Source organism: Athene cunicularia (assembly GCF_003259725.1).
Source record: "Athene cunicularia isolate RWA chromosome 1 unlocalized genomic scaffold, athCun1 chr1_part2, whole genome shotgun sequence".
In the NCBI taxonomy this organism is placed as follows: Eukaryota; Metazoa; Chordata; class Aves; order Strigiformes; family Strigidae; genus Athene; species Athene cunicularia.
The window spans coordinates 71954230-72080339 of NW_020799092.1; the positions used below are offsets into that span (position 1 = coordinate 71954230).

General features: G+C 36.6%; 1 protein-coding gene across 1 annotated transcript; it reads right to left on the reverse strand.

The window, feature by feature from the left end:
• Window positions 1–66922: 66922 nt before the first annotated feature.
• On the reverse strand, window positions 66923–118406 carry HGF (hepatocyte growth factor). The gene is made up of 18 exons (XM_026868015.1): window positions 118278–118406; window positions 114820–114983; window positions 109967–110079; window positions 109241–109355; window positions 103134–103276; window positions 101339–101459; window positions 96489–96607; window positions 87654–87828; window positions 85558–85685; window positions 83971–84073; window positions 81835–81974; window positions 79806–79844; window positions 79219–79315; window positions 76732–76806; window positions 75990–76136; window positions 75180–75286; window positions 73186–73331; window positions 66923–71020 (listed from the first exon to the last, which is right to left on the reverse strand). Exons 1-18 carry the CDS (start codon window positions 118404–118406, stop codon window positions 70850–70852), a joined length of 2232 nt encoding a protein of 743 aa, XP_026723816.1. The 3' UTR covers window positions 66923–70849.
• Window positions 118407–126110: the final 7704 nt, after the last annotated feature.

A 126110-nucleotide genomic window follows, 5' to 3' on the forward strand; every position in this document is an offset into this window, starting at 1 on the left:
AGCGTCCTGACCCAAGGGGAGAGTCCTCGACCGCAGCTGCTGCTCCAGGGGCCGAGCTCCAAATGGCTCCCCCAGGGGACTACATTGATGCCCAGGCCCAATCTGACCTGTGGTCAACAGCGGCTCCCACTGCCCAAAGGCCCCAAATACTGTGAAGCTCTGAAAGCAGGCAATCAGTAGCTGCTACACTTCTGCAACCAAGAACCTCTGTTTTCGTTGGGTGTGTGCACCTGCCACACAATCCACCCCATACCTACAGTCATGATTCGGCTGGTTTCCTTGAAGTGGTGGTGCAGTCACCTCTTGCCTCCAAGGTTAAAAGGGAGTGATCTCCTGGTGAGTCTCCATACTCATTGTGGATTGTCATACTTAGATGATTATACAAACAAATCTTAAAGGAAAAACTCCAACTATACAATGTATTACAATCAAAACTGAAGGAAGCCGATTAACCATTCTAACAAGGAAGATTCAAACATATGCAATTGACAATGCTTAATATGGCAACAATTGCTTCAAGTCTCTTGTCACTTTCTTCATTTGTTGACCTAAAATGCCATTAAAACAATAACACCAATTTCAATCACATTCTTCTGAATGCTGCCAATTTAAGAAGATTCATTCGCCACAGTGTTGTCATACAAGTCTGGATTGTCCATAGGGATCACCATTACCGTTGCCAATCAGGATGCTGAAGTCATCTGTTCTTCCAAGATCCTAAGAAAAAAACAGAACTAGGCCTCCGATCAGAACCCAGGCATCAAGTTGAAAATTGGTAATTATCCACTGGATACTAATACTGTGAGTTTTTCCACCTTTACCTAAGGCTTCCCTAGCATGTCGACAATGCCCGTTAGCCCAAATTTAGTATGGGGTGTGCAAACCCACTGTATTCCTTGTGTGCCCACTCCTGAACCACCCCGGCAGTGAAGTGGCTCCTGTTACCTGATTAAATTGATTTGGGTATTTCCTTCTCTAATCTGCTCAGGTCCCATCCAGGGGGTTGTATGGATGGTGGTTCAGGGGTTCCCACCTTGTGGACCCGTACGCCTTTCTGTTTTAATGAGAGGTCGCACATTTCTTTCCTCCAATTCCTCTATTTCCTCTAAGCCATTCTCATCAGACTCTTCCCAATTATCTCCATCCCGCTCCTCAAAATCTACATGGGTAACTAACTTCTAAATCTGAAAAACACTAGTAGGATTTTTTGCTCATGCCAACATAATTCCTTTTTTTTTTTTCTAATAACCACCTTCTCTCTCATAACTGTTATGTCTTCAAATAATCAATTTCCAATCACTCCTCCAAGTTATCTTTCTCCACTACTACAAAATAATCCTGCACCTGAATCAAGCAGGCACCTAAAATGGCACATATTTTTCCTTCACTTCCGCTATTCCGCCAACTTCCCCAGCTTTGTTCCAATTTTCTCACAACTGCCACCGATAAACCACTTCTCCTTCACCCATCATACACCTGGGTGAGAAGGAACACAATACTTCTGTAATAACTCCACTATTGACATCCTGCCAACTACACCAATTTGTTACAGAGGCTCTCAAATAAACAACCAACCACCAAAAATTAAAAATTTATTGCTAACACAGTTAACTAGCCCTCCAAAAACTGCATGTTGAATGTCTGTGAGAGGAGAACAGAACAACTCCCTAGGGCTTAATAACAACGCAAAACACAGAACAAAGCCCCACTCCCTAGGGTTTAACGCCAACCCCAAACGCTTTATCACTCACATGACAAGTGAGGACTCGACCTCGAGGACCTGCTCAGGGCAGCGTCCTGACCCAAGGGGAGAGTCCCCCAGGGGACTCCATTGATGCCCAGGCCCAATCTGACCTGTGGTCAATAGCGTCTCCCGTTGGCCAAAGGCCCCCACTACTGTGAAGCCCTGAGAGCTGGCAATCAGTAGCTGCTACACTTCAGCAGGCAAGAAGCTCTGCTTTCATTGGGTGAGTACACCTGCCACAATTGCTATCAACAGGTACAGCTTATCTTTGAATAGATGGCATATAGAAATGTATCCATGTAGGAGAAAATGAATTTTCTATATTAACAGACTTTAAGAGAAAAAGATGTTTGGTCAAGTTAACAAAGAGGATCTGGCATGAAATATTAAAGTTTTGTGGTTTGGGTGTTTTTGTTTTTGGTGGGGTTTTTTTTGTTTTTTTGTTTTTTGTTTTTGTTTTGTTTTTTTTTTTTTGAGGGGAGTGAGTTTTGTTGCTATTTTTTTCATACTAGGGTTATCTTCCACAATCGGAAAACTTTGCACAACCATTTTGACAGCACTTTGAGCATGTATACCATTCAGTTGCAGGGTAGCACATATTATATCCTCTAATTGATTGCAAATGACCCCTTTGTTTGTGATGGGATCCTTTCATCAGAAATATCATCAGCATGTGCTAAAGCTGCATCTGTGAAAGTGTCAGGATCTCAGTATAAATGCTTAAACTCAATCTTTGATAATAATTAAATTTATATTTTGTCAAGCACTTAGAGCTAGAACATTATTTTGAATAGGATTTGTACTGGACTTTGAGAAGTGTTAAATATTATTTAAATAATTCAAAAGATATTTGAAATACATTTCAGGGTACTCTCCTCCTTGCATCTTAGTTTTATTAACCAGATCCTACATGAAAGATCATACTTCTTTTATTTGCACTTCTATTTAAATGAAATTATTATACTGCTAATACATACCATAATGTCCTTTCTTCTACAAAGAAAGAAATAGACATACTTTATTTTACATGGCTTAAATGTGTATCATTAGAATCAGCTGGACTATTTACATAGCATAATATTAGATAAACATATAATTCTTTGCTGGGCTGAGGCTTAACCATATATATAAGTTCCTAATTTATTGCAGCTTTATAAAGTTCCATTTACTCTGAGTTACTTAAAACCCTTAAATTATAAAAAGAGACAGAAAGTAAAGAAGAAAGAGAAAATCCTTCAGACTTAGGCAGATGTTCTGCAGGGTCAAGTTTGCAACATATTATCAAGCCTGGCAAAATTATAATAAAATGGCAAAAGGCCCCATACCTTCAAGCTTTAGACAATGTTAAATGGATTTTGCTACTACCGTAGTGATAATTAATATGTAGAACAAGCTATGCAAAAATCAGTGAGATTAGTAATATATTATTCCCCCTCTTCCACAGTTACAGGAATACATTTGGTATTAATGATAATACATTTAATTTAATGGATTAATTTGAAGTCAGTGCAGAATTTATGGACATTTAGGAAATGATAAGTTTGTAATTCCATGTGTTTAATATTAAAATAAAGTGCCTCACACTGGTACTCTGGTAGATGTCACTTCACAGTGAATTAAAATTGCTTCAGACCTCAAAATCAAAGAATTCAAAATTATTCTGCTATATAGTCACACTCACGGATATAATTGAAGATCTGTCAGCACTTTCATTACATAAAGCCATTTTTAAGCACTTTATAAGTTGGCCATGACATTTTGCTTAAAGCTGGAAATGGGCTGTGAGTTTCCTGCCCAGGAGTGAATTTCTGTTTCTTATGAATGTAATTGGAATCAGATTATTTTCCTATGTTTCCTATCTGTGAAAAAGGGGTTAAAGAACGTTGTCTGGTTTTTACATTCCTCCCACATGTACAAAATAGCTCTATACTTCAATTTAGCACCTTGCAAATAATTAGGCTCCGTCAGTATATAGGCAAATAAATCAGATCCAGGGCACAGGCTAGATCACTGGCCCACAGACGTGTGCATTGTTTAATACTCAACCCTGGTATGGCTTTTGCCCACCTCAGCTAGAGCTTTCCTAATGTTCAGAGGCACTTTGGGAAATACCACAAGCTAAGGGCAGTTTGAATACAGCCATGCAGTTTTGGATGTTTGGGGAAAAGACTTTAGTCATAACTCAGATGTAAACTATGACAAGCCATTTAGCCTTAGAACCAGAGAAGAACCCCATTTTATTTGCATTTTTTTTACAGATAGCAAGTAGATGAGCCTGTTTCATTTGCCTGTTTCATGTAGTATAGACCTACTCTTAGTATACTTTGCTGAGACAGACTGTTCAAAGATGTCTCCAATTCAGCATGTGCTCACCATGTTAGCTAGTACAAAATGGTCTAGGACCATTTTAAGAAAACAGTTTGGTTGAGCTTAATTCTAGATAAGAAGAAATCCATTTCCATGAGTGGTTCAAAATGCAGAATAAAATTGCTCAGACTTCACACCAGTATTTATCCAAAATGCATTGTCAGTTAGGCAGAGCTTCAAGACTATCAAATGGTGAGATTATGAGAGAATTACTTAAAGAAGGACAGTTCACAGGTATGCTGCTCAATTAACTATTGTGAGCTTTGGAGGTCAGAGGCAAGATGAATGTATGCACAGTCATTGCCAAGGAATCCTTTGAAAGGAAAGTGCTTGCTCATTCCCAAGAGAAACCATGAGATTGCTGTAGAGGTTAAACGAGCTCAGCATGCCATTCTCTATTCAGACAAACCTTTCCCAGTATAAGGAGTATGTCCAGCACTTCTCTCATCACCTTGGAGTCACAAGTTGTACTCATGACTGAAAGATAAGCAGCACAGACTTTATTTATTTATGAGCAAGTGTCATTGTAAATCAGGAAATATGGCTGAAACACTTTAATTTCATTATTAGTCAGAGTAAATTTTTCATCACAAAACTCACAGAGAATTAAATACTAAGTGAGAAGATTGCTGTAGCCTGTTCCACCTCTACTCCTGCCTAAGAAAGTAACTAGGAGTTCTCCAAGAGGAACTGTTTTGATAAGATCAATGCCATATGCTTAAAAAAAAAGACATTCAGAAATCTATCAACTGCAGGAGATTGGTCTGTTTTATAAACATACCAGTGGCATGGTAATACAACTTTTGACACGCTCTCTATCTGAAAAATAATAATTAAAACTAATATAGTGTAACCAGTTTGTCTAAGATAGAAGGAAATTCTCTGCCTGCACTAAGAATGAATACCTGTAAATAAATTCAGTGGCTGAAGAAAGAAAAACCCCAGACACAGAAGTGTTATTGCTGTTAGAAAAAATAAGGAAAAAGAATAGACCATGCTTCTTCTGCAAAAAATAAAGATAGGCACTTGCTTATAAAATTGGGAGCAACATTAAAAAAAGAAACTCACAAACAAACAAACAAGTAAAAATACAAGTAAAGAAAGAGCAAAGCACATGACCAAGGATCACTGAATAGTAGCCCTTTCCATAGATGCTTTATACCCCAGACACATCACAGGACTGAGGATTGCCTAAGAACCAGACAGATAACAAAGTCTGTTTTCCCTTCAGAAAGACCATGACAAGCTGGATCTACCCTTACTGAGTAATGGTGATGGCCTGGAGGAGCAAACAGAAGGGCTCAGAAGGGCAATTCTGCATTGTAGGTTGCTTTGCTAGTGAAGCTAACTCAACAATTAAAGAAATACAAGGATTTGGCTTGAGACTGTCACTCCAAGTTAATGGAAACCCCAGATCTATTGAATTATGGACTCCATCTGCTGTGATTGACTCTCACTGAATTGGAAGTAAATATAGTCTGTGTCTTACGCAGATAAGCCATGTGTTTTTCTTGCTATTTTTCCAATTTTCACGAGAATACTTAATGCAAAATGAAATGCTGATGTATGCCTGACATTCAAACTGATCATAGGGTGACACAACGTACGGAATTTCTGGAAAGAAAGAGGGTTTACTGTATACATCCTTTGAAATGCCAGGTACTTTTGCAGTGGTAAAATACATTCTGTTGCTGTCGCTGACTCAGACTTCTGAAAGCCACTGGTGAGGAGCAGTAACATTGTCATAGTTCAATGAGAATGTAATTTAAGGCACCTCAATGAAAGATATTATGAATAAAGAAATAATTAAATGAGCAGATAGACCAGAAGTGTAATTATTAAAGGTTGTTTTGAGGTACACTGTACAGAACCAAAAAGAAAGCAGAACACAAGACTCAAGGAACCAAAAGGGCCTGTTTTGATCATTTGAACAGTGACTGTAGTATCATTTGTCAGTTCATGTAAGGAAAATCATATTTAGTCTACATGAACTGCTAAATACTGTTTCAGATCTTGGCAGTACTTATTTACTCCTTCCCCTGTTTAAGAGTGAAATTTAGTAGTTAGCACATAAGTTTTTCTGAGTAATAAACAGATTTTTCCTGTTTAATAGTTACAAGCTAAAGCACGGAAACAGATATTTCTTTACCAAGTAGCTTGTGTGTGTGAAGGGGTCTGGAAATATTTTTAAATTCAAACCATGAATCAGGTAGCTTTCTCTGCAATTACTATACTTTTTCATATTTTGTTATTACAGAATCACAGAATCATCTAGGTTGGAAAAGACCTTGAAGATCATCCAGTCCAACCATTAACCTAACACTGACAGTTCCCAACTACACCAGATCCCTCAGCGCTATGTCGACCCAACTAACGCCTCCAGGGATGGGGACTCCACCACCTCCCTGGTCATCCCATTCCAACGCCCAACAACCCCTTCTGGAAGGAAATGCTCCCTAATATCCAGTCTAAACCTTCCCTGGTGCAACTTGAGGCCATTCCCTCTTGTCCTATCGCTTCTTACTTGGTTAAAGAGACTCATCCCCAGCTCTCTTCACCCTCCTGTCAGGGAGCTGTAGAGGGCGATGAGGTCTCCCCTCAGCCTCCTCTTCTCCAGACTAAACACCCCCAGTTCCCTCAGCCGCTCCCCGTACGGCTCCAGACCCTGCACCAGCTCCGTTCCCTTCTCTGGACACACTCGAGTCATTCAATGTCCTTTTTGTAGTGAGGGGCCCAAAACTGAACACAGGAATCGAGGGGCGGCCTCACCAGTGCCGAGTACAGGGCTCAGATCCCTTCCCTGTCCCTGCTGGCCACGCTATTGCTGACACAAGCCAGGATGCCATTGGCCTTCTTGGCCCCCTGGGCACACTGCTGGCTCCTGTCCAGCCGGCTGTCAATCACCCCTCCAGGTCCCTCTCTGACTGGCAGCTCTCCAGCCACTCCTCCCCAAACCTGTAGCGCTGCTGGGGGTTGTTGTGGCCCAAGGGCAGCCCCTGGCATTTGCCCTGATTGAAAGTCCCCCAGTTGGGCTCAGCCCATGGCTCCAGCCTGTCCAGGTCTCTCTGCAGAGCCTCCCCACCCTCGAGCAGATCAACACTCCCACCCAACTGGGTGTCATCTGCAAACTGACTGAGGGTGCACTCGATCCCCTCGTCTAGATCATCAATAAAGATGTTAAACAGGAGTGAACCAATCTAAAAACTAACTGAAAAGAATCTTGCCTCCATTTTTTACTGTACTATTTGAATGCTCATTTCATTCATACTCTTGTTTTTAATTTAGCGCTCATTGGAAAGGGCTTTTTGTTCTTAAAATGTGTGTTTGTCAATTCCTCAAGTTGCATTTCTAGAAAGAGAAAAAAAAAACACCAAGCACATCTGAGGTCTGCTCCTGGGACTACTTAGGAATGCAAAGGATGCACACAAAGTAGCCTTTAGACTTTGGAAGAAAGTTGGTCTCAGAGGAAGATTACACTTAGCGTGGCTTCACCCTCCCATGGCCCAACACTCCTAGAAACCTCCCCAATTGATAGTAGACACAAAGCTGAGAACTGGGGTATGGCTGATGCTGATGGGAAAAATTTAATTTCTTCATTTACTCTAATAAGGAGGTAGTGAAGGACTGTTCTGCACATGGGCAGCTATTTTAAAGCACACATCATTGTTCTCATTGAAGACCATAGGGGAACAGAGAACATGAAGCAAAAAGAGCATAAATGAAAAGCATCATAATCATTGAAATTTTAATAGTTCGATATTTCTGTTTAAATTAATTTATTTTAAATATTAAAGATAAAAGAGGAACATTACTGACTCCAGGAATTGCTCTTGATTTTTTTGACTCCACTCTTTGGAAGTTAAAAGTGGTGGGGGCTGTAGGACAGAGTCTCAGCCAGCATATATTAAACTCGATAAAGTGAAGCTTACTGACACAGAAATCATTTACTTCTCCATTAAGTTTATTATTAGTTTACTAGTTCATGGATTTATGATGGGTTCTAGGCACCATTCATACTTCAAAATGTGCAGGTTTTGACTCTCAAACAAGTTGTTCTGCATCCTACCTTTGGGCATATATTTTTTGTATTACTTCACCAGTTCTAGTATTCTAAGAATGTTAAACAGTACTTTAAAAATTAATTTTATAATTCAGTATATAGATAATAAACTTTCAGGCTATTGAAAAGATGTATGATATGAAATAGCTCAGTAAAATGAAAAGACATGTTTTGACTCTGTCACAACCACCCTATGACACAGAGATTGAGCAGTGCTTTCCTTTTAAGTCTATATAACAATATCCTAGATACAGAAATATGAATACTACTGTCTTGAATAAAATGAAACTTCCGCTTAAGCTTCATGATGGTGTATTCCAAAATAAATTAGCTGTACTGCATATTCTTTCTTAAAATAAAGTAGGTCAAGCTGTTATAAAAATAATACCCTTTTATTACTGTTAATAATCAATGATTGTCTTCTCCAGTCTTTAGCCAGTTTAATGCTATTTTCTTATTTTCAGGCCAACAAGCTGATTGGCAAGCAAACCACACAGCTGCAAGGCCTGCTAACTTCAGCTTAAGCTCTGAGTGTTCAGTTTTCTAAAAAATCAGGTCAGACGGCTGAGGTCAGAGTCTGGATTGCTATCAGTTCCCTACCTTCATAGTTTGGACTGTATTAAAGAAAAAACTCAGACCAGCTGACTGAAGAAGTCTCTGGCTTTAAAGCTTGTAGAAATATTGCTACACATTCCCCACCCCACCCCACCCCCCCAAACCACAAGGACTCAATTGACTTTTTTCAAGATGGAAGCAAGTGTAAATAAAATGAACATTTGGCCTTAATAGGCTGATTTACATTCTCTGGGCTCATATAAATGATATTGATGCAAGAGGCCACACTGAGGTCACTATTACTGAATACAACTGGCTGGAATTGGTTTGACAAAACACTTTTGAGTGAAGGAAGATTGTTCTGTTTGCATGCACTGAAAACTTTTCATTTTCCTGAAAGTTTCTGTGAAAAAATATTTCTGAAATTAAAGCAATTTCACTTGGAAAATGTGAAATTTGCATTTGTTTTAATTTCTTCTATTACTTTTGCCTAATCAGACACAAGTACAGGGAAAATAATTTTAAGATAAACGAGAAATTTCTTACAGTCTGTAAATGCATATACAGTCAAAAAGCTGGGATTCTTTACTGAACAAGCCATGAAGACTTTTCAGTCAGAAAACCTAATTTTTTTCAGAAATGTAAAATTTTTGCGAAGTAGGAACTCTAAATTTCAGCTGTTCTACTCAAGGTTCAAAACTCTTCTCAGTTCATGAGGTAAATATTTCAACTAGTAACCATCCAGTCTTCTGCCCCTTTAGTTCTGTTCTGATTTCTAGATTGCAGTAACCCCTACTTTCCTTTAAAACACAACATCACTGTACAGATGCACAGCAATATGGGACACACCTTACTGTGGTTTAGATCTTCAAAGACTATTAAGAGGATGGATTTATATTAGGAAAGGCCTGTTTAATTTGTATTTTAAAACAGTCTGGGTACTTCCTCTTGTTTAGCTAAGCTATACAGGAAGTCACTATAAGTTAAAAAACTTACTCAAGAACTTGAATAAATAATAAGCTGGTTAACTCCAAACAAGTTTGGGGCTATTGCATTTAACTTGAAGAAATATATGAAATAAGGACTTTAAAGCCAGCTATCTTCCAAGAAAAGCTACAGTCATGATTATATTGTAGATCACATCCCATGCTCAGTTTTGGATTTGCAACAAATGTGTTCATTTTCATAGTCTGAGATTTTTGTATCCTAAAACCAGACTAGTATAGACATAGGATAATTTAGTACAGGTCCACTGTTTGGTCTGTGTGTTATAACAGACATTTACCAAAGTGCAACAGAATATATTAGTTCTGATCAGATAATTGACTTCCACTTCCTAAATTACTTTCCATGTTTAATGTATACACATGCATCCCTTTACAACATTTTAATAAAACAGTTTTGGGTGGGATTTTGATCTCTGTTACATGGCTGAAACTCCAGATTTACAGCTGCATCTGCATGCCTGCCCATTAAGTTACCCAGTAGAGAAAAGTGAATAATTTCACTATTTTATTAGTCTTAACAGTTTGAAAAACACCCCTTTAAAACCAGATAACATCTTACATCATGAAACAAAAGAGATGCTTGTTGAAGGCAAAATATGTTGAAAAGAGTGGTTTTGAAGTAATCATTGAAAATAACATTGAGATCATTTTTCATTCATCTATTAAAAAGAATTCATCAGACACTAGGAAAACAAGACTTTCTCATTTTATTTTCACTCTTAAACTCCAGAAGCATGATCAGGATCTAAAATGTCGCCTTTAATATTCTTTTATTTTGGTATTAATGTTTAATTGTAAATGACTCTTCATATTTTTAAATATTCCTGGCCTAAGAAGTGATAGATTGAACTTGATTGAGCTATTTCCTATTGATTTGGTCTTGTTGCCTGCCCCACTGTTGACCATCTGACCTGCTTTGGTTGCTCCAGAGGTTAACCTTATTATTACGGTTTGCAGCAGTGCTGTGCATGTCACTGCCCAGCACATATGAGTTAATGATGTTTTCCTGAAGAAGAAACGGGACAAGAAATTAGGCCAATTATTCACTGTTAACCAACAGAAACACATTCACACTAGTGGTCCCAAATGTTCCCTAGGCCTCTGCTTAAAATTAATCCATCAGAAAATCACATGGAAGATGCTCAAGACCCCCCTTCAATTATTTAAAATCATGTCATTAAATCAGACAAATGCTGGCACTGCAACTCAGCAAGCACTAATTTAACCCATATGCTTTGGGACTGTTCCTACATCCCTTTGTCCTAGCCAGAATTTATGCAAGAATTATATTTTTTCCTATAAAATAAAATTTTATTATAAGATAACCATATAATTTTAAGTCAAATGGGTTCTAAATGGAAGCTGAATAATTATTTTTTAAAAAGTTTTAGCTCAGCAAAACATATAATGACTTCTTGGAGACTAATTTTATAGAAAGGAAGATCCAAAATGTGCCAAAAATCTGAAGACTGGAGCACAAGCATGGAAGTCCAGCCACCATGGAATTATATTCTATAATAAAAATAATCAAGATAAATTCCTACAGATACATGACATTATTCTGGAAATACCCCACTAAAAATACTAAACGTATTCCTCCATCTCAGCCTCATAGTTACCTTTCTTGCCTTTCTACACTTCTGTGCTCCATTTCTTCATGCTGTTTCTTTCTTAATTTTTTCCCGTTTTGTCACTTTTTTAATATCTTCCAATATTTCTCCTGTTTTTTCTTCTCAGATTATTTCCCATTTATTCCCACTTTTAGTAAACTTTGCTTTGAAATCTGTGTGTGAAAGAAAGGGACAAAGCAAGGCTTGCCATCATCTGGATTTTTCTAAAATGATGTAATTATGCATAATGCGTAGTGTAAATAAACTATACATTGGCATCTCATACCTCATGACTCTTTCCAAAAGGAATATTGATTTATTATGTTGATTTGTGTATCACTTAGTAATGAAACTGTGAAATTATGTGTTTGGAAAAATAATAGTAATAAAAAAGCACTAAAGTTTTGGGTTTATTAGAATATTAATGAAGAGAAAAAGACAAAAAATATTTCCAGTGTAGTCATTGCTAGTGACATTTCTCCATTGGCCATTTACTGTATGGTTAAACATGTTTCAGTGCAGTAATCCCAAAAAGATGATACAGGAAGTACTTACCTACACAAAAAAATGTATCTTCATTATTTATAGTTTTGATTTGTGTTGTGTTTGTATCCGTGTATCATTTAAGTTTATATGGGTTTTTTTTTTTTGGTTATTGTTTTTGTCTCTAACAGCAATTTACCATCTGGAAATGATAAAAGTGCATAAAAGAAATAGGATTTATATGTAGAAACAATAACCCCCTTTTCAAACTTTTTTCAGTCTGGACTATGCTTTTGTATGCAAGTTGCTCTTCTCAACTATCATTTATTTTTTGTTTGTAATTGATCATCACCATGAGACACAAGTACATAAGTCTATGAATGCTGCTGTGCATTAGTGAGTACTTCAACTGTTTAAAGTATAGCATCTTTACAGAAAAGTCAAGGGATGTATGCAATTAAAACTGAGGTATTTTTCTTAATTTTTGCAAGAAAATTTGGAATTTTTAAGAATATTTATTTTTAAAAAATCAAAATACAGTATCACCAAAGCAAGCTCATGCCTTTGACTATGCAACTTATTTATGAATTCACCTTTCTTATCAATGCCATAACACTGAGAACAGCAGTGAACCTGATAAAAACTTAGTTACAAAATATGATTCATGAGTCCAGGATCTTCCTGCCTCAAGGGAGAAGTTCCCTCAATCACAGACTTTGGAATCTCATCTCAGGATAACCAGTTCTTTTACTGAAAAAAACTTTAAACTCTTGCAGCCTACTTGCCAGTAAAGTTCTTGAAGCTTTAACTGAGAAAGTGTTTCCCTGCTGCCTTTACAAAGCATTGGGTGACCATTAGTCTTTCTCTCTGATTGGACATGCTCTTCCTGGTTGACATGCTGGTACAAAAGGTAGTGACAGAGGAGACAGAAACTGGAGTTAAAGAAAGTAATTGATACATATTTATAGTAATTTCCACGGGAAATTCCCAAAGGTGGACTGTCTGAACCAACAGTATGGAAAGCTGAGGGATGGAGACTATACAGAAGTGGCAGGAAGAGAAAAAGAAACAGTTAATACTAGTGCAAGATTGGCTGGTAAAAAGGCACAAACTGTGTGACACGTTGCTGATGGATGGATGCATTTACAGAGTTCCCAGAAGAATTCAGACAGAACAGAGAACACCTTTAACTGAAGATCTGCAGGAGTATTTTTTTTTTTCCCTCCACTATGACTCACAGACGGGATGGGAGTTCGGGTGTGATCTTTCCAGGGTATTAGCTCTACAAGTGTTCCAGCTCAGTTTTCCTGCTTGATTACCAATGTGTGGTATCACTAAGACACTTGTGCAGTCAGGAGTCTGTGCATACAGACCAGCACCAAAATTGCCCATAATCTGGTCCTGCTAGAATAGCTTGAAAGTTACCTGTTGCTTTAAAATGGGGAATACACTGAAAAAGCAGATCCTTCAGGTCTCAGTCAGGACGAACTCTGAACCCCTATCAGATGCCCATTTTCCTTCACACACTCCCAGGGAAGATGTATGTTACTAAGAGTTTGAAAAATTCCCCTGTATATCTGCTTTCCCCATGTAGATCATTAGAGGAAGAAACAGAATATTTCAGTTGTCTTAGTTAAAACATGACTGAAATGCACACAGTTACCAGAGCAATTAGTATGGTATAGGAACCCATGCAAACTAGAATAGCAAAGCCATATGATTATGTTTCATACAGCTTTTTTGAAAATATTTACACTTTTCCCCTCTCCTCTGTGCATCTGTAAAGCATTCTTTCATTCTCTTCCTGTGCCTAGTAAGATCCAGGAGGGAAAGCATCCTCAGCTTTGCCTCAGGGGACACATGGCAAGACACACTTGTGTGATACTCATACCTCCATGAAGATGAATATATATTATCTAGTCAACAAAAACTCCCTTTACAGATAATGAAATGAATTAGGCATTCTGACTATGGAATTAATTAAATAAATAGGTTATACACCTCATAATGCCTATTTTACTTTATTCAATATAAATAAGGCTTATTAAGCTCAAAACCAGACACTTAATCATCTAAAATTCAGTTAAACATTTCCCTGCACGTGTTTTCTTCTCCATGTCTATCCTTTTGCAGGCTCTAACAGTGTTGCATTCCACATTATATTTTGGTTGATTTTATATTTAAATAATCATTTTGTGGTGCTTCAGGTTTTTGACAGACTGAAAGTCTCTTAAGTTTGTGCAGTGGAATTTTATTTAAAATTTGGTTTTCTAGTCTGTGGTTTTCTAAAGAGTATCTCCTCAATTTCAGTTTCAAAGAGTTTGTAGTGAAAATGCATGTTAGTATATAGGTTTGGACTAAGAATATCCTTTCATAAATATAAAATTCACTTACATGTTAGCAGCTTAGCTGTAAGGTAGATTTCATATATGAAAAGGGGCTGTTGAAATTGTTGGAGTAAATTCTTTCTGAAGACTTGCCACTCCTATTGTCTAATCCTCTTCCCATCTCCACAGGACTTTCATTGCACAATATATCTTAAAGCAAAATTCATCTTTAAAATCAATAGAAAGAAATAGGAAGAGTTTAACAAAGAAACCATCTTTTCAGAATAAACATTGTTTACAGATAATTTTGTAGTCTCACTTTAGGGTCAGTTTCATAATCCAGAACTGGTTCAGAAGTTTTATAAATCATTCACTATCTGGATCCACTAAAAAGGATGTAGCTGTTTTAGCTAAAGAATGCAGCAGAGAAAAATGAAAAACAAAATAGTTAAACGAGCAACATGATTTTTTTCGTTATGCCTTTTTAAAAAGTACTTTTGAAAGTAACATACTGTGAGCTAATATTAATCATATGAGGACAGATCACATAAACAAAGCCTATCTAGTGATCTAGTTCCAAACTTCAGAAGGACTGTGAATCTTGTTAAATTTTCATTTTTATACTTGCAAACCATTTTTATAGTGTAACACTTATTTTTGATAATGCTCAGAACTATAAATCATCTTATTTTACAACCCTTGAGTCTTAGGATTTCTGAATGCAAAAGAAAATCTGTTTCCTATTTGTATGCTCTACTGTTTGGAATTACATGCTAGCAGAAGAAAATCTGTCCTTATACAAATGTGATAACACAAAAATATATGAAGGTGCCCTTGCTTAGGTATGACTCGGCAGCCTCAATTGGGCATATCTACTGTGTTATGTTGTCTGAACTATATAACGATAAATAAAGTTCTTGGCTCACAAGAAGAGGAATGCTATTGCAATATATATGGGGCATATACTTCATTCTGTTTCTGTTTTGTGACTGTAACTCACTAGAAGACTCAAAGGTTGAGGATCAAGTGTTCCCGATTTAACATAAATTTATATCACCCTTATTCCCAGTCTAGGCATTATTTCTCTTATGGTGTAAGTTCCTTTCTTTGTTTCAGACCAAAATTCTATTGTTCACCTAAATTACAGTTTTCCAGTAGAAATTTCTATGCATTTGTTAGGGATTTCTCATCTTAAAAAATAAGAATATTAACTAAAAAATTCTCAGCCTCCCATAGTTGCATGCAAAGCAGCTTGCTGCTTTTTAAATGCAGCACAGGGACACATACTAAATGCACTTGCCTTTTCTGCATTAGTGCAAAAAAAGTCTCCATATAGGAATAGGGGCCTAAATTATGAAAAAAAAAAATCCTAATACACTTTAAAAATAATTTGGAAGAGAATGTACAATTTTTACAGACTTTGACAGAACTAGAATTCTTTAGTGTTATAGATTATCAAGATGCTTCTGCAATGGCTGAATTTGTTTAGAAAGATACACGATATTTTACATGCTGAAAATTTAGATCTGTGAACAAGGAGGACGCTGAACTATCAAAAGTCTATTAGGTATCTCTGAAGGCTAATATAGTGAAGACAAATTAGTCTCTGAAGGCGGTGACACGTACAAGAAAGCATAAGCCTTCAATTTATAGTCGCTTTTCCTATGGGATTTCATCGAAAAAAAATCAAATGTGGTTACTTCAGATTGCTTTCAATAACATTTCAAGAGCATATCTTTAGACTTAGACATATCAACCATCCTTCTGCTGTGAGCCAAAGCAATTTCATAAGAGTACTGTGAGCTGCACAACTCAGACCCTGGATTGAATAGGTCAAGAGAAGAAAGATTAGGAACATATGTCATCAAAAAAGAAAAGTCTCCTGGGTCACCAGCATATTACTCTCTTTTAAGGTTATGAGAAGACTAATACCAACTATGAATTTCAGCAGAATTTCCAAGGTCTTGTTTGTAAAAGTACTTCTGTAGGACAGCCTCATGTACCTACAGAAGTTCTACTGAAATCAGAGTTGCATTTGGACAGAGAGGTCTGTCCAATTGTCACTGCATTGCAATTACAGTATCTTAACAGAAAACAAAACAAAACAAAACAAAACAAAAACACACAAAAAAACCCAAAACAACCCAACCAAAAAGCAGTAAATGAAAAATACTTGTTTTACAGAAGAGTAAGTAAAATAATTGACATTTTCAGTTATTCATGTATATAATTAGCCAAAAAGCCATTCTCAAACCACACTATCTCTTGCAACAGATGTGCATCATTGTGTTCTTTGCTGAGTGAATGCCCTAATACTTACACTTAAATAGCATTCCTACTCAATAATCTCTCTGCTCAAATGGTGTTTCAACTAATGACTCTCAAATTCAGCTTGATAGACTGAACTTGCTGTGTCATTTTTTCCAGGGATACCTTGCTCACTCTTTTTCACAAGGATTTAAATGGATTTTCTTTATTTTTGGCTTTTCTCAGAGACAATGGTGCATGCAAAGAGCATGCTTAGGCTGCATAATGTGCACTGAACAGAAGTCTTGAAGTCCACAAGGCTTTACTGGAGAAGGCTCATGTCACATCAGTTTAGCAATTTTCCCATGGGGGTGTTCATACAGGCATTCTCAGTGAGAAAACAGGGTAAAATGAGCAGCTTTGTTGATTATGTGGGACATATTTTCAGTATGTTTTATACCATGTTTCAAGAGTTTCTTCAGGATATGGATCTCTTGCGAGAATTGTATGGACAGCTAGAGAAATGTTATATATTTCAGGAATAAATATTGACATGCCTAGTCCAGAAAACAAAAATAGGACAAATTACTTTGACCGAATCATGTTTGTCTATTTTTTTTTTAATTAGACAATTTTATTTACGTATAAAAATGCATTCCAAAAAAGTTACAGAGTCATCAAATGACAGAATTATTCAAGTTGGAAAAGACCCTTGGGATCATCAAGTCCAACCATCAGCCCGACTCTACAAAGTTCTCCCCTACACCATATCCCCCAACATCTCATCTAAACAACCCTTAAACACATCCAGGGATGGGGACTCCACCACCTCCCTGGGCAGCCTATTCCACTGTCTGACCACCTTTCTGTGAAAATTTTTTTCCTAATGTCCAGTCTGAACCTCCCCTGTTGCAATTTCAAGCCATTCCCTCTTGTTCCAACCTCTCCATAATGTCCGTTCAGGTAGTTGTAGAGAGTGATGACGTCTCCCCTCAGCCTTCTCTTATTCAAACTAAACAGTCCCAGCTCCTTCAGTCGTTCCTCACAGGATTTATTCTCCAGGCCCTTCACCAGCTTCGTTGCCCTCCTCTACCCTCGCTCCAGCACCTCGAGATCTCTCTTGTATTGAGGTGCCCAAAACTGGACACAACACTCCAGGTGTGGCCTCACCAGTGCAGAGCACAGGGGGACTGTCACCTCCCTACTCCTGCTGGTCACACTATTGCTGACACAAGCCAGGATGCCGTTGGCTTTCTTGGCCACCTGGGCACACTGCTGGTTCATGTTCAACTGCTTGTCAGTTAGAACCCCCAGATCCTTCTCTTCCAGACAGCTCCAGCCACACCTCCCCGAGCCTGTAGCCATGCAGGGGGTGGTTGTGGCCCAAGTGCAGGACCTGGCACTTGGCCTTGTTGAAGCTCATCCTGTTAACGTTGGCCATTGATTCAATCTATTCAAGTGTCTCTGTAGAGGCCCCCTGCCCTCATGCAGATCGATGCTCCCGCTTAACTTGGTGTCATCTGTGAATTTACTGATGATACACTCTATGTCCTTATCGAGATCATCAATGAAGATGTTGAACAGAAATGGTCCCAACACCGAGCCCTGAGGAACACCTCTTGTGACCCGCCACCAGCTGGATTTAAGCCCGTTGACCACCACTCTCTGGGACCGTCCATCCAGCCAGTGCTTGACCCAGCAGACCGTTCTCTCATCCAGGCCATGGGCAGCCAGTTTTTCTATGAGAAATTTATGGGGAAGTGTGTCAAATGCTTTTTGAAAATCCAGGTAGACAATATCCACAGCTTTTCCCTTGTCCAATAGTCTGGTCATTGTGTCATAGAAGGAGATCAGATTTGTCAGGCAGGACCTGCCTTTCATAAACCCATGTGACTACGCCTGATCCGCTAGTTATCCATTATATGACTTATAATGACTCTCAGTGGCGCTAGTTATCAGCACTATCTATATTTCTTAGGCAAAAGCTAACAAAACTTTAGTTGATTTAAATGAAATTAATAAAAATAAAAGACATTGAATTTACATAATCCAAGAAGAATAATTAATAGTTAAACATCCAAGCATAGTTGAACATTGTTGTCTACAAAAGCCATATGTGATTTCAAGGTGGCAGTATATCAAGTAAGAGTCAGTTAAGAGACTGATGTTGTAATATTCATTTGTATTCATTCCTGAAATGGAGCCTTTCACTGTAATTATTTTACCTTAATGCCTCTCAAAACACAAAGAGAAGAACAGAACAAGAATAAGGAGCTAGTATGGACCTTCCAGATGCCTATTGTAAATTCAGAAATGGTCTTTTTCTTAGTGTCTTCAGGGTCGATGAAAGTGTATTCACTCTGAACTATGTGAGGCTTATCCCATTCTTATTATCATACTTGTCCTTTAGCTAAAAAATGCTATAGAAAATTTTCTTACTGACTACCATACTGGACAACTTTTTAATATTGTGTCACTATGTCAGTATCCTTTTTTCTTGTCCTACACTGTATTGTGTATCTCAGACTATTTCGTGCCCTTGGACATCTGGCACACTATGGTTCTTGCCCATTGGATCAGGTGTTACTTAATTTAGTGGATAAATACTCTGCATTCATGTCAGGGGAAGAGTTAGCTAAAGGTGTGCATAAAATATTGCATTTAGCAAATTGCAAAGTGCAAATAAACCAGTAAGAGCCTATAGTAAGGGTTTGCATAACATACTTGTTTTTTACACCCTAGAAGAATTCTCCAAGCCAAATCTACATTGCCTGCTACAGAAGGTTGGCTTAATACCTAAAAAGAGAGGCCAGGGCACTTGTTCAAACAGATCCAGTACCCCTGGCTCTTAGCATAGCTAGCACATAAAGGAGATATAACCAGGCTGTGTTTTGAAAAGCAGCTGTGAAGTGAGGGGTTATGCAAAAGGCATGTATTCTGACTCTTGTCTTGGCAGGGGTGATTTCCAGATCCTCAGTTCCATTGCACTCCATCTAAATAGATTCAAGCTACTTAAAATTTACGTGACAAGACCTAATTTTTCTCAAGAAGCTTGCTAAATAGTCATGATGGAACTCGAGAGTAGGTATAGTAATATATATGTGTTGTTTATCTTTAGCTGCCATGTATCATGCTACAGGATCTGCTTTTTGCTTGCCATATTAACACACAGTCTTCCATTGGTTGCGTTATTTAGGCTTTATTGTCTGAAACATAGGCACACAACATTTATAAAAGGTCATGTTTTACAAATTCTATCTTCCTTGTACACACATGTAGTTGTATCATACTGTTGTTCTACCAAAAAAACTCTGAAGTCCAATGAACTCATCTGCTTGCATAGAAAAACCTGGTTTACATTCACATTATTGACAAATATCATCAGTGTGGAGAAGACAATAGAGAAGTTTCCAGTGTTTCTCAATTCTAGAGTCATGGGACACACTTTGGGCTTCTCAAGACTATCAAACAGGCTGAAGCATGGTCCTAATACTCTGGGTATTTTGGGGTGTGGTTTTGCCTGTTTGTTTGTTTGTTTTGTGTTTTGCTCATTTTTTAAGAAAATAAAATGAGCAAGATCTTATTGAAATATGCCATTGACTGCTACTGTGATGGCAGAAATTTTAACAGATATTTGAGAATGACAGTTTATGGATTCTTTTTATGTATTTAAAAATAAACCAATAACTGATTAGTATAACTTAAGGAAAAAAAAAATATTTCAGAATGTGGCTTGTAACGAGATGTTAAATGCAGAAATCAGGGAACTTTTTTTAGCAGTAGTCTAGTTAAAATCGACCAAAACTGCTGAGACTGAAAATAAAGTGTATTAATAATGTTTCTATGGAAAGAAACATTTCAAGCATTGGTAATGAATATAACAGGTCCTCGTGTTGTACAACCCAGCATGACAACTAAGGTTCTTTCACAGTGGAGAAATTTCCAGGTATTCTAGAGTCAGCATAGCTTTTTTTAATATAATTTCCAGTCTCAAAGCTGAATATTTATCCAAGGTTCTAGTTTGGGAGTGTTTTGCAGTGGGTATAGCCAGAGGCTATCTTCTATTAAAGCCTTTTTGAAATATTTGTGAGTATAAATAACTAAACATTATTATGCCAATGTTCTTTTTGGTGAAATCTTTGTTAACTTCAGTAGCAGTAAAGTACAAAAACAGGTTAGCAGATAAAAACAGGAGCATTAATTCTTGCTTTGGTACCAAAATTATTTTGGTACTGAAGTCCTTAGCTGAAATTTGTTTTATCAAAGCAACAAAGAATTCTCAGAACTAAAGAGATCCCACATTTAACATTAAGAATGTGCTGAAAAAATAGTAATTTTATCCTTGAACCAATATCAAGAAAATATTGAATCAAGGCTTAAATGCTGTAGATATAAAAAATTAAACAATACGGAAGTTGGGGAAAAAAAAAAAAAATCTCGTTTATTTTGAAGAAAGAAAGACACAAGTAAAATAAGATCTTAACTGACAGAAGTTTTCCAGAATTAAATGAATATGTGAGAAATGACGTAAGAAGCATGAGTAGCTGGATTGAAAACATATAGAATATACAGAAGCTTATAACACTATCTTAGAAGCAGGAAAAGACATCTGGGCTTCAAAGAATCATGCTGAAGAAAGGAGACAAATTTTAAATCTGTGAAAAAGAGACGACATTTCAGCAACTTTCTATGGTAGTTCCTCAGCCAGGGCACCTCCTCATATTGTCCTAGTTCTGCTGATTTTCAACAACAATAAACACCTGCCAAAATCAACCTGAAATCTATTTTTGACACAAAATATAAGATTACCAACTGTGTTAGGAGAGCAAACCCAACAAAATGTTTTTAAATTTTCAAGAACCATGGTATTTTGGATTCTATCCATATGAAATACTGCTCTTTTTCAAATACGTGAGAGCATTTACTGGTATTAAACAGCTCTGGGAATTGTCACTGTCATGAAGGAGATTAGTGTCTTGCACTCTCCTTATGGTATTTTCAACTTCTGAACCAGCCTGTAACTAAATTTTTATAATGAAAAACGTTTGCAGTACTAATGCTGACCTCATTTGTCTCTTAAATGCTAAATGAACTTTAACCTTATGAATCTAAAAATTCTTCTGTAGAAACAAAACTGATCATTTATACATAGAAATGAAAAATATTGGACTTACTAGTATCCAAGTAAAACACTGTCTGTGGAACAGAAAATGAACAGGTGATAACATTATTTGTGTCTCTCTTTTCATTTTAATCTTGTTAGACTCATTCCAGCAGGTTTATTTTCAGTTACATTAACAGAATGCAAAGGAACAGTCTCTCCTGAAGTTTTATTTACTCTAGAGAAAGTACTAGTGTCTATTACTCCAAAATGAGCTTTGTAACTAGAATAATGTGAACATCTGTTACCAGGTAAAATGAGGTGGGTTTGAATATTAATTAATGCCCTATTCTGCATACGTTGCTTTTCTTAGTCATCATTATCAACAGCTGCATTTCAGAATTAAGGACATACTGAGGAAGGAAGAATGAACTCCCTGAAAGAATAACGGTATTCTAAGTATTAAAGCTCAAGTCACTCTGTTTACTATTAATGAAAATGTCTGTGTATACACGAGTTTGAGTAATGTGTGTGGGCACAATGGGCACCAAAGGAAACACAGGAAGTGCCGTCTGAATATCAGCAAACAATTATTTACTGGGAGGGTGACAGAGCACCAACATATGTTGCCCAGGGAGGTTGTGTAATCTCCTTCTTTAGAGATATTCAAACGCCTCCTGGACTTGGTCCTGGGCAACCAGCTTTAGGTGGCCCTGCTTGAGCAGAGAGATTTGACATGATGACCTGCAGACGCCTCTTCCAAACTCAACCATCTCAACCATTCTGTGATTCTGTGTGATTCTGTGTATAGCATATGTTTGTACTTCTATTTTTACACCCTTACTGGAAACTCCTATTTGCTCTCTGGTTCCTTAACACTTCAAAAAGAGTGGGCAATAATTACATACAGCAATTCTCTTTCAGCCATAATACAAGATATAAATTATTCCCTATATCATTTATCTGTCACCATTTTCAATATCATCATCGGTAGTGAAAACTCTTTAGATTGAGTGAAAAACTGTATAATTCTCATTAATAATAATTGTAAATCAAAAATAAAACCTGCTTTGGTCTGGTTTTCAAATGCTGTGCATAGGTACTACAGTAAAATATGAGCAGTGCAGACACAGTTGTATCTGTTTCTTGTTTCGAGATCCTCTATAGATATGTTTTGAAAAATGTTTCAGAAGTTCAGTCCAAGAGGAAAGTATTTTTCAAAATTCTGGTATGTATTTTAACATTTTACATTGGAAATCCTTTGAAAATTAATCTAGACAGATTTGGAAAACTGGCCAAGGCCTAACTCTAAGGTTTTCCAATCAGTTTTCAACATGACAACTTTAATTATTACCTTAGTAGTTGATGAATTTTGATTAATGCTAACCAATCTCAATATATTTTTATTTTTTAAAAAGTTTTTATTTTAAAACAATCCAGACATCCTTTTATAAACCTTTAACAAGAATGGACAGTAGGCCTCATTTCCACTCAGTTTAGCTTTACCTGATGTCCATTGATCAGATTCTGTCCTGACCTGTTTTTATTATAATAACAACAGTGGGGAGTTATTGATACAGTTTTCTGCCTGCCCATGGAATATTATAACAATGGATTCAGTCTATGCACTAACATGAACAATCTGAAGCTACTTTAAAATCTGACTGCTCATGAAGTCTGAAGTTTCTCCTGTATAAGGAATAGTTCTCCCTGGCTTGTGTTTCAGATGTGTTAGCAGAAAATGAATGGGATATTTTAAGACTTTAATTGTGTATTACTACTTCATTAGAGATAGAGACATTGCAGATTTGCCCCTGAGTTAAAACTAATGACCAAATTTTCACTTCTTATACCCGATTTATCTTCAGTAGCACTCTCCTGGCCAGCATTCATACCCCAGGGGAAACCCAGATGTACTTGATCCTAAATGTTAATACAATATTGTCTCGTGACTGACTTAAAGCATGCCAGATGGGATGCTTGCCTAGGAACATTCTCAGGGTCCTGTCCTAGGAGAGTGCCTAGATCATTTCTTGAAAGGCCATGATGTATGTCTCTGACATAAGGCAGGCAGGTTTTTTTTTGTCTCAGAAAACTCTTGTCATTCATATTTCACCAGTTACAGAGAAGAGGGTTCGGGGGAAAAAGCATCACTGTTCACATGTCCCTTCAATAAATTTAGGATCAGTTACATGTGGGGCTTTCAGGAAAACAGAAAATACTTATTGTGAAATGTTTCCTTTCCCCATGGAGAAAACATTCTTTCAAGTTGTCAGTTCATACCTTTTTACATGTTTCAGAACTGAATATGTTGTCATTTGTAATGACACTAGCACCTGAATAAAGCACACTTAAGATAATTTACATGGTTTCCTTGATATCTGAAACATGATTGCCCTTTAAAATAAGGCCAGATACTTTGAAAGTTCACATGTAAAAATGCATTTTCTGTGAAATGTAATTAAACAGAATAAGGCAGAAGTCCACTATATTAAGCGAAGGAAGACTTTTAGAGCACAAATGGGAGGTAAGCTTTTCCTTTTCTATCAGGGAAAGATTCACGTGTCTTTGTTTTAGATTGGTCATCGATGGCATCATCTAATTTAGATTGTTCTGGATAAGTTTTTAATTATAAACTGTCATTTTTAAACTATCTTGGATCCTCATGTTTGAAGAAAGTCAAAATTTAGAAGGTGCATGAGGGCTTATAGAACAATGGCTCATTAAAGGGACTTCTGTCTACGCTTACTGTCAGTTCTACATAAACTTATAAAAAGTTATTGAAGTACAATGTAGTGGAATAGGAGCTTGCTCGATCATGCTTGTGGAATGTCTTTTGTAAAAAGAAAGTATTTTGAAAGCTACATCCTTGGAATGAACACGGATTCCAAAACTGACTCTGTCCAGTGAAGATACTAATCAGAAATGTACTTAAATTATTGAGTAGAAGGAAAATCAGGAACTCGGTCAAGTCAGTACTGAATTCTTACAAGTTGCCAGAAGTTTGGTGGTTTTTTTCCTGCCAATAGCAACAGGATCATAAGTTCTGCTTAGTTCTGTGGCAACAGGTTTGATCTTACTGATATTCACTGAGTAAGTGATAAATACAGGATCAGCTGTAACCTTAGAAAACAAGATAAACAGAGACTGGAGCAAGAGAGGTCTTCTAAAGGAAGATAATGACATCTTTGTAACATAACAACTGAACTGATCTTCATTGTTAGATGTTCTTCCCTCTAGCATTAATTGAATCTTTTAGCTGAACATCTTATTTAGTCACTGGCTCCCATGGACAGGACTAAAGAGCTGCATCAGTTTAAGGCATAAACCCCTCATCCTTCTGCTTTGATTTTCTGCCAGAAGTTATACAATGGGACTAGGGTAATAGAAGAAAAATGTGTTTATGCCTCAGTACAGATTAACTGGTGCTACTCAACTACTTCTAGCTTCAGAGGTGAAAACTTTTCTTCTGTCACCTTTACAGATTGTCCAGGGAAGTGGTAAGGTAAAAACTATCTTCAACTACCACAACTAGATTTGCCAAAGGTTTGGACCCTGTTCTTTTTACTGTCTCATCTAAGTCCATCTATTGTTAATCCATTTTTTAATGTTCCAATTTTTGTATGGTTTCTCTAAGGACTAAGACACTATGATTGCAATTTTTCACCAAAAAGATCCAATAACAGCACAACTCATGAGAAAGGAAATTTCCAATATAATTTATGCAGCCTGTTCTCTCTGATATTGCCGTCAATAAATTAATACTTAGTTTGTATATCCTTGAAAACTCATTAGGGGCTTTATGACAACCAGGGACAAAGTTGTGATGGTCCTGTCCTATATTTTTCCCTCTCGTTCAGTGACCAAGAAGTTAACTTCCCAAAGCAAATGACTACCTAACTCCTCTCAGTTAAAAATGAATAGGTACACCAGGAATTTGAAGAGGAATGAGAACAAACAAAACCTGGTGAGCTGTTTGTCTCCAAGTCTTACGTTTTATTATTTCATTCTCAGAATATCTACACTTTCATAAACAAGACTGATGATATATTCAGGGCCTTGTTGCCACAGATCTAAAGCACTTGGACAAAATGAAACACATTGAGCCAGATCTTAAGCATTGTTAGGAATCAACAACATCTCGTGCCATCTCAACATCCAATACTTCCTTTGGATGTTTTTAAGGATAATTTACCTTTTTTGTTTGGACATCTAGTGATTTTCTGCCCTCAAAGTGCAGCTAAAATAGCCTATTAATATCAGAAGAGCAGGAAAAAAAATGTTTCAGAACTGTGTTCAAACATGCTTCTGAATGAAATGCTCAGAAAAACTAAATATGAACTTATATGTTCTCCTGCTTCCTTTATATGAAATTGCCTAGAAACAGAACACAGCTGAAACAAACATTTCAGTAAGCTCCTTGAAATGACCCAAAGCCAGACATGTTTTTTTGCTAAGGGGCTGCAAATACTTAGGTCATATTACAGTTGATAGCAGTTTGTTTTGTTTGTCTGCCATAGCTGCAGATGACAGAGTTCCAAAACCTATTGACTTGAATAGGCTTTGGATTGACTGTGGGGGAAGGATTTCCACTGTGGATAGGAATGCTAAAAACATAATAACTTAAGGCTCCAGTTTCAGAAAAATTAATCCAATCTTTCTCTCTTTCTCTGTCTTGAACATACACACTCTTGCTTAGGATCAAATTTGCTCTACATTGTTCATATTAGATAACTATAAAATCACTGAAATCATTCATAGAGCAAGGTGTAATCCAGTGTCAACAAAGCTTTAAATACTTGCCTAGAGGTGGGAATTTTCCTTTCAGGCCTTTCTGAAAAACTATCAGGCACACCCTCAAATGAGGTTAACAGATTCTTACGTTTTTTTGCATACAACACTGTCATCAAAAAACTCACACTGAGTTGCAAAGGCAGGTACTCCATGGCTAGGGTATGCCAGAACTGGAATTTCTCTTTCTTCACCAGATAGAAACAACATAGCCTCAGGCTGGCTGTGCTTTTCTAGGACTATAACTCACAGACAGAGAGTGACTGGTCCAGACAGCACTCACCAACACATGCATGTCTCAGACTTCCTCAAAACTGAAAACAGGATTGGTTCAGTTACCAAGAAAAGAGACTGAGGCACAGCAGCCAAGTAGTTTGCTGCTATCAATCATATATTTTCAACTTTCAAAAGAAAAGAAATATCTTGAGAGAGCCAGGGGTGCATGAGAGGAGGGGAGTAATGAGGAGGGAGAGAGGAAGGGAGAGAAAGGAAAGGGAGCTCTGACTCAGTCAGTGAATCACTTTTTTTTTTCTCTGATCAAAGCTCAGAATTATCATGAACAACTGAAGATCTTCTGAAATGATAACTTAAGTATCCCAAGGAGACAAACAGTAATTTTCAGTTTTATCCTTTTTCTTTTGGCAATAATCCAAACAAGTAATAGCTATGGGATTCATTAAATCCACAAATTTCTGTTAACCAGATACTAATCTATCAAGATAAAAATAAATTAACTTTGAACAGGACAATGAAGAAGAAATTAACTATTTTTTGAAAACAGAAAGATGAAATTTCATGATGAACACAATAAATGCAATATCCAGAACTACCTTAAGTAACACAAAAATTGAAGACACACAAACTGAGTGAAGTCCTTAGAAAGTGACTCAGTGCATCCACCAGGATTTGCTGGGGATTATGGAGACTTTGTCTCTTCCTGGTTCTGTCACTGGCCCAATGGATTAATACAGACTAGCTACTTCTGTCAGTTTACTGATGCCTTTTTGATTCACTTAAGGATTGATGCCAGAGAAACATTATTTGAGATATGTTTCACTCAATACTTTAAAATATCTATTCCCTAAAAAAGTAGTAGATTAAAAGGATGTTGTTTTAATGTACATGAGTCATGTTATTAGGACATATGATACACGACAGTCACCGGAGCAGACAGGCAGAGGAAACTGGAGGCTGAAATCCATCTCACAAAGACACCTAGATTTAAATGATAACATGTGAGTGAGGTAAATAAAGATCTAGTCAGTGGAATCGGAGAGCTATTTGGGATGAGACCCATGCATAGGCATAGGGAAGCAGTGTCATTGGATATAATCTGGGTTTGCCCACCTTGCCTCCAGCTGCCAGAAGGATATGGATGTCCCAGAAGTGCTGCATCATATCTGCCAGCGCCATGCAACTGACTGAGTTACATTAGATGATCATGTTTAGTCACCTGAATCTTGCCCCAGCTAAGTGTTTACTTTGCAGATATTAACTTTAAGATTAATTGAATAGCCCCCAGGGACACTGACTACACTGTATAAGGTCTCCATTCAGTTGCCCTTATATATAGTTAACGTTGGCCACCGATCCAATCTATCCAAGAGTCTCTGTAGAGGCCCCCTGCCCTCATGCAGATCGATGCTCCCGCTTAACTTGGTGTCATCTGTGAATTTACTGATGATACACTCTATGTCCTTATCAAGATCATCAATGAAGATGTTGAACAGAAATGGTCCCAACACCGAGCCCTGAGGAACACCTCTTGTGATCCGCCGACAGCTGGATTTAAGCCCATTGACCACCACACTCTGGGACCGTCCATCCAGCCAGTGCTAGACCCAGCAGACCGTTCTCTCATCCAGGCCATGGGCAGCCAGTTTTTCTATGAGAAATTTATGGGGAAGTGTGTCAAATGCTTTTTGAAAATCCAGGTAGACAATATCCACAGCTTTTCCCTTGTCCAATAGTCTGGTCATTGTATCATAGAAGGAGATCAGATTTGTCAGGCAGGACCCGCCTTTCATAAACACATGTGACTACGCCTGATCTGCTAGTTATCCATTATATGACTTTTAATCATACTCAGGATGACCTGCTCCATGACCTTTACTGGCACCGAGGTCAGACTGACATGTCTATAGTTTCCTGGATCATCCTTTCTGCCTCTCTTGTAGATGGGTGTCACATTTGATACCCTCCAGTCCAATGGGACCTCCCCAGTTAGCCATGATTTCAGGTAAATCATGGACAGCGGCTTGGCGAGCACATCTGCCAAATCTTTCCGGACCCTTGGGTGTAACCCCTCTGGTCCCACAGAGTTGTGTGCATCCAAGTAGTGTAGCAGGTCTCTGACCAGCTCCTCTTCACCTGTGCTGACCTCAATCTGCTTCCCCTCCCCATCTCCCAGCTCATGAGGCTGGTGTCCAGGGAACAGCCAGTTCCACTGCTAAAGACTGAGGCAAAGTAGGCGTGGAGCACCTCAGCCTTTTCCTCATCCTTAGTTACCATGTTTCCCTCTGCTTCCAGTAAAGGAGGGAGATTTTCCCGAATCCTCCTTTAGGTGTTAATGAATTTATAGAAACATTTTTTATTATCCTTAACAGCTGTAGGCAAGCTGAGCTCTATCTGTGCTTTGGCTCTCCTAATGTTCTCCCTACGTAACTTCACTACACCTTTACAGTCTTCATGAGAGACATCCCCCTCTTCCAAAGGTAATAGGTTCTCCTTTTGTTCTTGAGATCCAGCCAATGGTCCCTGTTTAGCCAGGCCAGCCTCCTTACCCCCTGCTTGTTTTTCGGCACACGGGAACAGCCTGCTCCTGTGCCTTTAAGACTTTCTCTGGAAGTGTGCCCAGCCTTCCTGGACTCCCATATCCTTCAAGGCAGCCTCCCAAGGGATTTTGTTAGTCAATCTTTTGAACAGGTCAGTTTGCCCTCCAGAAGACTGAGGTGGCAGTTTTACCAACCCCTCTCTTTGTTTCTCCAAGGATCAAAACTCAATCCTCTCACGATCACTGCACCCTAGATGGCCTCCAACCTTTACCTCCCTCACAAGCTCCTCCCTGTTCACAAGAATCAGGTCCAGGAGGGCACCTTCCCTGGTCAGCTCACTCACTAGCTGTATGAGGAAGTTATCCTCCACACATTCCAGGAACCTTCTGGATTGTTCCTTCTATACTGTGTTGTGATCCCAGCATATACCTGGGAGGTTAAAGTCCCCCACAAGAACAATGGTAAGTGACCACGAGGTTTCTACCAACTGTTTATAGAAAGCTTCATCCACCTCACTGCTTTGGTTGGGAGGTCTGTAAGAGACTGCCACATCAAGATCTGCTTTTTTGGTCCTTAACCTAATCCAAACACTCTCAACTTCATTATCACTGTACTTGATTTCTGAGCTCTCACAGCATTCTCTTACATACAGGGCCACTCCACCACCTCTCCTTCCCTCTCTACCCCTCCTGAAGAGCTTGTAGCCATCAATAGTGGCACTCTAGTCATGTGAGGCATCTCACCACCTTTGTTATAGTTACTATGTCACAGTTCTTGTGCTGCATCATGGCTTCAACCTCCCCTTGTTTGTTGCTCATACTGTGTGCATGGGTATAGATGCACTTGAGATGAGATAATGATTTCAACACCTTTTTTTGAGTGTGGGCCCCATTGCCTATCAGACCCTTCTCAGGTGCTTCCATGATTTCTAAACATCTTCCCCTTCTCTCAAATGAAATGACCGAGGGAGAGCCCACCATCCTTCAGTCCTTGGTATGCTTCCCTTGAGCTTATTCCTAACAGGCCCAGTTGTCTCCCCCTCCTCCCTCATATCTACTTTAAAACCCTATCAATAAGACCTGATAACTCCTGCCCCAGAATCCTTTTCCCCCTCTGGGACAGCTGCATCCACCTATTTCATTTGTCGCCAGCAGACCAGCTCAGATGTAGACACATTTAGATGCCTCATGCTAGAACTGCATCTTACATTCCAAACCCCAGTAGGATTTAAACTTGGGATAGGTGCTAAGTTTCTCTTCAGAGGCATCGAGGCAGCTCTGTGAAAGCACAGCGGTGAAATATCTGGCACCTGCAACACTTGGGGACTGAAAATTAAAGCAGTCAGCATGTGGTGATCATACAGTTAAAAAGCAATAGAGCTGTAGTATCTAGTATTAATTTGTGTCTGTAAATTTTGCCTAGAACCTCAACTTGCCACCAAAACAATTTTTGAAGTCTGATCCTAATTCACTGATGAACCATTATTCTTTCTATGACTATTATTCTCTCTATTATTCTCATTATTCCATGACCATTATTTTATCTATTAGGACCTATTAGCAATTTAAATATAGTTTTAACTGACTAAGGAGGGAACAGGTGTCAAAATTTCAGTTTATATACTTCAATTCATCGATATTTTCCAACATTTTAGACAGCTAGGATTTCTTTTTATTCAGAACTTTTTGTGAAAACTTTCTTCTGAAATATAAATTTCCTGCAGTCCTTGTTTTTCATTTCTGAACCTTTATAAATATGTATGCAACAATTGTGCTCCCATTCTTATTATCTCTCTCATTAAAATAAAGAGAATGGATTGAAATAACTTAAAAAAAAAAAAACAAACAAAAACAAACAAACAAACAAAAAACCAACAACTTCAGTTCTTATTCTATAGGTTATTTTGTGAAATAGCACAGCGTTTGAAACCAAAGCTTCCTGATTAAAAGCCAATGTATCTCTTGCATCCTGGTGATAGTTATATTATGAAGACACATGCTTTCAGTACTATGGACTACATGTGAATTAAACATCTGCCTAGAATTATAACTTCAATATAAAAAAAAACCTATTAGAGAATCAAATTATCATCTTGCAAAGCTGAGACACTCATCCTTCTCTAGGGACTTTCAGATATTAGACTGATGCAATACTTGTTCTTAGCCAAGTAAATTCTATGCTACTTTCTTTGTTTCATAATGTATAAATATGTACATGCATTGTTTATAGACTGTGTATACTAACCAAGGCCAGGTCTGATTCATAGCTGTGAAATTAATCATCCTCTATGTACAGGGGATTTCAGGGAAAATTGTTTTATATCAGTACCCTAGCTCTTCACAGTGTTCACTTTCTTGTGTGGCAAAGCTTTAAGGCCAAGCAGCACAAATGGTAAAATAAATCTATGATTAAGTAACAGGCTCAGAGAACAGAAGATAAAAGGTACGAGCAAACAAAAGAGCCTAATAACTTAAAACATAAATTGAAACATAAATGTAAAGCCTTCAAAGCATAAGTCAACAACTTAATGCATTAACTATTTGGCATAAGAAAGACATTTACCCTATAAACTATTCCTTCAGCAATCTCCTTGTCTGATACATATAGCAATGCACAACAATGGAAGGTTGTCAGTCCTGCCTGAACATGCAGGTGACAGGAATTCAGATGGAAAAAGATCAGTAGGTACGTCTCAAAGTGTGAATCCAGAATAATTTGTGAATAACTTTAATGTGTGAAAACAGCAGCAAAGGCTTTTCTGCTGATTCATAGTTTGAATTGGCATTTATAAAGTTGTGCCACTGATGATTTGCTAAAATTACTTTGAACATGAGGCAGCACAAACCAAAGGGGTAAAAATTTGTCTCTTTTAGGATCAGGGGAATAAAAACTCAGGGTTCTGAACACGCAGACAATATTTTTAGTAAAGTAAAATCGGTATCTTTCAAACATTGAACAAGTTCTACTTCCAGATATGTTGTATGATATTATTGAATGGAAATCAACAATCAGCAAGGAGGCCTATGCAGTAGGTTTCATTGCTAGTGCCTTGTAACACCATAGAAAATGCAATACCACAGGATTTATGAGATTAATATTCTCTGGAACAGAAGTTATGGACCAAGCAGGATACCCATAACACTGGAAATTACACTAGACAATGAAGACAACTCACAGAGATCTAGAGAGACATCTCCAGATGTAGAAGTGTTAGATGGCAGTCTCCAGCAACTTGTGCAAAATATGTTCTTTCTTCACTCTTCTTTTTCACCCTTCCACTCAAGAAAGACTTGTTCAGAGGTGCTCTGCATCAGGGGCTATGCTCCAGTAAAAATCCTGAGACAGGAGAATAAGATCAGGAGCTTCAGAGTAGATCTAATCAGTCTGCACTGCTCAGTGGGCTGACGCAGCCTTAATAAAAATAGCCAATGGATGGAGTCAGATGCCTCCGAACAACAGTTCTGAAAGTTTGTGTACTGAGGAAAGATCCTGTGGTCATAGGACTTCCACGTCCTTCTGCTTGAGATCTACATCCTAGGTCTCTCTCCAGAGCCAGATGGTTAGCATCTTTCCAAGAAATCCTAGGAAGAGATCAGGCAGCTCCCTGTAAAACAGTTTACACCAGTAAGACTCGAGTCATTCCTCTTCCTAATCTCTAATTACAGACTAAAACTTCCTCCTGCTTTCTCTGTCTGCAATACCCTTCTTTCTGAAGGCAGCTCCAGTGTATGAAGGAGGGGTTACCAGCACATGGGATCCCCTCTAGGCCTTTACTACAGTACTGTGATTTACAGAGCACAGCTTGGACATAGACTGTGGGGAATGATCTGACCCACAGAGTATTATGTGAAATGAAGAAAATCACTCCACTAACAACTATGTTTAAGAAAATAAAAAAAATTTACACCTAAGCCTGGAAGAGGATTTCAAGCACTAAACTGTAGTTTCATAGACATTCTTAACTGTAGCCTTGAGATGTGCATCAAAACACTTCAGTGAAAGAATCTCAAAGAAAACTGCTGCTTTGGCATTCCCTAGTAACTGTCTTAGTGTTGTCAAGCCAGTTTTTAGAGCCTGTTTCCAACTGAATACACAGGATACAGCACGGAGATCTAACTCCTCATTGTGAATGCTATCCCCATATTTATGGCACCTAGATTTTAGGCAACATAGTGCTAAGTTGTATTAGCTCCTAACTCATACCTGAAAAAAAAAAACTTTTTTGACTTATTGAGCACTGGATTTTAGTAACTCTAAACATTTTTGAGAATTAAAATGTTTCTTTTAATTCTCTGTTTAACACTTTTTTTCAGGAAGATTTAGATTCCTGTTTGCAAAATAGTAGAGTGGAAAAGATCTTAAAAAGAAGAGTAAATCTTAAACTTAACAGCAGAAATTGTAAAACTCATTCCTCCTGAATGCATAAGCCCATGTAGAGAACAAGAGATCATTAAAGTTAATATTTTTCCATTCCATCTACCTATACTATTTTTAGGACTTTATTGTTTCAGACTTTTGAATCCTGTTCGTACTGAAATGGTGATGTGCCATACAAAATAGAAATTGAAAAATGCTTATTTTCTTGGCTCATGACAGTTAAGTAGGTGAAATCATCCTGGTTTAATTACAAAACAGTTCTCCCCAAACTATATTTCTTATGTTTAATGCTTTTTCCCCTAATAAAATGCAAAGGATTATTACTATATAGAAAATGTTATGTCATTTCTTGACAAAGAAACAATATTTTTTCTGTCTACCATGTGTTTAAATATTATTCACTTTCCTTGTTCAAACAATACCACTGATTCAAAACCAGCTTTTGCATAAAGCAGGATTTGACCTCATTTAGGTTCATCCTGAAGAAGATATTTAGGGAAAATGAGTAATATGGTGAGAAATGTTAGTCTGGGGTCACAGGGCAGGGAAAGTGGTTTGTAGCCGTTGTCTTTATGATGAAAGTACATTTTTTTAAATAGAAGTAAGATGAGCTACTCAGAACCAGGTTATGTTCCCCATTACACTGGAAATATCACTACAAACTTAAGAACTGTCTCACACACTACATGTCAAGTATTCATTACATGTTTTTGATTTACATCTTTAAGTGCCAACTGATATAAAAGACATTATGTCAAACATTTGTCATAACTGTTGTATTCTGAAAGTGCCATTTCTTGGGCTCAGAAAACACATAGTTCTACTTGGAAGTGCTGACTTCTCCTGCAAACACAAATGCCATGGGCATTCATTCAGAAGGACAGCTGTCAGAGAAGAAGGAGTTATGTTCTTTTCTTGATGTCTGTCTTGATGCCAGATCATATACTCAGAGGCAAGAAACTTGAATTCAAATCTCCTTAAAAGTGAACTCTACTAGACATTTTTCTCTTTCAAGAAGAGGACCTCAACTACCAAACTCTTAAGTTATTGCCTGTTCCTCCTGGTGGTGCTTTTGAAATAACCTCTGTCTGGAGTTCTAGCAAAGAAGTTTACTCCCAGTCTATGAGCACACTGTTCACCTGAGAAGAGTATTCCCACTATTGATTCTGTATTTTACATGATTCCTTCTTGTATTACAAGTGAGAGAAGGAACTAAAATTTTCAATCCTTTGTGATCTACAGAGTGGGAAATCATATTCCTTTCTTCACATTCGAGAAATTATGGAATATTTCCCTGAAAAATAGAAGATAAGATGTTGATCATTTCAGTAGTAGGAAAAGCACTAAACTACCATTTCATATGACCTGAAAAAATGTTACAGGTGTTGCTTTGAATGGTTTAGGTTGGGAAAGACCCTCAAGATCATTAATGCTTGTCTTGATTTATTTTGAAAGGGATAGTTTAAGGAATTTCCCAAGCTGTGAATCCTAATCTCAAATATGGTGAAACACATGAGTATCTGTAATACAAAATCTCTCTTTTCCTCGGGTATGTTATTAACAGATGTCTGCCTCCTGCACTTTCTGCAAACTCTTTACAGGAGTACATTGTTTTAAAACAATACAACAAAGACTCAGAGTAAGCTTGTACCACCTACCCAAAGAGACCTTAAAAGATCCCCAGAAAATCATCACAGAAGAATAACACAAGGTATTAGAAACAGAATAGCATTCAAGAATTGGAAAGTGCTTTCAAGCAAGAGAAGTGGAATTGAGTAAGAACTCTGGCAAGTCTAGAATAAAATAGGCCAAAACCCACTTTGTTTAAATAACTGCATGAGGGATAAAAACTACGAAAAATACTTCTTTAAACTTATCAAAACCAGGAAGCATGCCAGTTTGTCTTCAGGGCTGATAGATGATATAAAAGGAAAAAGTTATTTCTCCAACAAGATGCAGTCATAGCAGAAATACTTAAGTGAATTATTTGCATTGGTATTCCCTATAGGGGAACATAGGTAAGGTCTGACACTGAGCCTTTCTCTATGGCAGACAAATTCAAGTAAATAACTCAAACTGAAGTGTGCTTAGAAGAGTTTTAGAGTTCTGATGAATTGTTTATCATTGATACCATGAAGAAAGCAAAATGTTTTCCCTTGAAAATTCAAAATCAGATTATATTTGAGATTGTCAGAATTGCTCAGATCAGCACGGATGCTGAAAGATTAAAGGTACTGAATGAAATGGTGTGATTTCAAAGAATCTGTCAGGAGATATCCAGGAAACTACACACTAGTAAGCCTCTTTTGTCTTGGACCAAGAAACTGAACTGCACAATGAATGATATGAATAAATATAATTTAATAGAGAATGTTCAGCATAATTTTGCTGAGATAAATCGTGCTTCACTACAGATTGTTTGAGAGAAACAAGAATTATGGGTGAGATACATAATATACTATACCTGGATTTTAAAAGGACTTTCAAAAAGATCCTCAAAGTTCTTAACAGGAAAGGTCCTCTGCACAGATTAAAAGCTGGGAAATAAATAATGAGAACAAATAATATGAAATGTTATTAGTGGTAACCCATGAAGATCTGCACTTCAATGCATGTGGCTAAACATAAATGTCCTGGGGTGAAGAGGAACACAAAAATTTTGTTGATACACATATTTTCAAGGCAGTCATGCCAGAAACTGACTTTAGAGAGCTGAAGATATTATATGATACTGAACGATTAGATATTCTAAGGTCAAATGAAAATTGTTGATAAATATAAAATAGATAAAGTCTAGTTACTCATATAACGTGATGGACTTTAAATAAACTGCTTTTAATGAGGAAACAGATCTTTGGATGATTGCTATTTCTCCAGAATCACCAGTTTAATGATCATCAGCAATCAGAGGACAATACAATGCAAATAGAGAAAGAATAAGAAACCTTGTACCACTGTGGAAATCCATGGCAAACACAGGCTTTCTATCCTATATAAAGTACTCCTCACCATCTCCCTCTCCAAATAAAAACTTGTAAAGGTATAGAGAGCTGTGACAAGGATGATGAGAGGTAAGGAATGTTTTCCATATGAGAAGATTTTAAATAGACTAGAACTCTTCTCAGAAAAAGAAGGAACTGAGAGTGATTTGATAGGCTGTAAAATCACAAATGAGCAAGAAGGTGATTAGGGAATAATCATTCATTGGATTTTATAACACGAGGATGAGAAAGCACCGAGTAGAATTATCAGGCAGTAGGTTTGAGGGAAGTAGATGGAGTACTTTTTCACACAACACCTCATTATATTGTGGAGCTCACTACCACACATTATTTCCATTGCCAGAAGTGTAAATGGATTCAAAAACACATTTTAAAAAAAAATTAAGGACTGGAAGATTCATCAAAAACTAATAAACCTGATGATGTGGTGCAATCTTTAGTTTGATAAAGCCCCAACAAAAGATGACTGTAAACTGCATTGCTGTGCAGTTACCAAAATATTTGCTGACCATTACTGACAATATGATACTGGCACAGATGAATTTTAAATCTGACTAAAAGTTTTCTTAGCTTCTGTCACAGTTTCCAGTGAGTTTCCATTACTCTGAGAACAATTTCTAAGGTACATTACCCCTGTGTTCAGTCTTTAGTGAGTATCTTCATCTGACAATTTATTTGAGCCTGTATGTTACACATCCACATCCCCATTCATCTATGACCCTCATTTTAGGTCAAATAAGTCCAACCAGGACCATATTTCTCCCTCTGGAAATACATGTTCCTTTCCTTTGACCACTTAGGTTTTTTAATTAGGCATTTCAGTTCCATCGTAATAGTTGGATGGGGAAGATCTGGATGATAGAGGAGTTTTAGATTCCTTTGGGTTTAGGAAAAAAATAAAAAAAAAGAAAAGAAAAGAAAAGAAAAGAAAAGAAAAGAAAAGAAAAGAAAAGAAAAGAAAAGAAAAGAAAAGAAAAGAAATCTAGAAACTAAGAGGAAAACTATGAACACTGTTATAAAATAAATTGAAATTATCTGTGATAATTGTTAAAACTCAAACTGCCAACAATATTAAGATGTAATATTTTTAATGTGTAACACATTTCCACATGTGAAAATTTCAGTCTTTAATTTTGTTTTAACCCACCTTTTCCAGCCTCCTATGTTTCAATAATATGAATAAAACACTAAAAGTTATTTATCTGTTAAACCCTTTCCTTGTTATTGGACTGCAGAAGAATGTTATTGAACAGTGGGGAAAAAAAAAAAAAAAAAAAAAAGTCACAGTTTATAAGGAATTTAACTGAAAGTACAATGAAGATTTTTTTTCATATTTTGTAGAGAAGACTCAACAATATAAACAAAAACTGAAGTGTTCAACATTTTTTTCAACACATGCACTATATTCTATTCCAGGTATTATATAGTATCTGTATACAGACCATTCCACAAGAATGACTCAGTGCAACTATCTCAGAAATAGAAAACAGCCAATAGTACTGCTAAATACATAATAATAAGATAGAATACATTAACCTGAAGATGTTTGGTTCATTTGAAGAACAGAGGAGGTCAGTACAATATCCCAATCAGCAGTATTGCTTTAAATATGGAAACTAAATGCATTCAAATGATAACAAATATACTTTACTTGACTATTATGGAAAAAAAAACCCAAAATGCAATAGTGGTTTAATTATGCTACAATGTTACTGTTACGGAAACTCTCAAAATAAACAAACAACCACCAAAAATAATAAAAAAAAAAATATTATCCACACAATTAACTAGCCATTTGCAACCATTCTACTACAGGTTTGAATGCCCATGGTAAGAGAACAGAACAATGTCCTAGGGTTTAACAACAACCCCAAACACGGAACAAAGCACAACTTCCTAGGGTTTAACAATAAACCAGAACGTGCTATCACTCACCTAACAATGAGGACTCTCAACCTGGAGGAATGTCCTGTGGCAGTGTCCCAACCTAAGTAACCTCAAGTTCCCTTGGGTAGTGTCCTGACCCAAGGCAAGGGTCATAGACCAAGTCATGCTCCTCCAGGGGAGGAGTAGCTCAGAATGGCTCCTGCAAGGGACTCCATTTATACCCAGGCCAAATCTGATCTGTGGCTCCCATTGGCCAAATGTCCCAACTACAGTGAAGCCCTGAGAACACAGGCACTCAATAGTTGCTACACTTCAGCAGCGAAGAAACCCTATTTTCATTGAGTGGGTGCACCTGCCACAGTTACCAAGTAATTTAAGACTTGCAGAGAATAGATCACCATGTTTTCTTTTTTTGGTTTCAATATTAGGTATGCTATCAGCCCATTCTTTTCCTGTTTGGTCCCGACACATCACTGCCCTCCTCTGTATAAAAGGAAGTTATATGTTTTTCTCTATATGTGGATAAAAAGATAGATATTTCTTCTGTATTATAATATCTTTGAACTCACTGGTAGCTTTCTGAGGGGGACTCTTCTAATTCCAACTCCAACTCATCAGGGAACTGATCAGTGCTTTAGAAAATGCAAATTTTCTTCACTAAGAGACCCCTGTCATTGTATTACTGTCAAAGAATGTAAGAAAAACATCAGCTTTTGTAGAATGTGCTTTCATACTCACTTCATTGTCAAGTCCAGCCTCATTTGAAACAACTTACTAAGACATTAAGTCCCTCTTATAGACTTTGAGTAGTCACACAAATTGACCAATTTACATATGTCTAGGTTCCAGGACCTACAAGAGTCTCTTTTAGTCTCATGAAACCAGTTGCCAAAATCTGTCACCCATAAGCCACGCAATATCTTGAATTACTTCATGTATGGCTATAATTTCAAGCTTTGGTGAAACATATTTATTCACAGAAAAGCGTCCTGATTTTCACAGGTCCTGTACAATAAGCCTTTACAGAGGTTTTCTAGATAAAAATTTAAGTTTAAATAGGGCAAGATGCTTTAGGTGCCTAAAAACAGATTGAAATGACTTATGTTTGAAAAAATATATGCTTCGATAATAGCCTGCCTCTCTTGTTGCTGGGATGTTATTCGTGTTTCAGGCAGTTGGAGATTGAGAAAAGGTGTTCCCTTTCAGTACTCAAATTTCATGACACTGCTATTTTTTTCTCACCACATGGGAAATCCCATACAAGAGAGAAGATATATATGAGTACAACTTGCAGTTACCTCAAGATGACAAATACCATGATGAAACAAAATAAATTTCTCATTAAAATAAACCACATATCAGATTTTAGCTCAGATTCAGTCAGCTCTCAACTAAGGAAATATGGCTTAGCTATAGATCACGGAGTAAATACATATCTGCTTTGCTCAGAGTGGCCCATAGAGAAACAAACAGAAATATGAGATAGCATTGACTATAAGAATAAAGAAGAAAGCCTTCCAAGAGCAGATCATCTCATGCTTTTACCAATGTATCCCTGAAAGGAAAAGATGCACACATCTCCTTCCCTTTGGCAATGCTTAATTATATTATATCAAAATAAGCTGTGGAATTCAAGGCCAAACATATCCTGTGAATGCTGGATCTCATACTGCTCAGGGTATTCCATGTCGCTGGATATAAAGTCATGAAGAAATTAAGTTTACTCAAGGTCCATCAAAATTTAATTAATATCCTTTGCCATAGCTAAACAGATTTCTAAGGATCTTTATTTATGTAATTAAAAATAATAAAAAAGTAGATTTGGAGAGTGCATAAAATACTGGAAATAAGAAAAGAAAAAGTAATAGAAAACTCACATTACATGTGATTAGCTTTCTTCATCCTTTAATTAAAAAGACCATGCAGATAAGGTATGTGCTTAGCATTCAGTTTAGTCTCTTCAGACTGACTCCATCTCAGAAAAAGCAATCTTGAAGTGCTTTAGGAATTTTTTGATGGATTTTTTTTTTCCATAGTATTGCATTGTTTCAACAAAAGGAAAAGATTTTTCAAAAGTGTATACATTAACAAATTTTCTTTGGGCAAATTTTCATGTCTACCAGGAAGAAAACTCAGAGCAGGAATGCTATTGCTGCTTCTACCTCACCTATCTTTCTTTCACTCCCCCTTAATCATACTCCATTCTCAATTTCATAAAACCTAATTTTGTCTTGACTCAGACATTCAACAAAATCTACACAATGATTACGTTCAGGTCAGCTTGCTTTTGTGTAATTTCTTAGATATACACTAGGGAATAAAGTATTCCAGAATAAACAGGTGAACTAACATTCCTGACGTGAGAAAAAGAAGCCTTGAATGGCTGACAGGATTTCGGGCCTGATATTTGAAATGTCCTGGCTGTAAGGTACATCTTGTCTTTCTTGGATGAAAAGTCAAGCTTAATATTTTTCTAAAATATTCATTTCATTCAATTCAAGGTTCAGTCATGAGTAAATTATATAGGCCTTAATAGGTCATCAAATGTTTTTTTCTCAGCTAAAGTAGTTGAACAGCTTTTAGGGAGTTCTTCTAAGAATGGGACAATCATTAGCCACACACTTCATTTCAAAGAAATAATAATGGGTTGTTGGATGGATCCTAATCCTTGTGTAAAACTCCCATTCCACTTGAAACAAGCACTATATAGTAACAGAGTAACAGCTCTTCTGTTTGTGCTCTTCTTTAGGGAAAAAAAACATAAAACAAACAACTAAAAAAACCCATCCCATACATGATTGCATTTCACTGTAAAACTAATAACTAAAATAATTTCTGGTGAAACAGAGTTTAAACAAAAGTCAGGCAAAGCAAAATGACTGTTGTATTTTTAAAGGATATACACTGGTGCTTTGATAGTCACTGTCCTAATTGAATAGTTGGATGAGAGTAAAAGTGTCCATTTCTATTATGGAGTTGACTTTACACTTCTTTAAAAGATCCATTTGGTACCATTTTTATTATCTTATGGTTTTGCCACAAACATATGTTTATTGCTAGCACTCCTAGCTAGATATCCTGGGTTTAAATTTAAATGATGAATGCTTACTTAATTTTTAAAACATTACGTTTATTACATTTTGAAAGCACACACATACACTCACTGATCCTATTTGGATTAAGATTTGATGAATATAAATTTTAAATTTTTAAGCAGAATCTGCACAAACCAGACATGCTTTGAGAATTCATTTGGTTCCCTGCTTTAGGATGTTTTATGTAACCCATTTATCTATCCATTCAGTACAAAGTAGGAGAATCAGCTATATAGGTAAGGTAAGGTAAGGTACAGAAGTCATATAACGTAGAAGTATTTGTAAAGCTAATGCTTTCAGGAATAGGCTGATTTTCCATGGTTTTCATTCAATTATTGATTTAAAATTGCTTCTTCCTGATTATTCATACTGAACTATACATTCTTTGTCATGGTCTTCAGTATATATTCCAATATGGGATACCTCAAAGCTGTGAGATGTTAACAGTCCCCTCTGCCTCTTGCTATGTAGGCACAGATTAATTCCTGTAGGAGAGGTTTCACTATGAGTAACTCAGTTGATGCTATCAACCCCGGTTCCATCTCGCTGGGAAACTACTAAGATTCTCACACTTGTTTGCCATTGGAGGCAATGATAATATCCACAGCACTATTACATGTATTTTTCACTCGTGAGGATTAAAAAAAAAATCAAAAAAAAATCACCTGATTTTTCTTTAAGCACGAGATATAACTATAGAATTCCATCAAATCAGAGTAGATTTAAATATAAAATTGGAAATCAAGATACTAAAGTCATGAACAATAATGAAACACAAATTAAGATGGTATATTATTTATTCCCATGTAGAGACCAGCTTCAAAATAAATTGTAGATCTTGTTGAACCATCCGTAGCTAAATTATGTGATGGCTCCTCTGTCCATATTGACTTTTCCCTTGAATATTACCACTCCCTGAACAAAGCATTTCAGCATACTCCAAAACAGAAACCATGTGATTTTTCATTCTTATAATCTGTGATTCTGGTCTGTATTTAAAAAAAAAAAAAAAAAAGCTTGAAGTCTAAGGCCCATAATGCTCCAAAAATCATTAAATTACATGCTCACTAAAACCTGCTGACTACTGAACATAGAAACATTTTTTGTTCCACATATTTCAGCTTTCAGTGCACCCCACAATTGCCTTTATTTGCTAGATTTTATATTATGTTTGATTTTGCCTCTCATAAGTATTTGGAAAATGAACATTTCACATTAATATCGTGACACATAATATTTCTTTCTCTTCCATGTCCCACAGGCAGTAAGTCACCTGCCTCTTTTTTTTCTCTCCCATATAATATAGCTAACAGTAATTCTCTTACAGACACGTCCTCCCTCATCTTTGTTTCACAATTCCCAACTGTCATTTGTCCCTAAAGATCTAATTGTTAATGTGTTTAGTAAACTTTGGAGCAATCTCTTTCTGGCTTTGGGGACTGCACCATTTCAGACCTGAAGAAAGGCTTCTGTGCTGGAAGCTATGTTCAAACTGTATCAGCTGCTCTAATAAAGGTGTTCCCTTGAAGAAAGCTGTCTGTCTTAGTGAGGACACCTCTTCACTAACAAAAACACCTGGTTTTTGTTATCCATTAGTCTATCTTTTAATTTTAGTTCAATAATAAGAAGAGATTGAATGTGACTAACAATTGATATAGTGCTAATATAACATAATTAGCACAGTATGACTAGCAAGTAGTCACATATCACTGAGAATAAATAAATCATTACTTTGTGAATAACCACTGAAATGTAATGTATTCACAAATATAATGATCACTGATTTTGAAGTAAAATTAGAAGTATACAGAAGTTAGTATAAATTATTTAGAAAAAAAAAAAAAAAAAAAGACCAACTTTTCAATGAACAATCCAGCTGAGCTTAGGCTATATCAAAAACTTGGAGGCATCATCATTACAATTATAGATGAAGCTGTATGATTTCACCTTTTTTGGTATTATATTTCAAAAGCTCTTTGTTGAAAGAAATGGTGTGATGGAGGCAGGAGTGATGAATGCACTGAAAAATTGCTTCCTGTCATAAATGACTTTATAAACCTACTGGGAAATTTTTCATGTCTACATCTGGTAGATGGTGACTAATGCAGGATAATCAAATTAGAAATCATTCAGCCAGTAGGGACTAGTGACCACACAAAGGTCCAGTGACTAAAGCAAGATTAGAAGTTGGTATATGTAAATCACAACTGATTCTAATCAGAAACAGATGCTTGATTTCAGACAGGTCTTCATGGACAAGATGTCAAAAAAGATTAGAAATAATTGAGTAGATGGAGACAATGACATGCAGACTATCTTATAGTACAAACAATTGGCAGAAATCTATGCAAGTAGGTATGCATAGTTTAAATACAGTGTCCACAGAGAATATATATAACAAAAAAAATATATTACTTTCTACCTGATGATCATGTAATTTAAATTAATAATATTTAGTGTGTACATCATGTGTAAACATATTGTGAAAATGTGGAATAGTTGATCAAATTGGACATATGAGATAATACTTCCATTCTCTGGTTCATCATGGGCTAACACCATTAGAATCAAGCATTTGTTATTAATTTATAGACTAAAAGTATGCTTTTGAGGATTACAAGTTTATATTTATTCTAAACCAATTCTAAACTGTATATTTACATTTTTTAAATGTTCCTACCAGTGAACACCAGTTAAAAATAATAGACTAACTGCAAAATAAATTTGCTGCAGTATTTATTAACTCAATTTCTTTGTTTTCTTCTGGAACTTTTACAGCAACTATGTGAAATATTTTTATACTTACTGTTATACATCTTTTGGATTTTTTTACAGATCCTATGTAGAATTTATATTGGTGCCTAATAAAGAATATAGGAGTTAAATAAAGGGACAGTATAATTTTTTTTTCTGATCTAATAATTTTCATAATTCATTGTCATAGTTTAGGGGTAATGAATGAAGATATGTGTCTCCATCGGTACTTTAAAGAATAAATACTAAACATATAACACGTCCTCCTCCTACTACCTTATTCACATAGGTGCAGAGAATTAAAGGGCATGAAATGTATGTTGTATTACACAGGTTTGAATTTATGCAGTACATCTTATGCAAAGAATGTTCTAAACTGTATCTGGAAGGATATGTTTTGCCATATAAGGCTTTCTAGTGCTAGCAGAAGACAACAATGCTCTCTCTATAAAGCCATGAGAATATTTTACCAGTAATAAACATAACAGTGAGGATTGAGAAAAGTTTGATATTCAGATAACGAAGTGCTTGTAAAAAGCCAGGGCATAAATTAATTTTGCTAAATGACTTATTTTTATGATTCTCCAATTTTTAGTTATTTTCTGCTTTTGATAGGTGATTTTTCAGACTCCTATTTTTTGCCAACTTCTCAGCCTGAGTATTCATGTGATGCATTTACACATCACTCACATTTTTGACTGGCCAACTAAGTCTCACATGGCTCCATCTCCTGTTTGGATGACAATTTTACAAATTATATTTGCTGATACTTAATCACAATTCTGTACGTAAATACTCCTGTGAGTTGAGATTTAGAGGAACACATACACAAATACTACACTGACATAAATGTTCTTCTAAGCCAAAGAACAATTTAGACAAAGTAAGAGTTGGAGAATGTTAGTAAAAATGTGAGTCAGAGGCTTTCCTGCAAACTGGGTGGGTGGATAAGTTTAATAGAAAGGACTGAGCTTACAATAAAGTTAGACCTTTAGCTGACTGAAAAGGGCCATCGGAAAATTTTTCCACCAATGTCTTTTAGCAAAATGTACTTTATTGATTTTAATGGTAGGATCTTCAATATGGGTTTGGGCATAATGTAAAAGATTTTTTCCACTATCATGTTTATAATATGCCTGGAACTCTTGCAGGTAAATGTGATGATATTTGAGTAACAATTATGCACCATTAAAAGCAGTGTCATTAAGAACAGGCTCAAGCTGCTGGCTGCTATTAGAGCACATATAAGTCATATATACTAAACATAATGTCACTAATCCAAGGATGAAATCATACTCCAGTGCAGAAAATAGGAACTTCAATTTACCCAGCCATATATAATTGTTTCCTAAAGATCAAGACAAATGTTTGTACTTGTACTGTTTGTTCAATGACTGATAGATTAAGACAGAAAGGAAATTGTGTAAGTGTATATAAGATATATTTAGAAGGATAAATTCATGACTCAAAGCACATGTGTAATTAACATCTAAGTCCTTTTCAGCTTCTGAAAGCAAACACTTAGAAACAGGAGAAATTAGCAAAAACAGAAAGTATATTAGACGCACTCAACAGACAGGATTTTTGAGCATGAAGAATTCTACTCTTTTGTTAATTCTTTGAATCAACAACATATGTTGTTTACTTATTGTTGCATCTTGCAGAAAAAAATAAAGTTGGCTTCAGCAAATAATGAGCAGATGCATTTTGAAGAGGACTGTGTGGCTAGGATTACGAATACCAGACAGTAATGCCATTATACTGTGGGCTTAAGGTTTTTCCACAGCAAAATAATAGCCTGCCAGGCAGACAAACAAATTAGCTGATGATGGACCTCCCTTCCACAACTAACCTTTAATCCAAACCAGCCCATTTAACTAATGAAGAATCTTCCTCTTGTACTACTATTATAATACAAAAGTGGTGTGGAACTGATAAGCTGAAAAGAGTCAGTCAAGTTTTTGACCTTTCTCAGAAGTGCTTTTGACATCAGCTAGGCGAGAATGTGAGGATTCAGCCATTTGAGTAAGTCTCTAGTGATCTAGCCCCTAGAAAGTCTCAAATAACTTCCTTAGTCATAACAGGCGCTTTGGCCTGACTCACAAAACAGACTAGCATGTCAGTTCAACTCCCACTTAAAATTGTTAGTGGTTTGAGTTCATCTCACTTAGCTGTAACCAGATTAAACATAGGGGTCTAGTTTAAGGTAGTCACTCTCCAAGATGCTCATATAAAACTCCTAAAAATCTTTCAGCTTCTGAATTTTCCTTGCAAAGTCCTTAAAATTCTGCTTTAAGGAATGTGCTTATTTTTAGTAAAATATAGTAAATTAGCTTAGCAGCTATCTCCTACTTTATTCCTTTTGCACTCAAAAAACACGAGTTTTCCAACCTGTGACATCTGTTGACCAGCAATTTCAGAGTTTATGCAAATCCTCATGGAGGTAAAGGAGGATGAAGTGTTGTCCTTCTATACAAACATTTTGCTCTTTGATGGCTTAGTTGATGGAGCATTTAGCCTTTCATTCCACTGCCACATGATATGGCTTGAACTTCACATTAATAGGACAAAGAAGCAGTAAGTGTGCTAAGTAGTAAGCTCTTTGGAAAGAGGACAAAAAAAGAGAGAGAGCACACAGATTTTTTTTCTCTTCCTATTTTTAGTCTAACTAGTCTCATTTTGACAAAATGAAATAAGAGTAAGCCAATAAACAGGTGAGGGGATTTTTCCCTGAAGGCTGTGGAAACAAGGGTGAAAACATGTTTAAAAAGTAATGTAAGTCTAATCAAATTTGCATGACAAAAGCAAGCTACTGTAATGGAATTGACAATGTTACATTAGCACTGTTTGAAAAACATGGTTTGATTTGTGGATAGAAAGTACATGTATTGGGACAGATGTTCTCTTTCCCTCGCTTGCCATTGAGTTCAATGTTGTCTCACTTTGCAGCAGCTTTGTGAGAAGACTTACAGTGTCCAAAAAGGAGGAGGGATGTAAGGGTTCGTTGCTCTTAATTTTTTTAAGTCCACTTTATAAGACATTCCATGAAAAAGAACAGATTTAAAATAAAGGCCATGGAATCAATATTTTTCTTCCAAATCAGTCCTTGAGTCTTTGGTATCCAGAGTTAATAACAAATGGCTCAGCAGGTCATTAATTTTTCTCACAGAGTCGCTGTGGATCTTCACTGAATAAAGTTCATATCATGCTCTGATACTCAGGGAGTAACACTGGGACAAAGCATTAAGATTTTGTTTGTACAAGAGATAAACTGCTGCAATGACTTTACCAGTCCTTGTTTGCATGATTTGTTCCTAACTTCTGTAGACATGTTTAGCCACACAACCCAGTACAGCTGTCTTCCTAATTGTACTTATTCAAAGGCAAAGGGCTAGGCAAGTATATCATGAAAAGGACAATGCTTTTGGTTTATTGTTTGATATAATCAACAGGACTCTACTGCCACTATTGTCCTGAATATTGTTATGGATTTAAAACATTATGAATTATCAGAACAAGACCTGTTTGTTCATATGCTCCCCTCATTCCCACAGTACAATACCGTTTGAAAAGATGTATTCTTCCTTGAAGGTGGAGCTTCCATGTTTCCTCTTAGCCTGCTGCTCCACATTCCTGAAGACCTCATGCTTATGAAGTTTGTGATTAACTGTGCCTTGCTCTTTCATTTTCTTATCTGTTACTCAAAATTCTTCTCTCTGCCTCATGCTTTCTTTGATAAGGTGTTGCTTGTGTATATAACTGCTGGTGGAGGCTGAGAGATGTATTGACAATAAGTTTCCATGAGCAAGAGGTGATGTGAAGGCAGGTTATGCTTGATAAACTGCAAGAAGAGAAAGAAAATGGTGGACCCATGTCAGTACAACATGGGAAACAATATTCCAGAGATCACATGTGACCCCACAGTGCCTATAGTTGTTAACAAGTGTCTTACTCTACTAGTAAGAGAGGGGATGCTCTAGCCGATCAATATAGTTTGTACCACAATCCAAAATCCTTGTAACACTAGGTGATATTCCTCTTTCTACTTGTAGTAAATTTGCTTTTGATCTATCCCTGCTTTTACACATTTTTCTGTGACAATACCGATCATAAAACAATGCTTAGCTGCAGTTGCATGCACTCTGTTACTTCTGTGCTAGCCAATGTTTCCCTGAACCACTGAAGTTAGTTCACAGTGTCTAAATTTCAGTGGACCTGTGATCTCAGATTCAGAGCAGTGCAGAAATAGATTTGGGATCTCATCTTCTGCCCCTTCTGATCATGGTGGTACTACTGTGATTTCAGAAAGATATTCCCTGAGAAGACATATCTCTGAACAAAAGCAGACATTTTTTAGAGTATTTTGATAGGATACTGCAACAGAACAGTTATAATAACTATAGACTGAGAAGCTGACCCTGACTCTGCTTATAAGCTTAAAAGCTCTTTGTTAAAGTCTTTAAAAGCTAAAATATGAACTCAGCATCTCATTGCAGAGATTAATCTCAGAAGGGATACTTCCTTTTATATAACATTTTAAACCTCAAGACCACTGATCTGTTTATCTAATGACAGTTAGTATCACATTATCACAGTGAATTACTTTAAAAAGCACCGTATAAATCTGGTCAGGTATTGCTAAATTTATATTTGGTTCTTTTCTCTAATCCCTATATTCTCAAAAATTCCGTGTTCTTCCAAGTCTGAAATTATTCTACTCTATTTTCTGAATAATCTTGATATACTGATTCCGTGAAGACCAGCATATCACTGAGGATCCTCTCCCCAAAATGAAAGATATGTATCAGCAAGATATAACGTATTTATTGTTCAGTCAGTTTTGGTACTAAATGAAGTAAAAAGTACTAAACAGTACAGGCTTGAAGAAGAATATATGATATGCTCTTATTAATTGAGAGGAGGTGATCATGTATATCCCATTTTAGCATTTCCAGGAAAAATTTGTTCCTTTGCAGTAAGTTTCAGAGGAACTATTTGCCCTTCACTACTCCATGAATTTCCAGAGACTATAAGGGGGTGGACTATTACAATAATACAATAATCCAGGTAATGCAGAATTATGGTAATTTTTTAAAGAAACCACCTACCCAAATTGAATGTAATTTCAAGTGTCAGAACAACATGGGCTGTTGGAAAGAAATCCTTCAAGATACCTCAGACAAAGGCAACAGGAAATATAACATCTGGTAACCCTAAAATATAAAATGTTTCTCCAGTAACTGCACGGTTAAGTGTTTTGAATGACTGAAGGAGTAATTGGTTTTATGGAACTTAGGTACAAATAACCTTCAGGGTTGGTGTAGCATAAATAAAAAAAAAAAAAAAGGACATCTTTCTCAACATATATACCTTCCCTCATTTTACCTGATTTTATCAGGAAAACAATATTTTTGCTATGCTTTTTGATCCACTGGCCTCAGAGTTCTGATGCTGTCTGTAGATAGTGTACCCTGCTGTGTACAAGTGAATTAAACACAAAAATCCAGACATTTTAAACCTGTCAAAAATCCTTGTAGAAAACGGGCTGTGAATGGAAGGATGGCAGATAGAAAAAGCTTTCAACTTTAATGAAATAATTTACACCCAAATCATTCAGTCCAGTCAGTCAGTTCTGCAGAATCATTCTTCATAAGGACATATCTGAAAGACACTTCAAGATGGACTCAGTCTACAAAATAGTTTGGAAATGAATGAATTATTGTTGTTCTAAATGACCCTTTAAAAAACACTTTCTCATGTAGTGTCTACCTTTCACTACCTTTCTCATGTACAGTTGTCTACAAGCATTCTCTGTTCTGCTGAAACTCTGTTATCCTTTGAGGCATCAGGAGTTGGCTGTTATCAGAGGACAGATACAAAAGTTGATTGTCCTCTAGATGGATAGGACATGACAAATTTTGTTTTGATCCACCTTGGGGCATAGGAGATTCCAGCTCTTGTCTTAAAAGGATGCAATGCAAAAGTCTTGATGTGAAATAAATTGGAATAATTACAATAACTGTCTAATTATACACCGCATGAAATAAACCTCAATTTCAATACATCTTAGGAAAATCTAATGAGGTCTGATGTTTACACCTATTTCCTGGCTCCGAGCCAAGTTAATGTTCTCATCTAATCTGATTGGCTCTGGCAGGATCAGTGTATGTGGCTTTATAGTAATAAAAACATTGAAAATAAAGTTTTATAACACAGTATTCTAATCCATATTTATGTTAAAAGTAACAAGTTTTCTGTCTTTTCTCTCTTTTTCTACCATTTATACTTTTTACCCTTATTTTAAAAACTGTTTTTCACTCTCTTGACAATCGCAATATATAAGGATGTCTTACTTCATTGGCAAATGGAGAACTGTGGCACAGGGTAGAATAAATAATTTGGCTGAGTTTTGGAAAGTATAAAATCCAGGAAGTTCGATTTCACTCCATAGAATGAATTGATGCATCTGTACTTATCATTTGCACCTAGTTAACAAGAACTCTTGTATCAACCAACAACAAGTTTCTGATGAGGAAGGATAGAAGAAGCAGTTCTGTTCCATCTCCCACATAAATACCATAATGTTATCAAGTGCTGGAACTACAGGAAAAACAAAAATAAATAAAATCCTAATACCATAAACCCCATATCAAGTTGGGACTTAGGTCTCTAGAGCACACCACATCCAAAACAGCAGCTCTATTTTCCAGGGCAGCCTAATCTTGTATTTAGAACTGCCTCCCTTCACAGCCTTAAAGATCACCTCAGGCTGATCACAAGTACTTCTGATGACACGGCAGTCTTTTAAATACCAGCTAAAGTTCTGCTGTAGTCTAGTTTATGGGAAACCACACTAGAAAACCATCTAAATGTTCTGGAGAACCCCTTGAAAATTTTATGTTGTCATATTTCAAGCCAATTTTTATAGTGGACAGATACTTGTATGTAGGTTAGGTAACTTTCATATGCTCATTGGTCCAGGTCAGTGCCCAGAGCATGACCTCAGGGAGGGAAACACTCTGTTGATCTATTGATTATATCCTGAGCAGAGCCTATAGTCCTGCAGATATGATGTCTTACTCATTTTGCAGATTTGGAGATTTTCACTTCTGCACAGAGAAAATTATTAGCATTCATCCCAAGTGAATGGAGGAGATGAACGTTTCCTGTTATTTCACTGTATTCTCAACAGAAAAGCATAGACATGTAGCTTAGACTGGTTTATTCTCTGGTAGTTTCATATACAGGCCACAGAGGAGACATTTGAATTCAGTAGCCTGGGACTCCATCTGCAGATCTCAGAAGTGCTTATTTCTTTTCAAAACTGTTCAAGGGATGCAGGAAGATACATTAAAGAAGCTCAAATATACTTTCTTCCCCTATCTGGGGCCAGGCACTTCAAACTGGAAGTGAACCAGTGCCTAAAGTGAATAGACTAGACCCCACAATATTATAGTATTAAACAGGAAATCCTGAAAGAAGGAACTCAAGTCTTTGGTTCACATGAGAGGCTCAAGGTCCTTGTCTGGAAGGGAAGTTCAGAACTGTGGATCAATCTGCCAAGTCCCAGCATAAACCATGGCAAGAATAAGCATATGCATATGCAAACAGGAAAATCTGTCTGGAAACCAACTAGGCAAGTCTGATTTTATGCTAAAATATGAGGAACAGGGTAAGGCTTTTCATGGGCTGCAGATTCGTCTCTCTCTGTTAGAAGAAATAATTTCTTTAGGATTCAATTTCAAAGTTTAATGCAGAGATTCAAACTTCATCTGGTCATTGATGCCTTCACAGAAATTAATCAGAAGGAAAATTGTGCTTCTTCTCTACTGCGTAATCATGGTGACTCTTTGGCAGATGTGTGTGGGAAAATAGCAGAGAGATTACCATATAATAACCCAAACCCTCTCTTTGCCAGCTTAATATACCCACTATATCCCCAGCCTTACCTTGCAGCCAATAGTGAACTAATACAGAAATCCCAGAAAAGAGTACCAACATTACCTTGTCACTGAAAAGTCAAGTGTCAGGATGGACTGTAGGAAGTACAGCCTGAAGAGAGGCTGAGTTTCCTGAGTGTCCAAACTGTTTTCAAGGGAAAAATGTTCTGTGATACAAGTAAAATTGATTGAGATTTGAGTACAGAAGTTGGTTTTGCACTGAAACCACAGGAAAACAAAGAAGAACTGAGAGCCTTTTGGTCAGAGGGGAGGATTTTAACTGGTATAATTTTTTACCCCTAGAAATCAGGTGGACTTTTGCCACTGTTTGTCAGCTATAGCTTTGGTCTTATTTGATTATTCATATTTCCAGGAGACTGTTTTGGGAAAATAGAGAGACATGATGCATGGTATAGACATTTTCAGAGACCTGGGGAGATATTTCATAAATACAGAAAGCTTCATTCTTGACCAAACAAGTCCATGCAGAATTTTAAACTGCTGAAAGGTATTTTATAAAAAAAGTCAGTACACTGAAGATATACTACAAATTGAATTAGTATCTTTCCCTGTTTGTTGTATTAACTAAAACACAGACTTAAATTTACACCAGAAATCTTTATAGAAACTTGGCAGAAACTTAGTACAAAACCCAGAGGGAGTCAGAATCATTGTCTTACGTAATACAATGAAATACATTGGTAATGATTCAAAAGACATGATAGAAGTCTGCGCTGTCCATGTAATTCAAATATATTTAAGAGAAAAAAAAAAAAAAAAAAAAAAAAAAAAAAAAAGAAGCAGACATAATAGTACTTAGTGAGGATAATTTTACTGTTCCAAACATCACATGGGAATATTAGATCTGTAGCGACAACAATAACATTTTCATAATGGTGAGTGTAACTCACTACTATACTGTTGGAACTAAACTATAGTTTTCTGAATACAGTGATCTTCATGGATCATCTCTTCCAAATGACTACTGTGTGTTAGCCAGACAAGATTTCTTCAAACACTACAGGTTTTATATCACTGTGTGCACGTCTGTGCATGTGAGTGTCCATGCCTGCAACTTAGATTTTTTACAATAATCTCATCGGAAGACTCATTAAATAGTATCCCAGCCACTGCAGAATATGTTACAAATGAATGGGTATTGTTCTTCTTTGACTAACAGCTGCTTTTAGTTTAAGTAGTTTACTGTAGTTAAAAGCTCTGACAATCCAGATACTTTTTGCTATCAAGGTTTATCTCAGCCTTCTAAAGTCTAGATAAGGGGTTGCCAGTTTTCCTGCTTCAAAGGAGACAAGCGTAATTGAAACTATAAACTTGCCCATTCATCATTAAAACACACATTTTTATAGGACCACAGAAAGCATCTGTATCTTTACTAAGACAAAGCATGCATTAGACAGATTTAAACTGAGACTGCTCAATACAGCAGATCACTGTTCTGGCATTTACAGATGTTAATGTGCACACACTCCTTTCAGAAGAGGAGAAAATAGCACATGTTTAATCAGAAGATTATTTTACAGAGTGATATCCTCATCCTACATAGTTCTTTGCTTTACCTGAAGCCAAAGACCTCAGTCCTTTGCCAGAGTCATTCAGTACCTTCCATGATGAGGCCCTATAACTTTTTACAGTGTAGTTTCTCTCACTTGTGCCTTGGCATAAAGATGGCTTCATACTGCTAGATCCAAGACCTATGCAGTCCTGAAGATGATTACAAACACTATGCCTTGGGCAAGTCTGACAATTATTCATTTCCACAGTCCATTAACAAAAAGTGGTATCTACCTATCAACTAAATAGCCCTGGTTTGTATAAAATGTACATAATTCCTTATGGTCAGTTTGATGGAATCATCACTTCCTTTGTAATAGCTTGAAAATTCATCAAAGATAGAAACAGTTTCAGAGTGAGTTAAGTTTACTCTGACAGGCTGCCATCATCATCAGAATGTATAAATTCCAGTCTAAAGAAAGGTTTTGCCAGAGAATGAGTTCAAAAAAAAAAAAAAAAAAAAAAGTTTGGTTCCTTTCTCTTGTGTTCAGTAACTCTAAAATGAGCCCCTGATTGTTTCCACTGGAACATTGCAAAGAACGTTGCCTGATAAGACGCCCATTAGTTTTGTTAGTAAAAGACATTTTAGTATTATAAAAGAGGATTTTGGTTAACAAATCCCCAGCAGATAAAAGTACAGCACTTCTAACAAATTTAAAGGTTTCCAACATTTTTTTTTTCCACTCAGATGCTGTATATTCTTCAAATGGTGGGTTTTGCAGGATATACAAGTAGCCTCCAGTAAGCATAATTACATGTTTCATGAGAATGAATGAACAAGAACCAGTTGCACAGATATTCTGAAGATTTTATATGTATGTGTTTAGGTGGGTTTCCAAAGGAAACATGATCACAGAATCACAGAATCACAGAATGGTTGAGGTTGGAAGAGATCCTTGGAGGTCATCTTGTCCAGCTCCCCCTCTCAAAGCAGGTTCACTTACAGCTGGTTGCCCAGGACCCTGTCCAGGTGAATTTTGATTATCTCCAAGGATGAGGACTCCACAACATCTCTGGGCAACTTGTTCCAGTGTTCAAACATCCTCACAGTACAAAATGTGGGGGTTTATTTTCTTAGATTTGAGTGTAATTTCCTGTATTTCAGTTTGTGTCTATTGTATCTTGTCCTGTCACTGGATACCTCTGGATACCACTGGATACTTCCATCTTCTTTACACCCTCTCATGAAATATTTATACTCACTGATAAGATAGCCCCTGATCCTTACCTTCCCCAGGCTGAACAATCCCAGATCCCTCAGCTGCTCCTCATGTCAGATAGTACAAGACCTTAAACATGTCTGTGGCCCTGCAGCACAGGAGGCTGTTGGCTGTGCTGGGATGGAGCATTGCTGGCCCACAGCCAGGTATCTGCTGATCCATCCTTCTCTAACAACTTTTGAATCCTCTGATCAAATTCACTTGAAAAGAAGGGTAGGAGTCTACAAAACTTTCAGCACACACAGAGGGTTTCAGCACACACGGAGGCCTGGATCACTCATGTTACTGCTCCCTGTTGTCTGGTGAGGCAGATATGGTCTTACCCCAAAAAAAAGATATTTAAGGGACACACATCCATAGGAAATCAAACTTCCTTATTTCCTCTGTTAACAACATATCTTGTTTATTGTAATTACATGGGCTATAGGCATACTATAGCCACACTTGCCAAGTCACTCAAGTCTGCAATCCAATCACATATGAAAATATATCCTAAAATCAACAGACTCCTGAAGTATTTAAATAGAATAATAAAGAAACTACTCCTAAATTATTCTATAATTAGTATTATACCTTACACTAAATGATCTTAATGAGCTCAAAACACAAAATAAAATTATATTTTTATACTACAGAATTCTGACAGCCTGCTATAAAACTTTCTGTGTACCTCTCTTTATGTAAAACTTTAGAAGTCCTTCTAGATAGCTATGTAATTAGTGGTTTTAAAAATATGTTTTGCCAGCCTCTTAGCATCTTTTATGACAAAAGTCTATTTTATTTGGTTTTCTTGCTTGTGTCTTGTATACTATTTGTCTGTGTGAATATGGTTTGACTGGTTACTTTTCTAAACCCCCAAACATATTAGTTACTTGCATACTCTGAGACCAAGTTTTATAACAGCCCTTGATGCTCTAACCTGAGCCTTAAACATTTTGTGTTTGGAAGACCATCTAAAAAGAGAGGCCCTTTTGTTGTTCTGCAGTTGTTTTACATATGCACAAAGCCTTACATGTACCTGGCACTTCTTACACCTAAGAGCTTAGAGAACAGAGTTTGGGGTGGTTTGTTCAAGGATCCTAAAGAAAAGTCAGTGCTGAATTTCCTCTCCTCAAAAAGCTGTTGCATGGTAGAAGTGAATGAATTTTAAAACTCTTTTTAAGATCTGGCAGTATGAAAAACATTGGCATATAATTTTTCAGCAAAATGAAATATGCATGTGGAAGAAGAAAGAAAAAAACCAAGATACTTGCAGTCTAATCCATTTAGCAATCTGTCTCTAATTTTAATGATGTATTTGTCATTTTATTACTCACGAAATGTCATTTGTATGAAACTGTCACTATGATATTAGAGAGGAACAGCTTGTGTTAAACTGTGTAACATCTTTGCCAACTTTCAATGTTAGTTGCATTGTACCTCTTTAGAATTTCCCTTACGCTTCCAATTCAGCTTGGATATATTACTTCATGTACCAATCTTTTGTACATAGCTGCAGTACAAAACATGTACATTTCATCTTGGGGTGGATACAGAAACTATTGTGTTTAGTTAATTCAACAATATGGAAATTATTCTCAAAAACATTGTATAAAAATACCCTGCTGTGAAATGAAAATCCTGCACGATCCTGAAATATCTATCATCATTATTAACATTAATATTCAATAAGTAGAGTTGTAGTCACTTTCAAAGAGAAAGAATAATATTTTTTAGAAAGCAGTGATAGTACATTTCCCTTTCTCTTAAAGATCCTTAATATTATCTTTATACCTGATAATCATTGAGCTAGAGGAAATGTAAGTTTCTTTTTTTTTCCATACATTTATATCAGCAACTGTGACATGCAGTTCATTACAGTTAAATGCGAAAAAAATCACAACTAGTCAATAATTCCCAAATTTATAAAATTTTCTTCAGGAAATACAGACAAACACACACAAACACAAAGTTTATTGTGTTTTTACACATAGAAGGGATTTAGGAGTCTTTATGTTCTCTTATGAATGAAAACTACCATTTTTCTCACATTTTTTCATATTCTATTCAAAACTGTTGCTGCAAGTAGCTAGAAATAACTAAAAATTTACAGAACTTAGAAGCACAGATTAACCTATATCTTCTTTTGTGAAATGAAGGTGATATCTGCTTATTACCTTTGTGTAGTCTCATGAGGATTCAGGAGAAAGCAATAACATTTTGTACAGCATTTTTAAGCATTAATCATGATGGAGTTGTAATACTCTAGCACTCAAACCCAAACAAGGATTAATGCTCACACCCAAAGAAGGTTTTGTCAAAATTAGATTAAATTATAGATAAATTAAGATTAGAGATATTTGTTAAAATGAAACCTTCTCTTTAGGAAGCCATTAAGCAATTTTTTTTTCCATGTGTTCGAATGATCTGTCTTTGATTTCAATTTTGAAACAAAGTCTGTCCATTAGAAATTAACAATTTTTAGTAGAAAAGGAATTTGCAGAGTTAAATAGCTGAACAGGGGAAAGATATGAAGGATGTTTCATATGAAACAAAGCAATTCAGGCTGACACTCCTTTATGCAGGCACAAAACCTTGACAACAGCAGGAAGGAGCATCAGAAACTTTCCTCTTGATATTGCACTTCTTCCACTAAGCTTAAAAAAAAAAAGCATCATAATTAATTGAAAATAGAGAATCAATGTTACCATGCTGCTGGGAGGGCCAATGTTCTCTGGGCCAGGGTCGCGGGGTGTCAGGGTCTCCCTGGAGCAGAGGGCAGGCCCCTCAGGCAAGGCCCATCCCGCCATCCTGGACAGGGCAGGCCCGGGGACAGCCAGGGCAGGCCCAGTCCTGGGCACGGGGCACCTCCTTGGGAATGAGGACTGGCTGACACTGGGATGGACCAGGACAGGTGGAGACGGCCCCTGTGGCCTCGCAGGGGCAAGGACTGATGACCCTGGGGGCTGGAATGGGGTCCTGGGCTGTGTCGGGCAGGGGGAGCCCCGCAGGTGGGCAGGGACAGTAGGGCCCTGAGTGCATGACAGACAGACAGAGGTAATGTGACTCTTGACAAGTCATTCTATTTTCATGATTTGTTTAATGGTAATAAAGAATTGATACATATGTTGATTGCAAAGGACTATTGAAGAACTTGTTCTTGCTCTCGGGAGAAGCATGTTCTCAAATTCTTCCACGTGACTCCTCACTTGTCATCAACATTTATTTTAAATCCACAAATCTTCCACACTAATCTCAAAGCAACTGCCTTTGTGAAGCTGTGGAATCAAGCTTTGCTAAATGACTTAGCATAATTTCTTGAATATAAGTAAATTAGCTTGATCAAATAATACATGAGATTTAGGTATCTGTAGTACACTTTTCCAATGTACTTTTTCATAATTCTTTCTGAGGATGGACCAGAGTTTAGTTTATAAAAAATGTCTGGAAAGCCAAGATCTGGGGCTTTTGCACATATACACATGTACTTTTATTCTATAATGTAATCATAAAGGGGTGTTGACCCTGCCACATGTGAATGTTTTGGGCTTCATTCTGATCTTAGATGAAGCACGTATCAGATACAGTTATCATCATGTTATAAATATCTCTAAATTCTATCACATAAATGTCAGGCCTGGTATACAATCTGTCATTTGTAATTCTGAATCCTGAGATGTGTCTAGACAAGTAATACAGATGCTGCAGAGATATACACTAAATTCAGCTCCAGAGCACCAGCCAGTTATAGTTGCTCCCCACAGACTCTGAAGTAATTGGACTGAATGTCATTAAAATGCAACCATATTAAAAAGTTCTCTGCATTACCTTTCAACTACACAAAGACATATAATAAGACATCTAATAAGACTGAAGACTAAGCCACGACACCACATCTATTTTCACAGGAGTTACACAAGCTGTTGTTAAAGCAGAAGTAAATTTGAATGTGTCCTTTCACATATAGTTGTGGTTGTTGAGCCTTTGAATGTAATTCTAAGCTGTTATTTTGAAAAAAAAGAAGAGGAATGGAAAGGAGCCATTAATATTTTTAATGTCAGTTTTGGAAGTTTTTTTTGTCTTTATGGTGTTCCTGGCTTAGGTACTGTATAAACAAATCCTATCCCCAACTAGGATCCTTACCCACATTCAGCCAAAGTCACAATGCTTTATAAATTCACTGGATTATTTGTGTCTTCAAAGAAAGGCACTTGTCAATGGGACTTATTTTATGCTTGAAGTTAAACATATGTTTAATTATGGTCCCAAATGAGGTCCTAAGTCTTTTGTTACAGCATCACCTGTTCATGTTCATGTTATGGTGCTAAATATGTAAGAAGTGGAAGTCTACCTATTCTGTCTGAATTTCTATAGGTACGTTCAGTACATAGAAATAATATCACAAAGTCTATGCATGAAATTCTTCCTCAGCACTTCGAACATTATGACAGAATTTGAAAAGCATAAAACAACACAGCATGGTCGTAGCATGCACAGATTCATCTCTTGCTACAAGTATGATTTTTCCTGCTGTGGAATTTTTAAATTGGACAAAACCTAGAGTGTTAGTTATCTGGTTCATCTGTCTTGCAGATTGTAAACTGACTGCTTTGTCTCATGCAACTTCCCTAAAAAGAGTTATGTTAAAAATCACCTCAAAGATTTCCTGTTAGGAAAATATCCACTTTTGATTCTTGCCCTCTTCTAGCTACCAAAGCTTTACCCAGCTATCAGTCTCTAGGAAATACATCTTAATTTTTTTTTTTTTTTTTTCATGGTTTGACAGACTGCACTGCATCTGCCCAGACAGAAGAATTGATCAAATGAAATATCTTTGACAAGATTTACCAGCTGATTTTGACTGCTACATGGCAGTGCAAAACTGCTGTAAATACAGCAATTGAAGAAATTTATGGCAGCTCTGTATCATCAGAGAAATGCAGCAAAGACAAAATCCACTGTTAAGCTTGACCCTGGAATATTTCAGGTTATTTTTATACTTCACATCATCATGTAACTGTTTTGTACAGAGATCCTGACTAAAGAGATCTCATTTGGTATCACATTGGTAGTAGCATCCGTCCTGTATCTTCCAACTACCTAACATCTATTACAATAAATCCTAAGAAAGGTGACAGAATCTCCTATAATCAGATCCATTCTAGTTCATGTTATTTATTTCAATGAAACAAAAATTAATTTTGGAGGGAAAACCAAGCCTACCTCTAAATGGGTTTTGAGTCATACCTTTAAATGGGCTGTCCATCTTTGCAGCTGTTTTGCACCAGATTATAGGCATGCAATTTCTATTGTGCAAAAATCGTCCACAAAAAGATAATTCTCAATAATGTGAAGTACTGGACAATACCCTTAAAGCTGTAAAGGTGAAATATTAGGTACTTAAAGATCTTTTCAGTTTCTATTAAATATTTTCTTTTCCAAAGAGCTAATATTTTGTTTGTCTTGAATGTAAGACAAAACATTAGGAAAGGCCTGGAAGGAAGTCTAGTACACAAGTGACTAGTAAGTCTAATCTCCCTCTACAATTGGAGGAAAATATGTTTTGGTTTCTTTCTTCTTAGTCAAGTAAACAGATAAATATATTTCCCCTGGCTTCCATTACAGCAAGTTGGCAGTTACAGAAGAATCCTTTCAGTTTTGATTTCCTGTCAGCTTTACCAGCAAATGACCGCAGAGTACAATATTCTCTTGGTGTGGTTTTTATAGACTCTGAGCCTTAAAAGGAGCATTTCTGAATGAAATTGCTATATGTTCTCACTTGGAAAGCTTGGTTTGGTTTCTGTATGCAGTATATTTCCCCTTTAAATGAATGTGTGAAATTGGGAAAATAATAGCAAGGATGTGGCCTGAAAGAGAACATTTTTTTAAAAAATCCTCTCTTCCCTTGATCTTCTTCTTCTAAGCTGAAGTCAAAAGACTGACTAAATTCAGATACAGATATAAACTGGTTGAGGCCACTTTTTCAATCTGCCCATACCAGGCAGAAAAACCAAATCAAACCATCTCTACATGCAAAGAGCTGATCTCCTTGATGTCAGTGACACAACTTGCTGAAATTTCTCCCTCAAAGATTTTTTTTTTCCTCATAGATTGATCTTCTGAAGAAAGAGACCTGACAACAGAGTTCAAATGCTGTGGTCAGAAGCTATGTAGTTCCTAAGCTCCTCAGTGGCCACTCCTATGAGCTGGGACCTAAAATTATTGCCCTGCTTTTTCACACCTAAAATTCTCTGAGGGTAGCCCTTTTCATTTGTCTCTACAGAACTTCTCTATTTCAAGACAGGCATCCACTCATTACTCATGTGCAGGCAGTAGCACATCTTGAAGAGCAATCAAACCTACCATATGTGCAACAGTCTTTTCTAGCAGTTTTTCTCTTTTCCAGAGTGAGTTTTCTTTTTCTTCTCTCACACACCATGGAGTTTTATCTTTACAGGAATGGTCTCTAGAGAAAGACAAAAGTAGAAACGTTACTCCACTCAGTGAATTTGATATATTTTGTTCTTCAACACGTGTGCCCAAGTAGCGCTTTGCTTTGTATTTTGCACAAGGAAAATATCCTGCAGTGAAGTGCTCAGTATTGATGCTGAATCTGCTGAGGGATGTAGATAGCAGTGTGGGCCAGGGGGAGGGAGGAAGAGAGACAAAGTGACTTCATCACTTCCACCCTTGCAAAGAAGATAATGAGGAAAGCACTTTCCAAATAGAGAAAGTGAAGTGTCTTCAGACAGCTAAGGAGGTCAAGAAAACTGCCAAGAGAGGAGTGAAGAGAAGAACATTCCAAAAAAGCTGTCCTTAGCAGACCATAAATCTTATCCAGTGGACAGTTCAAACACATCACTTGCACGATCACTACTCTTTACTGTTTATTTTCTTCCTGTCACCGTTAAAGTAGAAAAATAAAGTACCAAACAAGCAAACAAGATGAACAAAAAAATAAGCAAGAAAACCCAGCAGAGAAGAAAAGGGATTGGAGTCCTTGTCTGGCAGCAGTGTTGAGGACTCCTTTGGATCACACTGTGAAGCAGCCTGTGCATACACCACTGCCTCACCATGTCTGATCCAAGAAAGGAATTCACAAACTCTTCTTAAGTGTCTGAAATAACCATTCAGAGGAATACAGGAATGCCAAGACTGTATTTAAATATTTAAAAGGGAAGAACATCCAAAACTTTTGGATTATGCCCAAGAGAGGTGTCTTCCTTTAAGTTTTGGCTGCCCAAGCTCTTATCAGCTTCACAGATTCCTTACTGCATTTAGTTAGAAATTGTTTTAAAAGTAAGGAGTATTTTACACTCCTGAAGAATTTGTCAGGGAAGTAGGAAAAAAAGTCCATCCTTCCCAGTGTAGACTGGGAAAGAGAGGAAATTCTTCTGCCAATTTTGAAAGGGAATGCACAAGCCATACCCAAATAGGCAGGGAAACACCTCTTTGGAGGAAGCCACAGAAAGAGGGAGCCTGGGGAGGTAAGCAAGCACTCTGGAGGAAAAACAAACGGATTTCAGTTGGAAACCAGCCTGGTCTCTGTCAAACGTACCAATAAAACTGACATGTTCCTGCAGACTGAGTTGGTAAGATCTGCAGTTCATGGTGGGAAAAAGTACCATTAAGAAAATATAGTAGCACTAACACAAAGGCCAGCTAAAGAAAACTGAAAAGACTTTTTTTTTTTTTTTTTTTTTTTCCCCCCAGCCTGTGTATAAACTAGGCAGGAAGGTAAAGCTAAATAAATCACTTCAGTAGAAAGTTAAAGGAATTAATGCTCAGGGATTAGAGTTAGGGGGGTTACATGAACTAAAAAGTTCTTAACACTAAAGTGGCATCGGAGGTGATTAAAGAACACCATGTTTACAAATACAGCCCAGTCTCCCTGCTAAGATAAAGTGAGAAGTCAACCTGGAAAACCCATCCAGAACTTTAGAAAAGACTCCTAACCAAATTAATTAAGATAACAGCCCAGAAGGAGTTCCAGTAAGGAAGTGAGTTTCTACAGGAAAAATATTTGCTTTTAAAAGACCTTTAACAATAAAGTCAGCCTCTGGTGATACCTAACAAAAAATAAAGTGGAATAAAAGGAAAAAAAGCATTCAAAAGGGTCTCCAAAGGCTGTGTACCATTTCAATTATCAGTGTAAACGCGAATGGTTAGTACTGATTCCCTAGTGGGTTTGAGCATTATAAGATCCAAGGCTGAGCTTTTTAATTCCTAATCTGTGGGGCCTTCACATGCAGATTATGGTTATATTGATGGGTCCAAACCAGGACACAGCTGGCTGAACACTAGACAGGTCTACATGTCTGTTTCCAGGGCAAGAAACACTAATGCCAGAGCTTCCACATGGCTGCAGACACAATAGATACATGTGTATATGCACACATGAACATGTACACACACCAAGGCATATGTAAATATGCTATCACTGCAGAACTGATTGGATCAGTTTAGATCCAACTATTACAGAGTGTGGGCAAAGGTTCTGAGGCATATAAAGCAATTATATATTGCAATATATGCAATATATTGTAATATATATATATTGCAATTCAGGTTTACACTACAGAAGTTTGCCATCAGAAATGTGCAGATTCGGGATGTGAAAAATTGGTACCCATGGCTATCACCACTAAGCTTCCCTTTGTTATTCTTGGTTGTTTAGGCAAAGTGAGATAAGTGGTCCTGGTAGGAAGACCTCTCTTCTCAGGTTTTCCTGTTCCTATACTAAACCACTTCAATTAGCACAGCTCTGGGGGACAGGGAAAATCCCACCTTATAAGCCTTTTCCTGAAGTATCTGTGTAGACCAAGAAGTTCTGAAGTAGTCAGCTAGATTTCATTGTGAAGGCATCTGTGTACATTTGTGGGGGTGTGATATGCATTTGTTTGTGTGTCCACGTGTAATCTGTGTACTTTAGTGCTCAGTCACATCAAGTCTCTGGTTTGATAGAGAGGGCTGTGGAGCACCTCCTCGGGGATAACCAAGACTCACTGATGCGGGATGTGTAGAAGCCACCTAGGCCACTAGCTTATTCCTTTTCCTGTGTTAATATACTTGATGGAAAACTAGGAACCTCAGTATGGATAGTTGAAGGTTGGTATGTGAATATTTCAGAACTGCGATGTCACCTCCCACAGGTATTCTTAGAGACATATTCTGAATATGTCAACAGGAAAAAAAAGGCTATGTTGGGACTTTTCTAACAGAAACATAGACTTCGAAGAATTATAAGATCAGGGAATAATTGGGACTCAGCTGCCCCGTGAAGATACACAACAGTGAAAACAGAGGCTTTCAAGTGAATGTTTAATGCAAAGCTTCCACAATTTACAGTGCTATGAACAGCAAATTTAAAAAAAAAAAAAAAAAAAAAAAAGGAGAGAAGAAACTATATGATGGCAGTTTTGCAGTTTTGTAACTGCGATGTGAAGTTACAGTACTGTTAAACACAAGGCTGAACAGCAGATGGCATATTTACACCCAAGACATGAGACTTTTGTTGACATGCCTTGTAATAGCAATGTTGATGTAAATGCATACTTGCTCAGTCTGTGTATCATGTTGACATTAATCCTCAAGGAAAGAAAACCATCTGGAAATTTTTCAGTTAGTATAATCTGAACTGAATTAAATGCTATAAACCTTCATATTACTCAAGGTAAATCTTCTCTCAAGTGGAGAGGACTATATCCATGTTTGTGTTTTACACTAGCCTTGTCTAATCCAATGTGTGCCTCTAATACTGTATTTCTTGCCTTATTTTTAATAAATTGGTACGAATTGCACTGTTCTGTATATACTTTTTCTCACAGTAGAATTTATCAAATAACCCAGTTGAGGATAACCTTAGTTTAAAGAGACACAGCTTAAGATATCTCAAGCAAATGTCAACATCTCTTGGGCTCTGAAGTGGTACATTTATTGGCTCTAGCAGAGTTTTTCCCCTAAGGAATTATTAATATGTGTATAAAAACTATTAATCATAACTGCAACCATTATGGTTTTTTTCATCATTATTATTATTATTATTATTTTAAAGAGAAATATTTGAATAGTAAATAAATCAACCAATCTTTATGTTCAGTTAGACTCTGAGCAAAGTTGATAGTCTGCAGTGGAACTTTGATGCCCAAGTTTGAAGTACAATATAAGCTTTTCTCCTCTGCCACTCAATGTCAGAGTGAAACATGCTCTGAGTGCTTGACTAAGTCAGGATCTGAAACAGTCCCATGACAAGATCCAAGGGGTTCAGAAGGAGGATTTAAGACCTATCCATTAGGCCTAGATGGCATTTTGACAGGCATGTCAATGCAAGTAGAATCAGGTCCTCAAACAGAGAAGCACAACTTGTACTATGTCTTTTGTGACCATATGGAGAAGTCATTGCACCTTCTCAAGTGTTCTGAATCAAAGTGAAACAGCTTTAGGAAAGTTAAAGCTATTAAGCTATTCTGTTGTAGCTTTTCACACCGTATATCCTACGTTATAAAACTGAGACAACATGGAAAAAAAAAAAAAAAGTATCTGTTCATTTTAGGGCTTACTTTGGTATTAACCTTTTTTATGGTTTGCCTTTTTCTTCCCAGCTGTTTTCTTTCCTATTTATTGCACGTGGTTTTCATTGGAACATAGTTATCCAGAAATCAGTGCTTTTGAAGGCAAAGTAGATGCACAACTGAACTCTACTAAATGGCCTGCTCTGTTTACAAGAGGCTTGTTAAATAACAACGAGCAGAAAGCAAGTACTGAACATCAGTGCGGGTTTTCATCATTTATCATCTGCAGATTATACTGTTCTTGCAACTGCAAATGATAAAGCCATTACAGAATATGATATGAAGGCAATATCCCTTTATAGATCTTTGCTGCACAAATTGCTGTACAAGCAGTTAATTCACATGGGTCCCAGAAGGTAGACAGGTCACCTGAACATCCTTAACACTTTAAATGTAAAACTATAGCAAGATATGATTTTGCCATATGGATTATTTCTAGATTTTTGTAACTTTGGAAGCATTCCTGCATGGTTGAAGTTATTGGCAAGCTTCCCGTTGATTTTCAGGAGTTCCTGATAAAATCCACTGATTTTATGAATCAATTAGAAAGTCCCCTTTTTGGACTACAGACAGAAAGAAAGTGGTGTTTACCATGGAAAATTCAGAATCAGACTTCAAACACTGCACATGAGTTTATTTGAAGAATGATTCACTGCTGATAAAGCTGGAGTTGTTAGCAAATATAAGTTTAAATCATCAAAATTGCAGTGTAACCAGAAGTGCTTAGAACTTTGAAATTTCAGCTGGATAATGAAAAAGAAGTAATTAACTTACTGTCCGTTCTTTGAACTTACCTAGCCAGAATGCTATGGTGCCATAGGAGCTTGTCAGTGCTCAGCTGTGCAGAGGCACTAATCTAGTGGGGCTAGTAAGGGTGTTGCTTGTTTCCTTTTTTTGGTAGTTATTACTGCTGTCTGGTTTTGATATTAAGTGCAGCAGTATCACCTAGGTTTGTGCCAGTTATTAGTCTCCTTTGCATCATCTTTTGTTCCATCAATAGTACTAAGTGATACAGTGAGGGGAGATGTTTCTGAAGTGTAAATTATATTAAAAGAAATACTTCAAATTTCAAACCTCCCATACTGAAATTGTAAGAAACTACAATCCACTTGGTAAATATTCATGTTTAGGTTAAGCACATCCTTTCCACTGCTTAAGCCATTCTCAGGAAGCTCTTGGGGAGACTCAGCGGGATCACTGCATGGATTTGGCTGTATCTATCATTTTATCTGTATCTTTCATTTTATCTGCAATTCTGCTATAGGACATATGAAGATCTTCAAAGTACCAGTCATCCTTACTCTGCAAACTAAAATCCCTCACTGAAATTAGAATTGGGAGCCTAGCAATGGGGTTCCAAACCTTCTTCTTTAAATAAGAAATATAATGCTAATTAAGTTGTTTTTTTATAAAATACTTTATTAAGAATAAGAGTAAACAAGGTTACAAAAATACCAATTTTATTAACTAATGAAGATGCCATTAATTACAGAAGATTTGTAATACAAGTTATAACCACAGTGTTCCCTTTTCATTAGGCATTCAGCTAGTTGGATTTAATGGAAGCATTATTTTTCCCACTTAAATATGAAAAAATACTCTTGTCATATGCTGAATTCCACAGGCAGTCCCCTGAAGTTAGATCTCATGCAAGGAAACACCATGCGTAAATGCCCAAGAGTATGTTTAAAAAGGAACACCGTAAAACTTTAGGGTGAAAAGCCATGTTAGTTCCTGCCAGCAGCCCCAACATTCATAAAACAATAATATACCAGTGCACATGAGGGAGGAAGAAAATAATTGATAAGGAAACAAGACTAAATAACCAATACAATAGGTTTCATACAGGTTCCATGGGGGTCAACCAGTTTACAAACAGCTTTCCAGAAGGATGGCAATAAAGCCCCACTTCCTGATGCAGTTGCTGTAGAGTTGAGAATCTGTGTGCTTTTCAGTGTACAAGGATGTATGTAGATCAGTGCACAGCCATAGGGAAAAAGCACTGAGCAACTTTCAGCCCCCATTCTTTTGACAATCACATTCACTGATTTCAAGGGACATTTTGCCTGAGTAGATTTTGACCCTCAGAGATATGTTTGGACCCTCGTCGGAAAAGCTCTAACACAAGTGAGTAGCTCTGTCAAGTACATTGGCATTACCTGTAGCAAGGGTTTGCAGAATGCCTCAGAGAATTTTAATCTTAAACTAGAGAAGAAGATTTCAGCAGTAGCAGCAAAAATCTAGACCAGTACATTCCCAATAAGAGCTACAGATTCTCTGAGGGTCATGAGGTTTATAAGAGAAAAAGAGATCGGGAAAAAAGTTTTTTTAAGGGAAAAATGTTTCATTAATGTAAGGAAGAAGCATCAGCCAGTTCCAATGCCCAAAGAAAATCGGTAATTAAGTCAAACTAACTCCAGTAGCACAAAATCAGCTCTTAGGTTTTAATTGCAAAATTTTATATCCAGTTATTACACTCTTCACAGACCAAGGATTATTTACATCAAGGAGAATGAAGATGAAATTCAATGGAGTTTAAGAATATCCTTAGATAAGAATTTAAGTTCTGTACCCTATAATTCTAACATGAATAAAATCACATCTACAAAGTAATGTCCAGATCTCACTGAAGTTAGTAAGAGGCTTTCCAGTAATTTAGATGGGCACTAGATTAGGTTCCCTTGTTATTACAGAGAGAAAAATATTAGAACAGTGAAAAAATATCTATAGAGTATCCTTTCTTAAGAGAATCCTGTAGTTATAACAGTTGCCTGGTACGGTACCATTGGTACCAACAAGAAATATTCACAGGAATAAATGAAGTACAAATTCATTACCACATATCATTATTCTTCTCTTCCCTTGCTTTTCAGAGTCTCACATGCCCTCCATACCGAGACAGGGAGAGCAAGAGTATCTGATAAGCAAGTGCATACAAACATGTTAAGTTCTGGAGCATCAACTCTGCACAATTTATTTTACCGAGGCACTGCCCAGAACAAACAGGTAAAAATCCTTACACGTTGTCTAACAAAAAACAGTATTTTTATCATATATATATATATATATATGTGTGTATATATATATATAAAAATCACAGTCTTCTGCACAGCAGAAGCTTATAACTAAAATATTTTAGGATTTGATTTTTTTAGATAGACATAACAAAATGCCTGCAAATATAATACAGTGAGCACATAACAATTCTTAGAATACAAAGAGTGAACATGGAATTATCTATTTTATCCACATTCTACTTGTGACTGAAAACAAAACTCACTTGGAGTTTTTTAAAAGTCTCTCTTAAAAAGTTAATCCTTTCAATAAGATATGGTCAGTATATACTTAGTAAGAATACACTCTTCACATACATGGCAATAATTAACTGTAAATACAATAGGCTAAATCCTGCCCTCTTTAGGCCTAGTAAGTAAGAGAGCCCAAAAGGGGCATAGAGCCTTCAGAGGCAGACAGAATAGATTGAGACAGACTATCTGCGTAGCATCCACAGCCTCAAATCCGCTGCACAGAGAAGTTGCATCTTGTCCAAAGAGACTATTTACATCAGGAGGAATTTCAGAAGCTCTGCTTGCTGAAAGACTTCTTTCCTTCTTCTTATGTGCCAGTAGAATCTGCTGGATGCTTGACACAAATCTCAGCAAGCCAACCCACTTAAGCATGGGCTGAAACTCATCCCAGCTCACCAGGAGACGTGAGCATATTTGAGTCCCACTGAAGTCAAAGTGCACTGCTGATGAAAATAATTTGGTGAGTCAACACGAGGGCTGCCTCCCAAGACAGCTCCCCTGAAGTGGTTGTTTTCTGCCAGGGCAGAATTGAACCCTGCGTCTTCTGAATGAAATGTCCTTTTTTATGTCTACACTGTGATGTCAACTTAGCGGCTATGCAGTTGGATATACATACCATACAATTTGCTACTGGAAACATTTACAATTACATAGTCACAAGTGAAGTAACAGTGCAGTTACTTATGCAATTACATGTACAGTAGTAAAACTAAAAATTGGATATATGTTATATCAATTTTCCAGAAATTACAAGGTAATTGGTGCCACCTATAACAACATATTTGCATAATAATTCCAGCCATACAACTAAATGTCTAAAAGAGAACAAGTGCTTTTCATAGATGCTGCTTACTTGTTCCCTTTCCCCGTCAACGTAAAGGAAAATGGTGGTTCCACACACAGACAGGAAACACAAGCTGCTGAGCTATTGATGATGCTTTCCATATTACATACAAGATCATATCAATCTCTGCAGTAATTTTACTACCCTGAAAGGAATTATACAAATATATAATTTTGTCCAAATCTAGGTAAGGTTTTATTAAAGATCTCGAGTCTCTGAAAGACTATTAATATATAACTTACTTATTCTAGTATTAAGACCCTCAGCCAAGTGCCAGATTCAACTATTCCTTTTCCTGCTGTAAATACAGAGTTACTTTCACGAAATAAAAAGAATCAACTGAATTTTTAACACTTGAGAAAGACCGGAGCATATTTGATTGAAATTTCTTTCAATGGCTAAAGTCTGCCAATAGCGAATCAAGATTTATTTTTCAAAATGTATGAAATATTCTCTTTAACATTGTAAATTCACAGTTATTTCTGGGACTAACTTTAAACAAATGATCAATAGTTTGTTAACCAGTCTGCTTCTATATCTCTTCCTCATCCAAAAGTTTTTTTGAGATATCTGTTAGGGGACCACATACACACTGAAGGAATCAGGAGCAGAACTGGAGTCTATAAGCACTGTGTAAAAGGAAGAGATACTGACTTCTACGAGAACTCTGCTCATGGCAGGCTTGTCAAAGTCCATCAATAATAAAAAGATGAATTTCTAAAGAGATTAGTTTTAATGAAGTATCAAAATCTTTGACCTCTTATAAGGGGGGAAGAGTAATATGATCATATATGATGTCCTTGACAGATGCATCTATATCTCACTAGGTCTTTTGTCATATATGAAGAGAAATATATGGCTCATGGAAAGAATAAGATGTGTTAAATAAAACTATAATTTTTTTCTCCTTCTAAGATAATCTGAAGAGCAGCATAAAAGAGGTCATATGATCTATTTCTTCAAAGCCATTTATCATCCAGTAATAATATCTTTGCAAAATTGTTTACCCATTCAAGTATCTTCAGGAGATATGTCACCATACTTGCATATACTGTAAGTCACTTCAACATTTATAAAACAACACTGATAGACAAAAACACCAAAACCACCCATAAATATTAAAAGAAGTTCAACAAACTTGACTATCAAGTAGTTAAAAAATTGTTGATCTTTACATTACGTATTAATTCCATGCTGTCCAAAATCTTTCTCTGAATGGAAGTTGTTGAGTTTTTCAGGGTTTCCTGTAGGTCATCATAATCTTGTGTATCCATCGCGAATAATATGAGACTCGCACAAAAATCCCAGGACGATTTCGAATGGCACATCCACGGCCAGGAACAATGACACCAACTACTATCTTCAGCCTGTTTTGGTCACAAACCAAGGGACCACCATAATCTCTCTAGGAAAAAAATAAACATAATGTATGTCACTTCTCAAAGTGCTTCAAGACACAGTTCCCACCTGTCTCCTTCTGATTGGTTTCTTTTGGGGATGACCTAGCCCAAAGAACAGCCAATAGAGTTATTCTTGCCATAGGACAAAAACTAGCTTCCAATATCTTTTTCACAACCAGAATTTATGAGAGCCAGTGCCAATGCTAACCTCAGGTTGCTTCCCAGACAAATGAAATCCAGTGATCCAATATTACATATGATTCTAGTGACTTCTGACTACCCGATCTTACTCTCCTCTTTCAGTGACCTGAAAGCATGCTTGTTTATGTGCATGTAAACCAGAGGAGCAGAAAGTGCATAAACATCTTTGTTATACCAGGCTTTGCATCAAAGACTACTGACAAAGCCAGGTTAATAACCTTCTGTTAGTCAATCATCCTGCAAGGTCCTAGGATGAGAATCTGTGTGTACTAGTAGGGGAATCCCACAGCCATAATAAAAGACAATATTTTGCAGACATAGTTCTGAGATATAACTTGTTAAAATATACTTTTTCATTATCCTGAGTGAATGAGACATCAATGCACCGGTATATACATTCAGTGAAAATATGGAGTATGGCCGACTCAGATGAGGTGCTTATTTAGCACTAAAATACAATCAGATTAAATCAAATTGAAACAGTCATTTGGATGATACATTCACGTAGATTTGGAACTTGAACACACATACTGCAGCTTTTACTCAGGTAAAATATATACTGAACCTAGCAAACTAGCTGCAAAACTAAACAGTAAATGTTCATATCGGATAGTGAGACATTGTTTCAAAAAATAAAAGCTGACAATTACCATTGTATTCTCTTCGGATCACCAGAGAAACAACAATACTTGACCTTTATTTGGTTTGGGTTTTTTTTCCTGACTGACTGCAGATTAGTTCCCACATGAACAATGAACTATGTCAGTACCATCAGAGCAGCTCATAAAATACTTTCAGGAGTGGAGTTTCACCTGCCAATCTGATTTTGTTTCTCTGCCTGTTCTCTGCTGAGCAAAGTAGCTTCAAAGGGGAACTCAGGGAGCAGGAAACCATGCAGTGATTAAGACTGATTGCTAATATTAATTCAGTACATTTCTTCTTTCAGGGGAAAACAAAGTGCAAAATCCCCAACAGACTTCCACGCACATGTTTCATTTACACGCCTTGACATGTCTGAGAGCTCATTAATGATTAAATATTTGATTTTTATGAAAATACTTTGTAATAACAAAATGATTCTATGGAATATTAATAATAAATGGAAGAGACCTCAGCCTGATGAAGACCTAATTTCCCCGTGATATGGTAGTACCCTTGGGTAGGGAAAATTTCACTACTTGGTTAAAAACAATATTATGAAATCATCTATTCTACTCTAGATATTAAATGCTTAATAATGTTCACGACTGCTTGCCTTCTAGACACCATCTAATCAGGCAGATTTTCCACACTAAAAGTTATATCTTCCTGTAATAAATAATTTACAGCATTTCTCCTCAGATGTCTTTCCTCCATCATCAAAACTAGTCCTCAGCAAAGCAACTGTATCAAACTATACTTTCACTGAAGTTGTTCTCCTGTTCTCACTGATACCTTGCTCAGGCTTGCTTAGGGAGACCAAATACTTCAGCCTTCTGACTAATACTGAACCTCATTATATATTTGAATCTTTCTCTTTTCTTCATAACATTATCAACTCAACTGAGCAGTGACATTTTTGTATTTTGAATGCAAGTCCTCATCTAAGTATTTAAATTTGCTCCAGCCTTTGCATTCTGCTCAATCAAACTGTACTGCTGTTGCTAGCACACAGCCCACTTTAACCCTTATTATGCAGAACACAAATTTGTCTCCATCTAGCAAAGTGTTTAGTCATATATTTAACATTCATATAAAACCTTTACTGGTGTGAAGGTACAGTGAAAATGAAGCAAAGGTACCTCTTCCTGCACTCTGGAAGAAAATAGGTCACTAGAAATACAAATAATTTTCCATTGCAAAATAATAAAGTATTGTCTTGTGTACAAGTTTAATGCAGAGAGATTAATTATAAAAAAAGTACAGTAACTTTTTTTCTGGGAAAGATATAAACAGGATGATGTCTCCTAATATATTAGGTAATATTTACCTCACAAGGCCCAGCACCGATGGTTTCAGCCACAGCACAGATTTCTGACTCATTCACAATTATCTTCCCTTTGAGATATTGGTTGCATTTCTCATTTCCCAGAATAAGCAGGTTTGCCACTCGGAGAAGGCCATCATAGTTAATTACTAGGATTGAAAAGAGAATGAAAATTTATTCTATTTTAGGGGAAAAAAATAATTGAAAATGCAGCCTGGACAAACTTATGTAATTTCAGTTATTGTACTTTTTCTCCAGTACTCACATTTTTGTCCATCCTAACTGTTATCATACATTTGTCTTTTGGATTTCTTATGTTTGCTACAAATGAGATTTGCAATAAATTTGTTTGGTAGACATGTCTGTTCAGTTCTCTGAGAATATCTGGAGATGTTTTTTGTATTAGAAGAAAGGACTATGTAACTGAATTTGCTCAACAGTTCACCACCAACTTACCCTGTCGTGTCACAAAAATCAGCAAAAGTGAGCCTGAGAATGTTTTGACTCCCATCAGTGGAGCAAGAATTTTGCTCCCTGCCTTAAACACAAGTTAATGTGTAACAGTGCCTGTCATGGCCTAGGGAAGGATATGTGACTTGAAAAATACTGATCAGAGCAGAGTTTTTCTCATTCTGTGCTGGCTCAGCTACACTGAATGACTTTGTGCCTGCAAGGGCAGAGCCATAGCCTTGTGCAATCTCCATTCATCAGTGTGAAGGTCAGGAAGCAGGAGCCCTGTGGAGCTTACTCTTGTTCTACATGTCGAAAGACAAGTCTGCACAAGCTGCGAAAATAAAGAAAGAGCCTGGACCTACCCATTCTCTGCACAGCCATCAGAGAAAATGCCAAGCTTGCCCTTCATTGACTTGTTTTCTTGGAAAAATGGATGTAACACTCCTTCCTCACCTGACCAGGATGCAGTGAGGATTATAATAAGTAGCGCATAAAATATAGTTCAAAGTCCTTGGATGACAGTTGTTATGTTTTTATCGTATTACATAACTCATGACATTGCAAATTCCTTATCACTTCTCTTAAGCTAAACTTTCCTGTGATGCTGCACTGTGCTTCAGTCTGATTTCCCTGTCCCCCAGACAGCCATTTCTCCTAGATGATAGCTAACACAGCCATTCCGGGAACATCAAAGGCAGTCATCTGGGAGAGGGCTGGTACAGATTACCAGCCACCCACAAAGAAATGCAGAGTAAGGGTTACAAGGAAGAGAGCCTCAGAATTACAGTCTAGTTTCTGCTCTGCTTCCAGGGCAGCGTGAGTGTATTGCTGATGCTTAGTCAGGGTCTGTGGCAAAAGACATTTGAGCACAGTAATTTTCAGAGTAATTATTGTCAACTGGCAGCTATTAACTTTATCATCAACACATAATTAGCCAGATATAGTATTTACCAGACTAAATAAATGCCTGTTATCCCACATATTTGTATTTACTTCACACAAAAAACTGTGTTTAATAAACATTAGTAAGGTTGCAAAGTCAAGTACTCAAAAGTTAAATGCCAGAATTAGGGCTGCCTGTGCATCCTCAGTTCACTGTCTTTGTGTACGTTAATTATGTCTTTGATTACATGATTCTGTATTAGTTTTTCCACAGGGCAGCCTACTTTGGGATACAGAGAAGTACTCCTCAAGTAGATGAATTTTTTTAAAAAGTGTTAGAAGTCTGCAAAATAATTCTGACAGATTTTTTAAACATGTAGAACGATATTTTTCTCCAATTCATTCTTAGAAATGTTTGAATCATTTTGTCTGTCACTGCAGAAAGAAAAAAAAAAGATGGACTAGTAGAAAATATTTAATGTCAAATGATCTTAGATAAAATGCTCAGAGATTTATTCAACTAGAAAAAAATTGAAACTGTATTTTATAGCAAAAAGTGTCGGACAGTTGTGGCATCAGGCAATACCAGCAGCCTCACCTATAATGACAAGAGGAAGTAAGCTGCCAATGTATTCATTTAGTTTTTAAAAATAGTTTCTTACATCCAGTGTATCCCCATCCATAAACACTGCAACTTGTCTTCTCTGGAATGGTACATCCAGAAATGGGCAATCGGATTATTTCTACAAAATTTGTCAATATGGCAGGTCTGAAAAGAGAAAACAAATAATAGATATAATGGATTTTACTTAACCTTCTAAAATGTATCTTTAAAATGTCATTAAATCTATTAAAGATCACAGTAATTAAAAACTGTGCAAATTATTTTCCTTCCTGTTCCATCTCTGAAGAATATGATGGATTTTTCTACCTATTTTTTGTGCTACAGCTGTTAACTGTCAAAAGACTTCTTGACATGCTGTCACCACTTTTATGCTATTTAACTTGGATTTTCATTTTAAAAGTAAGTAATGATGGCATTTCATTTGAATATATAGCTTTGCTAATATGGAGAAAGTTTGAAATATATACACAAGGATCTCGGTTACAATTTGGTGCCTATTCTATAAATTAAAACCATATATATTTTTCAATGTGTGTTATTTTTTAAAAACGTAAGTAAACAAAACAGAACAAAGCCAATGAAAAAACCCTCTAACAAACTTAAACTTGGTTATCAGGGAAAAAAATGTAGGCATGATTTTTATGAAGAAACATCTATTTTCTGAGTAAGGTAGATGGACCTGTATTTCTGCATATATCACGTAAAATTTCTTACAATTGGAAGTTTACCCCATGGAGACATTATCTGCAGTATCAGAGATAGCAGAGAACTGAAATTGTAAATTTTTTTTAGGAAGAATCTTATTTGTCAGTTGAAAATCCTGGAATTGGGAATAATAGCTACTAACCTGCTAAGTTTCAGTAAGACCAAATCTGACCCTGTGGGGCCATATACCAGCTGGGAGATATTCAGAACTTGTCTATGCTTCTCCTCTCCCTTTCCTTTGATATTATGGACTCCAAGCCAGGCTTTGTAGTCTTTTAAATCTTTGTACCTAAATGAGGCAAAGGTGGTTAGGATTTTGCTGAGTTTATAATAAAATAACTTTAAAAACTCTGCTTAATATGATGATGCTAGAAGATCTTAACAAATACTCTTCACTAGAAATGGGTTTATGCTGCCAACTGCTATTCCAAAATCAACATGCTCAGATGTAAGTTTTTGGTCTGAAGCCACAACATAATTTTATCTTTAACTGACTAAAATCTAATTTTTGTTTCCTAATAGTATCCAAACATTCAGATCCTTGGACAATATGAACATTTGAACTTCTTGAGATTTACCCCAGTTTGCTATTTTATTCTATCCAGTTAAGCAGAAGCATGAGATTATTTTTATAAAGAGGCAATTGTCTAACCATTACACTTGGAAAACATATTTGTACTTCTATGAAAAATAGCCAGAGCTCTTTTAGATTAACAACAATAATAACAGAAAATACCAAGGTCCCACAGGACTTTTACATCAGAAAAGCAGTGATAAAGCCAAACAGGAGGGAAAACCGCTGCATTTAAATTGAAGAAGTGCTGTGCTGATGAGTTCCTGAAAATAGATGTATTTCAATATTGCAAAACTACAGACTACTGTACCGAGAAGGGAAACACTGCCTTGCTGTTAGAACCCACTCTTCCTTTATCAAAGTACCTCCACAGATATGCTTATTCCTGTGGGAAAAAAAAAAAAAAAAAAAAAAAAAAAAAGGCAAGCTAAATCTTTGTAACAGGAACTGGACTGAAACCTTCAAGCAAGTCCCCAAACTGTCACCAGATGTAAACAACATTTAGTCATTATTCACGTAGGTATTATTCAAAGCATTGACCTCAAGGTGGAGAGTTCCTATTTGATTACAAGCCCTATGAGATTTCTGTCCCCACATACTTCAGTTGGAAACAATCTGCAATGTATGACATCCTACATGTGATTATAGAAAACCTGCAGCATAATATATCAAGTAAAATTAAAGCAATTAAGCATGACAGTTCTTTCAAAAATAAAGACGCCTGTGGAATGCAGATTAATTAGTTTCCTTCTCTGAGCCTCCAAAATCACATTTATTTTCTGCAGCTCTTTGGAAAGCGAATCAGAATTGTCAGCAATTTGGAAAAGCTTAAAATCTCACAATTTATAAATTCAAATCACACAAATGTTCAAAGCTTTGCAAAGAACTGCTGGAAAGACCCCAGACTCTATATGAAGTTCAAAGACATCAGAATAACACAGATGCTTGCCTTTTTTTTTTTTTTTTTAATTGTATTTTGGTTGAGGAACAAAATATCTGGTCCAAAAGGCTGGATTCTTTTTAAAATATAGATTGTGCCCAGTTTTATTATAAAAATGTCACAATCAGGACTAGAAACATGTTCTTTCATGTTATGTTTGGATCACTAATTATTAAAAGAAATTTACAACATTGCATCATCTGCTTTAGAAGATTGACTAGTATTCATAGAAATGTTAAATTTATTAAATTTGTGAGACAAATGTAGAGCTGATTCCATGAACTACAAGAAATTCATCCAAATATATTTAAATATACCTATTAACGGAATCTGGATCGGATATATAAGAAAATTGTCATTGAGCAGTTTAACATTTAGAGGTGGGCCTTTTTTACCAAATATGAATACAAGTTTCTGTGTATCACTAAGCCTTTACCACTCAGACATGACAATTCCATTTTGAGTGGTACAGATAGTTTTTTGCAGAAAGTCCTGAAGTCATTAAGGTTTTGTTTCAGAAAACATTCTATTTGCTTCCTTGATAATAATACAAAATCAAACTACATTTTTCTGCCCACATGTAACACTGAAAAATATATTTTACTCCTGGAGTATTCCAGGAATCCCTTCTTCATAAAAGAATCTGAAATGGTTTAAGCACTCATCTATTTAATGGTATTTTGTTGCATAGCATAAAATCCAGGTTCAACTACCATTAGTAATCTAAATTTTAGGCACCCAGGTGTAATTCACCTTACCTGTCTAAAAGTTAGTCAAACATCAAGGCTGCTTTAAAAATAGTTCAAATATAAACTCTTCTACAATGATTCAGCCCACCTATCTTGTAATTTAGTCTAGGAATAGTGACGTTCCTCCAGAAATATATTTCTGTAACCATCTGCTAAACTTCCAGAAAGGTTTAGTTCTGATTGGATCTTGTAAAATGCAAAGATTACCAAGGATGGGAAGGATCCCCAGATTTCTCTATCAATGAAGTAACATAGAAAGTAGGCGGGTTTATCTTTTTCTTTACTCCAGCTTTTCATTTAAGACCTATTTTACAACATGGTTTCAAAAGAGATGATGAATCATAAGATAATAGAACTGAGATATACTTTAGTCTGTATCAGCAGACAAAAAATACCTTTTTATTTACTTTTTTTCATGATAGAAGATACACGACTGATACATATCTCCTGTTATACATTAATGATTCACACGTCCAGCTAATCAGTTATGAACCAGAGTAATGAACGTAAGAAACAGTAATTCTGTGTTCTGGCTTTTACACAGTAGCAAAGTAAGTCCTTCCATAATGTATACACTTTTCTGACTGTACATGTTAGAGTTTTGTTTTACAGAATGAAAAGGATCTCTTTATAGTTCCTACTTATTTTTTCAATAAAGAATAAATTTTAGTTGTGTACAATGATATAAGCAGAAAGCTAAATTTGACAAGGGGATAAATCCTGAATCCAACACTTCACTTCTGCTAAAATGAAAATGTTGATATAAAACTTAGGGTTTTTTGTAAAATTTTCTAAAATAATTTAATGCTGGATGCTAAGCCAATGTTATTAAAAGGTCTGCGGTTGCTAAGCAAAAGAGCAGAACTTTTGAATGCTTTTTGAATGCTCTAAAAGCTCATGTGTGTAAATTAGTGATAATGAACATATAAATATTTCACTGACGGAGTGAATAGTGTGGAATCTCCTGATGTTCCGGGCATGCTGATTTTCTGCTTTTACAGAATTTAACTGTAATCTAGAAGTATTCTTTTTATGGTCAACATTTTGTACAGTTCCAAAACAAATATCCTAGTAGATGTATTGGTTTTCTAATCAAAGTGATAGTTACCTGTATGTCAAACTAACCACCCATCCTTCGTTAGTTTGTGTTGGGATTCCATTTACAACTCTCAAATGTTTTGTTGAGGCACAAGGAATAACAGTATCTGAAAGCAGGTCCAGAGATCACATTTTACTAAAAACAGCGGTAGGAAACCTGTACAGTTGCACATAAGGACCACAAAAAGGTCAATATTTATTACGGATTAACTTTTCTGTACTAATGAAATATATTTCTAGAGCATCAAAACTACTTCAGTAAAGGCGGGTCAGTCTATATAAATATTCATAGGGAATATAAAGTGCATATATTTTAAAAGATTTTTCAGAAATGTACATAGTTATAAAGGAAACATTGAAAATCATTGCCATATCTCACCACTGGCAAGAAAGGACAGTGAGAATAGATAAAGGGGTATGATAAAGGGGTTTAATAAAGCTATTCTACATTTTCCCCTTGTAAAAGCAATTTTTCCCAAACGTTTTTTTTTTCTGTATCTTTAACTGGTCTTTCTCTTGTTTTCCAATTGGAAAGAAATGACTAGTCTTAGAGGATAGAATACACGCACGGCACACTACATCTGCAAACTTACTTACCATCCAAGCCGGTTGTAGTAGGAGTTGTGTCACCTTCACCTAGACAGACACATAAGATAGTCAAAGTACAAAATTAAATCACATCTAAAAATTGAATACAGTAAAAATAAACAGTAAATCGCATATAGTATAATAGTATAATATAGTATAATTTTAATAGTTCACAAAGTTTTAAACTTCGATGATTTCCTTAACACTCTGCAAAAGCACAGTTTAATAAGGATTTGAAACAACGCAGAATTTCATTCCAATAGAATGAAACAAGGATCAAACATTTTGCAACAGTAGTTTCAAGCATTTTTTTCTTGGCTGAATCTTGAATACATCAATCTATCATGTTCAATTTACATGTTTCACTCGAAAAGCAAATGCTGAAAAATGAAATTGAGGCTTTTCTGTAAGGAACTTAGAAACCTTTGAAAATTCAAAAGTCCTTTTATGTTGCCATCAGCAAAAACTTATCAAAACGTGTTCCCCCAAATCTGATTTGGTTCTTCTATCTAGTCCAAGTCAATATACAGTTACAAGGTTGCTTAAACGTGGTTTAAAATGCTTGTCTTCAGTGAAGTCTGCAGAATGACCCAGCATTATGAGCTAGAAACACACTTACTGCTACTGAAAGTTTGTACAGGTACAGTTTAAAACAGTCTCATGCAACTAGATTTCCACCATTAAGCATACATATATATATATATATATATATATATATATATATATATATATATGTAAAAATGTAAAGAGTTATATACATAGTTAAATTTCCATGTGTATGCATATATATATATATATATATATATATATATAGTGCAGTTTGAAGACATGAGTTAAAAGCACCAAGTCAGTGCACTTGGGAACTGCCAGCATTTTGTCTGTATTGGTTAAGCTGGTTATCTGTACCTGAGTGAGCTACTAGTAGTGTAATACTAGACCATAGCATTTACACTTGTAAAACAGACATATTCTATCTCTGGAGTTTGATTCCAGAAATCATAATATTCACCATTGCTGTATACCCTACAAATGTCTTCTGTGAATATTTCCTTAGGATTTCATAGATCCAGATCATGAACTCAGAATGAGTGAATAATTTTTTTTTTTTTTTTCGGCTGTTCTTTATCTCTATTGACACAAATAACCTTTTGCATAGTTTGTTTACTCTTCACATAGATGCCAAAATATCACCTTAGACTTCAAATATCACTTCTTAGAGATTCTGCAGTTCAGACTATGAGGAAATGAAGCAGATTGCTTCTAGGAATGAATGTAACCTTATCCTTAACCTCTAGAGATCACAGACATACGTTCAGAGGCCTGATTCCCCATCTAAATGTTCTCCCAGGATATACAGCACAGTGATTAAAAATAAGAATTGAAGAGACATAAATATGAATTGCACATTTTTCAGAATAAAACTTCTTTTTCCACCTAATGTCAGTTTAGTACTGGATTTTAATTTTGTTTATTTAAGTTTATTTATCCATGCAACTTTGGAGGAGCAATGTTCTTAGTTCTTGCCAGGAGTTAAGTCATCCCATAAACGTCCAGATGCAGAATCTAATAGCGCATATACACTTCAGCATACATGTGGTGTGTTATCCTAACTTTACAAAGTAGTATAGGTCACATAAAGAGACTATGAAGCTTGTAGCTCAGAAGATAACTGTCCCTGGGTTTCTTGAGGCCACAGTCAGCATTCTGACCATTAGACAATTCTTTGTCTCTGTCCAGCCCTCATTCAATAGCTAGATCTGCTGGAAAATGTTTGACAATCTGTAATAGCTCTTTTATGCTCCTTCTGCATAAATAAGCCTTGAAATCTCCAAGCTGGTCAAGGAAAAGGATCGCTTGTTCATATATTGCACAAACAACTTCTGTCCATTCATTCTCAGTCATGCACAATTGCTTCTTTATAGAATTACGCATTTTCTGTTGCCTCAAGTGACAATAGAAAGGTATGCATACACATGTGACACCATGGCTTCACTGGGACTGTGCAGTCGACAGTGCCTGAGGCATACCAAGTACTCACATCGAGAAATAGGACAGTAATCCCAGGGAACAAGAGGATCATCTGTGTAACACCAGGGACCATGAAAATCATCGTCTGGATTGCGGCAATAGTTTTTCTTCAGTTTACTAACATCTGGTTCTCTGAATATTTGTATATGCCTACAGGGAAAAAAAAATAAAATTCAAAGTGCTGAAAAGCTTTATACTATAGCCCAAAGTTTCAAAGGTTAAATGTTGCTTTGCTCCACATTGTAAAGTTAGCTGATTGAGAAGTCTACAGGTCAGGGTTTAGGGCTGGTTAAAATCAAAGGGAAGATGAGACCCAAATATTTGCTGGATCTAGGTCCAAGTTTCCTCTGGTTGGTATTTTAAGCACTGTGTCCGCTGGACAGCTGGGAGGTTTCTAGTTCTCCCACTTGAGCTAAAATCCCTGGATACCCTCAGGAGGTATTGTTGCACTGATTCGAAGAGTGTCTGTCTTGCCCTCAGCAAATTTGTGAGCCGATCTGTCATCACAGGTACCTTCTCCCTGCAGATTAACAGGTAGCACAAGGGAGCTCTGAACATACAAAGCAAGCTGAATCTTAGCCAAAGGAAAGAGAAACACAAGAAAGTTAGCAAGACTGAGCAGCAGGCAAGGAGAAGGATGAATGGTTCAGACAGACTGCAGTGATAGGTCACCTAACTTGCAGACCTATACAAGGCACTTTAAAGGTGAAATTTTGGAGTGAAAATCTGAAGCAGAGAAAGCTGTTTATTTCTGACTTGTCAGGCAGAAGCATACAGGCTTCCTAATTTATACCTACACTGCTCCTTTATTTCATAACCAACTGTTTGTAGCACACCCATAACAAGACTAACTGCTGAAGTGAAACAGATAACTCACCGAAGAAGTTTCCAGGTGGAAAATTTGTGGAAGAAAGGCTAATCTGTGCTCAAGATTATATAAACACATTTGCATCAAGCATCCAGTAGGTTCAAGGTGTCTCATTCACAGCTATCAGAAGACTTAACAGAGCTCTCAGAAGTCATGATCTTAAATGTCTGCCTGTCTTACATGGACAGTACACTGGAATATGTATGCTGTCTCTGACCCTGTGTGGGGAAAGCCATGTACAGTCCAGTTGGTGGTTCCAGACGTTGCCACTGAAGTCTGCCTTTTGCTATACAGCTTCCCCAAAGGCTAATTTACTGATCTACACACCCTCACCTGACTGACCATCAAGTCAGCAGCAGGAATCAGGGACAGTGGGGAATGGCTAGTATTGGGCCCTATGAATGTGGTGAACATGAGCACTAATTCATCAAGTACCAAAGGTAGCATAAACATCATCACATCGGCTTCAGAAACTTAAAGAAGATGAAGGGAAAGCAATTTACATCTGGGCCACTAATGTGTGTGATAGCTCATACATAGCAAAATTTGTGATGAATCTCTGTCTTTGTGTGGTACCTGCCAGCCATTGCTCATGTCAGTCCTGAGATTTATTAATCTACTGTTCTGAACCAGCAGAGCTAACACTGAAGATCCTGGCATGATTGAAAAAGTCTTGGAAACTCACAACTTGTTTTGTACTTATTGCTGATTCATTTTTACCTTAACAAATAAATTAAACTAACTTGTCATTTCCTCTACTTGAATATGAAGCTAAAGTAGTGATAAACAACAGAAATTGCAAGTCGCTTTGATAGCATTTGATGTCAGTGTCATCAGATCATAGACTCAAGATTCAATTTCAGGCTGCAAGGGAACTTAGGTGGCTTCAGGTCCAGCTACCTGCTTGAAGCAGCATGAGCTATGAGATCAGATGGTGAGATAATAATTTCCCACTTCATTCCTGCTATACTTTCATAGAACAAAACTTTCAAGGACAAAGATGGGGTAAATCAGGCCAGTAAACTAAACACTAAGAAACATCCCAAAGCCTGTAATTAGTGGTTAGCCGAAACAAAGACATGTTGTGTAATATATTTAAACACCAAAAAGAAAAAAAAAGAAAAAAAGAAAAAAAAAAAAAAAGAAGAAGATATATTAAAAACTTCAGGGCATAAGTGGCTATTTTAGAACCACTGCAGAAGAAAAAGATATGCCGTCTGGAGGCAGTGTTTAACCAGGTCTCACTGAATCATCTCTTTCTGTTTCATATGTACACACCTACGTAAGTCTTCAATATTCTTGTCCCATGTGGAGCAAGGTAGCCCAAATCTTGTCTTGGAGAGATTCCCCATGTAACTCTTGCCATTGCCACGATAACAATCTGAATAAAGAATGTTGAGACAAAAAGAAGTGGAGGGATATTGTATAGGTATTGAAAACTCTTTCATCAGTATTCCAAATAAGTAAGCCAAAAAATTAAACTCAGATGGGTTTAAACCACGACACTATACATTATAAATCAGACAACAGTATAAATCATATCAGAAAAAAAATGTGAGAACGTCAGATGCATAATCTTCTTAAGGCTTTCATTTGCCACACAGTACCATTTTAAATTTTGTCTTACTTAGTAAAACTGGGGAAACTTCATTCATAAATATTCTGTTTATGGTTAATTTAGAAAGGTCACATAGAATATTCTAAAAATTGTCAGGTGCTCTTTTATACTAAACAAAGCAAAAATTCCCACCTGTTCTCTCCTGAAAAAAACAGGCACTATTAACCTATTTTAATCAACTTACCTTTGTGTAGATTCTAGATACTGGCAAGAGTATATAATTCTAGACTTAAGTTCTACCTTGTCAAAATGAAAAAATCAACACAACTTTAATTTTAATGTAATTTAAAAACTTGCCTGTTCATCAGAAGTCATGTTTAATTCATAATCCTTTATCACAAGCTTTTCTGAGACTTTTCAAGAGGATTGTTTAAAATGATCACTACTATGAAGACTTTTCATACAAAGCATTTAATTTCATATTCATCAGTATTTTTACTTCTTGATAATTGATACTTTACAAAAAATACAGAATGAAAGTCAAAGTTTTATCCTTTCTCTGACATAACTATTGCAACTGCAACTCTTTCAAATGTTAAGAGAAAAAATGTCTAAAATTTAAAGGTGGAGATCTTAATGCAGCCTGATGTAAAGTCATAGGTCTGAGGTCTCAACCACACTTTATACTATGATTGACATCAGTTCTCAGGATGCAATAATACTCCTTAGAGTAATACCAAGACCTCATGGGAAAAGCAACATTTGCCTGAAGACTCAGTGGACTTTACAGGCAGAGATAACAGCTTGAAGTTAAGAGGCTCTATGGGAAGTCCCATATGTTTTTTTCAACTCTCAACTCTTTTTTAGACGAGAGTATATGGAAAAGTTAAATTTAAAACAAAATTGCTTTTGGTGGCCTCATATGCAATTATAAAAAAACCAACAACTGTAAACCAAGGAAATCACCTCAGATCTGCTAAAAGGTCTTTCAAACTAAGAAGGGTAAGACAGCAGAGCAGATCTCCAGCTAATATAAAATGAGACACAAATTCACATTGTCTAAAAATCAGATCTAACAGTATTTTTTTTCTGCAGCTTTCCCCACTGAAATTGAAACATGAACTGAGAAATTAATATTAATTACACCATGATGAATCCCAAGTATGCAAATAAAGCCCAAACAGAACTACACAGGTGTAATACAAATGTACTGAGAGCCACTTTTCCAGTTTTCAAGCCTGCTTATCTGCTGTTTGGAACAGTATAGCTTTCATTTAAAATCACGTTATTGCCCTTCCCTCTGTTACCTTGTTCATTTGATACATCACACTTAGGAATCTGGGAGCAATAACCAATACGGATGTTTGGGTCAGTGGTAAAACACCACGGTGATTCAGCTCCATCTGGATTTCGGCAGTAGTTTTCCCTCAAATCCCTATAAAAATAAATATGTTAGCTCACAGCAGGGATAACCTAAAATCACTGATTCATTCTACTGCTTTTTATTATGAATTAACAATAATATGGGCTCCTTAAGGTCTGTATGTTACTGATCAGTGTCAAGTGCAAGGAGATGAGGAGCCAGTAAGAACAGAGTGTCCAAAAATATATAATAATTGTAAAAAGAATATGGTTATGGGAATTAATTTTTAATGGACATATGTTTTGACTGGACATAACATTTCATTTGAAGATTAACAATATTTTTAATATAGCTTATTTTTTTCAGGATTCTCCTTCAAAATTTGCATGCAAGTTGTCATTGAATACACCTGCAATCCATTACAAGTGCTTTTAAACACTAACATTACCGAAATGCTTAAAATTCCCTGTACTTTGTATGGTTCTGCTGAGTTTAGAGAAACAGAGTCCTGTAGACTGTCAGCAATTCATTTAAGAAACTGAATCTTGGAATATAAAAAAATGTATGTTGAAATTCTATACAGCTGTTACCTTTAAAGTAAGAGTGAGTCACAAGGGAACATCTTTAAATGTCTCTCGCAGCTTGCATGAAATAGTCAAACCTTTTAAATGTAAGTTTTATTTTCCCATCTCCTGAGAGCTGTTGCCATGATCTCCATATTTCACTGTATTTTCCATCTGCAGCACTTACTGATAATAGACTATGGGAAGAAGAGGCCTGATATTGTAATTCTTGCTCATGTGAGTTTTGAACTGTCATCCCAGCAGTTCTGCTGATTTTAATCAAGCAATTGGCCTGAATAACCACTACGTTCTCAAGCACTGACTAATAAGCAGTCCTAGTATTGTGAGCCTCTCTACACTGCTAGGAACATTGTTAAATCTGCACAAGTGCACTATTCCTGCAACAGTGTTACGCAGATACAGCGTAAATTGTATTAAGTGGCAGTTTGTCTGAGAAAAACCTGTAGGATCAGGCTCAAGCACTAACTTCCAGGTACATTCAAGGTGATCTGAAACTGGCTGAGGATTCTCAGGCTCAGTCGTATTTTCCATTACAATGATGATACATTTTCAGTAGATGTATTACAATTCACACTATTTGATCAATAAACTGAACAATAGTAATGAAGTGTTTAAGACAGCAAACCTCATACTCAAACAAGCTACTGTTAGAGAGATAATCTGAACTCAAACTGCAATCTTTTCTTTACCTTGAAAGATCCACATTATCAAATTCCAGCACAAGCCCAGATTGATATTTAGCCATCAATAAGACATTTAGTACAAAGTGGGCTTTGGGTCTATGCTGGTCAGCTAGGCTTCCTCTGTGCTCAATGAAAAAAGAACTGAAAGATTATGACTAAGGTAACTGCCTAAAATAAATAGATCATTCACATCCCGGGAATTTATGAACTGTACAGAAAGATTAGATGACTAGTGGTCCTTCAAGTAAAAGCAGTCCTATTCATGCAAGTACATTTAGTAATGAGACAGAACAAGGATTAAAAAATAGAAAATAAGTACTGTCAAATATAAATGTCAAGTATTGCCAAGGAGATTACACTTAGATAATATTTAGGGCATACTAAATTAAAGTCAGTAATCAAATTGCAAACAAGTACTTACCTCCATGAAAGAAAAACAATAGTAATGTATTAGCACTATGGGGATTCAGGTCCCAGTCTGGAAAACTTCCATACACTTGACAATCAATTAAATTGGTGAATACATACTTGAAGAAAAAGTTTATAAAAACCCCTACGGTTTCACACAAGTTCATCCAGAACTAATATTTTGAGATCTGAAGAACTGATTTTCCCATGTTCAAATGGTTTTCAGCATCAACATGTAGAGTGAAGGCATCGGGTCGCAGAGCAGAGACAGGGATCCTATGGTCTACTTTGGTGGCATGTATTTCTAAACATTAGAAAACTAAGCTCTTTTCCCACTGCAGTAATATCCACATGTCTCTACTCACTTGCACTTGAAGTTCTCTGGAGTGATGTTGTGCTGGTGAGGAAACTGGGAGTCCCACCGCTGGCACTGGATTCCACTCCATATGGTGTTGACTGTGCCGCGGTAACCCTCGCCCTGTCCCTGAATACATGTTGACGTCTCAGCTGCTGCCTCTGTGCTGTTCATGGCACTTTCATCTGCAGACCCAGAGAAGTGCTGGTTTAGATTCTTAAGATTGACTCTGTGTTAGGATGTCAGGTTTGAACTCTACATTGTAGTTGAAATTGTGGTAATTGGAGTTCTTTGGAGAAATTGCCAATCTAATGACTTCTACAGAATACTTTTCTTCATATTCACAACATCCATGAAATCAAAATAGTTGTTAGATCCTGTGCTAGTTTAACCACTTGCAGGTGAAAAGTATCAAACATTTAAGAGCTTGTGTTTAGTGAAAGACCTGGCTTATGCTATATCTTTGAATATTAGAAGGTATTCTTGATTACTCTTTCCAGTTCAGCAAATATTTCTCATTTGTTTAGCTTTACAAAACTGAGTGACCACCCATGTGCTCAATGTTAAACATGTTAATACATGTTTGCAGGATTAAAAACCCATTGGTTTTCTCCAAAGAATTCCCAGAATATCAAAACACAGGAAAAAAAGATGCAGATTTAAAAAGATAAATCCTATTATAATGTGCTAAATCCTCCTTGAAGTTTCTCTTTTTATGCCTCATATAGTTAGAGGAAAAAAAAACCAAAACAAAACCAACAAAAAAAAAAAAGCCCAGATTTTGGAAATCAAAGATCAGTATTCTCTACAGAGAGACAAATGTTTTAAAGAGTAACAAATTCATCAGACTCAAGATCTTTTACAGATGTTGATATACTCTGAATTCAGCCTGGTGTGGGCTGTTTTGAACTAAATTCAGAAAAACAGTGGTTTTTTAAATGACTCATACACATAACTTAAGAGTCTCTATTTCTTATGCAATTTTCATAATTACAAATTAATGGCACAGATATTGCATCAGATATATACAAAAAAAATACAAAACTAAATACACTACAGTAAGAGCAACCCTTCTGCAATGTCCCAGAAAGCTCCCAACATAATATTTTTGTAAGTAACTACCCATCTGTTGGTAATTGCTATTGTTCACAAGACTAATTTTATTAATTGCTTAAAAATATTAGTTCCCAGCAGTAAGTATATTAATAAAGTTTTAAAATTAGTCTTCTTCAAATGGTCAGTGATTAGAATGATATTTGCATGTTATTCATAATATAGTACATTCCTGGTAACTTGGGCCAGTTCTATGAACTTGCAGAAAATATGTATCTTAAGGAAACCAAATGTCATAACAGATGGATTTGTCTGATTTGCTGTCTAATCTTTGACGTTAAAGATCACTTCCCTGTCAGATGATAACATCAAGTTGTGCAGTTGAATTATACATTTCTCTATGCTGGAGAAAATTTCTCTTTTTATCTTCATCTGGTTAATGTTTTTACCTCAGTGTTTCACAGGCAAATTAATTTCCTGTCCTTCCATTTTGTTGAGCATTCCTTCTTATACGTGTACAGATACACAGCTCATCACTAACTGTTATGCTATGTGTCTGGACAGTGACCTCTATCTGTAGATCAGATTTTGCAATAATTTGTCCATGTCAGAATATTCTATTTAAAGGAACCAGACAAACTTAACTTTCACATTGTCATAAATACTTGCACAGCCAAGCCACTACTGGGAAGACTTACATTATAATGGCTAAGAGAGAAATTATTTCAAAATCTGCAATGTGTGATGGATTATCTGCTATTACAACTTTGTGGCAGCTCTCAATAAGAATTCTTGTAATGAAAATGATCAGTAAAACATTTTAATTTGAATTCATAAAGCAATTCTATCATTCCAAAAGGTCCACAGGACCCTCCACAAACTCTTCTAGCTATTCCACCTGCATTTCCTATAAATGTCTACTTTTAAAACATGAAAAATGAGACTCAGAAATATTTCTGAAATTTCGTTCTGAAATTTCGTTCTGAAATTCTGAGGGCTTGTGACCTCAGAAACAACCTCTTCCATTCTGACAGTCTCACAGAAAGCTCAAAAGTTATCAAAAAATTCTCAAGAAGCTGGTGGTTTCCATAAACAGGCATGGTGGGAACAGTCTCCCTGTTAATGTCAATGAAAAGTGGGCTGCATGCACACAAGGACAGGCAAGATCTTGAGCAGCAGTGCTTGCCTCATCAGGCATTACAGAGGTGCTCTGCAAACTATAAGGCAGTTGCCAAACTTTAAGAAGTGCCCAGGTTAAGCCTACAACTTAAATAGTCATGTACTGTTATTGTTCTTGAGGCTAATTATTCTTGTACCCCCATAGCTAATTATCTAAAGTTTAATACCTCTGAGCATGAACATCAGATGTGCAGAGCACTGGTGAAAGAGTCCTGAGACCAGGCTCACCAGTTCAGTGAGACTGAATTCCCACCCTTATCCTAGCAATTCCTCTGTAATATAAATTAAGACCTGCAACTCCACGGGCTTTTTCCAGTGAGAAAGACATTATGAATTAAGCTAGAAGATGAATTTAAATACAATAAGCAATCCTTACTATGCAGGCAGGTACTTTAATTTTATATTAGAAGTATTCTTTTTTTGTTGTTGTTCCTGTTCAGGTTTTATAGTTCTGAACTGAGATAAAAAGTACTTTTGAAGGAAGATCACACAAAATACCATTTATAAAAATGTCACTTCTTATTCCTGTATGAAACTTCATTATGAAAAGAAGAATTCGGTAATTTTCTAGCAGCATTTTGCTAATTTTTAAATTTTGCTGTAATCTTTTTTTTGGTATTCTGAATGACTCAAATTAACCATGTAATTCAAATAGTTGCTTGAGAATTTCCTGTTAGTAGTATTTCCACCTTCACATGCTCACTGTGAAGTCCTCAACAAAAGTGCAATAATGCAAAGGTGGGGGATTTTTCCCATAAACCCCTCCCTATTTTGATACTTCAGACTATATATCTTTATTAATAAGGGCCAGCTCATGTATTCATAGATGCTTAAGTAAAGAAAGGAAACATTATCCAGGGCTTCATGTGTAAAGCTACAGATATCTTCTCAGTTCTGGTTCTCACAGTAATGCCAGCATGAGGGAGTCAGCAGGGACCTTGAGTCATTCTACAGCTGAAGTAACCAGTTAGAATACTATTTCTGTCTTTAATCCAAATGACCCAGAAGAAAATCCTGCACAAATTTGAGGTCAATGGTGAAACTCCTACTGACTTAAGAGAAGGTAGGGATTTTGTTGGAGTATTCATGGCCTTTCATGGTAATACTATCTATGTATTTTTGGAAAAAGACATAGCTGGGAAAGAAGCAGAGTCCAAAATTATCTCATGGGGAAAATTCCTACTTTTGCTTATATTGTTGCAATGTGTTTCCTAGTGTGTCAGTCAACAATAGGAAATGTGCCCTGATTTGTAACAAAAGATTTTAGAAAGTAGATTTTAAAAGATGTGCCTAACTCAGTAAAGAACACAGCAAAGTCGTCATTAAACACAATCCATGCAATTCTGCAAATGTCAGTAAGAAGCTTGAGTGACGTTATGTGGAGAAGCTGCACATGTTCAGTTACACTGCCTCCAGGTATCCCTACCTCAAGCAATATGATCTACAGTTCTGGGCAGTATGATAGTGGTGGTTCTTTTCTTTCCATGTGTTTCCGTTATTTTATTTCCATTTTTTCCTTCAGTGCATTATCGTAGTACATTAAGCATGAAAAAAACCCCAAACAATACAGATTTATAATGGGTTGGGTTTTTCTTCAGTAAAAACATAGGAGAAAGAAATAAATTAGACCCAAGCTCAAGAATCACAGTACTGAAAAACTCATTGTCACCTTCAACCTCCATACCTACAGTTCATTTGTCCTTGAGCACAGAGAGATCTTTCTGGCTTTTTCCAATATCTATAACTACTCTTTAAATCAAACAACTTCTAGTTTAAATCCATAAAAACCCTAAATCTGTATCTCTGCGTTTCAGAGCTCTTAAATCTCACTTTCAAAACTATCACAGAAATGAAGAGAAGGATCTGAGAAGGATGCTTTTTGAGGAAATGCAGATTAAGCCGTTGCATTCATAATGAATGCTGGACCTCTGCTGTGCCTCCATGTGCAGTGAGGTGGAAGATAACACTTTGAGCTACTAAACATCAGTCTCTCTTCACTGCCTCCTTTCTATAAACATCTTTATCTTACATAAATATTAAGCTTAAACTGAGTGTCACATTTATGAGTTTACATACTATGATTCAACAAATAACTCTTTAATCAGAACTTCACACTCAGACGGACAGTTGAAATCTCTGCTTTTAAAGAATGAGTAATCTAATACTGGTGATTTTTTTACCTTCCCAAAAGTTGTAAGTACTTGTAACAGTTCATTTTACACCTAGATCCTCAATTTTTTTTCATTACTTTCTCTTTCCCATCAAACTGAGACCCTTACTGAATAGTCTCAGGGCTTTTTGGGCTCTAGTCACTCCTGCCTATTGCCTATGAGTACAGACAGAAAAGGCTAAATCCATGGTAAAATCAGCTGGGTTGGTTGGAAATCAAGTAGGCAGCACTCAAACACTGTCCTTACCATAATAATTCCATACACCTCTGCAGCTCTCGAATGACTGACATGTATAGCTTCATTTCTGGGCCTCAGCACCTCTCTCATAACCCTACAGCTCATCCACAGAAGTGCAGTTATCCTTTTTTCTTTTTTTTTTTTTTTTTTGAAGGCAGTCTTACCTCCCCACTCCTGTCTTCCCTGTAGTCCATGTCCTCATTCATGCCAAAGTAACAGTAATTATATTTTTTCATATTTGCTGTCAGTGCTTCCTTTTCTTCATTTCATCCTACACTTCTTTATTGCTGTTATAGCTGTCCTTTTATCCTCTCTTCTAACTAAAAATTTTCTCAAGCCAAAACCACAGACACATATGTGAGCAACTTCAAACCAATCCTGGGGTCCCTGAAGTCTTAATCCATATCCAATTTTTGCAGCTTGAGCCATCTCTAATCCCTAATTGCTCCTGTCATCTCTTTCTCACAGCCCTGGCTGTAAGCCACAATGTTTTATGCTGCCTTCTGTGCTTGGAAATAAAGTTACAATGCCCTCCTGTCTCTTCAGTCTTAAAAACATATTTATTTTCTGAATGCTTCCTTCCAATGACTTTTTTGCCGAAAATTTTGTATATGAGCTGTTGTCAGCATTTTGGCTATAGAGCATACTAGCACTCATGGCATGAAGCAAAAGCCACAAGCAGCATGCTGCCTTGTGGTCACTTCCCCAAAGAGAGGACACCTACGTTTTTGTATATGGTCCAAAGACTTGCATTTGCAAAGCATTTTTTCTAATTAGTATTTCTTGTAAAATATATAAACAGTCCTCAGCATAGGAATTAAAAGCCTGTGTGAGAATCCAAACCACAAAGCTATAAAGACTCATGATGTTCTCTTTTTAGTGTACTGAGATTGCACACAGGCACAGTTTCAGAAAATGGAGCAGCCACTGAAACCCAGAATGGTCAGTGTTTTGGGCTCCCTGCTAGGAGGTGGGAAAACAGATTTTCTATGTCCCTCAAGAAAGACAGAAAACTGAAAACAGGGCTTTGATATTTTGTGTTCATATTCTGGCCACCAAGCTGGTGATACCACAGTAATATCAGTAACAAATTCCCTCCCTGGATTATAAAGGAAAGCACTGAACAGCATCACTTCTTATATAGAGGGCAATGCCACATGTCTGTGCTAAACATCCTTTGAAAATATTTGCTCAATTAAGTACTTTCAAGATCATTATTTCTGTATTCTTCTCATATACATTGCTTCAGTAATTTCCAAAATTCTAGAGTTTTCTGCAGTAAAAATACAGTTTTGCATGTGAATTTTTCACTGATATCATTATACTGAAGATGAAGGAAAGAATTTCTAGTTAGTTAGTCAGTTTTGGCCTAGAAATGAGACAAAAAGCTTTCATCATGACATTAAAATCATAACACTATGAGTTTTTTAAAAAATTCATTTTGATGATTACCTTTTCTTCAGGACTCTAATTGTGACTTGGTAGACAAAGGTGACATTACAGTAGATTACAGATCTCCCACCAAACTATTTTAAAAAGCTTAGGCTAGACAGTAGATACTGAAAGTTTCATGGACTGTAAGCTTACGTGACCAAGAAAGCCAGATGTGAATCCTCAGAACATGAGCTGACACATCAGCTCAGGAAATGCCAAAGAATAGAGGTTTATAAAAGTTGCATTTGTGAAACAGTCAGCTGCAATGTAGGAATTTTTTTTTTTTTTTTTGTAATAAAAACACTTCAGCCAGGAGAAAACAACAGATCTAGTAAACTACATGTGATTCATATATTATCTAACAATTAGAGAAATGTAGGAAGCACGGTTTTGTTTAAAAAAGCAAAAATAAAATGAAAAAAAACACAAACCAAAAATCAAAAACAACAGCAACAACTCTAAATTAATGAATTAACTAAAATATTGGAAAGTTGATTCAGTTACAGAGCTAAGCAAGACTGTTTATAACGGGAAAAGACTGAACTTTTCCCATTATCAAAGATTATCAATACTCTAGATACAATTACATGAATGAGTACTGTAGTTCACACAGAAGACTTTCGACATGAATGTGACTCTGTGGGTGCCTGATGCAAAACAAGCAATAGTGCTGTTAAGTTGCTTCTGTCTCTGGAGAACCTCATTACAGACATTGCTCAAACAAACAGATTAACCTCACTTTTATACAGTGGAAAAATTTTGTTAATTTTAACTACCTTATAGTGGATTTACAAGGACATATGATAGTGAAGAATAAGGTCAATTATTCCACATCAGGAGTAGAGTATTCTTAGTCAACCTTTGGATTTCAGACAATTGGCTAATTGATAAGGAGTGACTGACATTGCAAGACATTACACTGACCTATGCCGAGAACAAGCAAGGAGAGAAAATTCAGACCTATTAGTAGCCGAGGCAGAGAACACGGCATAATTTGGTTTGGTATAATTCTAAGTAAAGATGAAGAATCCCATGCTTCCCCTTTACGTAGCAACTGCTCAGACATAAAGGTTCACGTTGGAGCAATTCCCTCTTCTCACCTTCCTGCCAGTATTTATATATAAAATACAATTCTAGGAAAAATACAGGATTATATTGTGGAAAAAGGCTTTTTGCAAGATCCACTACTGTCTTTATTTTATCTGGATTTTAGATATCCCAGTAATAGTTTATTTTGGGGTTTTTTATAATAGCAACAAGAACAAAATATAGAGAACCCTGGAAATTACAGTCATTAAAAATCACTCCTTTTATAATATTTTTTCCTTCTTTTTTTTTCCTTTCTTTTCAATTCTCACATAAATCCATTTGCAGGTGAGCTTTATTGTTCTAATAGAATTTATTTTCTTCTTCTATCCTCCTCCCAAGAGAGCCGAATTTTACAATGACATAAGCTTACTGAAGTGACACTTAGAACTAGATGAAAAGCAGAGAGTGGTTTCAAGGATTTTTTTTTTTTTTTAACACTTAATTTTGGTCAAAATTGAAGCAGGACAACAAAGAAAATTGTAGTTTCCAAAACTGCAGATCTAAGAGAAACTGACTTTCTCATGAGCTAACATGACACTGAAATTCACTGAGAAGTTTTAGAAGCACCCCTTTGCCTCTACTTCATGGAAAATACAAAAATATTGCTTTCCCTTTTCTGCCTGTATACTTTGGTGCTCTATCACAGGGCTGGGGCACATGAAGCTGATAGGCTTATAAAGTACGCGTTGTTAAAGTCATGCCTTGTTTCAGAAATTGACTTTGTTCCCAAGATGCTGTAATCAAAGTATTTTCAGTAAAGAGAATAAAAAAAAATATGCTGAGATATTATGAGACTTCCTTTAATATCATGCTTGTACATTGATTATTTCACGTGCTGTCTGTTCACTAAGGGCAAAAAACTGGCCTCCAAATCTCATAGTGAGAAGTATGGGAGAATGGAGAGGACATTATGTACTGCTCATTTAAGACATCTAATTATCAGTAGAACAAAGCTGTCAGAGCTATCACCAAAGATAGGAGGATCTGAGCTTTGAAGATAGAACATGCTGCAGAATGCTCTAAAAGCACTGAACTAAAGCATCTCGAAGTGGGCATCCAATATTTGTATACCTTAACGTTGCTTTGATTCAATTCCCTGTCTGTAAAGTGAGGATAACAAAACCCACCATCTTGTAGTTGACAGATTAAAAGAAATTAATTGCCTGTGGAGTGCTTTGATACTGTAGTGCTGAATATCACAGAGAAACCCAGGAGGTAATTAATAATTCTGTCTCCAGTACAAGGCTGAATAGTGTGCAGGAACTGAGGCCTAGAATGGCACAATGTGCAAGAGGAAAACAAAACGATAAACTGTAATTGACAGAGCAGGGAAGGTGTGCATGCACCTACTCCCAAACTGTAATGCAGATGCCCAGCATGGCCAAAATAATACTGTACATGAGATCTTCATGATGATGTTGCCTCACTTTTTTAGTTCTTGATTTTCCTACTTTTTATTTCAATTCCCTGTATGTAAGATATTCCAGTGCTAAGTAACACACAGCTCTTTATTTCTTGTCCAGATTAAATATAATGTCTTTATAGGAGATCCTCTTTGAAAGTGATGCTTTAAAAGTCAGTGAAGCACAATGAATGAACTAGCTGTGCTCCTATACTGCTTGAATTATCTGAGTCCAGATTTTGGAAAGGAAAAGGAAGTAATAAATTTTGCTTGAACTCACCACACGTTTTAATTGCACAGAACTCCCAGGGGGTGTTAGGGTCAAGAGTGTAGCACCATGGTCTCAGTTTGCCATCAGGATTGCGGCAGTAATTATCATCAAAGCCCTTGTCAGGATATCTGCAAACCACAACGAGAAACGTGTCAGGGAAGTCTTCCTGGCAACTGCACAGGCTTGTACAAGGTACTTAAAGGACAGTCTTCAGCAGAGGCAAACAAGAATCAGTTACCATTAACCTTGGGTCTGATTCTGTGAGATTGATGCAGATACTCTTTTAACACTATTAGAAAGCTAATAACATAAAAAGTCTTTCAAAATATGCAGCAGAATCAGACCTCCACTGAGGGGATTCCCTGCTGTGCTAATGCACAGGATACCGGATGGGGTAACTCTGTTAATTGCTAAACTCTTGGTCTTGTGTCTGTCAACTGATGACCAGACTCTAAAGCCACTCATTTTTTTAAAACAGCCCAATTAAGTGTGGATTATATAAACACTGCCTGGCATGCTGGTCTTATTAAGAAAACAGGTTCTTCAGTGCAACAGCCCTGAGTTCAAACTGGAAGCTATTTTGAGTAGCTATGTTGCTAATGATAGCTCCATTTTAGTAATAGAGCTTATTCTAGGTCATACCCTCATTTCAAGCATTGAGAGGAAAAAAGGAGAAAAATAAGGGAATAACTTCCGTCTCACTTTATCTCATTAAGATTTGAAGCTGTTGTGCCATTTAATTGTTTCCATGTTCCTACTGCCATCACTGAACAATCAGGCAGATATTCAAGATAAAGAGGTACTTTAGGCATAAATGTGCTATGTTAACATCTATAAACTTAAAGAGAAGGAGATAAATGCATACTTTTTTTTTTTTTTTCTCCAATGAATACAAATTGTCTTGGTTTTCCAGTTTTATTGAAACATGTTTGTAAAAGAAACAAAAAATAGATTTGCCCCTGAGGGAAACATGAAAAGTATGTAAGAGAACAATAAAGTTAACTACCTGGGAACCTGAACACATTTACAACTGCAAGCAGATGTGTTTCTCACAAGCAGAGGAAGGTATGATTTACAAGCCTGTGTATTTGCTAGGATGCTTTCTCTGTCAAACAATCATCCTAATTTTGACTCATGCATTTTCAACTTGATCTCCCATTCCTTGGGAAAAATCAGGTTCCTTCATCTATAGAAGTGACAGGGACAGGATTTAAGTAGAACTTAAAAACCAAAACAAAACAACAACATCAAACCATCAAAACCACAAAGGAGAAACCTCACAAAACTGAAAATGCAATGGCAGTCAAGAATGTGGTAGTTTCAGATCTAGTAGGAGTACCTTGTTTTCTACTACATAGAAGACAAACTGTAAAGGAACAAATTGTGTATAAGAACAAATTGATTTCGCAAGAAAACAGTTAATGCCTAGTATTATAGCAGAAAACAAGATGTCTTTGGCCACCCAGTAGGTAGAGTGATGAGCTTTGATGTCAGCAGCACATGCTCCGTGTCATGTAGCAATGGAAAGTTCATGGCAGTACCCAGGAACCAAGGCTGAGTCCAGGAATGCCAAGGTATCTGCAGTCATAGCTCCCAAAAAACATTCCAGACAACTGGGGATATAAAGAACCCACTCTCTAGAAGGCAAGTGTCTTTCATAGCACTGAATGCTCTGTCTTTCTTAATATTATATAATATGTCCCGACAGTATGTCAGAAATACGTTATTTACTAACTAAAACTTAAGTAGAGATATAACAGTTCTTTCAGGATGAAGCTTTGAGTGGCTTTGTGGGATGGAGTAGTGTCCATGAACTATATCTTTCCACCTACTATATCTATGTGCCCTTTTCTAGAGCAACAACAGCCTTCCCAGTCACTGGTTCTTCCCACAATATTCAGACATGCTTCTGCCTTCCTTCATACCCAGCAAACAACAGTTCCTCAGTTCCTTGAGAAAGGGCCAACTAACACCTTTAAAACACAAATATTAGGGATGAGATAAACACCAGGGCTTCAAACTGTTCCACACAATTCAACAGTGGGACTATGGAGGATTCCCTGAGAGCTCATCCCTTTGCTCTGCACACTCCTCCTTCCCCAGAACACTTGGGCACAAATATCTTGCTTAGACCCAACAAAGAGACTGAGGTTTCCAAGATCTTTCAGAGCCCTACATATTTCTTTTTTTTTCCCCTGGAACTGCAGTAGCTGTACTTCATTGCTAAAACTGAAATGAAGCATTAAGATACACATTTGGTGTCAAAATCAATACTTTTTTCCAGTTTCTGGGGTAGGGGAAAGAGTGTTAGATGAAGAGATAAAATCTAGTCTCTTTGAAGAGACAGATGTTGACTTCTAGCTCTGCTTGAACTAAACTGAAACTTAGTGTCTTAAACTCTTCACCAGTAATTCTTTTCCCTTTTCATTTTAGAAGATATGCAGGACTGAAAACTTGATTTTGTATAAAGTAAATTTTCATGCAAGAGATATAAACCAGAGTATTTTAATAAAAGGGTATCTGCAGTTATTCAACACTTATGCTAAAACTCTACTTTCCTCCAAGCAATAAGTACCTATTTTCACAGTATATTTGATTTTGAGCAGAAAATATAAGCAGAAGAGGAGAAAACTGTTGCTTCCTTATGCTGCTCTAGTCCTATCTAAGTCATTATCTTCAATGATCTTCCTTCTATACTGAGGCATAATCCTGTCCATAAGGTGTATATGAGAGAACTGGAGCTTCAGAATGCAGTTCTGCATCTACTAATAGCTAAAACTGGGTCATGCAGGAGCTGTTTGGGGGGATTCCTACTGCTAGTTTCAATTACATCTTAGTTAAAAGGTATTATCAGTAACTGACCTCTGAAAGGAATAAATATGGAACAAATTGTTGAGGTGACAAAAAAGAAGAGAGATGTATTCACCCTGAGCTGAAAGCATTGTCCAACAGCAGATAGACTGCAGCATCTGAAAAGATTAATTTTACCTCTCTTTCTTGTCATTGCAACTGATTAATCCATAAATGAAAACATGTTTCAGTTTGCCCAGCCAGCCCTTCCTGGTTTCCAAGTACTTCGCATTACCCCCAGATGACACAGTATAAGCCTCTCTAGAGACTGCTGTATTTTAATGGATCATTTGTTCCAGACCTCCTCTCTTATTTTCAACTTAAATAACTATAAAAAAAACCCACCAACCAACAAACAAACCAAAGCCCACAAAATTTTTCAAACCTAGTATAATCAAAGTATGTTGTCACTACCTTTAGTGACCATTCCATTAAGTAAATAAAAATCAGTGTATTAGAAATGTACGGGACACCAGTTTCTCTTCTGCAACAACATATAGATCAGCTCAGTATGGATGGATCCTGTTTTGATTAAAAAATAATTTTTATTAAAGTCTGAAAACTCTCAAAAAAGACAGTTTTTGGAGGAAATCTTACAAGGAGAAAGGCGATTGTTCATGAAACTGCAGTTAGCCTGAAAAGTTATTTTGCAAACAATCCAAAATAAACGACAAAAAAATATTTCCTCCTGACAGTAAAATTATTACTGTTTGTACACATAAATTCTATAAATGATTCACTCCCAAGGAGAAAAATTCTTTCTGTGACTAATTCACAGCAAGTGCATGGCAAAACTCAGAAACAGATTATCTTCAGTCCCAGTCTGTTAATACAAAATATTTATTGTAGCAGAACTATGGGAGAACCTGCTATTATTCATGAAGCAGATCATCTGAGCCAAGAGGAAAAAGAGGTTACATCACATAAACTCCAAACCTGCAGATCCCAATGTTTTGCTGAATAATCAGGCTTTCTAAAATCTACCAGTACCCATATTTCTGAGTGCTTTATTTAGTAGAACACTTCAACATACATAAAGATACTTTCAGTGGAAGGTCTCAATTATTCTGTCTGTTGATTCTTGTAGTCTTCCTCTGGCAGTTTAAATTTATTCAGACCACTTTATAAATGGAGTTAATCCAAAATACAGAGTAAAATTGAAATGAAACTTTAGTCCAGTTTAAAAGAAATACAAAGGTCCTCCTGTGTGGCCTAAACCCCCACACAACATCCTTCCAAAAGTGTGTATTATAGATGACCCTTTGCAGTAGGGTGATTTTTACTGTCTAGGATAAATCCTAATGGGGATGCAATTTGCCTTGTTATTTCTGACTCATCTTTTGGCATAATGTATCTATGTCTAAATTAAAAAAGAAAAAAAGTCTTAAATATAATTCCATGGCATTAAATGCTAAACAGAATGATGAACTCCTTTTCCAGGCTGAAAAATAACATGTAGTGGACAAACGCTTTTGTCAAACAAATTGGATACTTGCACCCGATTACTACGAAAGACGATCTACAGCTTTAAAGCTGTTCAATATTTCAAAAAAAAAGCATACTCTGACTTGACAATGTTGCAAGTTTGTATTCACTAATTGTGTTAAAAACTCTAACCAAACTTTGACTTTTAACCATTATTTACTTTATGATTAAGGTATTGTAAGCTGGCTGAAGCTGTATCACAACATATACAGAAACATTCAGAGGTTAATTTTTTATTGTCAGTGACGCTAGGGAGAAAATTTTGATCAATTAATGCAGTGCATGTACATCCCTGCACCACACAGCCGTGGCATGTAGCCACAACAGCACAAAACAGCATCCTGCATCTCCATCATGATGGTAACCAGCCTGCACACACCATGTGTCAGAAGCCTAAGGAACTAAAACTGGTGAACTCTATAAATTTCAGTTCAGCTAATGTTGATTTTGCCAAACGTGTTCCAGAACGTGTGTAATTTTCAGATTATAACCACATGGATTTTGTTGGGGGGAGGAGAGGTTACCTCTCTGGACGATATTTGTGCTTGTGTGGTCTCTGAAGATCCCAGCGCTGACACTCTTTGCCTGACTCAGTGTGATCCATTGGCCCTCTGTAACTCTCTCCATTGCAGGTCATGCATTCAACTAGGAAAAAAAAAATTAAAAAAAATGTACTAGTACTTTATTATGTTGATGACTTGTAGAACAACAACAACAAAAAAAATTATATCCCTGCTATCATAAACTGAAACCAGCCTAAAGAGGTATAAAAAAGTATCTTTTACTTAGGTTAGTGTGGGAAATGCCCTTTGGAATAGAAATGCAGCTCTTAGATCTAATCCAGATGCTTAAATTCGGTATCATTTCATAAGACACTTAAGATTTTAAGGCAGGTAGGTGTGAGCTGCTAGAGGCATTAATGTTCCTAGAAGATTTTTAACCTTACCTATGGTTAGTAACAGAGAGACACACATCTAAGGTAGGAGTATTTTTTAGAGGTGATATTTTCTAATTAAGTAACATATTTTTTTTAAGTCACTCTAAACCATAGTATAATAACAGCACAAGTTTAAGCCCAGAATAATGGATGAATCACAATTTCTTGCTGTACAGTCTGTTTCTTTAAATTCCTAGCACTTCCAGCCACATACGATACTATTTCTTTTAGATACTAATTCTTCTTGGCAGCTTAAACTATGATACATATTCAGCCCTGGTTTGGGAAAGTGGGTGGTAGAGGGAGAGTGGACAAAAGTTACCAAAGGGATTTGAAATCACTGTTGAACAAAATATGCTTCATAATTTAGAATGAGAAGTCTTAAAATGTAAAATAAATTTACCATAATTAACTATAGACACATTTCTGAAGTGCCCTCTAATTAGAGTAATTTGTAATGAAGGATCACTTAGTAAATAGTAATTTCTGCAATTACAGATCTCACTCTTCAGTCAAAATATCCGCTACCAAAGTCCTCATCCTGCGGTCTTATCCCATTTGCAGCTCACATAAACAGATCTTTAAACGTTAGCTTTTAATAGATTGTCAAGATCCTTGTAAATCACTCTCTTCCTCCCTCTCTCCTTTCCTCTCCCTTTTCTTCCCCCACCACTTTATAGCTATTGCACATGACACATTAGTAGGAAAATTAAAAGCACCCTATCTTGAGGATTTAAATGGGTTGATTAACTGGAACTGAATTGGCTGATTAGCAAGATACAAGAGCTTCCTTTGAAGGTTAGCAGAACTTAAAAGTCAACAAATGCAATGGTGCACATGAAGTATCTTCTGAATTCTAAGACTTAAAAGTCGAAAGCGATTGGATTTATAAAAGGTTCTACTTATTTATACTATTCATTTGAAAAACAAAATGCATGCTTAAACTGAGTTCTCATCCTGTAATTCAGTATCTATATTTTCATCAAAAAGAATAAGTTGATTTTACCATGGAATGGAACTGGATGATTTTATCACATAGTAATACTGAAACTGCGAATGGATTCACTGTGGAACAGACAAGTGAAAAAAGGGTCACATCTGTGCAATAAGCATCACTTCATTGTTCCATATCCTCCATGACCTGAAAAAAAAGCTGCTGAGCCTGCAAACTTGTTCGAGTTTTCGAGAGTACTGGAACATAACAAGATCTCCTCTTTCTCTAATCACTGCTTTTATTGTTACATGAGTTGCTCTTGCTGAGAAGTCACCTATTCTTTCTCCAAAGTCCATGAACAAGCATCACTGAAACTATCAGAAGTTCTGCATACCTGCTGCCAACAGAGAAGGGCAAGTTTGTTTACAGACTAGCCGTGCTGGGTTACCTTGTGAACAGAGGGGGATGTCGCAGACTTCATGGCGGGTCTCTGGACTGGTGGTGAAACACCATGGTCCTCCCTCTTCTCCTCGGGGGTTTCGACAGTAGTTTTCCCGCAGGTCTTTACCCCGATAGCTCGAAGGCAAAAAGCTAGTTTTAAAATGACAATCATTACAGTATAAGAGCATGCAGAATTTGGTGTTAATCATACTATTTTTTACAAACAATTAGAGACAATCACATTTCTGCTTCCTTCTCCCTCCACCCTGCCTACACAAATGCACACACCCAAATATCTGTCCATACACAAATACACATCTTCAGACAGGATTACTCAATCAATGGCCTAAATATGGGAAAACTTGTCTAGCCCATAGCTTGCTCTAGTGAGTTTTACTCCCATCCCTCGGGCATCCGGAGCCAGCTATCTGTTGCAGAGCCAGAGGCAGCAGCACACTCCCTGCTGGACAAGACCAGCTTGTAAGTACTTACACAAGGGTGGGAGGCCCTTTGACAAAGGGGAAAAATGTATTGGATGAGTATGGGAAAAATTCATTGGGTCCATAGTCATGTCACACCCACCTTTCCAGTGCATGTTGTGCACATACAGCAGCAGGCCCAGCTGGGTATAGTGTGCACCTACTACATAAAGCCCACAAGCAGAGAAACTTCTTCCCATCCCTGGTCAGGGAGGAGGTAGAACTGAGCGTGTGAGCATGACTGAGCAGTGTGACACACCATGCTTAGAGTCTTTCACTGCCCAAAACCATGGAGTGCTTTGCATTTCAGCATCAGATATTTCCCTGATCCTGCTTTGGCTGTCTTGCTTCATGTTCTGTCACAAACCCCATTGTTATCACCTTAGGGTCTGCTACTTATAGACCCACTCATCATTGCTATCATACAAATTATACCATTTAACAGTGACCTAGCTGACTTAAACTGTGTTCTTCCTTTCACTATATGCTCTGCATTTGCTCTAATAACAATACCCCTTAAGATTTTTCCCTTAGATTAGTTCTCAGACCAACGGTAAGGACTTTGTTTTTCTTTAGTGATTTTATATAAATGTGACTTAATACTATATTTTTTTGCCTAAAACACATTTTCAGTATAATACTCTGTAGCTTATACTCAGTCAAACGATTGTAAACACTCCTGGGTCAAGGATTTGTGTTCTTAGCTGTCTGTAAAATTATGTGCTTATCTCTAGAGAAACTCCCACATACACACTGATATATATATATATATATATATATATATATATATAAAAGTAATGCCACTTATTTTTTGCCCACCAACTAGGGAATAGCTAACCCCATAGTAAGGAGCCCAACCCCAGAGCTCATTCTGTTCAACGCCACCACAAGAGCTCACAATCACATTCAGACTGCCCATTGCAGACAAACGCAGTGGCACTTCACTGCCAGATTCATTGCAGTGATGCTCAAACAGCAACTAAATTTCTGTAGTTAAAAAGCACAGTAAATTCAGAGTTATGCTCAATTCCATGTAGATTTTCTTTTTCTTAATTAAAAAGTTGGGCAAAATACATAGGGGATTACACAAAACTTGGAATTCAACTTAACAAATTGATTTAATTTTTGAACTTTATTTTGGGTATTTGTTTGTTGGGGTTTTTTTTTCTGTTGGGGTTGGTTTTATTGTGTTTTGGTGTGGTTATTTTTTTAATCAGCAAGGGATTTCAATTGTATCTATATTCTAGAGAAAAAAAAAGGAACAAAATTTCATCTAGCTTCTTTTACAAGACTGTGGACTCTTGTAGCTTAAAAAACTAAACTAAGTACTTAAGACAATCTTTATACACAAACACTGATTTAATTTATACACAAAATCAAAGAAAAATGTATGGTTCTTGCTGTCCTTGGCAGATTCAGTTATAAATGAATAAATTTAAAATATTAAAAGAGAGAAACAGAAAGCAAATTATGACATGTGACATTTTAATCATGTTTTACTTCTCTTAATAAAATCTTTGAACTAACTGAAGTGGAAAATATCTCTGCTAATTGCATTGTAGTTCTAGTCAATGCAGTGTGGAAGTGCTTTTCTTATTTTTGGTGCTTGAACAGAATAATTTTTATGTCATTTCTGCTGCCAATAAAATTGTTGCTTCTGCTTTTCCTCTATAGTCTTGTAATATAAAAAAAGGGGGGAAAAGGGAAAGAAGGAAGACCTGGAGAACTACAGGCCAGTTAGTCTCATCTCTGTGCCTGACAAGATCGTGGAGTGGATCCTCCTGGAAACTATGCTAGAGCACATGGAAAATAAGGAGGTGACTGGTGACAGCCAGCATGGCTTCACTAAGGGCAAATTTTGCCTGACATATTCGGTGGCCTCCTGCAACAGGGTTACTGCATTTGTGGATAAGGGAAGAGCAACTTAAGTCATCTACCTGGAATGTGCAAAGCATTTGACACTGTCCTACATGACATCCTTGTCCTTAAATCAGAGACACATGGATGTGATGGATGAACCACACAGTGGAAAAGGAATAGGCTGGATGGTCACACTCAAGAAGTTGCAGTCAATGGCTCGATGTCCAAGTGGAGAGCGATGATGAGTGGCATTCCTCAGAGTTCAGTCTTGGGACCGGCATTTAACATCTTCGTTGGCATCATGGGCAGTGGGATTGAGTGCGCCTTCAGCAAGTTCATCGACAACACCAAGCTGTGTGGTGCAGTCAACACACTGGAGGGAAGGGATGTGCCATCCAGAGGGACCTGGACAGGCTGGAGAGGTGGGCCTGTGCAAACCTCATGGAGTTCAGCAAGGCCAAGTGCAAGGTCCTGCACATGGGTCAGGGCAATCCCAAGCACAGATACAGGCTGGGTGATGAGTGGATTGAGAGAAGCCCTGTGGAGAAGGACTTGGGGGTATTAGTGGATGGAAAACTGAACATGAGCCATCAGTGTGCTCTCAGAGCCCATAAGGCCAGCTGCATCCTGAGCTGCATCAAGAGAAGTGTGGCCAGCAGGTCAAGGGAGGTGATTCTGCCCCTCCACTCTGCTCTTATGAGACTCCCCCTGCAGTGCTGTGTCCAGCCTTGGGGCCACCAACATAAGAAGGACACGGACCTATCATCAGATCCAGAGGAGGCCATGAAGATGCTCAGGGGGCTGGAGCACCTTCCCTGTGAGGACAGGCTGAGAGAGTTGGGGTTGTTTAGCCTAGAGAAGGGTCCAGAGACTACTTATAGCATCCTTCCGGTACTTACAGGAGGCCTAAAGAAAATCTGGGGAGGAACTCTATCAGGGAATGCAGTGATAGATGAGTAATAACAGTTTTAAACTGAAAGAGGGTAGATTTATATTTGATATAAGGAAGAAGTTTTTCACTGTGAGGGTGCTGAGGCACTGTCACAGGTTGCCCAGAGAATCTGTGGCTGTGGCAGTGTTCAAGGCCAGGTTGGACGGGGCTTTGAGCAACCTGGGCTAGTGGAAGGTGTCCCTGCCCATGGCAGGGGGGACTGGAACTAGGTGATCTTTAAGGCCCCTCCAACTCAAACCATTCTATGATTCTAAATATCACTTTTTTTTCTAAGCTAAAGACAGCCCTGGGCAAACTTGGATGTCCATGCAAATGGACATTGCAACCTGTGTATGTGTTAATGCAGTATGTCAGTGCATATTAGAATATTTAATTTAATTTTCCTGCTGAAAATCCTTCTGCTCAGAAATTATGGACATTAGAAAAAATAGGGAGAAGACATTTAAAATTACATCACATACGCCGTCAGAACATTTTAAAAAAATAACCTCTAAATGAATATCATTAGATGGGTCAGATGAATATCAGGATGGTTCAGATATATAGATGGCTTCAATGGGTACTAAAGTAACATTCTTGAGGGAGGAAAGGATGAGGAGATGCAGTAAAGACCTATCCAGAAATGGAAGATAGTTCCTCTCCTAGAATTTATTTGTGTGCTGATTTAATTCAACTATATTAAGTAAGGAGAAAAAAAAAAAAAAAAAAGGAAGCTAAAAACTGAAGCCAGTAAGAATAATGGTAAAAACAGATTCAACCAAAGCAAAAGTCATGGAAATTAGCAAAAAGTCTGTGAAGCACTGATCTACGCTTTGCCCATTTCTCTTTGAATCCTTTTTGCATTGACTTTATCATTTACATAAAAAACTCTTAAGAGAAAAAAAAAGAAGATGGTCTTGCAATCTGTACTAGGATGGAGATGAAAATAATGGAACCCTGGCTTCAGCTGGGGAGTCTCCAGGTTCTACTGGTATACAAATAAATAAAAATATATTTTTAAAATCCAAGCACAAGTTTAAAATCTGAAGTTATTTCAATTCTTTCTAGAAAGATAATGAAAAAATCAGTAAAGTACATTTCTCCCTTGAATATGAAAAAAGGATTTATTTTCCAATGGCACTTCATGATAATCAGATGTTGAGAAAAACTGACCTAAAAATCTAAGCCTTTCATACTAATAAGTTCCAAACACACCACTACTGTCTGCTTCTTCCCATCTCCCTCATGTCTCTGATGATGAAATCATATTTTCTGATGTTGAAAAACAAAATTAGCATGCAGCCACCTCATTTATCCAGTGACCTTTTAAAAATTAAACTTATTGCACAAGGCAGGAGAAAAGTCATTCTCATAAAATTCATCATAGAAGAGTGGCTGTCCAGATGTATTAGATAATACCGTGTATGCTGTATATTAAAATGTAATTTAGTGCTAATATATATACTATCCAGACAGCTTTCTTTCTTTAATTATATAATAGCATATGTATATTTTATAGGAAAAATTTTTGTTGTTTGGCTGTAATTATTGAGAGTTCTTTCACTTCTAAAAGATGAAGACTGTATATTTCAAGGTGTTGAGTCTCAGGAGCTCATCACTGTGGGAGGTGATGGTATTTATCATATGTTCACAATTAGGAATGGGTCTGGTCCCACACTGAAAATCAGACACACTACCATCTATATTATAAGCAGACAAGTCCAGTCAAGTCCAAGCCTGAGGCTCAGCTTTGTAACACATCATGAGGAGAGAACCCAAGTATCCTTTGCTTTTTAATGTTGTTCCAAGATATCATCTTGCACACTGGATAGATTTGGTCAGGACAAGACTAAGCAGTGCACAGCCCAGTTCCTTGCTAGCAATCTCCAGCTTGGCTCCTCCTAAACAAAGTGCTGATGCTGGGAGTCCAGAGCAAAAGGCAGCAATGGGGACAGGAAGCTTATGGTGGAGAAGTCTCTGGTTTTGGCTCTTAAGGGTTTATTATCTAAATGGCTAAAGCCAATACAAAAAGGCTCAAAGAGAAATGATCAAAGAATAGACCAGTACTTCATAGTCCAGCAAAGTTTGGCATGGTTGAATCTTTTTTTACCATTACTTTTACTGGCTTTGGGTTTTGGCTTTCTTCTCCTTTTCCTTAGACAATATAGTTGAACTAAGTCTACTCTCGAGGTGTAGCTATGGTCTCAGTTGCTCACTAGATCAGATCTTAAACTTAGAAGTTAAGTCCTACACCTGCTGCATCAGCCCTTAGTTGTTGCTCATATGATCTGAAGGAAAGTATTTCAACAAGTCTGTTCAGTCCTTTCCCTGTGTTTGTTACCTGGTCTAAGAGCTTTAGAATTTAACATACTCTACAAATAATAGTCAATAGTAACTATGCAAAATAGAGTAACAATAAAAAAATATTGATTAAATAGGTGGGTTACTATCCCTAATATCCCTTGCTTCCTAATATTCCTGGGAGTCTATTAGAAAACACTGATAAACTTCTAAACCCCAGGCTGAAGTTACACAGATGTTTTGTTTCTGCCAGTAGATGATAAGCGATCAAAAGGATATAAACAGCTAAAAATCTGACACAGGAAAGGAAGGGATTCAGACACACAGGCTGGCAGTAGGAGACCTCTTTGGAGCAAGTCCAATAAAGTAAGGATTTTCTGGGATCTGGAGAATGGCATCTCTTGCAGAAAGGCAATACACCTAGGAGACTTTGTTGTCTAAGGTCAGTTTTCTCATAAATTCTTTGTCTGCTAATAAGTAAAACCATGCTTTATGGAAACTGTCTCAGCACTATTCCCATTGTCTCTGCTCCTGAACTCTTACCTGTGCTCATGGGGGATCATTGAATTCCAGGCTTGACACTGGATACCACTTTTGGTAACCGATATCGTTCCTTTGTAGTCTGCTCCTTTTCCAATGATACAATTCCTGACATAGTCTATCGAAAGAAAAAAGAAGAAAATCAGGGGTTTGTTTAATGTATTTAAAATTAGAGCTCATCATCAGTTTTCACATAAAAATAATACTTTTTTTATAACCTTTAAATAGGTATTAAAAATACTGTTTAATTGTCCACATACATTCTTGTCGCTTTATTTTCCAAAATATTGATCTCTAACTTCCCAAAGAAAGCTACTGAAAATGTTTCCAAAGTGTCTGATTGACCAGAAGTCCATGTCTAAGGACTTAAATCCCCCATCATTAATGAGGTAAATAAAAGCAGTAAGTCGACAGTAACTCATATAACTGAGCTTTTAAGTAGTAATTCAGACTGGTATATAAGATGGTAGGCAAATATGTAGGTTAGAAAACTGAGCAAGAGGAAGTATGTAGACAAGAGGAAGTATGTAGACAAGAGGAAGTATGTAGACAAACTTGCATGACAGCAAAACCAGGATATTTGTAAATAAACCTGTAGGATGCAGCCTTCAGAATGCATAAAACCATCCCATGTCCAGAATGCCCCTACAGCCAAAAAGACACTCACTGACTTAATCTTTTTTCTCCCTCCAAAGCTGGAAAAACAAAATCAGTAAATAAATCAGTTACCCTTCTTTTCATACAGATCAAACGCATGGTCTTGCTTCTTTCTCACACCATTTGTCAAGCTGTTGAAGGATAACCAATGGCATCGTTTTGTAACTCTGTCATAAGCAAAAGCCCTGCAAAGAAATTCTGGATGAGAAAAAAATCTCTGTGTGGTTTATAATAATGACACATGGCCTGCCAAGGAGCATGCAATGACATCAGATTTATTTTTACTGGGAATGTCAGAGAAACAGCCCAAATTACTATTTAAACCCACAACTGTGCTGACAAGAACAAAGAAACAAAGAAATTAAATTGATGTGGCCATTACATTAAATACCAGCTTGGTTGTTCACACTAATCTAAGAGTTCCCTTGTCATTAAAGATCTTTATTTTAAAAGTGAGATGAATGTGACTGAGACAACATTTGTGTCCACAGTTGTGCTGCTTTCTGGAGGAAAAATAGGAAGACTCTAAAATTTCTTTACTGTGCTTACAATATACCTCTGAAATAGCTAAGTATCTCCCACTGATGGCTTAAGGAAAATTCAAGCACAAGGAGGCTTTTTCTTGGTTAGAACAACAGAGCTGTTCAAAAACAAGAGTATTTTTATTTTTATGAATAATCTAAACTGTGATAGTGTACTTACAGCTTGTCCTTGTTTTGCTTTTGTTTTGGTTTGGGTTTTTTCTCTTATTTTTAACTGCTTTCAATGATAAAGTACAATGTGTGCTGAATTGAGAGGAGGGGGGCAAGAAAGACAAACAGAAATCAGAAGAGTAAAACCACTTTCTTTCAATATTTTAAATGAAATGTGCAGACCTTTATCTCCTAACATCATTTTCACAGGAAATTCCTTAAGTGTAGGTAAGTTACTTTCAAAGATTGTAAAAACACAGCTCATAGCCTGGGTGGGGACAACAGTTATTCCAATAAGGAAAAGAATAAAAAATAATGTAAAAAAAAAAAAAAAAAAAAAAAAAAAAAAAACCTAAAAAAAAAAAAAAAAAAAAAAAAAAAAGTAAAACCATTGGAAATTATTTTTTCCCTTAATTTTTCAGTAGAACAAATCATTGACATGATAATATTGTCTCTAGCCCACCACAAAGTCCACATTTCTGTTAGTCATCTCAAACTTTATTTTGACCTGAGAAGGTGTTTTAGCAGTACTTGATAATATCCAAAAGACAGATTTCCTGCATTTCATCCGAATTTTTGCTGTGCCATATTCCTGACTACTACATCCCCCAACTCTAAACTCTTTGATCATCATTTAATTCCCCTCTCACCATACCAGTTTTACTGTGTGAGATCTTGCTGGCTTCAGTTAAAAATATTACAAGATCCTATCCAACCTCCCTGCTCTTCTCTCTTTCAAACATCCTCTTCATTATCGTTTCCATCACCAAACAGATTTTTCATCCAACTGCTCTCTCTACTCTGTTGACTCCAAATGTTTCCAACCTGCTAACCTTCATCCTTCTGCCCTTGTTCAGCCTTCTGTTCTCTCCTGGCTAGTTCTCAAATATGAGCGTATCCAAGTGCCTCTAACTCTATCTTCACAAAAATATCCTTGACCTTTCCTGCCTTTCCAATTACATTCTCCTTGCCCCTCCTCCCTCCTAAAGTGGGAATGCAAAATGCACTGTTTACAAACATTTCTTTCAGTTTTTGCCTTACAGTTGCCATTTGGTTTCAGTCACTTCTGCACATAAAAGTTTCTAGCAATCTTTTCTTGGACCCAAATCTGGAGGGTTTTCACACTTACAAAGTCAACATGGTTAAGAAAATTCTTGGACTTTATTGTTACTGCCTATCTCGACAATTTTTGTTGTTGCTATTTGTATTGAGGTAGCTGGTAGATTTTCTGATTAGATACTGGAATCCTGTGGTCTATACTGGAATCCTTTTCTGTGTAAATACAAAGACACTCCAGAAATTAAGTACATAACAAAGGATAAGACAGGCACAGCTTTGTAGGTAAGGAAGTGACATATCTGCAAAAGTCATCTGCGTAAGCAAGAAAATAATAACTATAATATATTTTTATCATCCATAAGAAATGTAGTGGAAAAAGCTGCAAGGATGACTGAAACAAAACAGTGAGGGTAAGAGACTGCAAATGGTGATGAAATAAATGAATAAGAACAGTTTAGCAGCATGTTAATAAAGCTGATAGGGAAGGCAGAAATTGATGCACAGAGAGTTACGAAGTCAAAAAGACAAGGTAAGTGAAACTAAGGGGTACTCTGGTGGGGGATTTTAGGAACAGTGTAAGGATTTTGTAACTCAGTTGGAAATAATCAAAGTCTGTCCAAGCATGACAGCAAGGGAAAAGAGGAAAGGTCCATTCTGCGGAATGACATATATTAGCTCCAACAAAAAGGCGTCAGAGTTAACAACAAGGATTAATGATTATCAAATATAATACTCAAAATGTACTTGCAAAGTGATACAGAAACTTACCATAAGTAAATCAGAAGTTGTCTTAATTTCACCACCACCACCACCCCCCAAAAAAAAAAAAAAAAAAAAAAAAAAAAAGGAGTGGCTAGTCTTTTATAAGTCTGTAGTGACTGGAATCTGCTACTTTAGCACTTTCTGGCAGAAAAGAATCTCAACCCTCTTCCTGCTTGTGTACCTCACAGGGCACAGATCCAGGTGTCTCCGCTCCCAGTGGTATTGTCACAACTATGTTACAAAGTATTTCTATTTTATTAGATCTCAATACTTAAACAAATAGAGTTTACATCTAGAAAATAAAATATCAGTGCTGTGACCCAGGTGATGGGAGAACTACTGCATGGATATGGAGTATCAGAATCAAGCCATGAAAACATACATAACCAAAGCAAAATCCAAGCTTTATATTTCAAGCATTTAAAATGCCATTTTGTGTTACTTCTTATTTTAGAATGCTCCCACAGTAAGCAGAAAGTAATTGGTTTTAATTTCAGTTAGCAACAGATTTCACCTTGTAGTAATCATAATCTGGTATGAAGTTAAAGACTGGGGATCCTAGGAATAAAAGGGTAACACTAGTAATCAGTGGTTCCTTTAAAAGGGAACACATGTCACATATGTGTTTACAGTAGCATCAAAGAACTATGCACACTACAACAGGACTCATCTGGGGCCAAATGGGAAACCACGAGAATGTTCCCAGATCCAGAAAATCCATCTTGCCTTACTACATAGTACTAGAACAGGCAAGACCTAATCACCTACACCTCTGCTACTGGGCTTGTTGAAAATGTGTCAGGGAAAAATGGAAATTCAGAACACTGAGTAGTCAGATTTGTAATTCTTTTTGAAATTCAATGCAAAATAATTACATGACTGATTGCAATTCTGCTGTCTGTGAGTAGGACTCTTTCAAGCTGTGTTCTCAAAATCTCTCATGGCTCCTCTGTGCTGCTTTATTGATGGATTACAGCAGGGAGAATTTGCCCCTTACTGAATCCATCAGACACTGTCCTAATAGAAAAAAAAAATTCTTCACAAATGAGAAAATTTTAAAAATCCACACAGATTCTACTTATGTAAAATAGAATCAACAAATATATTAACTTACTTTCTATTTTCAGAACACAAGTCATACCAAAGCAGCTACAACTAGCCTGAGACAATTTTACTAAGCAGATGTTGGAATACAGAATTGTTGTTTGCTTGGCATCATTCAGATGTTTTTTACATCGTGAAATCTAATTTTACAATACTCCTTGCTTATGACCATCAGAACTCAATGATCTCTTGCTTTATTGAATACGACCTGATCCCCTTGGCAATGATATCAGTGGAAGCTCTGCCAATAGGAAAAGGAGTGGCTTGTACCATGTGAAAAATATTAGTGCCTGGAAAATATTTTCAAAAAGAAATAAGTAAACTCTGCTCGTTGTTCACACATATAAATAGTCAAAGTAGAAAACATTATAATATGCATTAGATCTTGCAACACTGGAATTAAAGGCTTAAGGAAGGATTAAATTACAGTCAAGGAACTTTTCTGCCAAGGAAGAGCTTTTGTTATCACATTTGATTTAGCTTTCATTTGCAGTGATTGTCAAAACTCTTTTATGTTTCAGGATCAGGCTCACATTTAGGCCAGTCACCCATTCTCTCAAAGATTCTCCTGCATTCATGTCCTTTCATTTATTGCTAATGGTCTAGACTAAGAGAGGCCAAGGGGATAGTTTAATTCTAATACATGGGAAAAGTAATAGTGATTTGTTCCAAAAAATAGTAGTGATTATGTACAAGACAGACAAGCAATCAGCTGTATGATGTGTTTCTAAGAGACAGCAGATGCTGAAGAATAGCTATCAATACTTGTAATGACTGTGCAGCCCAGAAGGTTTGATTCCATTGTATCAGATTCGCTGTACTTGCCAGTGAACTTCAGCAGTGCATGTGTCTGTGCTCCATGTGTGAGGTTCCCATTGATTTCAGCAGGAGTAATGTGCAAAGAATGAAGACAGAATATGGTCTGAAGTGGTGCTGAAATACTGCAGCTGTGATGTGTGACAATAACCGTTTTATAAGAGACATAAAAATCTCAGAAATGTTCACCGAACACTACAGTGCAGCACAAGTCATTCATATCTTAACATGAGTACATTTTTTAAGCTATGTTATGAAAAAGATTACAAATTGGACAAGCTAAGAAGACAGAAATACTCAAACAAAGCTTCAGAAAAGACAGACACTCGCTGGACAGGTAGAACAAGATCATGGAAACCAAAAAGCACAGTCTTTAGGTTGTCTTCGGTACAATCTACCACTGATGACAATTACAGACACCTTTGGCCAAAGGGTGTTATATAGTTACCATTAGGAGAAAAACGATAAAAATAATAGAGATACATAACTTACTTGCAAGTGAATGAAAGGCCTTTGTTTCTGCTGCATCTCTTGGCACATTGCTCAGTGGTGTTTAACAGCTTGGTTTTTACTTCCAATGTTTTGTTTACTTTAATGAGCATCAGCTCTCCTGTTTTTTTGAAGTCATGAAGAGGATTTCTTCTTTTTCCTTTACCCTCTAAGAAAGAAGCAAAGAAGAAAAAGAGAAAAAAAAAATGTAAAGAAGAGTTCTGAGGTCAAATATGGCATTAGATATGAATAATATTTATTAGGAATTATAGGAACATTGGTACCTAAAGCAGAGAGAAATTCACAAAAATAAGGTACAAACAGATAGTTGAAAAGAACAGATTATTGTAGATGGTGATCTCCATTCTCAAAACCAGGAATAGTAGGAATTATAGCAAAATTAGTTTCAAATAAAGACTTGTATAATGCAAGAAAAGGGTAAGAGGAATGTTTTTCACTCTTTATAAATATTTTTCAGAATCCCCAAAATATGTCTGACAATAATAATCTGAGATATTATAAATATTTCCATGAAAAACTCAAGTCAAGAAGATGAACAAAGGTCTTTTTTGGATGGACAGAATGTAGTTACAATCAGAAGGAAGAGGATCTAAAAGTCATAGAGAATCATGATCTGAATGTGATAAACTGTTTTTAAAACAGCAAAGTTTTAGTCACAAATTGTGAAAAGAAGTGGAGCCTGGAAGTGGCACAAAATAATCATTTGTCCTTCCTCTGTCCCAGTGGAGACTTAGTGCAAGCATTATGTCCAGTTTAGGTGTGACTGAATTAGAGTTGTCAGCCTACAGAAAAGAAGATGATGTGAGGCAGGAACCATAGCACAGAAATAGTCTGTACTGCTGCAAAGGTCTCTGCAAAAAGGAACTCACTGATCTGGTTTTCATGTCTCTATTGAAATGTCCAGAGGAAAGAAAACAAAACAGCATGGTAGATTGGATAGAGATGTTTGGCTAAAATGCAAGGAAAAGTCTTTGATTTTTGCAAGAAAACCCCACAATTTTTCCAATACGTATGTTTGGGTTTGGTTTTTTTTTCCATAGAAACGAGTCTGTCAGTGTAGGCTGCTCCATTGTCAGTGAAGGCAGATGAGTACCTCTGGAGAGTGATTCTCCCTGTTCTGACAGATGAGTAATAGGGCAGGACAAATTGTCCTTTGGATCTATTTCTCTTATTTCACTCAGTGATCTCAGACGATCTTTCTGGATTGGATGGCTAATCCAGGTAGGGTTAGGTGAATCAATCCCTCCTTAATTTACAAAGTTGGTAATAGTATTTTTCATAACTTCTTTCCATGTCATTGTTTTCACAGCTGTCCTTTTATTTTTGTCTACAGAATCTGCAACAATGAGAAAACAAGAATGTTCAGGATCAATTTACTAAATTTTGCCAGAGTCTTTTGAATATATGAAACCTCAGCCTACTGCTCTATTATCCTGAATAGAAAATTCCTTGTGCAAGTGCGGAGTGTACTATGGTCAGCCAATTTTTGCCTGGTGCACTCTGCAGAAGCTCAGAATAACCCTGTAAATTGCCATAGCTGAGACTCTGAAGGAGTTACTGACAACTCCAGATATTGTAAAGCCAAAGAGGGCTTAAGGGTGTTCCCTCTGCAGAACTTCCATCCTGATCATTAACTGAGCTCACATTTTCACTGGATTCAGCTAAATCACACCTCTCAGTGGTGAGTTATCCCTAAGACACCTAAAAATACACCAAACACATTCCAATCAGATTCCATCAAGCTTCAGCCTTTAAAAACAAGAATATCAAAGGAGTATACTATTTCTGCTACAATGTCCCTATAAAATAATCTTCAGCCCATCCTACTCTCCTTCTATTTTAAACTGCTGACAGTGAACTATGCTATTTCCCTGCACCAAATAGTTCTTAATTTTAATTTCAACTACAAACATTTTCAGAAAAAAAAAAAAAAAAAAAAAAAAAAAAAAAAAAAAAACAAAATATGAAGAAGCTTTTGATAAAAAGATCGGATATTAATAGTTTTGGTGCTGTGTTAGGAACTCAAAGCTCTCCTAAGCATTTTCAGCCATTTATTTGTGCAGTGCACATGCACCCAAAATGTATCATCCTGGTTAAGGAAATGCTGTGAGGACACTCAAGTATCAGCACTCTGTTACTGGAAACTGTTGTGTCTACATTGAAGCTGCTTTATTTTTGTTATACCTGTTACAGAGCCGAAGTTTGCATCTGCTCTTTAGGACAACAAGACACAAAATAAAACAAGTCTTCTATAAAGATTTTGTGGCAAATTTCTCAATCAATTATCTAACAAGACATATTTGTTGCTTCTATGTTGTCTCAGCCAAGACTTTTATCTCAAATGGAGGTAAGAATCTGTAAGAAATATCAAAGTATTTTCTTTCAGTTTCTGATGTTAACATTTCGCATCTACTGATAAGTGTCATTATCTTAATTTCCAATGACAACAGCTTCTTAAACTCACGAGCTAGTATGCAAGGATAAGATTTTTAAAAATCAAGAAATTCTGTTCTGCCTGAAAAACATGATTCACAGTTCTGCTTTTTTTTTTTTTTCCCCCTTCTTTTCCTAGCAGTTGTCCAAAGAGGATTATGGGTTTGATCTTGCATTTAGCAACTCATAACAGACTGATTTACTTTAGCTTTCAAACAGCAACGTTCTACAACTTGCTTATAATCCAAAAGGCAAAAGGCCAAACTCATCTGTGGTGTGACTGTTAGGACCATGAAAATAATGAAAAGTGTTACTTTTACAAATCTAACAACAAAATATATTTTTTAAAATGAGCCTTTTAACTTCAAATAGGTGCTTTTATTATTAAAATCTTAAATTAAATAGTGGCCTAGAAATGTTATACAGTAAAGGTTATCATGATATATACTATAATTAATGTTCCAAATTTTTGATTGCCATTCATTTCAGTTTCCTAAATTTTGATTAATCAAGAAGTTTGGTCCTCTGATGTTTCTTGTAGTTGAATATCATATTACTAAGGAATTCTGACATTTCACTTAAATTTGAAAATAGCAGGTGATTCAAACACAGAAGAACCCAGTCAAATATGAATCAAAGTAATTTCTTCAGCAAAAACAATCACTAACTAAAAATATTTCTTCAGCTGACTTTAAAAATTCCTCAAAAACATGAAGGTGGTGATTCTTTCTGTTTCTTAACATGATAACAACTTCAGCTGACCAGAAAAAAACAAGAGTTCAGTGTCCAAGGAAATGGGAACTACCACATTTACTCCAGTAGGATGCAGCATTGAACAAGTACTCCATGTCATTTAGAATTTCAAGTCTCCCTGCTGGAGCTCTCCATTTCCATAAACTACTTTAAATATTTGCAGGGAAAAAAAAAAAAAAAAAAAAAAAAATTCCTCACAGTAAAAGATATTTAACTGGGAGCTACAAGAACTCATCTTTGGATTCCTTTACTACCTTTTCCTTTTTCATATGAGATTCCTGTATAATCTTCAAGATATGAAACATTAACTGAGATGGCTCAAGCTCTAAAACATCTGGGGGAAAAGTTTTCCAACACCTTTCCTTGAAGTAGTTCCAGTCCATGCCAAATCAGTAATCAGAGATAAAGAAATATATCACTCTGCAGCATTTTAGTGAGAAAACTCACTAGGAAGTTGCAGTACTTGCATTCTAGAACCTACTTAACAGAAATTTTATTTATATTTATACAAAATAGAACCAGTAAAACACCAAGCACTGAGAGTAATGGATGCCATAATATCCAATATCATAGAAATTAAGACAGTTTCTTGATTAACAAGTGAAATAGGTTTGAATCAGCAACGTACTTGTATTTTGATCTCTTCCTCTCTCCAAATATTTTTTTAATCATTGGGCTAATGGGAAAATGGCAGCAAAGTAGTTTCCTTTTTCTCTTCTGGTCCTGTGTCCCACCCCAAAAAGGACTATGGGGTCCCACACCATCACACCATTCAGTCCTGAAACTACCTGATTATGTTCTATATCTCAATTTAAAAATCACACCTTGCAGAAAACAGTGTCTGATACTGAGCTATATAAGAGTCAAGAAATTCAGTACAATATAATCTAATTTCAGGTCATTTAGAGTTCAAATACCTAAGCAAGTCAAGTTTCTGGTCCTTAGGTCTTAGTTTGATCACAAAAAGGATTTGGTTTTGCATTAACTGTTTAGTAGTAAAAAACTAATATAGCCAACATGATACCATTGTTGAGGTAATCAAAATGGCATATAGGAGGTCAACAGGCCTAGAGATCATCTTTCTCCACTATAATGAGATCAAAACACTGCTTGTATTCGCAGCAAAATTTTACAATTAAATTATCTGATTTTATCTACCTCATTTGCAATCCCTCCTTTCCCCACCAGTCCAGCTTTACCTAGTGTAGATGTATATTTAGGCTTCAGAGTTCTAGTTGTACAGAGTACAACTGGAGCACACTGGCTGTCTCCCATAGAAAAATCTCCACTTTTATGGACTTGTCATAGACTCTACTAAGCTTTTATTAAACAGGAGTTATGATGCATTTGGCATGTCGGCTTCCAGGGTTTCCAAGTTTCACTCTAGTCTATGCCATAGTGCTTTCTTAAAGAAACACATCGTGAAGTCTTGTGATAATGTGAGAAGACTCATTCCTTTTGTTTCTTTCTAATTTTGCATCCCATATTATTATACAGAACAAACACATTAAAACTCAACACCAAATTTTCCAAATGAAAAGATAAATACATTTAAATTAAAGATTTATATTTAAATCAAAATTCTTATTGAAATCTAGGTGGTTTGGTATGGAGATTTATTTGCTTATTCTGTTTGTTTACACTTTCAGAACTTCTGTATCTTACTAAGTAGTTTTTTACTTTATTGTGATAAACATTCAACTGTGTGGAGTAATTAACATTTTTTTTTTCTATTATCATAGTTACAGATATAACTAAGTTCAGATATAACTAAGTTGAATACAGGTCTTTATACACTGGATGGAAAAAAGACCTTTTATAATTTTCAGTTTTGAAAAAAATAATGTCACATAACAGCACCACCATTCATTATGTTTGTCAGATGTCAGAGATAAACTAACTAAAAAAAAAAACCCAACCAAACAATAATATCAAAATACCTAAATTCCTTAGACTGGTAGATGCTGTCAAAGAACTGCAAGAATCAACTGCAGTCCTTCCAAATAGAGCAATGAAATACAAAATAAGATGGCACTGGGGAGAAAAAATTTAAAGTAAATTGTCCACAAACTGTGTAGGAAGCTCAGGGAAACTGAAAATTCAAAATATATTCCAGTGAAGAAAAATGATCATCTGAAATGACACAATTATTTCAGAAATATAAAAGAAACATATTCCCTTTCTATAGTTTCAATTAGCATTGTAGATCTCTGTTTAATATTTTGTGTCATGTTTGTAATGAAATTGTCACTTGACCTTGAGCAGTTAACAGATGGACTAATTAGAGATTGAATTATTTGTGTTATAATTGATAACCAGGTCAGAATGTCAAAATGAGATTAACTATTAACTTAATTTTGCAAACAATCATCACTGCAAGCAAAATAAACTGGATTTCCCCAGTGAGTTAGAAAAAACAAATTAAAAAAAAAAAAAAAAAAAAAAAAGCAAATGTTAGATGTCAATAAAATGTACAAAGCAAAAAATCTGCAAAACCATAGATTATCATAGTGTCAGACAACACTTTTCAGAAGAGATATCAAAGCTGAATGCTTATCTCAGTATAGTGACAATATAATATGAAAATAAAAAATAAAGTATGTTTAATTAGATGCATAAAATTGCATTTGGCAAAGGTTGTGTAAGAAGCAAAATCAACGAGTAGGGTTTGAAATAAAGTAACAGTTCTTCTCAGCATACTTGGGTTGAAAAACTGTGTGTAAATGCAGTGAGGTGTTTAACTTGTCTATAAAACATGGTTCAAGGGATACTTTTAATTAAATTCAGTAATGTATTTCCAAGACAATTCTATTCAAAGGATACAAACATCAAGGGTAAATTGCACATTGGTGCAAGCCCCAGTATGACACCATAAATATATTGGCTTCATTAAGAAAAATATAAAACCAAAACTTGACCAGATGGTAGAAGTAGATGTTACTAAATGGTTTCAGACACCACATGCTTAAGTTAACAGCATGGTCACAGTAATAAAAGAAAAGATGTTAAAGGTGAATGTTGATACTAAAATAATTAATAGGGTTATGAAAGTATTTTTATCTATGAAAATAGTTAGGAAACACTTTTTAAACAAATACATTCAAGGCAATTTTCTCTCTTAAAGGAAGTTCTAACAGAGTCACTTTGAGAAAAAGAATTAATGCTCAGCACTTTTAATTTACTTTTAACTTACTTTCATTTACTTTGACTTCTCCTTATGCCTGTTTCAGTATCAGAAATGTCCAGATTGCTGGCTAGAATGCAAAAAAGTGAACACCTTTTCCAAATGACTTCTCATTTGGAAAAAAAAAAAAAAAAAAAAAAAAAAAAAAAAAAAAACAATTCTGAAATGTGCCCAAGAAAAAACTTTGCAGATTGAATAGACTTAGATGCCAGATTAAGTTTAATGCGGTTATTTATGTAAGACAATAATTTGGCATGAAAGAAGTTTACCAACCATACTCATAAAAACTGCAGTCAGCTGTATAGATGGAAAGTCACCAAAATAAAACCAGCTGTCCAAGGAGGCATCTCTAGCTTGTCACAATTAAATAGTTACTCAGAAAGGTATCTGGAGGATGATGTGATTGTTTTAACTTCTGAAATTTATTTTCTTGGCAAAAGAGCCATAAGGAAAAAAATCTACAATTTTTAGAAAGTAGTTTTAAATATAAATATATAATACAGAGTTAATTTTTTCCTTCTTTTTACATTGGCTTCCAGTCTAGTTGTTGAGCAGATTCAGGAAATGCAAAAAGATATTTCTTTTTGGCTTTACATTGCATATTAACACTCTCACACACACACACACCCATACACGCATACCCCTTATTAACAGCTGCAAAGATTGTCATGTTACTTGGAACCCAAATTCAAGTTTATGCTAAATGCTGCCTAACCCTCTCCTATAGTCAGCGTGAAAGCTCAAGAAGCTAATGATAATGCTAACAACTGATAGTATATTCTAAAATTGGATGGTAGATGCAAAAGAACATCTCTTTTTCTTCCAAGAAAAGGTTATCTGCTCAGCAGGATACTGGGACCCATTGGCAGAAACAAATGTTCTGCAGTTTGTACTCTGACTTGCTGTATCTAACCTCTGGCTAAATTACTGAGAGGATTTTCCCTTGTAAGATTTGTCTTCTTGTGCTTTATGCACAAGAATTAAATCCCCACCATTTCACATTGCATTCCACAACCTTTACAAGGATTTGGTGTCCCCTCCGAGGCACCCAGCACGTTGTGTTTCTGCGTCAGGGTCTCAGACACTGCTGAGGATGTCCGGGCATGGAGTGTGAGATAAAAAGAAAACCACAAGCAAACATGGCAGGGATTTGGGCAAAACAATGAGTGACAGACTGCTGAGGGCAGCAAAACAGCCCCTACGAGGAGTGATGAGAGTCTTGCTGCGTGTTGTATACATAAAAAGAGTGCTACTGTCCAAGGCTGGGAGTTGTAGGAAGACCTGGACCCGAGGGGAGGCGGAGGGAGCAGCCAGTCCCCAGCTGGGCCAGCAGCACTGAGGACTGCCAGCCACGGAGACCTCATCAGGCAGCACATGGGTGGAGGCCCACAAGCTGTTGAAAACTCCTGCAGCTAGATTTTGCCAATACATTTGACTAGTCTGGAACATGTTCCCAGCTCTGCTTTGCCACAGCGCTGCTTTATGTGTAGGTACTAACCATGTGTAGGAACAGCTCTACCATCCTCTAAGGGCACTGCCACAAAAACCTACAGAGAAATGATGGAATAACAGTGAGGATGTCCTCACCCCGTCCCAGTTCTTTGTAGCTGCCATACTTCCCCACCGCAAGGTACCAACATCGTTCACATCATGCTAATTGTCCTATTATTCATGCCTCCCAAGCAAGTGTGGAGATCAATTCCTTCTCATCTCTATGATCAATCCTTTCTCACCTCCATGCTGCCTTCTAGCCTCTGTCCTTCAACCCCACCTCAACACCAATGGGAAGAAAGTGAAATTCCAACACTCATCCAGTAAAAGTAATTGCAAAATGTTCAGGGCAACCCTTTCCTCTCCACATCAAGTTTTTACCCGTCAAGAGGCCCAGTTATCCTGCTTTCAAATCTCCTTGGAAAAGTTCACAATGCATAAGTGTCAAACTAATGTTCAGCCTAAAGATCCAAAGGGGAGATATTACACTCTCTGAGGAAGACTGCACATTTCCCTTCTAACCCTCGCCTCGGTTGAAGTATTACAATAATGACAGATGAGCTCCTCCAATAAGAGGCTTTCCTTTCCTTGACTTCAGTGCAAAATTTTCCAGAGTTTTATGCAACATTTTAATCTCATGTCTTTCAACTCTACTTTCTCCTGCTATGTTGCTTACGAAAATGGCATTAATAGAAACAGAAAATCTGTTAAGCAGGGTAAGTGCTGTACTACATGTGAGAGCAAAACAAGCAGCCCCTGGCACTGAGGACCAAAAGGATTCCATTAAACAGAAGGAAAACAGTCTTCCAACTGGCAGAGTATCATTTCGCTTTGTTGACAGTATATAGTATAATGATTATCTACAGCTGGGATGGGGAAGTATAAATCACATTAAATTTTTAAAATATACTTAGCTATGCAGACCACAGGAATACACAACATTCATACATTGATTATGGCTATGGGATTTTATTTTAATTTTTTTACGCAATAGTTATTTATAGGAACTAAGTGCAACTCCCACATCTTCATTAGGAACTGCTTCAGATCATCCCAACTACAGAAAGCGCTGAGAAATTTGAATAAACACGCTTGGCTGACAGTCTTTTCACAGAATAATATCTCTTTAATTTAAATAAATCTTTAACATTCACTCTCTCACAATAAACCAATCTACTTTTTGCTTTGATTAAAAAGTCTTTTTTTGTTTTACTAGATTAACATTATTAAAGAGATACTGTCTGAGTATACTGAATAATAAGAACGTCTGGACAGGGAAGAAAACACCCTGATAAAGTTATTAGCTACAGATTAATTTCTTAATGCAAGTGACAGAGACTTAGGGGATACTGATAATGACTAGGCAAGTAGTCTATAGGAACCTTGCACATTTATCTTGCACCAATCACTGTCTTATCTTTTACATATTAAAAAGAAAATCAGAAATTGATAGTGTGGACAGATTGCTGACATTAAAATTTCTTGGTGTTTTCTTCACCCGCCTTTTCCTTTACCCATTAATATAACCCAAATGTAGAGCTCAGTAACATGGGACATTGTCCGCACAGAATCTAGGACATGGGATTCCAAACCTATAAGATCTATTCACAGAAGAAATAACATTCATCATTAGATACATTTAAAATCAGCTTTGACAGAACAGTAATAGAAAAAGTATGGACATGCATTAGCAAAATAATTCTTTTTTCCTGTTTTAAAATTGCTTTAATCCTTTAGTTTATTTTTCATATATAAAAATAATAAATATGTAGGCAAACACTATTTTTTCTTAAAACCAACCCAATAAAAAAGAATTCAACATCCTGTACAAAGATACCATTTATGTTTAGAAATAGATCAATGTGCTTTCAGAAAGAAATGGCACAACTTCCCCTTGCCTACATCATAAAAACCCAGACACTTTTTGCTGAAGATCATATAGTTTTAAAAAACATGGTAAGTATACTGTCAGAATGTGGTTAGATTCATCTTTCTTGCCCATAAGCAAACAATAGGATTGATTAATATTAAGGTGGGTGGGGCAGGAAAGTTAAGAAAGGGAGGGTTGCCAAGAAACTGTCACTATAAAAGTTGGCCAGAAAACAAGATCTACTCTGTGAAAAATTCTGAAGTTTTGGAAATCTAATTTTCCTCCACATCAAGATGAACCATCCACTCCTAAACTGGAGAGTCCATTGGTTAGGACACAACACTCTTCATCAGCCTACTGATACTGGCAGTACTGAGGCTTTCTCTCAATCTCCACTGTTGGAATATTAAATAGATTAAATATTCATTGAGCTTGGTAAACTATGGACCAGCACTAAAAGCCTACAGTCAGGGAGAACAAGGAGTTTCCCTCATTCAAGAAAAACATCCTATGAAGAGAGTAAGCATGACCTAGCTACTTATGAACCTGGCTATAGATCAGTTTCTTCATCTTTGGCCCACAAAATAAAGTTGTGGAGGTGTTTACTTTTTCCCAAACTAGCCCACAAATTGATAAGTTTCTGCCACAGGCAATGGTTTCTCAACAACAGGTACCACCAGCTATCGTGAATGTCTCCTGCTGCAAATTTCTCTTTCATTTGACTCGGCAGAACGAAGCCAAAGAAAGTTTCTGTTTAAAAGGAATTATTTTTATGAAAAGTTTTGATGAATCAACATTTTCCAGTAAAAAACAAAACCAACAACATTTCCTCAGAAAATTCCTAACCAGCTCTAGTCATCACTTTTCAAAAAGTCGCATGTCCATAAAATGAAAATTGCAGTGTACGTGGGACAGGAGCTGAGAAAAATGTAGTAGCACGGTGCCTGTACATCTGTGTCACCTGCTAAGGATGCCCATGGAAGTAAAGTCATCACTGAGCAGACTGAGCACAGAAGCTCCAGTGAGATGTTCAGCATCCTACAGAACCACAGAGTAAAAACAACAGGTGATGCTGCCAGTCTTTATTTTTTCTTTTTTTATTTGTCCACTCAGACGACAAAATATTCTCCTTTGAAATTCTGTTTCAAAATATTTTTAAACTAGAAAATGTAGTTGTCTTGGAAGCCATCAACATCACCTGCCATATGCATTGCCTGATGTCCTCAGACCTTGCCCAGGACCCAGAGGCTGCGTGTGCCTGCACTGCCCGCTCCTGGAAGATCCTTTCCCTGGAAGATCCTTTTGTTTCTGTTTGTGCAAAGGTCTGACCCTAACAATGCTGCCGGAAGGAAGGAAGGAAAGGTTTGTAGAAACCTTTGCAAACTATTTTTTTCCCCTTAAACATCTCCCCCGAGGGCCAATAGAAACACAGAGTTAGCTCTTCAGATATCCAGTCCAAGGGGGACACTTCAGGAAAGAGATTCAGCTAAAGAGCTTCCAGCACTTGATTACTTATTGTTTTTTCCCCCACACACCCCCCCG

What these genes read in the sequence shown, in the direction of transcription:
- HGF (XM_026868015.1), bottom strand. Translation starts at nt 118,406, where the DNA reads ATGGACTGGAACTACTTCAAGGAAAGGTGTTGGAAAACTTTTCCCCCA. An exon ending in ATGATCCCCCATGAGCACAG is followed by an intron (nt 103,277 to 109,240) that starts GTAAGAGTTCAG and finishes TTTTAAAACTAG; the next exon opens with CTTTTTGCCTTCGAGCTATC. An exon ending in CATCCCCCTCTGTTCACAAG is followed by an intron (nt 101,460 to 103,133) that starts GTAACCCAGCAC and finishes TTTTTTTCCTAG; the next exon opens with TTGAATGCATGACCTGCAAT.